The 122,880-nt window shown below is 44.3% G+C and overlaps 11 protein-coding genes and 1 long non-coding RNA gene across 26 annotated transcripts in view; 7 read left to right on the top strand and 5 right to left on the bottom strand.

Annotated features, from left to right (window-relative positions):
- Positions 1–18,935: 18,935 nt before the first annotated feature.
- On the bottom strand, positions 18,936–21,171 carry lyrm1 (LYR motif containing 1). Its single transcript, XM_076034541.1, has 5 exons — positions 20,911–21,171; positions 20,129–20,311; positions 19,988–20,048; positions 19,633–19,664; positions 18,936–19,527 (listed from the first exon to the last, which is right to left on the bottom strand). The coding sequence occupies exons 2-5, from the start codon at positions 20,285–20,287 to the stop codon at positions 19,414–19,416; spliced, it is 366 nt and encodes a 121-aa protein (XP_075890656.1). The 5' UTR covers positions 20,288–20,311; positions 20,911–21,171; the 3' UTR covers positions 18,936–19,413.
- Positions 21,172–21,394: 223 nt separating this feature from the next.
- Positions 21,395–27,913, top strand: dcun1d3 (defective in cullin neddylation 1 domain containing 3). Its single transcript, XM_076034540.1, has 5 exons — positions 21,395–21,808; positions 22,761–22,837; positions 23,063–23,150; positions 24,430–24,972; positions 26,053–27,913. Exons 4-5 carry the CDS (start codon positions 24,539–24,541, stop codon positions 26,609–26,611), a joined length of 993 nt encoding a protein of 330 aa, XP_075890655.1. The 5' UTR covers positions 21,395–21,808; positions 22,761–22,837; positions 23,063–23,150; positions 24,430–24,538; the 3' UTR covers positions 26,612–27,913.
- A 179-nt stretch (positions 27,914–28,092) lies between these two features.
- katnip (katanin interacting protein) lies at positions 28,093–46,709 on the top strand. 2 transcript variants are annotated; one of them, XM_076034537.1, is made up of 28 exons: positions 28,093–28,177; positions 29,876–29,941; positions 31,092–31,180; positions 31,452–31,630; positions 32,048–32,154; positions 32,268–32,369; positions 32,520–32,645; positions 32,987–33,227; positions 33,748–33,879; positions 34,035–34,186; positions 34,315–34,421; positions 34,586–34,682; positions 34,767–34,976; positions 35,733–35,870; positions 37,015–37,870; positions 38,984–39,754; positions 39,833–40,041; positions 40,735–40,813; positions 40,900–41,077; positions 41,260–41,425; positions 41,922–42,088; positions 42,179–42,243; positions 42,436–42,546; positions 43,163–43,302; positions 43,603–43,704; positions 44,131–44,291; positions 44,862–44,950; positions 45,032–46,709. In XM_076034537.1, exons 2-28 carry the CDS (start codon positions 29,930–29,932, stop codon positions 45,088–45,090), a joined length of 4,845 nt encoding a protein of 1,614 aa, XP_075890652.1. In that variant the 5' UTR covers positions 28,093–28,177; positions 29,876–29,929; the 3' UTR covers positions 45,091–46,709. The 2 variants fall into 2 exon arrangements, with proteins under 2 accessions (XP_075890652.1, XP_075890653.1); XM_076034538.1 differs by lacking the exon at positions 31,092–31,180 and having other exon boundaries at positions 28,099–28,177.
- Positions 46,710–47,395: 686 nt separating this feature from the next.
- cox6b1 (cytochrome c oxidase subunit 6B1) lies at positions 47,396–50,095 on the bottom strand. Its single transcript, XM_076034536.1, has 4 exons — positions 49,953–50,095; positions 49,088–49,201; positions 47,874–47,974; positions 47,396–47,644 (listed from the first exon to the last, which is right to left on the bottom strand). The coding sequence occupies exons 2-4, from the start codon at positions 49,191–49,193 to the stop codon at positions 47,591–47,593; spliced, it is 261 nt and encodes an 86-aa protein (XP_075890651.1). The 5' UTR covers positions 49,194–49,201; positions 49,953–50,095; the 3' UTR covers positions 47,396–47,590.
- A 1,464-nt stretch (positions 50,096–51,559) lies between these two features.
- On the bottom strand, positions 51,560–57,019 carry fam234a (family with sequence similarity 234 member A). Its single transcript, XM_076034527.1, has 12 exons — positions 56,669–57,019; positions 55,720–56,012; positions 55,529–55,639; positions 55,238–55,420; positions 54,895–55,019; positions 54,550–54,682; positions 53,506–53,638; positions 53,250–53,393; positions 53,090–53,171; positions 52,762–52,911; positions 52,579–52,678; positions 51,560–52,451 (listed from the first exon to the last, which is right to left on the bottom strand). Exons 2-12 carry the CDS (start codon positions 55,979–55,981, stop codon positions 52,240–52,242), a joined length of 1,635 nt encoding a protein of 544 aa, XP_075890642.1. The 5' UTR covers positions 55,982–56,012; positions 56,669–57,019; the 3' UTR covers positions 51,560–52,239.
- Positions 52,782–55,127, top strand: LOC142893705 (uncharacterized). Its single transcript, XR_012927734.1, has 2 exons — positions 52,782–52,922; positions 53,110–55,127. It is a non-coding gene; the product is annotated as an uncharacterized LOC142893705 (long non-coding RNA).
- A 109-nt stretch (positions 57,020–57,128) lies between the features above and the next one.
- Positions 57,129–63,350, top strand: luc7l (LUC7-like (S. cerevisiae)). 8 transcript variants are annotated; one of them, XM_076034534.1, is made up of 12 exons: positions 57,132–57,346; positions 58,430–58,500; positions 58,826–58,909; positions 59,551–59,645; positions 59,781–59,879; positions 60,593–60,703; positions 60,828–60,971; positions 61,097–61,273; positions 61,402–61,490; positions 61,599–61,628; positions 61,776–61,943; positions 62,456–63,350. In XM_076034534.1, exons 3-12 carry the CDS (start codon positions 58,900–58,902, stop codon positions 62,574–62,576), a joined length of 1,044 nt encoding a protein of 347 aa, XP_075890649.1. In that variant the 5' UTR covers positions 57,132–57,346; positions 58,430–58,500; positions 58,826–58,899; the 3' UTR covers positions 62,577–63,350. The 8 variants fall into 8 exon arrangements, with proteins under 8 accessions (XP_075890643.1, XP_075890649.1, XP_075890647.1 ...); XM_076034532.1 differs by having other exon boundaries at positions 58,826–58,921; XM_076034530.1 differs by having other exon boundaries at positions 58,826–59,645.
- Positions 63,351–63,386: 36 nt separating this feature from the next.
- Positions 63,387–75,592, bottom strand: LOC142893698 (epidermal growth factor receptor kinase substrate 8-like protein 1). 3 transcript variants are annotated; one of them, XM_076034520.1, is made up of 19 exons: positions 74,859–75,592; positions 73,564–73,617; positions 73,266–73,424; positions 72,991–73,140; positions 72,788–72,870; positions 70,917–71,029; positions 70,615–70,661; positions 70,398–70,530; positions 70,217–70,305; positions 70,031–70,105; positions 68,645–68,793; positions 68,032–68,176; positions 67,072–67,136; positions 66,859–66,967; positions 66,649–66,780; positions 66,425–66,560; positions 65,428–65,593; positions 64,464–64,596; positions 63,387–64,050 (listed from the first exon to the last, which is right to left on the bottom strand). In XM_076034520.1, the coding sequence occupies exons 2-19, from the start codon at positions 73,591–73,593 to the stop codon at positions 63,964–63,966; spliced, it is 2,001 nt and encodes a 666-aa protein (XP_075890635.1). In that variant the 5' UTR covers positions 73,594–73,617; positions 74,859–75,592; the 3' UTR covers positions 63,387–63,963. The 3 variants fall into 3 exon arrangements, with proteins under 3 accessions (XP_075890635.1, XP_075890637.1, XP_075890636.1); XM_076034522.1 differs by having other exon boundaries at positions 67,072–67,130; positions 74,859–75,591; XM_076034521.1 differs by having other exon boundaries at positions 67,072–67,133; positions 74,859–75,589.
- Positions 75,543–83,407, top strand: LOC142893700 (sodium-dependent neutral amino acid transporter B(0)AT2-like). 3 transcript variants are annotated; one of them, XM_076034524.1, is made up of 12 exons: positions 75,543–75,659; positions 78,439–78,661; positions 78,758–78,915; positions 79,035–79,155; positions 79,265–79,440; positions 79,950–80,060; positions 80,145–80,386; positions 80,523–80,706; positions 80,800–81,001; positions 81,444–81,603; positions 81,703–81,865; positions 81,986–83,407. In XM_076034524.1, exons 2-12 carry the CDS (start codon positions 78,439–78,441, stop codon positions 82,232–82,234), a joined length of 1,989 nt encoding a protein of 662 aa, XP_075890639.1. In that variant the 5' UTR covers positions 75,543–75,659; the 3' UTR covers positions 82,235–83,407. The 3 variants fall into 3 exon arrangements, with proteins under 3 accessions (XP_075890639.1, XP_075890640.1, XP_075890638.1); XM_076034525.1 differs by lacking the exon at positions 75,543–75,659 and adding an exon at positions 76,776–76,796; XM_076034523.1 differs by lacking the exon at positions 75,543–75,659 and adding an exon at positions 76,939–77,569.
- A 5,803-nt stretch (positions 83,408–89,210) lies between these two features.
- LOC142894248 (vesicular glutamate transporter 1-like) lies at positions 89,211–101,543 on the top strand. Its single transcript, XM_076035517.1, has 13 exons — positions 89,211–89,919; positions 95,031–95,283; positions 95,389–95,507; positions 95,596–95,710; positions 96,314–96,401; positions 96,494–96,580; positions 96,701–96,837; positions 97,972–98,121; positions 98,269–98,401; positions 98,853–98,963; positions 99,127–99,254; positions 99,430–99,499; positions 99,612–101,543. Exons 1-13 carry the CDS (start codon positions 89,858–89,860, stop codon positions 99,878–99,880), a joined length of 1,722 nt encoding a protein of 573 aa, XP_075891632.1. The 5' UTR covers positions 89,211–89,857; the 3' UTR covers positions 99,881–101,543.
- A 1,793-nt stretch (positions 101,544–103,336) lies between these two features.
- On the bottom strand, positions 103,337–108,933 carry LOC142893697 (uncharacterized). Of its 3 annotated transcripts, XM_076034517.1 has the most exons (7): positions 108,709–108,916; positions 107,266–107,914; positions 106,892–107,170; positions 105,529–105,801; positions 105,201–105,434; positions 104,598–104,717; positions 103,337–104,527 (listed from the first exon to the last, which is right to left on the bottom strand). In XM_076034517.1, the coding sequence occupies exons 3-7, from the start codon at positions 107,163–107,165 to the stop codon at positions 104,052–104,054; spliced, it is 1,377 nt and encodes a 458-aa protein (XP_075890632.1). In that variant the 5' UTR covers positions 107,166–107,170; positions 107,266–107,914; positions 108,709–108,916; the 3' UTR covers positions 103,337–104,051. The 3 variants fall into 3 exon arrangements, with proteins under 3 accessions (XP_075890632.1, XP_075890633.1, XP_075890634.1); XM_076034518.1 differs by lacking the exon at positions 104,598–104,717 and having other exon boundaries at positions 108,709–108,933; XM_076034519.1 differs by lacking the exon at positions 105,201–105,434 and having other exon boundaries at positions 108,709–108,925.
- A 5,199-nt stretch (positions 108,934–114,132) lies between these two features.
- The window catches only part of LOC142893696 (SH3 and multiple ankyrin repeat domains protein 1-like), a 42,202-nt gene continuing 33,454 nt past the window's right edge, over positions 114,133–122,880 (top strand). The window contains exon 1 of the mRNA XM_076034516.1: positions 114,133–114,418. The gene's annotated coding sequence lies outside the window, so the exon portion shown is untranslated. The remainder of the gene's footprint in view (positions 114,419–122,880) is intronic.

Below are 122,880 nucleotides of genomic sequence, written 5' to 3'. Positions count from 1 at the left end.
AATTTTTGGACTTTCTTAGTATCTGGGAGGGCAGAAGGTGCCCTTTGTGACATCACAAAGAGTTGGCTTTGAGAACTGTATGTCTTTGCGTTCTGAAATGGACAGATAATGGACGGATGGTTTTTTTTATGGGTTTTATATATTAGTGTGTCTTGCAAAACACTTGCGAAGTGAACTTTGCCTGATATGGGACTTTTGAAGATCACAGTTGATTTTCAATCCTTTGTCCTGAAAAATGAATATAACTATTTGAATTAAAAAAAAAAAATACAGAGCTTGACATTACCTCACAGTCACAGACTCTTAATACTTTTATATAATGACTCCTACAGCCGTATTCATCATCTCTCTCTCTCTCCCTGCTTCATTTTGGGTTGCAGCCGCCGCCGCCGCTGCTGCTGCTACGTTATTTCCAGGTGATGGACAATGTGATTCTGTGTTCCTGCCATTCTGACATCAGGTATTGATAGATGTGTTGTTTTCCTTTAGAATTCTTTGTTTTTCCCACCCGTGCTGTGTTCAACACGCTATAAAATATTCCTGCTTTTATTAAAAGTTGGTCTAAATGTGGAATTAAAAACAAAAATCCATATGCAAATAAACCCTTCACACTCCCCTCACACCAGTATCCACCCTTCACGAGGAGTTTCATTCCCTAATGCGCTGTGAGCTGCGAGGCGGGGGGGCATCAGAAGGGCTGTCTGTGGTTCACCGTGTCCTCACCTTGACAGCACGCTGAAAAAGGCTCCTGTCTGGCCCTCCATCCATACCCCGGGGGTGAGAAAACTAATCGGCTGAGTATCCAGTGTCCCGGCGGCCACCTCTCACTCAGCTGACCCTGACCTCTGCCGCAGATCATCCCCGTGGCGATCAAACGGATGCAAATTTGGCAACCATTTAGTAATAAGCAAGAAGTAGTTCAACAGCGAGTCGTCTCTGGGATTCTTTTTCTCAATATCTGTGACTCCAACTGGGTTTTTCCACTAGCACCTACTTGGCTCGACTCGTTTTTCAAGCTTTATCGTTAGGTGGTAGTACCGGGTACCAGGTACTATTTTAGTAGGTACTATGTTGCAGTTCCAAGCAAGTTGAGCCAAGAATATTGTCAGGCGCAGGTCACTGATTGGACAGGAAGCGACGACACGCAATGATTCATGAAAGCACCTCCTTCACAAAAATCAAACCCACTAGTTTTAAAAAACCTGGCAACAGCGACCTTGAGTTATCATCTTCAGTGAGGTAGACGAGGGCAATGGCTGGCTGACCAGTGTTGCGGCCAAACTGCGAGGTCACCGAGGTCACAAGTAGCACTAAAGCTGTGTACTGCAAACCAACCATCAATGGTACCTCTGATTTCAGCGGTTTTCTCTTTTTTTGTTTTAAAGGCTACATTTGGTGTCTATTATCATTGGCAAAGTCAATAGCTACTTGGTAATTGTCTTTATGGCAACTGCAGTTCAAACTCAGTTTTCCACAGCTAAACCAAATCCTAAAAATTTGTATATCGATAAATTGAGGATTTTATTGTCATAGGAAACAATACAATTCAATACAAACTGAAAAAAAGAAAGAAAAACTGACTTTTTTTTTTAGCTTTTTAAGACATCTCTTTGCATTACTAACATGCCAACAAACACTCCAAGTATACAAAAAATGACAACTTGGGCATTTCTAGATGGGCTTCTACATCACAAGTCAACCTCATCATAGTAACCCCAATGCAGACTGTTTTTTAAACTGTGGGTGAGGCGTCATCGAATGAGAGCTAATAACCATCTTCCCTGTCAGCTAGCGCTAGCAGTGAGCAGCTGGCCAATCACAAGGGGGGGAGCCACGGATAGAGCAGGTAGGGGAGGTGTGGGGGGGAGGGCAGGACAGCCTCTTCAGGCTGAGTGAGAGAAACGCTGCTTTTGTGAGGCCTGTACAGCTCAAACTAGGAGTTTTTGGACCAAACACCCCTGCTGGAAGTTGACCACCAGAATTAATTTGTTATATGTGGACATAGACATACTGCAATAGGGCCCCTTTAAAAAGAATACTTGTGATTGTTGCAAACTGTGTGTGATATGACACAATGATGACAGACTGCCAGAGTCGACCTGTCTGTTCCCTCGCTTCTCTCCTCCACTAACCTTCTTCTTCTTCTGCCGTGCGACGGCACCATTCTTGTCATTCCCCTCCGTGTTCCAGTTCAGGACTTTCCACAAAAGCCGCCCTGAAGTCACATCATCGCTTGTCATGTAGGGCGAGAAGACAAAGATCTCCCTCTTTCCCCTCTGACGTACGTGTTTTTTCTCTGTCTGTCTGTCTGTCTGTCTGCCAGTGTTTGTAACTTCCGAGCCTCGTGCACGTACGCATGTGCACACGGGAGAGCGTCTGCACACAAAGCTATTTGTAGCAGGTCTAGCTCCCTGGGAGCCCATCCTCCATCTGTCTCTTCTGCACAGCTGAGCCTCGGCTATACCCCAAATTTTTTACCAGTGGTGACCTTTTTTTTTTTTTTTTACCCCACTGCAGCATCACAGGACCCATTATCACCCCCCCCCCTTTGCCCCGCCTGCTTCACTCATTCCTTTCTCTCTCTCTCTCTCTCTCTCTCTCGCAAACTTGCACGCCCATCCGTGCACTGTATGCTCCTTCACACACTCGGCGACAGTCGCCGTGTGACTCCCACACGCACACACTCGCGTGTCTGTATTGATACTAAAATAGACGCGTCGCAGAAGCAGCAGACTAAACGGTGCAAGACATTGGGAGTCACATGACTTGAATGTGGGGCAGTGCTGGAGGTTGAAGCGAGGTTCAGACCAACGCTGTGGGACCGCAGAGACGGTGGTGGGAGGGTGTGTAGGGGTGGGCGGCAGCCCCCGTGGCCTCGGAAAAATGAATTAAGCATCGGGGCATATGGCGGGTGGTGCAGGCGGCATATGGTGGGATGCCACTTGCCCCTTTAGCTTGCGGCCCCAGTGAAGAGGGCCACAGCGTGTCATTCATAAGAGCGGCCGAGAAGTCGGAGCCCCAGTAAAGAGGCCGCGCCTGCGCCCCGCACTGCATTGAATTAAAGGACCAGGCCGCTGCTTTATCATTGCTTTCAGGAGAAACAGCCCACAACAGGTTCCTGCATGGCAGTGCCGTGCCGCTGGTGTGAATCTGTCATTTCTCATTTTTATTCATTTATTTTTCCTATTTTTTCACGGTGGTGCAGTGGTTAGCGCTGTCGCCTCAGAGCGAGAAGGTTACAGGTTCGATCTCAGGCGTGGGGCTTTTCTGTGTGGAGTTTTCATGTTCCCCTTGTGTCTGCGTGGGTTCTCTGGCTTCCTCATACAGTCCAAAAACATGCATGTGAGGTCAATTGGGAAGTCTAAATTGTCCATAGGTGTCTAAATGGGTGAATGTTTGTCTTTCTTTGTGGCCCTGCAATAAGCTGGCGACTGGTCCAGGGTGTCACCCTGCCTTCACCTTATGACAGCAGGGAGAGGCTCCAGAAAGACCCCAGTGACCCTGAGTGCAGGAGGAAGCAGATAGAGAAGATGGATGGAGGGAAACTTTTATGTGCAACGCACAATTTGAAGTTTTTTTTTTTGTAATCCTATTGTGCTCGTGCTCTCTCCATTGTTGATCATTCTGTGAACGCAGGAGATGTGAGCTCTGCTTTGAGTGTCGGATTGTAACCAAGCTCAGCCCGCCTCCCACAGTCAGTCTGTATTTTATGTCCAAAACAAAAACAGAGACCAGCACAGTTTTAAGCTTTAGCACCAACCTGCGTTTATTGTTGTTACTATGGTTACAGCCTGTTTACTGTCCTCGGTGCACCTTCTAAATGGCTGCGAAAAGGTATTACTTTGCATAGGCTACACAATTATACGTAAATGGCCTGACAAAGGAGTAACAGCAAACACAGTCTATATATATGTTTGTGTGTGTGTTTGTGAGTGTATGATCTGTGGACCGAACAGGAAACGAGCAGGATTTTATTTATTTTGTACGCTACATTTTGAACACATGCATGTGTCCACTCAGCGGCCACTTTATTAGGTACAACTTGCTCGTTCAGGATTCCTGATACCTAAGAAGAAGGTATTGTGTATGTAGATGGTGATTGCTCACAGATGCTATTCTGCAGACCTTGGGTGCAACCAGTGGTTTTTTGGGGTTCTTGTGGGTTTTTTCAATGATCTCTAGCCAGTCTGTCCATTCTGACCTCTGACCTCTGACATGAACAAAGCATTTTCCTCCTCACTGGATATTTTCTCTCTTTGGGACCTTTGTCTGTGATAGTCTGTGATGGCAATCCCAGCAGATCAGCAGCAGTTGGTGAAACACTCAGACCTGCAGCCCATCTACGAACAACAAACAACGTTCACCATGTTCAGCGTCACTTCAGTCTCTTTTCTGATGTTGACTTTGAGCTCCAGCGGGTCGTTTTCACCACATCTGTATGACTCAATGAGTTCATGAGTGCGTATCTACATGTTACAGCCTCCCCTCTCAGCGTCTGCATGACTTGTTCCCAAACCAACATGTTGCCAATGAGTTATTTTTTTTTTCAGGTTTTCAGGCAGCGGGGTTTGCGTGGCAGGAGCCTGATAGCAGTGTCGTTGCGTCAGCTTTATCCCGCACTGAGGCTTTACGCTAATTCACTGCATCCGATCAGGCAGCAGGGCAATCAATGGTCCCCGCTTGCCAGCTCCAAAAGAGCAACATTTCTGCCATTGTTCCCTGGAGAGAGGCCGGATCTGAGGGGAGGGCAGGGGAAGGGGATGATGCTCAGCATTTTTTTTATAGAGGAGGTGTCCTCCAACACTTTTAGCCGTTTGTCAGTGAAATTCCAGCGTGCGCACGCCGCGTGCGTACGTGCGTGCACGTTTGGGTGTCACTGACCCATAGTAACCCAGTGGGATTCGCCTGGGCTCTGTGTGAGATTAAGCTTTTTTGAGTTGCTGTCCCTCTTTAACAGCTCTTGCTGTGGGCGTGTGGGTGAGAAGTGAGAAATAGACTGAGGCTGTGCGAAAAGTCAGGCCTGGTTTTAGTTGTTGTGGGTATCACAAAGTGCTGCCACACAGAATAGAAAACCGTGCTGGCCGAGCACAATCTGCTCCCTGTTAAACACGCACTCTAATCATGTGAAAATCTGATTGTCAGTATTTATTCTGGGGAGATCTTTGAGGCAGTGTCTTTGTTACTAGTGATGCTGAGAGAACATGCATCAAAGACGGTTAAAAAAAACAAAAAAAAAAAACAGCTATGTCCAAGGTCAGAATAGCTTAAAATTTATGTCATAAATTGACCAATTGACCGAATTTGACTTGGACATAGTTCAGGACTATTTAAGCAATAAAGAATAGCCAGTGCAAAGCTAGTTTTACACTTGGCGTCACCTCCCTGTGATCCTGTGATGTTACTGGAGACGGTGGCAGGAAGTGAGCTGCACTGTTCAGGAAGCACTCCAACAGGCTCTAATAGGATCGGTGGTTTACAATTTACACTTTCTGATCAAACTCTCCAAGAGTTTTGAATGCAGGCCCAAGACTTGAATATTCACAAAAAGAATTCTTGTGAATACACATAATTTCCTCATGTGGATTTGTTTTTAGAACATTTACTCCGTTTACACAATCAATGTGAACAATGTGTGACACTTAAGTCCATTTGTTTCGTGTCTTCAACACTCACTTTTCACTTGGCAAAAAGCAAGTGATGATCAACAGCCAACAGGAAGCCCCCCCCATGACGACGTTGTCCACGCTGAGTACACACAACACAACACAACGCGTAGCTGAGTCTGAAGTGATGCCGTCCTTTAGCGCCGTTCTGTATTTCAAATTCTGATTCACTTGATTGACTTGCCCCGTTGACTTATTTGACGAATGTGTTCGTTTGCAGACGTTAACTGATACTTTTTCACTTTGACTTTTTTTTTTAGAATTATGTTCTGCCCCAACAAAATGGCTACCAAGTGAAGACACTGTAGCCATTTTGAATGGCGATTAAATGAAAGCTATTCGTTGATTGTGAGTTCCACTCCACGTGCTTGGAGACAAACAACCAAAACTTATGTAACATTTAGCTTGAGTGTATCTAATCCCCCCCGGAGCATTAAAGCCTAAAGCTGTGCGCTCATCACACTATACAGCTTAGGAGACACTGGGTTCGGCAGCTCTCATTACGGCAGGGAGCCTTCTGAGTGAGTCCTCACGTCAACAGTGGCCCCAGACCCGCCGTAGCATGAAAGGAGAGGTGCAAACTGCCAGTCACCACTCGTCTCTGTTACACCGACAGCCGGGGGCTCTTATTGAACCCACAATATTGGTCGGTAAGACGAGGAACAGAGAGCACTCACCCTTTGAGGCTCGGGCTCGCTGGTAAACTCCCCCTCAACCTCTGTGAACCCTGACAAATTAGTTTAGTTTTGTTTTTTTGTTTTTTTGTTTTCGGCTTGAGTGAAGCTCAGCAACAGCTCTGCCTTATGTATTCCTGCAACTGTTACTCTGTAGCTTCTAGTTCAAGGTTGGTTGCATGTTCAAAGATGCTACTCAGCAGAAAACCAGTCATTTTTGAATTCCTGTTACCTTCCTATTGTCTACAACCTGTTGGCCCTTTCTGACCTCTGACTGTGAAAATCTCAGTAGATCAGCAGCAGTTTATGAAGCAATCAGACCTGCAGCCCATCTGGCACCAACAACCATGCTCACCACCTTCAGAGTCAATCACTGAAACCGTTGATTAGCTAATTGAGTTTCCAAGCAATTATCTAATGCTATTGCATTTCTTAGTAGATTAGTTCATTCACTTGATCAAAATTTTCAGGATTGTGGTTTAGTACCACAATAAATAACCTTAGTAAATGTTTTGCTTTTGAAAAACTTAAACATTAAAACAAAAAAAAAAAAAGGCCTGAAATCACAGAGCTGGCTTTAGAAACAGAGACCTTCACAAGATAAGACTCTCTCCTCCACTGGTTTAGAATATTGTGCTGTTTGCTTTAAAAAGCTAGAGTTGACGCTCCGCGCACAAGAGCTACAGTATTTAAACGGGATTGAGGGGCCCTTCAGTCCGGTTATGTCACTATTTTATAACGTGTCCAGTCTGAATCGCCATAGCAGCTAGAAAATTGAGTGTTAAATCCTCCAGCCTGTGGAAACCGTCTTCTAATTACTTTAATTGTCTGCTAAAGAAGCGGGTGTAGTGGCACGGAAAAAAGCGTCCCCGCCCGCCCGAACTGTCCTCAGAGTGTCGTCGCCTCAGCCTCGGCCGCTTGGCCGCCTCCGATCTCTCCGCCCTGGCTTGTGTTTCACCTGCCTGCTTCTTCCCCACCCTCAACCCTCTGCACCTGGCCGAGTCCGTCGCGCTGCCATTTTTGTTGAAAAACCAAAATTCCTGCGAGCGCCGGTGTAACACTAACATGGAGTGATTGCACATTGAGGGGGGTATTTTTAGGAGAAAGCTCATTTGCTCGCGCGCCGCAGCCATTAAGGAGTGGCTGGGAGTGACCTTTGAGCTGAGAGCCTCAATTACACCAAAGCCATAGAGTCAGAGTCGGATTGATTTTTTTTCTTTTTTTCCGCATCTCAGCAGGGAAACGAACCAATCCGAACCCGATAATCAATCACTGAATCTATGGATGATAGCATCCCCGCCGTGTTGTCAGCAGCAGTCAAAAAACATTCTGAGGGCAACTTAACTGCCGTCGAGCTGCCGTTTTGTTTTTTGTTTGCCTCTCCTCTGATGCACCGCTAATGGCTGCAACAAGTAAATGGAGCACGAAAGCACCAAGTTGAAGACGATTTTTCGTCCTTGCCAAACACACAGCAGTTTTGGAAAAATGACAGAGTTGCCAGGTGGGGGTTGCAAAGGAGAAGCCTCCGCTGTATGCCGCTGTCAGGCCGCGTCAGCGTCAGGGCCAGTGTCACAGTGGGTCTCTGAGGCAGGGCACCAGCCGAGCGCCCACAGTCCCAGGACATGTGACCTTTCCTCAGGAGGAGGACCCGGACCGCCTCTCCGCACCGGCCGTCGGAGGAGCTTGTCATCTGCATTATCAGTGGGGCACATTAGTCGCATCGTGCAGGGCGCTCCACGTGACGTGTTCGGCTCGCTTTCCAGCAAACGTGCCCCAAAAATCCCATTGGTGGAAATCGGCGCAGACACATCTTCCAGGTAAGTGCCAGCCCAGCCAGCCAGCTAAATGATGGCTAAATGTGCTGTTTTCTGGAGTGAAAACTGTTTTTAATTAATCACAAAAATCTGGAATGAAAAATAAAGACATGACATCACATAAGGCCTACAATGTTGTGTAATATTATGATATGCTCAGGATGACAGTATGCCCTCACAGTGTTTTTTCCCCATTAATGTATTATTGACATGACTCACTGTTTTGCTGCACTAATCTGTTCAGAAAATATTTGGCATCAGCAAGTGGATTGTATGTTTAAATTTTGCAAAGTTGCCTTGTAAATTGTTATTTCAATTAACAAAATTTTGGTACATTGTATCTGAATCAGTAAAATATTGCAAAACATTCCGACATTGTTCATATTATTCTTTTCCACCCACCCTAATTTTTCATAATACAACTCTAACAGCAAGTTTTATTACACATTCATCCTTTTACATGGAGCCTTTGGCTTCGTTTTTATTTTAGTCTTTTTTCACGTCCTTGTATCCTAGCATCTTTCAAGTGCCCACTGACAAAGTGTGAATACACAATAATTCACAGAAGCTTTACATTGGCACAGCAGGCACAGAGAGCAACTGACTGAGGTGTCGTTTTTTAAGAGAAAAGCTTGGAATAGCACACACAGAAGGTATTCCGGTTTCACTGCATCATTGCCTCACTGGGGTCTGTTAGTGGTTATTTTGCAGCGGTTTTGTCAGCTTTTCACATCTGCACAAGTTAATTTAGCACTTTGACCAGCAAATTATCAACAATTTACCGTTCATCCTGTAGCCCTAAATTTTAGACACCATGTCACAGAATGTGTTCTTTCTCTCTGTCTGCCCGGGGCCTGCATGTCTCTTTCCAGCCTTTTCTGAAGGAAGCTTTGGACAGCCAATCAGTCCATTTGTAATTGGAGCCATGTAAAGATGCAGCAGTGGGACGTTGGCATTAATCATACACGCTCAATGAAAAGCCCAGTGGTCCTGTAAGGTCTGGTTCCTTTGGTAAACCGGAACGTTGGAAGCTTTAATAAAATGCTGAAGATTTTTTCACTGTTTAAAACCTTTGAGACAATGTGCAATAATTATCCAGACATTGTGATGTACTCATCTCCTTGATTAAAAAAATGTACATTGGCTTACCTTCCCCATTCAGTTGTAGACCCAATGATCGGCATTCCCACTGATCTAATAATATAGAATAGAAAATGCATGTGGTTGTTTTTGTTGCACAGAAAAGGATTTTTGCTTGGCAACACTGAAATTACCTGTTTCCTGGAGGGATGGCCGTTCAGCCCACCAGTCTGATTACAATTATATTGATAGGTGAAGCGAAGTTGCCTTGTTCATAAGCATTCACATCATAAAAGTGCGGATGTTCATTTTGCATGTTTGATCATTTTCTCTAAGAATGGACCAAAAGCAAACTTTCATCGAGAGATGAAGGGAATCTTTCACATTCACATCTAAAAAATAACAAGCGGTTCACCCAAGGTACCGTTTTCAGTGTCTTTTCCTCTGAACCTTGTCTACTGGAGGTGGTGTCACTTTGTGTTCTCTGCTGTTTCCTCCCAGAGGAATGACTGAGTGCCTCTGTGCTCGGATTGCCCACAGTGTTGCTGAGCTTGCGGCTTCCCCACAAAGTGACCACAACGCTGTCAAAGACGCGAGAGCCCCAGAGCACATCAGAACCGTAGCGATCTACAGGGTCACTGTGGACTTCTTACCTCCGTAGCCACAAACCGTCAAACGCCAAAGACTTTGTTGCGTAACCAGTCTGAAAGGAAAGGAAGGAAGAAAAATCCCTGCTGGATGAAACAGTTTGCTTAGCTGGAATTTCTAGCTTAGACTACAAAAGTAATGTAAAGACCACAGATGTGTGTCATGGTCTCTTTGAAAGATGCCAATTTAAACAAACAAACCATCTGCTTGAGGTAGACTTCTCATAGTCATGTAAATTTGAAAATTGTCACTTTATCGTACAGAAATGAATTAATAATCTTTTAAAGTGGGACTTTAAATAAGGAAGAAAATCTTCTATTTCTCTTAATGGAGTTGTTGCTTTCTTGTCTTCACGTCTTCATATTAAACGTTCATATTTTGACATTGGGGTGGATCTGGAGCCGTCACTCCTTGATGAAGTGTATGGACGAGTGATTGCCTTCTTAGCTGCTGAACAGGATTAATCTTTGCCTCCTTCCACTCCTGCCCTGCTGTCCTGCCCATTCAAGCTTTCCAGTCTTATTACTTCACTAATTAACTGCAGACAGTGATATTTTTAGCATCTAGGTCAGCTTGGCATCCGTGACCTGCGTGGACCGACTGTGCGGCTATGATTTAACTCCTAACACTTATATCGACGAAAATGCTTGCGGTCCCGTCCGTTAATGACTGATGCTTCTCATTAGTGATTTCAGCCAATAGTGGTTTAGAGAAGGAAATAAGAACAAACCCTTCTGTGCACACGGAAGGTAGTGTTGCACCACATTGATTTTGTGAGAGATCCCTGTGTGCTGTGAAAAAAACAACAACAACAAGAGCCACTGAGTGCAACTGTTTCTGATACAGCATCAGAAAGCAAACTGTCTGAAAGCTAACAACTAACTGCTCTGGTTTGTGCCGGGGTGGGTGGGGCGGGGGTACTTCCTTTGTCAGTGTAGCAGTTTTAACCGAGCGGTGACCTTCAGCGAGAGTATAAGGGAGTGCAGACAGCTAAAAAGAGGTCTTTGGATTGATGTGAAGAGACAGCAAGGATCAACACTGTCCTGCCCACACAGTCCAAAACCTTTCCCCTGAGAAAATCCAGCAGTCTGTAAATTTAACACAAGAAATTACTGCAGACGCCTCAAGATGTTGGAAAGTGTAGTTCAACCAAATTTGAAATGTTGCCTATCTTTACCACACATCCTAGTGGATGAGTGGTAAACATTTTGTCATCAACATAACCATTCCGGGATTTCACTGATGATAAGAATTTGACCTCATTTAGTCATTTCATGTTCTTAGCAGAATTACCATCATGACGTCTTTATACAGGGGTCACTTTCATGTTGGCTCTTTCAACCAGGTTAATTGACAATACATTTTACCCAGTTGCAGCAAACCTGTTAAACTAATTTGCCATAGTCACACAAGGCATATCAACATATTCCATTTTGTTTCTTTGCTTTTTTAAGTATGTCCACCAGTGGAACTATTTTCCTCTGGATTACAAAATATCCACATCCAATGGTTTTTGTGCTATGGGTTAATAACTATTTTGAAGAGATATCTTATATTTCAATCGTTGGGCCTTTTGCAGGATAATGTGTGGAATTAGGGTTAGGATATTGAATTAGGGCTATCGGGTTAGAGTTTGGGTTTGATGGTAGGAAGGGGTTTGATGGCTAGTGAAAAATGTAGGGTGGTGGAATAGTGTTCAGGGTTAGAGTTAGGGTACAAGGTTAGAGTTATTGTTTAGAGTTAGGCAGTAGGGTAGGGGCACAGGAAATGAATGGGGTTATGGTATATCATTAAGGGAATAGGGCTAGAGGAAAGGGTTCGCCCTGAGGAATGGGGTTAGGGTTTGGGTTAGAGTGAAGGCATGAACAAGGGTTAGACCCTCATGAAATGGGATTTATTGTTATATAGTATATGTATAGTTAGTGATTAGATAGTTAAGAGCACTGTACTAACGCCTGCAACCATTTGGTGTTTTCATACTGTTAATAAAATGAAAGTTTTTCTTTTAAATTTGAGATCACACTTCGTGTTTCAAACATAATCATGTCATCACTCTGCTATGAAGGCATTGCAAATAGGCATTTTTTCATCTATTCAGGCCTTAGTCTCTGCAATGCAAGAGAAATGAATCTGGTCCTGGTTGAACGAGCAGGCTGTGAATTGTCAGTCTTCCTACTCATGGTGAGTGTTTTCTCAACAGCCCTCTCTCTTTGTCTACTCTCCCCATGCTGTGCAGTCATACTCAAAATGAATCATCTGCCACTTGGAGCGCATTGTTTCTGACCAAATGATCGGGTGCACCAGCGCTGGTCCTACACCAGCCGTAAACCTCTGCTGGACCCCCCCATCATCTCTGCCACTGCCGTCATTCTCTGAGTTTGCACCTCATGGCCCCTCTCTCGTTGGAAAATTGATCACTCCCCCGATGAGGCGCAGCAAAGCTAACATCCATTTTTGAACTGGCACAAACACACACACACACACGCATGCATTGGAGCCAGAGTGAGAGCCCTTTGTAAAGGTAACACTGAAACACACACAGTGGTTGGAAGAAAAGATGAAATAATGGATGGAAGTAAATGCATCTGTTCTGGAGAACGAGTCATAAATACCTCACGCTTCCTTCACACATGCAGTTGCAAGTGTCACAGTTGAGCTAATAAAAAATGTAATTCCCTTTTGTGACACCAGTGAAACCATAAGTTCAGGTACAGTACATCTCAGATAGTTTTGTTGTGACACAGTTTAGTTCACATTTTCCTTTGTCATCACAATCTTCACTTTGGAAAGCCAATAGGGGAATTTAGAGCTATTTCCGGCGTGCTGTATAATAAGATTAAGAAATTGTTTTCTTACCCCTCGTATTAGAGCACAAGTCAAGGATGTGCAGGAGATCACACCTCAAGACCTGCGATAATTAATTTTCGCTCTCCGGCACCTGCTGACACCTAAGAGGAGGATGCATAGGAGGAATCATGATGGTGAGCACCACTAACACACACGCTGTGGTCTAAATATCACCCCTTCCTTTTTTGATACACCTTGTACGCATATCTGAACATCATCATGATCAAGCAGGTAAACATCCAAAAAACGAGACAAGAGGGATGTCATGTGACAAGAAGCATGATGGTGGCTGCTCTAAACGTTGGCAGCTTCTTCTTCTTCTTTTTCTCAGTGTGACTGTAACACACACTGCAGAGTTTTCTTCTCTCCAGAACATAAATTCAGTTGTGCGTTTCCATTATTCGGAGCATGACGTTTGCCACAGCCTCTCAAAGCATGTCCTTCTCATTGCTGCTTGGAGTTTGTGATGCAGAGCTGCGTGTCTCACTTAATGAAGCTTGCAATGCCATAACAATGCCAATGATGTCCGAATTAGGTAGCAAGCAGCTAGCAAATCTGATTAGTGGGACTACAATAGTTGATTGGCTGTTGTCTGTTTATGACTAATCACCGAACACCATCTTCAAAGAGCATGGAGAGCATCAGTAATGATGACATACACACTCTTGACAGGTGTTTGGTCACAACTGGTGACAGCGGGCGGGAACTGCTGTGTCTCCAGCCAATCAGATGTACACGTGTCCAGGTTCAGCAGATTTGTAGATGTCTTTTTCAATTAACATCTAGGAAAATACAGAATGGTACACAATGCCAATTTTAGTCCTAGTATATAGTTTGCCTGACTTGCAATTTTTCTATTGGGAGCATTTTTAATGTTTCCCAGTTATACGGTTTATGCACAGGTACAAAAATACTCGTACACATCTACACTGACCATGTAACATTGGCCACATGAAACCCAGCACCTACTGTATATCGGCCCCAAGGCCACTTTGTTTGTCACTTTCACCACAAGTTCTCCTCCTAAAGTCTTTTTGGCTTCGAGCCACTTGATGTCACATCAGAATCTAATCCGGCTCTGTCTTCAGCGTCTACCGTCTTCTATCATTCCATGAGAGACCCTGGATATCAGTTTTAGATATCAGTGGAAAAAGGAAGGACGCTCATCCAACAGGTGTCTGAAGGAATCGGCATAGCGTCCAGAAAATCAACAAGTGCATTAAACATGCAGGCAGCCTATCGCTTTGCACAGAGCGGCGAACACCCACACGTCTTTTTCCACAGACCACAATGAGAGAGGTTGTGTTTCCCGTAATGGCTGCCACATACTAGACTTTTTTTTTTTTTTTTTCCATTTTTGCCTGATGAGGCTGGCACTGCCTGTTGCCTTTCAGCGGAGCCGTCTTCTCACTTTCACTGGGAGGTGCTGAGACGCTCTGGCTCTCGCCAGTGCCAGCCCTCTCCCTCTTCTTCCCCGTACCCCTCCCCCATCCCCTCCTCCTCCTCCTCCGGTTGCTGCTGCCCCGCTTTGTTTCAGACCATCTCACCTGCTCCAAACTCTCCCTACCCAAGGATCCATCCACAGCGCCGCTCCAGCCCTCAAAGATGTAAACTAAGCTAGCCCAGCGCCGGCCCGCCCTTTTCCATTATTCATCGGCCCACTTTAATGAGTTTTCCATTCAGCCTCATGCATCCGACACGATTAAAAGAAGCCGTTGGTATGTTTGATCATTTCAATTTGATTTTCAGCACATGACGCTATTCGATGACTGTCTCTGAAATGAAGAAGCAGTACCGAGAAACTGAATAACAGGTGAGAAGGTACATGAGGGTAGTCAGGGTACCCTAAAAAATACAAGGAACTGATTTATCTGCCTGTTTATTTAGAATCACATTGCATTTCACATCAGCCTTTGCCTCAGACTGCATGCAGTGGTAGTAGCGCGGCGCACCTAGCACGAGCATTAAAACTTTGCTGTGAAAATTAATCCCACCGTGTGTGACCCTCTTTTTTCCTTTTATACTAAAGAGCAGTCTAGGCTTTCACTGCCGTGCCAGGCCTGGAGATCGCGTGTCAATCACGCAGATAATATGTTTGTTTACACGCCCTCATCATGAAAAGGAGCCCGGCTAAATATTTGATGGCTTCTTCGAGTTACCCAGGAACAGTCACCCTGTGACCCAGTACCGGAGGAGTGCCTCTGCACTTCCAGTCATCGTTAAACACCTCAACAGGGCACTGGCTTACATCTGTGGGCACAGGACTGGAGACCGAGCAACATATCCAGGAAGGAGAATTTGGAAGCTTTGTTTGCCTTTATTTGTGAATCTGCTTGCCCTCAAATGTCCTAAATGCAATCGTTTTTGTTTTTCATTCCAGCCTCAGATGGAGAAGCCTTGCAAGATTATTCATTCACTTCCTGCCAAATATGTGGCGCCATGCCTTTCACATGTTTGGAAGGAGACAAAAACACAGCTGCCATAACACTAAGATGTCAGGCAGTAACTGGGTGGCTGCTGTCACGAACCTAAAAGAGGGTGTCACAGGGTTTTAGTGCCCTTTGTGACATCACACAGGGCTGTGTTCCAGAACAGTCAAACGCTTTTGGGTGTCACTGGCAGGCTTGGGACACAAGTTACTGGCGATAATTCGTGTCAACCAATTGGAGTTAATTTAATTAATTACTAATTATTATATTAATTACTTAATTTGGGATTTTCATTGTGTTTTATGAACTTGTTTACTTCATGTGACATTGTACGATGGTCTGGTGGTAAGAAAGCTTGTGTTTGTCCAAAGACAAGCTCGCACACAGTGTCCCCGTAGACACGGGTTAACCGAGCGTGCATCGCCACTCACACATCCTTTCTGTTGTGCAGGCGGTTCAGCTCCAGTCAACCCTCTTGTGCATCAGGCCACGTCCTCCCTCTCCAGTCACAGTATGGCTTAAACAGTGTCCAACATATTGTCCAAACCACTAGGATGGTAGCAATTCAGAATTTGGATGAAACAGCAAAGAGGCCCCACAGTCAATGACATCATGTTTGTTTGTTTTTGTCTTGTTCATATTATTATGCATCATCACCCTCTCAAAAAGATGTACTACTTCTTAAATTTTGCACTTTGCAAAGTGAAGATTAAACTTAACTCCAAAGACATTCAAATGAAACTGTATGCCTCTCTGTACAGAGTTGGTGTGTTCCCCCTGCGCCTGAGCTGGTTCTCTCCAGGTTCTCTGGCTTCCTCCCACAGCCCAGACACTGGCAACTCTGCATTTTCCATCGGTGTGCATGTGAGTGTGGGTGGTTGTTTGTCTCTCTATGTGGCCCCGCAACAAACTGGCAATTTGTCCAAGGTGTGACCCCGCCTCCACCCCAAGACAGCTGGTATCGACTTCGGCACCAGGCAACCCTGAAAGCAGGACAGAACAGAATCCGGATGGATGTCACGTTTTTGATGCGTGTTTCACCCCTTTAAGAACAACTTGCAAATAGTTTTAATAGATTTTAATCACACAACAAAACAACCCATAATGCCACCGAGGTGCATTCGGAAGTTGCAGGCTTCAGAAAATTGCCTTTGATTGCCTTTGGAATTAACGCACAGCAAAACTAATGATGTTGATTGCCTGTAATTGAAACGATGGAGCACCAGTCTAATCAGGAGGAGCCATTTAAATCAAATGTGCCACAAAGGGCTGTTTGCAGCAGTTGCAGAATCAGGCTGCAGGCACTGTTATTATGCGCCATAAAGTGAAAAAACTGCTTCATATTTAACGGTTGTGCAACTGTTGTCAGAGCAGACAGTAGTTTTACCTGCACGGAGGCCTGAGACAAGCTGGCCAGGTGAGATGAGGAGGTGGATTTCCCCGGCAACAAGTGTCCAGTTACCTTCTTGTGGCTTCTTAACTACATTCAATGTCTAACTGCTGCTTTTTTCTCCAACCTATCTTTTTTCCCTTTGTCCTGCTCCCTCCTGTTTCTCCCACCATATTTCCCCCAGGGTCTCTCTGAAAACCCTAAATAATGCACAGCGAGTGAAGGGCTTAAAGGGGCTGCGTGATGGATCACTCTCCTCTCAGTGGAGCTGCTGCTAGACTTCGTGCACTGAAGCCTATTTATCATTTTCATAATGACACTGCTCTCAGGTGAATCTCTAAATATCTATATTTACACCAGGCAGCATTTTGAAACAGGCACCTTCTTTGCTCGTGTTCCACTTTTAACTAACATCTCAGCAGAAATGGGTCATTTATACTATATGAAGCTTTTATTTTGAAAATGTGGAAAAAGGAACCCAATAAATCCTTGCATAGACTGTTGATGCAAATGTCTGAAGCCTCAATAATAGCAATAAATATCTCTAAAGGCTTAAAACTTGGCATATAAGCTAAGAAAGCACATTGTAAACAATCTTGAAGTGTATCCTTTTTTCAGACGTGTAACTTAAAAACAACATCTAACTTGTCACCACCTACAAGTTCTCTTAGTGACGTCACAAAGTGCTGACTGAACTGTGTGTTTTCAATCAATAAATCAAAGGCACACACTTTTCTGAAAAGTGAAAAGTAAATGATGGAATTCTCTCTTTTGTTAGAAGTTGATTGGCAGGTTAAAGGAAGTAGCTAAGACCTGGGTTGTGCGACGACTGGACTTTAATGTTTTCTTTTTCCAGGTAAGCCAGAACGAAGCCTAATCGACCGGCCTATAATCCAGCACTTAAAGACAATGAAGACCAGGACGAATGAGAACCAGTACACACTTTAGTAAAGTCATTGGAAGGTCAACAATGACCGGGGTGAAGAAAAAAGAAAAAGTCAGAGCAGCTCTTGTCTTGTCTGGATGTGGTGAATGAGTCACATGACATTCAACAGTCTGCTGCTGCTATTTCAACCGCTCTCACCTCGTCTAACCCTTGTCATCAGTTCATTCTGATCACCTTCACTTTTCGATGAGCCCCTACTGTCGTGTAAGTCTGGCTGTTTTTTTGTTTTTTGTTTTTTAACTCTTATACAGAGTGAAACAAAATGCCAAACCCTCCTAAGCAACACAGGTGTTTCCAATGCTGCTAATCAAGGTTCTGTGTAATTCAGGGACGTCCTTACCCTGAGAAATGTAAATTGATTGATTTTATTGATTGCACCTGTCACATAAAGGTCTGTGCCACAGCTAAGTCAGTGTTTTATTCGTATGTTAAGGCTCGTTATGGTAGGCCTTCATAGAATAATCGGAGCGTCATTGCTTTGTGCAGTGCGACCTCTGGTGGATGAAACTATTTTCATGTCGTCTTACAGTCTATGTTTTGAAACCTTGATTTTCTACGTCACTTTAACTTTGTTTTAAAACTGAAGAACGTAAAAAGTAACTGTAAGTTGTAAACAATTGTAAGAAAAAAAGGTTTTACTCTATTCCACAAAAATTATACTGTGTGTCCTTTGGGCTCCATCGTGTGGCTGCATGCAGGTCAGCATGGACCTGCAGGACAAAGAAAGTGACCTCATAAGCTCCTGAAAAAAGAGACGAGGTAGTGACCGAAATATTTTAATGAGGTTCCAGATATTCAGCTGTGTCCCAACCGCACTGAACTCTCGCCGTGCAGCCTCTGACAGTGTTAGTAGACAGACCCACTGGTCCACATTTAATTTATTTTTTTTTTAGTTTTCACACTCTCTGCTGGAAAGTGGGGCAGAATGTAAAATACATTTTAAAACCAGCAAAATGGAGCTGTGCTTTTAAGTACTTTAGAGGATATGGTCAACTGGCATTTACTGCAGGCTTCCTATTGATTTTAGCTGCTTAAAACTGTCAATACATGCAAACATTAGCTTGTATTTTCCCGTACATCGAGGATGTACTTTCCTGGTAAATTTGTTACGCACTTTTTCAATTCTATCTGTGTCCACTGAAAGCCTACCTCTCCTTTTTTAACTGTCACCCCCTTCTGTAAGTTCCATGACACCTGGAAATTAAAATTTTCCTCATTATAATCAGACTTGCTTGTCTTTCCATAAAAGGGAATCACCGAGGAAAAAACGTGGAATAAAGAGCTAAATTGTTTTTCATTGCATCGATTTGTATATTACAATCATCTCAGGCACAGTGCTTATACAGGTAAAAGTACACGGAGATAAAAATAGATTTATGTTGAAAGATTACACTGGCATTTTACATAAATGTTTAAGGCTTGCAAAGAAAGACATGCACATATATGCACTCCAATTTTTATTTTTAACTTTAAAAACCTATAAAAGAAAAACACCAAGGCAAGCCTCATACTGCAGACTCGTTGAGTAAAATAATGTTAGTTTCTTTGATGGCAAAATCAGAGAACCAGTTTATTTATTTGATTCACTATCATTTATTTGACAATTGTATGTGTATCTTAGTGGTTCAATTACTTGCAATGAGGAAAGAATTTACACATGTTGCAACAATTCTTACATAGAAAAATAAATAGAGACAACACAGACGACAACTTTACAGATCAAAGCATAGCGACGCGTTTCCTGAGCATTAACTCATATTTATATTATTTTGTTTTCAAAGGAAAGGTAGTGAATAATGGCTTTTTTCTGTACAACAGTTGTTTGAGCATTGTTGCATGGCTCACAACGACGGCTATTGCTACGCTCTAGTTTCCCGTCCTCGGTAACTCAACTCTTGGTAAGAAGTGAGGGGTATCGGGCATCACGTCTCATCATGCGACTGCAAGTAAACTGGCTTGGCCTGCTTCCTCAGGCGCTGCTGCGCTCGCAGCTTCCTGCCTTTCTGAGTGGCCAGTCCCATCGGTGGCAGGTAGGTCTACCAGAAAAATCAGACAAGTACATATTAATATGTAACAGCTGCAAATCATGAAAACACACCGAATCAGACAATGGTACAGTCTTAAACATGTTAATTACTTACAGCTCTTGGGTACGGATTCTTGTAATGCAGACCTAGAACAAATGACTATTGGTGATCAAATTGTAATTAAAAGAGCAAAACAAAGCAAAAACAGTGACTTTGAATTGCACTGGGGAAGCAGTACATCATATATCATATAATATAATAACTACTAATGTTTAATTTCAAGGAACGAACGTCCTTCAAATTGGCAAAAACAACACTGTGTTGCTGTACAACATTTATTCTGCTGTACGCTCATGTCAAAAAGTGTCAGTTTAACCTTTACTTTCTATTGCATATACAACATTCATCCCACTGGATGGCAAAGTGTTCTTCATAGGACTTACATAAGGAAATCTCTCTCCATACTTACCTATTTCTATTCTGGCTTCACATTCTTCTATGCACTTCTTTATTGATTCTTGCTCAGTGAGCTGGGAAGAAAAAGAGGAGTCATCCGCTGCTCTTAACCCTACACCTTTCTATTCTGTCGTCACGGTGTTCCTGCCCATACCTGCTGGTTCTGTCTGAAGAGAGTGCGGGCCTCCTCAAGCATATATTTCCTCTCAATCTCCGTGTCACTGGGAATTCCACTCTGTGCCTGCCAGGATCGGGCTATTCGAAACACACGCGTGTAGAGGGACAGAACAGTCCTGTGAGTGGATGCCGTCATTGGATCCTTACAGGTTGTAGTTGACTTAAAGAAAGGGGAGCAGAGGTGAAGAAAAACATTTTGAGTTATAAAGAAAGAGCAATAACTCTGAACCGCCTACATTTTGTGGTAAGGGGTAAAAAAAAAAAAAAAGAAAGAAAGAAAAAGAAAGAGATTGAAGCTGCATAGTGGTGGTGCAAACTGACAGGGATGCAACCAGTAGTGAAAAGCAGGAGTTTAGAGTTTTCTCCTTCAGACCGAGGAGAGGAACTGTAATTGTGAAAGCATTTATTGAATTATGAGATTACATCAGTACAGGAAATTCACTGTGGAAAAACTTATTAAACTTATTAAAAATAAATTGAATAAGACTACTTGGATTGTATTATTATAAACACATATATCTTATTACATTTATTATATGTCACTTGCGCAACTTACTCAACTGCCGGCTCGTTCCCCAAAACGTGATAAGATATTACATCATTTGATAAACTGAAGTAACCTAGCCAAAAACCAAATATAAATCATATAACACCACTTCACATTGCCATTAACAATGTCAATGGACAATTTCACATCGACATTTATGTCACAGTTTGCTCACTGTGTCTGTATTTAAAATAATAAATCACACGAATTACCTGCTGCGTTTGGAGAGGCTTGTTCCACTGTAGGACAACAGCAACACATTTGTCGCATAATGATGACGTTTCGTCCCAACGCCACTTCCAAGCCGCGGCTGCAAAAATGAAGAGGGAAAAAAACAGAAAACAAAACACAATTCTAAATAAAACTATTTACGTCTCATTGCAATAACGGTCACAGATGTATTAATTATTTGCGGAGAAGACATCACTCATGCAAGTCTGGATTTGGGGAAACTAGGATTAATTCATTTTAAATGCGTTCCAAGTCAATTTGACGCCCGCTATTTTTTTTCTGTCCCCGTGTAAATTGTCGCCGTATAAACGTAAAAAAAAAAAAAAAAAGAAAAGAAAAGAAAAGAAAGAAAGAAAAAATGCGATGAGCCAATAGTTTACTATATTGTCCGTTATTATTTCCGCATTAATTTCTCACAAACACAGATTTATTTATGACTGCCGTCCCCGAGATGAGGATCAGCTGTTGGTTGCATGTAGGCAGAGAGGAAGTGATGTAAGGTAAATGCCCACAATATAGCTTGACTCAATGACTAAAAGGGGGAAGCACAAAGAAATTCGTTAGTTTAGTCCGTGATGTTCTAGTAAGTCACGCCAAATGGCGTACACAACTAAAACTGGATTAAAAGGCACACTCTGGCAGTGAGGTTTTTGCTAATTTCCTTTCGACAGGGACAAAATGCCTCGATGTTGGTGCGAAAGTTTTGTCGGCTGCTAGCTGCTAACTAGTTAGCTTGCAATCTGAGTTAACGCGACGAGTTTTCTTCACTTCGCCCCTAGTCCATTACACTGCTTGGACCAACTTCCTGACCACTTATTTTAACTTGGCATTCCCAAAGTTATGTACGTGGCACCCCACAGAATAACATCTTCCGAAACGGTAAGTTTATTCCGAATGTTAACGGTCGTGTTTATTGGTATAATAATCGAAAGACCTAGCTTAGCTAAGAGCTAACTTTTAGTTCACCGAACTGATGCTAGCTAGCGATGGCGACGTCGTCAGGGCCAGCCAGTTTTCATACAGATTATTGGCCCAGTAAAGCAACAGTGACTCGATGTCAGCTTTAGAGTATAGAATATATGAATGTTTGACTCTTAAACTGTTAGGCGGAAACGGTCATCAAAGTCCGGACGTTTCCGCGTGTTTCGTTGGTTAGTGCAGTATATTTTGTTTGCGCTCGCCACTTCCAGGAGAATAAAGATAATTTGGTTAAACAAAAGAATAAGTCAGAACGATGTCAGCCATCGCAAAACAACCTTATTGAAAATAAATGTAATAACTGCCGGGTGTTCGACGACCTACCCTCAGCTCAACTCTATCAAATATGTCGTTGAAGTCGTAAACTAACGTGATACAAAACACTGTTCTGGTAGTTCGCTAAGCTGGGGTAGTTGTTTTAAAATATTTACGGTGGGAGAGCCATCAGATGTCTGTTAAATGTACTCGAGTTGAGTTAGCTGCAGTTGCTAGAGTGTCTTAATGAGACATCTGCCTGGACATGCCCTTTGTCATGATGGCCAGCGTATCTAATTTGCTGGCTAGCTATACGTGTAAGTACTTGCGCTATGTTAGATCAAGTGTTTGGCTTGGTTTAATATAAAATACATATTGAACCAATTCCAGGATGCTCGTCATGCACCATGTATGATGACAATAATTGCCACCTGCAGATGTAATCCTTTATTTTGAAAGGTTCTGTGTGACTCTCTTTGGAGAGTCTTGTAACAAGAACGTATTGCCATGGTGTATTTAAAGGCCAAATGTCCTTTTGAGTCGGTGCAAAATCAAGTCAGACAAAATAAATTGTTGTGTTGTTGTTAAATGTTTACAGCAGTGCATTTCTAAAGCACACAGTGATGGAGCTGAATAGAAAGACACTTTGATCCAGCGCCATCTCAGGAGCCATTGGTAAGTGATTTCCTGCCCACCTTCTTCAATAAGTCCTTGAACGTTTGATAGAGCATCAGTTTGGCTGCATTAATAACTGGAGTCAGTAATGATCTTGGATTAATGAGGAAGGCACAAAAATAGATTAATGCTATTTGGAGCAAGTGATGTTATCTTTATACATTTAACATTATTATCTTCATCTTTAAATTGTTTGACCACTTTTTCTTTCCTTTCTTACATTAGTTTCAGTTTTTGATTGGACTGCCTGGCATACTTCCTCTTCTAGGCGATAGGAACGAAAGGGTTTCTACATGAAACTACTCATAGCAAGGTTGGTGAATTGTCTTTTTACTTGTGTCATATCTGAAGAGATGTTAATTTTGTGTTTTTTTTGTTTGTTTTTTTTGTACTCTCCATTAGAGCAGTCTAATGTCAAGTTATTAACTGCATAAAAACTATTTATAATAATAAAAAATAATCAAATGGCTAGCCCTGTTTCTGGCATGTGGCAAAACCTTTGGTTGGAGTGGAGGTCTTCTTAGTTGTATGTTCCAAATATTTGGAACAGCACAAAACAACATGGCCACAAGATGTTCTCAGAGCGCAGAGCTGGCTCTCCCTGACCTGGCAGAGGTAATTTTGAGCTATCAGTGCTTTTTGTGACGGCTCGGAATTTTCACTCGGCACCAAGGAGGGCGTTTTCCCCTTTCCGTAGAGTTCACTGACAGTCTGGAGGCAAACACGGTTGTAAGAAAACATTGCTGAAGTAAATTATCTCTTGATTCTGCAGGGGAAAGTACATTTTGATTGTCCCTCTCTGTTCTGGCCATCTAAACAAAACAGTTTCTAATTTTAAAAAAGGAAGCGTTCCCCAATTTGCTGTGGAAAAGATAATTACATTTTTCGTTGGGCTTGTTGCTCCAGCTAAAAAGAGCCACGTTGTGTTAATAACATTTGTGTGACCAGATCAACCCGTTTTACAGATGAATGACACCGTTAGTCACAGTACTGACACAAAAGCCAGTCAGGACAAAATCATTTTGTATTGTCATTGAGAAATTGTGGCACAATATAATCTAGTTAGCTTTAGCCTGTATCCAGCCTATATCAAACATGGCAACAACGTACTCCCATTCCAATAATAAAATCTGTGAACACGAGTTGAACAACTTCCATCCTGTGTCTTCTTGGACTTTACCAACTGTTTGTTATCAAGGGGAATCTTATCTAATTTTATTCAGATTTTTAGATTTGGGCTCTGCTAGGATTAGAAATCATTTGATGGAGTAACACAGTGTTGCATACATTAAAACATGAAACACAACATCATAACTACAAAAGGAAAACTTCTTCCAATGTGGAGGCAGGTTATGAATTTACTCTGCTTATTTATGTTTGGGCACATGACCACCTTACTTGTCTATGTGCTTTCTCTCCTCTAAGTGTATTGGAAAATGTTACGAGAGCCTGAAATCACAGAGTGGTGAGAAGTGAACTAGTGAGAAGTGAACCCTTTAACGTGGAATTTCCTCTGCAAGCTGTCGGACAGAGATCTTGATGTTTTTTGATGTGCAACTTGCCTCATTTTTTAAACCTGTCTCTCTCTTCAGGCCTGAGGGTATGTTGAGACGTCTCGGAAGGGCAGAGAAGAGGCGTGTGGGCGGTTCGGACGGCGACTGAAGGCGAGGAGGACAGAGACCAGGGACCAGGGAGAAAGACATGGGCCAGTGTGTCACCAAGTGCAAGAACCCAACGTCCTCGCTGGGCAGCAAGAGCGGAGACAAAGATGGCAGCTCCAAGTCCCACCACAAGAAAGGAGGTGGCGGGGGCCACAAGGAAGAAACCAGTGGCCCGTGTAGCAAAGCCACCAGCGAGCTGTCCAACGGCACCAAGGCACTGGAGGTCACGGTGGAGACCCCGGTCATCCCCGCAGTGATGGGCGAGCTGCGCAAAGACGAGCGTCTGGACGAGGACGGCCTGTCGATGCGTCGCATCAACGAGCTGTTCTGCTGCTACAAGGACGAGCACGAGGACGCCATCTTGGAGGAGGGCATGGAGAGCTTCTGCAACGACCTGTGCGTGGACCCGGCAGAGTTCCGTGTGCTGGTTCTCGCCTGGAAGTTCCAGGCGGCGACCATGTGCAAGTTTACAAGGTAAGGCCGAGAGCTGCGAGAGGGCCTGTTGTGCGCTTGTTCTCTTGTTTCTATTGCAAAAAAATCAGTTTAAGTCACACAGCAGGTTTTATGGGCCTACAGACTTCAGGTGTAGCCTATTTATTCAGGTGCTTGTAACATTTCCCTGATCTGCGGCACCAGTGGTGGATGCACCACTAGATTCTTTTGCTCTCCACAGTGTCTGTCGGAGTCACCTGCAGTCTGACTCGAGATACTTGCGTTACAATTTATAACGCATCCATTACTTTCAGTTTTACTCTTGACAAATTAACTCAAAATAACTCTTGACAAACTTCACACTTTTCTCATGTTTTGTTTTTTATTTGTTCCCTGAAGAGAAGCAGCTGACCCAACTCTGTCCCTCTGTTCCTCTGCAAAGAATTGAATATAGTCTATATAGTCTCTTGGTATTCTTTGATAATGTAAGGATTTTATTAGATCTAGATTTGTTAGATATTTATCGGACTGGAAGTATTGCTAGAACAGTTTGACCCATCCAACCTAGCTGTGGTTTCTGTCAGTTTAACACTCAATCACATGTCTTCAACTGTCAGGTAGGAGGTCACAGGAAATAAATCCCCTGAGACTTCAACCTCAGCAATTTCTCAACCAGAGGCTTCGTACAGAACCACATTCTCACTGCCAACATGTTTTCAGTGTCAACAAACGTTTACACCAGCTGTCAACATTATGTTGAATCTAAGATGCTGTTATTTTTATGTCCATTTACTTTGCATGAAATAATGTTCACAGTTACTTTTCTAAAATAAAGGCCTAGGTCATTTTTTGGGACAAAAATGTTTTTGTTTTTTTTGTTTGTTCAGTTTTAAGTTCAGTTTTTTTTTTTTTTTCAACGGGCCATTATTTTAAGATGGTGTAGACAGGACAGTGATTTGGTTGATTAATTCAGGGTAGTTTTTGGATGTTTGACTGTTGAAGAAAAAAGGCGCTTCTCTTGAAGATCTTATCGTGAGCTCGTCTGTTTAGGCTGCTCCTACGTCAAGACAACCAGTCCAGTGGATGTTTAAATTCCCCGCCGGGTTTGCTTTGTGTCCCCAGGAAGGAGTTTGTCGAAGGCTGCAAGGCCATACGGGCGGACAGCCTGGAGGGCATCTGCGCTAGCTTCCCCTGCATGCTGCTGGACGCTCGGGGCGAGGAGAACTTCAAGGACTTGTACCGCTTCACCTTCCAGTTTGGCCTGGACGCCGAGGAGGGCCAGCGCTCGCTGCAGCGCGACATCGCCATCGCCCTGTGGCGCCTGGTTTTCACCCAGGACGCACCCGCCATCCTGGAGCACTGGCTGGACTTCTTGGCAGAGAACCCCTCAGGTATCCGGGGCATCTCAAGGGACACGTGGAACATGTTCCTCAACTTCACCCAGACTATAGGGCCTGACCTGACCAACTACAGCGAGGACGAGGCCTGGCCCAGCCTCTTTGACACCTTTGTGGAGTGGGAGCTGGAGCGCCGGAAAAAGGAGGAGGCGAAGGCACTGATGGCGAAGGAGGAGGAAGAGGCGGAGGAAGAGGGGAGGTGTACTGAAACAGAGTGTCCTCCCACCACGGAGAGACTTGAAACAGAAGGAAGCCGTGGTTCACAGACGTGGGGGGGTCACTGACCAGAAAACAAATGAGTTGTCAGGAAGGGAAGGATGTGACATTTTGTGAACCGTACATCTGTGGGTCATTGGATGGCTATTAGTATTACCACAACAGCTGTTCAGTTCACTTATTTTCTGTTGAGGTGGGATTCACGCATTACAACCTTCTTTTTTTTGTTTTGTTTTCGAAAGGGCTCTATTAATTGTATAAGAACTTCTATTTAAGTTATTGTTTTCCTCCCTTGAGTTTCTTTTCTAGTGCTTGGACACGTGATTCGTTTTAACCCTGAGGTTTCTATCACAACCCAGCACCTATAGCTCAGTAAAGGCTTGGTTTTAAAAATGAGCAACAGAAAGCCATAGCATTTCCTTCAGTGGTCAAAGTTAATTTTGGATCTATAATACAGCTGATTATTTAAGAAAAGGAAAAAAGAAGCAAATGGGTAACAAATAAGAAGGGAAAATTGATGAAGTATGGAAGAAAATCTAAGAGCAGAACATTAGATTTTCCCCATGGTAAGATAGTCATCTTACTTTTCTTACAAATCTGGTTCCGCGATAAGCTTTTACCTTGCAGTGCTTTCAGGATGAATTGGTTGCACTTGCATTGCCTTTAAAACTGTTTGCCTGTAATTACATAGGCAGCAGTATCGTTTCAAAGGTGTTTTATTTTTATTTTTTTTAAAGAAAGGCACAAAGATGTACTGTCTATTTTAAATCCAATTTGCTTTTCACTTAACAGGCCCACCCTCTCTCCTGCATTGAGTGTTTTTGAGTGCTTCTATTGCAGTGAACTTTTCTCGTTTCAGCCACCCCATTTCACCTCCAGCAGCATGTATCCTTTTTTTCAATGTCTGTTCAGTATGAAGAAGCGGTTAAGTGTACACAACACAATGATGCTAGCTTTTCTCAGATTGCTCAGAACCCATTTCAGGCGTTCTGCAAAATGACAAAATGGGTAATGCTATATCTTCTGTCAAAGATGCAAAATGTGCGTCCACTCGTCAAATAATCTCTGGTGTTGGTAATGATCACAATGGAATGCACACGAATGAACTTGCTTGCTTCATTGCTATACTTACAAAAAGTTTTGAGAAAAGATTGATCTCAAGTACGGCCTCAATTGGCAACGAGTAAATAAGTATTAATTGAACATTCTGGCCTGATTTTAAAACGGTAATAAGAATCCAGCATAGTATAAGAGGGTGGGCATAACATGAGGTGTTTGGTTTACATCTGCAATGGTTTAATTTCAAACCTCTTGTCCCTTTTTATATAAAATGTATTGATTTATAATAAATAAAACAGTGTTGAACCTTTGACTGTTAAGCATCATAGTCTTTGAGATGTGTCTGTCTTTTGAACTGCACACTTGCATAACGCTGCCTCATTCTGTGAAACTACGCTGGAGCTGGAGCAGCTGGCAGAGAACAGATGCGGGTGGGCGTGGCTGACGGTGATGCGGCCTTTCCCATTGGTTGACGGCCATCCTGGTTACCAACCAACAACGGGCACATGAGAAAACGGGGAAAAGATCGCTAGTTTCAACGCAAATGGCCTAAATAGTGCAATTTGAACATGCCAGTGAGTACATTTTGTTTTTGTTGTTTTCAACAGGTTCTACGACAGAGGGAGCAGATAATTTGGAATGGGAGTACGTTGTTGCCATGTTTGATATAGGCTGGATACAGGCTAAAGCTAACTAGTTAGCCGTCCAGCTTGTTTTTAACATTGCTAACGTTGCGACACCATGAGTTATATACAAGAGATTATCAATCTGATGATAATGCGAACTGGCTGGCTGGCAGTGTTCACTAGCAGCGAAACATACATGCCGTCTGAAAGGGCTTATTTGTGTGTTGTCGAAGATGCTATTATCCAACACCGCTCTTATTCGTCGATAGTCATGGTTTGGGTGAAGTTATGGTGTGAAAAGGCACTTTTTTTTTCAAGACAAGGTAAGGCAGCTAGTGTTGAGTTTGGTTTTGATCAGTGGTTATTTGTATTTTTGCAATTAAAAAAAAAATAAATAAAAAAAATGTAACCAAAAAAAAAAACAACGTCAATTTCGTTGGTTTCATGTCACAGGTAACCTTGGGGCTTTCAACTGTGTCCCCTTTATAGCCGCGTTAAACATAACGCCAATTTTATTGTTTCTTGATGGATGGTCGTCTTCATCGGCTTACATCAGTAAAAAGGCTCAATTGTACTCAAGAAAGTCTCTTGGTGGCTTGTTAGGGTGCATGCGTACTGCTGCTATTGTGGAAAGAAGAAGGCTGTGACCAGCTGTCAAAGAGGTTAGGGGAATGCTAGTCTGGTTTTCTTTTTCGTTGTTTTTCCTTTGACTAAGACCAGTGAGGTAGCCTTATTGAAACAGGACTGCAGATACATGACTAATTACAGCTGATATTATTGAATGGCAATCGGCTTTGCACAAGTAAGCGACATTTATGGAAACTTCCGGTTTTGATCCAAGGGAACCTGGATCGCTTGGCGAGCAAATCGCTACAAACCTAGCCGCTATTCTTCCTCCTTGTTCCCTAAACACGTTTACGGAACGCCCCGGTTTCATGACTTAATGACATTTGCCGATTCAGTCGGAATTCCCTTTGAGATCAAAGTTTCACGTATAGGTTAAGAATAGAGACTTTGATTCAGAGTCAAAGTTAATTCAGAGTCAAAGCAGAAGCGTTTTCTTTTAGTATTTTCACCGGATTCTAAGATATGAATATTTTAAATATTCATAACTAAAAAGCGTTCTAGAACGTTTCTGAATGACAGTAACCTTATTTTGAAAACAGGAAGTCGACACAAGTCGTATTCCTAATTTTGGCATATCTGGCGCGATTAACCAAAATATCCTCCTGCTCAAACTGATGTAAAGTTCCCATCTGACAGTCTCTTCGGGTAGGATATAACTTGGTGTCTCGTTTTGAATGTTAACGTGGGGCAAATCACATCGCGTGTCAACAGGCTTTGGCCATGGAAATGGATTGAATTGAATTGAATTTACCATAACAATAGAAATGCGTCCGCATTCTATTTTTGCGCAAACATAAGTCTCCTAACAGCGCCAATATCCTCTCTAATTTAGTTTCGTCGGTGAGCAACCAAAGACTGTTAGCTTGGCAAGTTTGACTTTAGCATCTCCCTTGTGTGCACATTCAGTCACATGACGGTTGTCTCTTTAAACTACATTAAATCAAGGTGAAGTCGGGGACGTTTGCCGACTGTGAGTAAATTTACCGTAAATCGGAGAATACATGTGCCTTGTAACTCCAGGTGCTGCTGGCTTGACCAGGGAGGTTGAGGCGAAGGCTGTAGCCTGACCGCAGTATGGATGACGAGGTGAGCAAACTTCGTTTTTCCTCAACATACCAGTAGTCCTATGTTCTATCTGTCTTTCTGGTTTTCAGCTCCTCATTTACGCAGGAGTGTGTGCTATCTTTCCAGTCTTTCAGCCTCGTGCCTTTGCCTCCCCTCTGATATTGACAGATGCCGTAAGCCTATAGCAGACTGTTAGAACCTCAGTAAGAGCTCTGTGACTTCTTTGCTTGTTTTGCATGAACAGTCGTAGGAAATGGAATGGCTTGAGCTGTGGATGTCTGTGCATTGTGGACAACAGCGGAAGCTCACTTCAAGTCTCGAAACCCAGACGTTGCTTTTTAAACATTAGATTTTAAACGGAAGCCCGGGGGAGGGAAGGGGAGGGAGGGAATCATTCACGTTCATACTGAGAAATTTTGATTCATTTGGTTCTTAAATATATTTGTAGATTTTCTCTTGGAAGTATTTCAATAGCGGCAATATTGACACATAATGATGCTGGATGTTTTATGTGTCTGATGTGGAGCGCTCTATTATTCCCAAGTGAGGAAGGTTTGTGTCAATCACACAACATCCAAAATAACATCCTCGTTTGAATAGTGGATTGTCTGAGCTGTTCGATAGAACACTGAGGCATTTTTACCCAACAGCTACAAGAACCTGTAAGTTAATTCAAGTCACCGTTGAGTATAAGGTCTTTGAGATCTTATACTGTTTATTGATGGGGTGTTTATTTTTTCAATCAGTAATTTTTAATACCCAATGCATATTTTTGAGTAGTGTCTTCTCCCCAAATCACTTTTCTGCCGCTTCAGTCTTCAGGTCTTGGCACCCTAACAACACTATGAAACACTATTGGTCATCTTTTTGGGTGCCGAATTTAGGCAATTATTGTTGATTTTATGAGATATTAGTTCATGTTAAGCACAAACAGTTCCCAAAATGGTCTTGGACGTTCCGGGCCTATCCGTGACTTAGTGTCTCTCCATGTTGCATGCAGTGTACAGTTAACAGCGGAGCAACTTTTTGTGATGCACCGAAACAACTGCCAGTAGTTGAATGTGAAAACCTGTGCAACAGTGTGTCGTGACAGTCTGTCCGTCCTCTCCGAGCTGCTGACGTGCGCCTCTCTGACTGTGCATTGTGTGCGTCTGTGCTCGTGTTCCTCAAGGAGGGCAAGACGTGTCAAGGAGAGAGGTCTGCCTCTACTGTGGATGACACGCTGGATAAATATTTAATCGCCCTTCAGCAAAAAAACAGGTAACGTGTGAGCACACTTCAGCCGAGGAGGGACCGATTAGGTGTCACTGTGGACATAAACAACTCGTCCACGACGATCAGTGCCGTTCTAATTGGGTCCTTACTGGCAATTAGGGTGTCGGTCAGATCTGGAGATCCAGGATACGATTGCTTGTCCATGTCCTGGATTTTCATTTCAGGCATGTTAAAGCAGTTTGTGCACTAGTTGTTATCTATACATTTCTTTGTTGTGGTAGTGACCACTTCTCAATTGTCGTGCAAACTCCTCCAGGATCTTAAAGCGCCTTAAAGTCAAAGCCCCAAGGGAGATTGAGTTGGAGAAGCTTGAGCAGGGTTTTTCCATTTATCTCAATGGAGCCAACGCTGAAGTTCACAGGAAGCAGGCAAAGTTCTCCAACAACTACAAGCCCGTCACTTCCCCACCCCTTTGGAAACCTGCACGCACGGCTGGTGAGTCGCCGCCGGGCTAAAAATAAACCTACAGATCTGAAATGTAAGAGACTTATACATTTTTTAGCATCTGTGTAGTGCAGACGGGGAGTGTTTGTCCCCAAGCGTTCCGTCGTTTATTACCGATAATCACACACATAACCTCATGTTATTCGTCCTGCCTGCGTCTTTCCCAATTCCATATGGAGCGCCAGCTAATAGCTGCCAAGGCTCAGCTTGTCGTTTTGCGTGGCACCATCCCATGTCTAGCCACGATGAATAAATGATAGTGACAGTCATCGCTGTTGGCCAGATTTCACATCTTCCTCTATGCGTAGCGCGCCATCTGCATACGCAACCGCGTGTCGCTTCCCCCTCCGAGGCGAGCCGCTGCCACAAGCTGCTCATGTCTCCGTCCGCACCGTTGCTCATCTGCAGAAGCCTGTGGAGGAGCCCACCAGCTAGCTGAAGATAGATGTAATCTGGAGCAGAGCCACAGGAAGAGAAGCCAAACTGCCCCGGAGAAGGTCCAGAGGAAAGAATGGGTATGTGGTTGAGTTCCTTTTTATTTAATGCTCTGATTCGGAATTATGCCCTAATAAAAATAAATGTGATCTCAAAAGAGGAGACATGCAACAATGTTCATCTCTGCACACAGAGCCCGGTCAGACATCTGAAGGAGGAAGGCTCGAGTTTATGGATGTCGCCAGAGAAGCAGTACCCGGACGATTTTGAGCCTTATGAAACCGAAGACATGGAGGTAGAGTCAAGACGCGTGTGTGTGTGTGTGCGTATGTGTGTGTGTGGACGAGGGGAGGAGCTATGTGTCAGAAGCAGCTGTCTGTACTATTTAGCATCGCTCCATCTATGCCACTTTCCCCCCTTATGCAAAGACTTTGTTTCCACGCAGAGCTCCAGTCCACGTTCTCCTCACAGTCCCTGCTCCCCGAGGGACTCCTCCAAGCTGTCCCGGCAGGCCGCTTCAGCAAACCAGGAGCACAACGAGAAGGTGCTTCTGAACCTGGAAGAAGTTAAGGTGAGTGGCAGAAGAATGATATTTACTGCTTTCAAAAATTAGACCTAAAAGGGTTTGTCGTCTAGAAATCTGAAGCACTCTGAGAGTGTTTAGAGATCCTTTGTTAAATACGAGGAATGTCAACTCATTTCAGCTCCAACAAGTCTTCCTCAGGGCATGCTTAGTGTTTAATTTAATGTTAACAAAAATGGGCACAAGATTTTTTTTTTTCCCCCTCGTCAGTATTAAATTATGACTGTGGCAGCGGCCGCACAAATCAAAGGACCTCAAAAACTGGCAGCATGCTTTTCTCAGACAGTTGTGCACAGACGCATGCATAACGGCAACCTTCGTCAACCCAGGTCCTGCGTCAGAGCCTGGAGGTTAGCATGATGCGGAGCGGGCGCGGCTCAGCGGGGGAGGAGTCGGACGAGGAGTGGGTGGAGGAACAGCTGGAGAGGGCGGAGAGCACGGAGAGTCTGGACGAACTGGGCCTGCCGCTGTCCTCCTCTAAAACCTCGTCCAGCCCTCGACCCAGCGCCTCCTACGGCAACCTCAACTCGGCAAACCTTATCGTCCTGGACTTTGGACCCTCGTTTAAAGGTTGGCATCTGCTTTCGAGTTTCTGTACAAATTTATGTCGTAAAAACTTATCAGTAGCTCATTCTCCTTCGCAGCTTCCTTTGTCAACAACAGAGTTTTTATGATAACAACGTTATGAGCAGTTTGAGTGTTGCGATTTGACTGCTGTGAACAGTGAAAAACACGTTGCAATTATTCTTTTTAATCATTTGGGGCGACTAGAGCGGGTTGTCCAATGACCGAAAGATTGGCGGTTCAAATCCCAATCCATCCCAGTCTGTTGTGTCCTTGGGCAAGACAGTTAAACCACATTACCTTGTACGAATGTAAGTGAGTGTTTGGTGGTGGTTGTAGGGGTGTAAGTTTGGTGCTGATTGGCTGCCACGCTTCTGTCAGTCTGCCCCAGGACAGCTGTGGTTACACATGTAGCTTACCACCACCGGTGTGAATGAATAATGGGTTCAATGTAAAGTGCTTTGAGTGCCTAGAAAAGTGTTTTTCCAATCCATTATGATTCTCCTGATTCTATTTATCGCTGCAGGTCGGAAGATTGAACGATCTCTGTCTGCAAAAAGAAAAGAAAGCAGTGATGCCTTCATTCCCACCAAGCCCATGTTGGTGAAGAGCAAAACATTAGACAGACCACCTTCAAAAGATAGCTGGGATACTCAGAGTAAGTCTGGCATCTTTAATTTTAGTTAGTGCATGTCAGATTTATTTATTTTTTTATTGAGATTATAAAGTCTACAAATGGAAGACTTCAAAAACCTTTCTATGAATAGCTCCATCTGAAGTTGTGGAGTCAAAGACGTGCAATATTCACTCTAGGGCTGCAGAGTCCCGTGGAGAGGCCGCTGTCTGTATCTAGAAAGGTCTCTAATGAGGAGCGGGACCCGGACGAGATGGCGTGCAGGGTGCATCAAGCCATCCAGAGAGAAAATGAGCCAGTGCGAAGTCCGGAGCCGTTCGGCCGCAGCACGGTCTGCCTCCCCGACTCTTTAAATATCTCGATGACTCATAGCGTTCACTGTTACAAAGAGGGGTTTTTTTTTGCGCTGTCTTTTATAAAGTTGCCACTGACGAATAATTCTGCTACCTTTGAATCCAGGGCAGAGGAAACCAGACTGCGAACGGCTCAGTGCACCACAACAGCCAGGACAAGGGTCACAACAGTGTGTCTTTGGCGATGCAGAGAATCACGCTGATGGTCCCCAGGTACGCATCCATCCAGAACACATTGCTCAAACACGTGACGGCGTATATTGATTCTAACCTCAGAGGGCTCAGACGACAGTCATGTCGAGCCTGCAGAGTCGGAATCAGCGCAGCTCAGTCCAAATATGAAGTTCCAGATGAAAGTTTTTCACCCTTCTGTTCAGGCAACAACAGAAACTGCTGAAAGCCTTGGAGAAAATTGACGCAGGACTCAAACACGCAAGAACACCCAGTTTTAAAGCGGACGGCGGGAAGCAGCATGTGAGTCGGCAACATTGTGTGATCGTCCAAAGTGCTGCCCAATACGACGGCTGCTTATTCTTCCCCCCCCCACTGATGTTGCAGAGACGTCGTTCCTCAGCAGAAGTCACCCCTGCGTTATACGTTACCATGGAAATCCTGTCGAACTGGGGGAACGCCCTCCAGGTCGGCCTGACCGAGCTGCAGTTCCTCTGCCACAGAAACAGGAAACTGTACGTTTCGCCTCACGACATTGACATCAGGAACGCCGACCACCCTGGGAATCTGGGGGCTCTTGTAAGCGGGAAGGTGAAGGTTAGTTGCTGCTGCTCATTAAACCTTCTATTTTATTTAGTTGTGATAATGGGCAACTGTACATTGAAAACTCTCTCCATAAACTCTCCATAAATTTTTCCTCCCCAGACTTGAGTAGAGCAGCCTCACATTATGAGTTATTTCAAAACAATGGTGAGGAAAACTGCATATGTAGCTCTGTGTTGTGCTTCTGCAGTGCTCTGTTGGACTTTTCACATAAGAAAACCAGACCAGGCTATCGGGAGGTGGCCACAAAAGGCTGAACAAATTACATCTCAAACCCACCTCTTTAGAACTGCTTTCAACGTTTGATTAATTGTCCTGCGTTGCCTGTCTTGTTATGTCATACACTTCACCGTCTTCAATTTCTTTTCATCTGTTTGATTTCCTGTAATTTCTTTATGTAGCCCACATTTTGATTAACTTATAGTTTTGTACGTACTGTTTTTATTATTTTTAACTGTCTTGTAAAGTGTCTTGATTTTTGGGAAAAGCACTATACAAATAAAATGTATTATTATTTATTATTCAACAATCACCTCACTTTGGGTGTTATCATTGAAGAGACATTGAAATGTTGTACTTTAAAGTGCTTTTTTACACAGCTGGCTCTTTATTTGTCTGTACAGTAAAGAATAACAATAATATCATAAGAATAAAAAGAGACTGGATCGTGCAGCCATGTTTATGTCATCTGTTCTACGTTGTTCACACAACACAAAATGCTGGGCTCATTATCTCCTCTTGCCTTGACAGACCACCAAAGAGCGCCACATGTGGACGTGTCCTTTCCACCCTCCTGTCCAGCTCTACTTCATCATCAGGAACACCGAGCACTCGCCGGACTTTGGAATATCTCACATCAAAATCTGGAACTACAACAGAAGCCTTAATGTAACTAACTGCCTTTTCTGTTTACTGAAATGTTTGTGGACAGTTTGCAGTTTCCCCCACACATGCATCATATAACACACCCACCCCCAATCCACGGCAAACAGACTCACAAGCACACACACACACACACACAGATTATGAAGCTGCTCACAAAGCAAGGGCTCATAAATCCAGCACACTTGCGTGTTGTCATCGTTACGCAGGCTGATTGCACTTGAGTGGTTACGTCACAGCCATGGCTCTCCTACTTCCGCTCCGTCACTGGCTGGCTGAGCTGCCAGTCAGACTGTCCAAATGTAGAACAGTTAGAGATTAGCCCCAGAGGATTAGTGCTGGGCGGGGGGTGTGTGGGTTTGTGCCTCCCAGCCGGCTGCACTGCTCTCGGAGGGGGCGCAGAGACCCCAGCGTGCGTCTTCTTCCTCCACCGCCGCTTTTACCCAAAACCGCTTGATGTGAGTCTTGGCAGGTAAGGAGCCGTTTGGCTGGAGATCGGCAGCAGAAGGGACCGGTGTCAGCGGAGGTTTTAATGTCTGGCCGGATTGAGCAGATTTGAGCTTTCATCCCTGGCAGCCACGACTGGGTGTCCCAGAGCATGCTAATCAGCGCTAAAGTCGGGAGGTCTTACTTTGATGCCGCTTAGAAATCGAGAGATGAACAAACAGAATGTGTAAAGTTGTGGCTGTAAATTTTAAATGACTACGCAAACTGCCATGTGATAGTTAACTCCCTAATAATAATAATAATAATAATAATAATAATAATAATAATAATAATAATAATAATGAAGAAGAAACCTTTATTAGTCTAAATAGAGATAAAACTGAAATAAAGAAATAATGAATTTAGAAAAAAATATAAACATACCTACATAAGTGCTTCTGCTTGTTCCTGCATCTTTTTTTTTAATTTAGTCTGGTTGATGCAGGCATTCACAGAAAGTAGTGTTTGTTGTGAAGTCTAACAGCTGCAAGAAGGAAGGACCTGCAAATGTGCACTACAGTGTGCACTACCAGTAAATAATGTGTCCTCTGTAGATGTGAATTACTTTCTTACCATTTCACAATTGCATTTCGTTTCATGTTAATTCCAAAGAAACATGGCGACTTTCCAGGTGCCTCAGCTGCCTTTGTCTTCCGTCCCTCAGGACCTTGACATCGGCGCCCGCCATATCAAGCTGTACCTGAACAGCACGCTGGTGTACGAGGGCGAGCTGGACAAGGGCTGCGGCAACCAGGACTCGGACTACGGCACCACTGTCGACCTCAAGAACCTCCACGTCTCCGAGTCGGTGTTTTCCAGCCCCGTGTCATCGGGATACAACCTCGGGAACGTTGGCTGGAATGCCCGGGAGTGCGGTGGCGGTGGCGGCCACAGTTTGAACCCGCACCTGTCTGACGTGACAAACCAAGCCATGATGGACATGCAGGAGAGGTCCCACCCCCTGCTCCCGCCCATCACCCCCACAGCCGTGGGCGTGGCAGCACTCAACCGCCGCTCCTCCACTCAGAGGAGCTCGTCTGAAAATGCCGAGGACGGCCTCTCCGTCAGGCAGCAGGCGGAGCCCATGGAGCACACGGTCACCACCCAGCCGTCCTCCTCCCGGGTGGCCCCCCAGTGGCTGCAGCCCTTGAGCAGAGGGCCGCCGGAGGGCTGCGAGGCCAGCAGGGAGAAGCCGCTGTGGCTGGTGCCTCAGCATTCCGCAGAGCCAAACATTCCCTCGGTCTCCTCCACCACCGCCTCCTCTTCCTCATCCTCCTCCATGCTCCCCGACCTGCCCTGCAACCCCGGCCGGGTGTGCCGGGGAGGGGACAGGCCCGTGAACGGGGCCACGTGGAAGGCCAACTCTCTGGACATGAGCTGCGACCTGATGGAGGAGCTGGGGGAGCCGAAGCCGGACAGGCCCGTCAGCGGACGCAGGAGCTCGTTCAGGAGCGCCGCGGTGAGCGGCAGGCAGGCGGGCGAGCAGCACCACAGAGCCGCGGTGGAGCTGTCCAACACAGGTAGGAGGAGTTCTAACCCTCTGGTTGGAGGGTTGTGATATTTAAAAATGAAAGATCGCCATGAAGAATCGCATACAAGTGGCAGCAGATAGGGCTTGTGTGGGGCGAGGGGGGGGCGGGATCTCTATGTTTGAGTGGCTGGATGAAAACAGGGCCGCTGTGAGGTGACCTCATTTCAAATGGTGAATGGTGAATGGACTGCACTTATAGAGCGCTTTCCAGCACCTTCGCGGTCCCCCAGAGTGCCTTACAACAGCCTCTCATTCATCCATTCACACACACACTCACTCATACACCAATGCCATGCAAGCCACTGCCAGCCTCATTGGAAGCAATTTAGGGTTCAGTGTCTTGCCCAAGGACACTTCAAACATGTGAACAGTTGAACCGCCAACCCTTCAGTCATTAATTTGCGGCCCCGCTCTATCAACTGAGCCTCAGCTGCTGCAGCTGTATTGTTGTTATTTGAATTTGCAACAGAGTGGGTGAGACACCAGCAGTCATGAGAGGAAACACCAACTGTGTGGTCCGCCAGCAAAAATGGCCAAACTTTGTGTTTTAACAAATGTTTTTCAAAAGTGAAGCGAAAGATAAACTTTTCTCATTTCTGTGGACTCACCGACAGCCTGCTGATGCTGGTTATTGCTGTAAAACATCAGTGAAGTGAGGGTTGACTGTCACAGAACTCTATTGTGCGTTGCTTATTTTACTCTGCAGGACTTTCATTCGCATTTGCGTTATAATACGAAGCAGAAAATAATGGAATTGTCACAGTTCTGTTTAGCGTCTCAGTGAGCTCTGACAGTAACCAGACCTGCACTGGAACAGACTGCATGGTGTTTATTGTCAGTTACGCTACAGAGTCCAGAGACATATTTTCGGGAACACTGGTCAACTGAACTCACACAATATGGTGCATAATAACAAGCATCTCACACATCTACACTGCATGTGATCTCATAAGAAACGTGTAACTTGACCCGACCTTTGTGCTGTCGAATTATTTCCTCTTTTCCTTTTATTCTGCATCACATTCTTGAGATTATCTGTGGTTGAGACTGCTGACACGGACGCATTTCTTACTGTCGTCCCACCTTTTTCTTCGTCCTCCAGAGGAGCCGTTGCCGTTGCTGACGGCCAGCAGGAGGCAGTGCGCCCCTCTGTCCCAGCTGCACAGCCGCCAGGACGAGACCCTCATGGAGTCCTGGGACTCACTCACCAAATTCAACCAGTGCCAGCGCGGCCGCATCTCCAACATGGGCTTCGAGGGGGACATCTTCGACGAGTTCCTGCAGCGGCAGGCCCGCGGACCCCCGGTGGCTTCACTCGGCTCGGCGTCGGCGTCCCTGAGCCCCCCACTCCCCGTCAGCACCACGGGGGCTGTGAGCGACGGTGCCGACGACGACGACCCGTCCGGCGAGCCGGACGATGACTTCGAGATCCCCGTGCTGCCGCAGGGCCAGCGGCTGGTCCTCAACATCCTGTCCACCTGGGGCGACCGCCACTACGTCGGCCTCAACGGCCTGGAGGTCTTCAGCTCCAGCGGCGAGCCCGTGAAGCCCGCCCACATCCGCGCCGACCCGCCGGACATCAACGTCCTGCCGGCGTACGGCAAGGACCCGCGCGTGGTGGCCAACCTGATCGACGGCGTCAACCGCACCCAGGACGACATGCACCTGTGGCTGGCTCCCTTCACCCCCGGCTGCAGCCACACCGTCTTCCTGGACTTCGGCGCCTCCCACCAGGTGGCCATGATCCGCGTGTGGAACTACAACAAGTCGCGCATCCACTCCTTCCGGGGGGTGAAGGAGGTGGAGATGGTGCTCGACGGCAGATGCATCTTCAGGGGCGAGATCGCCAAGGCTGCCGGAACCCTGTCCGGAGGTAGGCAGGCCGACCAACGTCAACGTTTTGTTGCTGTGTCGTCTCATCGGTTTAACCGTCTCTGCGTCGCGGCGTCAGGTATGGACCAGTTCGGGGACACCATCCTGTTCACCACCGACGACGAGATCCTGGAGGCCATGTCTCGCAATGACGACACCTTCCTGTGCGAGAGCGACGACCCCGAGGTCCTGGTCCACGAGGAGGAGCTTCTCAGGCCGCAGACGGCCGACGGAGAGGGAGAGGAGAGACCCTTCACCCAGGCCGGCTTCAGGGAGGAAGACCTCACAGTAAGTGGGAGCCTTGTTTTTGGTTTTCAAGTGTAAAATGCATTTAGGCCGCGTTCAGACTGCCTGACAAAATACGATTTTGAGCCCATCGAGATTGAAACTGGACAGCTCTTTTGTAGTCTGAAACGTCACAAACCACATGAAATCCGATTTTCGCAAAACAGATTGAAATCACCTTCGGGAGGTCGTTTCAAATGGCATTTGGACAGATGTGTCTCAGTCTGAACAGCTCCAAACACACCGATGGGTTTTGACTGTCCGTCACGTCACTCTGCGCGACGCAAGACCCAATGCGCCAGACCAGAGAGCGCCATTCCAAGTGCGGAGCTGTAACGTAATGGAGCAGACAGAAGAAGTAGAGAACAGCAGTCCCTGGACAGAGGAGGAAACTCATTGGCTCATCAGTGTGTGGGGAGATACTGTAGCTCCATTCAAGCCAAGCTCCAGGGCATGGATCACAGCAAGCGCCGCTGTCACAATGATATGACGTCACACACCACATGCCCTGGGCGACGCCTCCGCTCCAATGTCGTTGCTACAGCAACCTGTCAGATTGTTCAATGATGTGGCCCAGTCTGAACAGAGCCTGATTTTAATTGGATTTGCCTCCAGTCTGAACGCAGCCTTAAATGCAAACAACCTCTGAACAGACAACATTCAACAAACCTGTTTTAGCAAATTGTTTTCTCTCAGTTGAAACTCCACCTGAACCCTACTGGTTGCCTGCCCGAAGAGTCCATGAAGCATATTCCTGGATTGTACACTGGAAAGTGTAAGTAGCCAATCGGCATCCGAGTCTCCCAGACGGCCAGGTGGCTGTTGTTGACCTCTCACCGCTACTGTCTCCACTCACCGAAGGCCTCAGGGTGCAGCTGGTGATGACCTGGGGCGACCCTCACTACGCGGGCCTGACGGGTTTGGAGATTGTGGGGAAGGACGGGGACAGTCTGCCGCTGGACCTCAGCATGATGGACGCCTCTCCCAGAGACATCAACGACCTGCCTGAGAACTGCCGCGACCTGCGCACGCTGGACAAGTACGACTGGCACCACACACCCTGGAATCTTCCTGGAAGTACAACACTGTCATGTGGCTACGCTTGCCAATCACATCTTCCAATGTCCTCAAGTCAAATCTGTCAAATCAAGTACACTTCAGTACAAGTACTCTATACCCAAACTTTTTCCCCCTTCGTTTGGCGCCCGTGTCTCTTCTCAGGCTCATAGATGGCATCAACATCACCACCAGCGACGAGCACATGTGGCTCATTCCTTTCTCCTATGGAGAGGCCCACACCCTGAGCGTGACCTTCAGTGAAGCCCAGAGCATCGCTGGACTGCGCATCTGGAACTACAACAAGTCCCCCGAGGACTCTTACAGAGGGGTAAAGCACTTCACTTCCAAACTGCCATCTTCACAGCCCTCATTTTCCCTCAGGTTTGTTTGCACCACCAGAGGGGGCGAGAACCGTTTCAGTTCTTACAACTGTATTATGAGGGTTCTTTTTTTCCGGTCCTTCTTGATAGAAGGGAACCGATTGGCAGAAACGATTAGAACATTTGTGGAGCCTACAACACTAGGTGGGTCGGTCCTCGTCCTCACTGCTTTTTCACTTCTGCTCTGTCCGTGACTCACAGCAAACAAACAAACAAACAGCTGCAGTCACTTTTTCCCCATCCAACTTCATGGCAGATCACAATGCTCCTAAGCTGTTGTTCTAAGAAGTCAGCTGAGGTAACTTGATTATGTGACGTCAATAATTCCCACCGGCCTCCTGGTGGTGCAAATGCCATCAGCAAAAGCCTCCTCTTTCTCTTGGTGGAAATGTTGCATTGATACAGATTTTCTGAATATTGCGTGATGTTGTGTCTTTGTTCCAGGTGAAGTTGATTCACGTGTTCCTGGATGACGCTGCCATCTCCCCGTCGGAGGGCTTCCTGATCAGGAAAGGACCGGGCAACTGTCACTTTGACTTTGCGCAGGAAATCCTATTTATAGACTACCTCCAGACGCCCACCGACAGCAAGAGCGCCGAGGATTATCACAAGTATGATCCCCCCACCTGCTCCGAAATATTACCAGCAAGTCCTCCCACTTTATGCAAATTTAAAACGTTGTTGTTGTTGTCCAAATTGAGGCGCAGCTACAGGAGGCAGGAGCAGGCCAGCATGGACTATGAGGCTCCCATCATGCCTTGCGGCTGTATCCTTTTTTGTCTCACTGCGCATTATTAATCCGCCTTCTCACATTGTTCTTAAGTCAATAACCGCTCAGCTTTGAGAGAATTCTCTTGAAGACGCAGTTTCATGTTCACCAAAGTCAAGTTTTCAACATGTTCTGTGTCAGATGTTCTCCACTGAACATGACGTTTGGTCCTTGACCCGCCGCCTGCAGTCATCTTTCAGCTGCACCTGTTAACAACGTGGGGAGACCCGTACTATATCGGCCTCAACGGCCTCGAGTTTTATGACCACAACCACGAGAAGATCCCCCTCAGCAAGAACAGTATCCTTTTGTCAAGATACAGCAGAGCTGGAGGGACCGTCAGCAGCTCAAACCTGTTGAGTTGTCATTTGAAAAATCCTTTATTTTTATCATTGTTTTATAATGTTTTGACTGGTATTGGTCTGGAAAATCAAATGTATTGTTTTTACTATGGGTTTGGGTTTTATTGCAACTGCATAGGGTTAAAGGTTGCCAATCCTGCCCATTATCACATTGTAGATTTTTCTTCACTGTTTTCAGTGGAGCAGCCTTGAAAGATTTCTCTCCTGTTCAGTTAAAACTGATGCTGGATCTTCTGCATATTCAGGGGACAAAAATGCAAAGAAGTTGTGAAAGCTTCCGTAAGGAGTGGAATGGCTGCGCCCTTTGTGATGTCACAAAGAATTGATTTGCATGTCTGAGCTGTTTAATGTTGGGAGACACAGAATATTGTTGGAAGCTCTTGGGAAAGACGTTTTTAAATCATTTTATTCAACCAATTCATGTTGGTGCTAAAAACAACAAATGTGCAGCTAATTGGCTTCTGCACAAGTTTCCTAGTTGACCTCTGACCCCGCCGCCATTACTGCGCATTGTTTGTTCAGTCTGTGTTCCTCAACCTCCCTGCGCTCACCAGACATCGCAGCCTTTCCAGACAGCGTCAACGTCCTGGATAACGTGAGCGGCGACGTGAGAACTCCGGACAAACTGATAGACGGAGTCAACAGCACCAACGACGGGAGACACATGTGGTTGGCGCCAGTGCTCCCTGGACAGGTGCAGTGCAGTAGTGCAGTGTTTTTCAACCTCTTTCGAGCCACAACACATTTTTTTTTACATTGAAAAAATCTCATATCACCCCACCAACCAACAGTATTATAAAATGACACTTTTTAGCCTAATAATCACAATATAGTGATAGTAATCTATTAATTTACACTCAGTGTGAAACCTGCGCCTGTTCAGATGCAGATGCAGAGGCTTACATTTATTTTAAAGCACAGTCACTCCACGATGGAATTTTACTTGATGTGCCGGCTCGCGCGTCGACTTCAACAGTAAAATGTTTGTTTGCAGGTGAACCGTGTGTACGTCATCTTTGATCAGCCGGTGGCCGTGTCCATGATCAAACTGTGGAACTACTCCAAGACGCCACAGAGGGGAGTGAAGGAGTTCGGGGTAGGCCTTTGTCTTGTTTGTCTCCACCATTTATGTGCTATAGACATAGACTTAGACGTAGACTTTATTTATTGTCATTGTAAAAACAAAACAAAACAATGATTTCCTCTACAACAAAATGTCGTTGCTCGGTTTCTGGAGTACAGCAATCACTTCTATTCTGAAAAATATTCTAAAAATATAAAATATCTGGACATAGAATAAAATAGAATAAAAATATAGTTGTCTTATTTACAGGGCGCTGAAATATATTTATCTTATGTTCAAAATAAACAGTACAAACAGACATAGTGGCAGCAAGGTACTATATTTGGGAGCCCAGCAGTGATGTGTGTGTGTGTGTGTGTGTGTGTGTGTGTGTGTGTGTGTGTGTGTGTGTGTGTGTGTGTGTGTGTGTGTGTGTGTGTGTGTGTGTGTGTGTTGCAGCTGCTGGTCGATAACCTCCTGGTGTACAATGGTATCTTGGACGTGGTGAGCCACATGACACGTGGTATCCTGCCCACCTGCGACCCCGTCGTGCCCTACCACACCATTCTGTTCACGGACAACGCCCACATCACACACCGCGAGAGGAACACCGTCATCAGGTCAGAGGGAAATACTGTTCTGGTTCCAAACTGCACACATCTGATCCGTCCGCCACCACCCCAGTGCCGTGGGTGCCGCTCCGGGACGGAAGTGTGTGCAGTTTGGAGCCCAGTTGTTTGAGCCAGTGCGGCTCTGTTTGATGCAAAAGAAAGGTAGCAGTCTAGAAGAGAGTGTAAAGAACAGAAGGCTCCAGGAAGTGGTGGCTTGTTGTGAACGGAGCTGTGCTCTTCTCCACCTCAGCCCTCGTGTCCGACGGCACCACCGCCAGTGAGTAAATCAAGAGTCCCTGAGAAAGCCCTGCTATAGCACCCCCCTGTGGTGGCCCCTTGTACTGCAAAGTGCTCCAGTGCTCCTCACCCCAGCCGTCCCACCCCTCTCCTTGCTTGACTCTGTGATCCCTCCACCCATCCATCCATCCACCCATCCGTCGCTCCCAGACCAGGGTCTGGTCGCTGCTCCTTCTCTCTTTCTCTCTCATGCCGTTCCCTTCTTTTCTTTGCAGTCTGACGACCTATTTTTTTAAACACCCCCCACTCCCTCTCTGCCTTCCCTCTCTTTCCACGTCACAGTAATTACATGGAGGAGGATCAGGACGTGAAGATGACCAACGAGAACCAGATCGTCCATCACAGCAAGAAGAAGCAGACGGCTGATCCGGGTGAGTCAGCGAGTCACTGGAGTTGGAAGTCATTTTTGTCTGAACGCGCTGATTTGTCCTGCCTTGTCTTTCCGCACGCAGCCCTTCGGCCCAAAACCTGCATGACCGAAGGCGGAAAACACCGAAAACAGAGGTACTGATTGACTGAGAGGATTCGTTAAACAGAGAGACGGAAGAACTGCAGCTCACTTGTTTTTGGATGCGTGACCCCACATCGCGGGTCGTGTCTGAACCAAAACTCCTCCAGGATTTAAAGACTGTGGGCGGCAGTCATGCAACTCGTTAGCTGCTGTCAGACCTCAGAAGTGAAGCAGACTTTTGGAGAAACTTTGAAAGGAAAAAAAAAAACCCAAAGAAACCACCAAGCCATGGTCCACTTTGAAGAGGGCGGGGCCTATTTACCTAGTCAACTACTGACACGGCTGAATCCCTCCACCCTCCCTCGCTGTGACTGCGTGCCCCACCCCCACCCCCCACCTCCACCTACCCACCCACCCGACATCCATGTGATCTTGTCCTGTTTATGTTGAACTTCCCTTCCCGCCGCAACACCATGATAAAACTTGCAGGGCTGCATATTTCTCAGCCTTTATTATTGTGCCTAGTACTAAACACTATATCTGTGGCTGCTACTTGTGACTTTTGTGCTGCAAATTTAAATGCTGCTTGTTGATTGTTAATATGAAACAAAAAAAAACACTTTAAAAGCCACACACACACACACACACAGAGTCCAATGTTACCGTCGTTGATGACCTTTCTAATGAGCTCCCAGCTCTTTGCCTAACAGTTGTTACTACTACTGACCTGACAACCATTGCAATGCTATGCAGGCACTAATTTATATGGATTATTTATATGTGTTGGCTAATGGATTCCAGGGCCTACCTGAAGAGGTTTTCATCTTTGGAAAAATTTATATTCATCAAGTCAAACACTTAAGTGGTGAAACCAGGACAGTTGTCAGATTTTGTACATTTGAGCTTGAATTAGAATCCAGAGGCACACTCCACACGTTCAAATCAATGCATCACATTTGGCTTTATGGAATTAGGACAGTATATTTTTTTAATAGTTTGGTTTAAAAAAATAATAATAATAAAACGGTAACTTTGCAATCTAAGTGACCTTCTATCGAAGTTGCTCTATGAGTTTGATTGGACAGCAAAGATTTCTCAAACTAGAAAAAAAATGGGCCGGGTTGTTTTTTGTTTTTAAAATCATGGAAGAAGAATTTGCTCATTGTGTAGGTGTTGAGTAGATTCACAAACAGGCAACTTCTAATATGCAAATACCTGTAACCTTACCTCAAATTGAGAGGACCGATCCTTGAAGGGGGAACTACACGGTTAAACCTTCACGACGACAATTAGGAGTTGTTGGACTTTTCATTCAGTCAATATTTAGCGTACTAAGTTGTTGCATGAGAAAATATCTACATTCTAATTATTAAATGTCAGGCACTTGTTGTGTGGAGGAGGTTTTACTGCGTCATTGAGCCAAGATGTAAACTGTTCGACACTCCTCAGTTGACAGGAGAACATGAATATAAAATGCAGTTTTATGTATTTAATTTCAGTGTGTGTACCAGCGATAGTCGCCACTGCGTACCTGCCCTGCACTGCTGGGTGGAGGTGGTGGCTATTACTGTACACGTGACACCAAGTGTTTTAATATATTCAATTATTTTTTTACCCTTGAATAGAACCGTATCTATGATGTAGGTTTATTTGGAAAAAATAAAAGTTTTGAAAAACCATTGCGTTTCTCCTTTGACTTTCAGCATTGTGCAAAATTGACTTTACTGATGTGTTCCAACAACTGAGATTCTCAGTGAACTACCCAGAATCCAGTTGGAAAATCAACACTTTGTTAACAGTAGGTACCATCAGCCTGAGCCCCACCCACACCTCCTGGTGGTGAAATACCTGGGTCTCTCCAACACCTTCAGAAATGAAGAAGCCTTTCGGATGAGGCGAAACATCTTCAAGATCACAAGAACGTCCAGGTGCCCCCACTCAACCCTTCTACCTTAAGATGACTTGGATGACTGAGAACCTTCACAGACAAACCCAGAATCTGGAAAACCCATTGTATTCTCAGTCAGTTCTAAAACGTGCTTCTGCGAATTTCTATGATGTCATAAAGGGCACATACACTTCAGTGAAGTTAGTGACATCACCTCCAGGCAGGTCCTGGTTCCTCCTACACCATAGACACCTTGTTTTTGTCTCCAAATGCAGGACAAGTTTTCAACAGACTTTAGACCAAGGGTTAAATAAGATGGTTTCTGGATGTACACAGATTTTTTTTGGCAGCGATCTGATTGGTCGACTCAAGAGATGATAGAAGCTTGCCTCGCCTCCCCACCTCTATCAGATGTGTACTGCAGTGCCTTTCTGTAAATCCAATCATTAAATAAAGAGAACGACAATAAGACTCAGCCCAGATAGTAAAATATATCCTGAGATACTTTATTGCAGAATCTGTTCTACATTTCATGACATTTATAAGGAATGCCCATACAGTTACAGGGTCCTCGTGGGACAGAAAATTAATAATGAGGCCAGCAGGGCTCCCATCACCTGAACACCTGGCTGTGGAGATGAGCTCTTTGCAGGTCAACAGCTTGGGGCAGTTTCAGATTTTTCCAGGGAAGTTCCCCTCTTCTCGCTGTTCATCCCATTTCTGAACCTAGAGGGACACAATTTAGGAAAGAAGGAAAGAAAGTTATTTTGAGTGTTATAAGTGTGACTGAGCATGACTTAAAAGGAGTCTCTTGTGACTAAATTTGGCCTGAAACTATTTGTGCCACCTTCAATTGTGGGAGACTCAAAGGATTTTTGGAACGATAAAGATCCCTGATAAACACACTCATCCACATGCAGTGGTTGTCAAATTCTAAGAAATGTGATGGATTTACCCAGGACATGGGGCAGAGTGACTTGTATACCCTCTTGTACCAGTCACATGGGGTGGTGTCCACTCCTTTGGCATCCAGAGCTTTCTGGCAGCGGTGGTAATCTACAAGTAGGGGAAGGAGAGGAAATGTTTGTAGAAGCACCATCTGCATATTGAAGGTCCCATATTATGCCTATTTTCAGATTTCTATTTTTGTACCCAGACTTCAGTGGAGCAGCGTGACGGATGTGGTTATGAAAACATGTCTGGGAAAAGTCTTGATACACAATTCAAAGAAAAGGCATATTTTGCCCTCTGTTTACAGCCTTGTGCGAAATGCTGTTTTATCCTCCTGCTAAAACTGACGTTTTGTTGAACCTCTGACAAGATTTAAAGGGGGCGGAGCCAACGCCTGGCAGGCTGGTGTTGTTAACCTGGGACATGGACTGTATCAGTGAGCCATCGGCTGGGACCCTGAAAATATTGGCGCTAAATAGTCTGCAGCACCCCCTGCCGGTGAGGGGCTGTAACTACAAAGCAGTGGCAATTGAAAAAATGAGCCAAACTTTTTCTCAAAAATATTTATTTATATTCTCATGTTTCTGTGCTTGCTGAGATATATGCGATATGCAAAATCATGTTACAGCAAACAAACATGCATCATCTCAGACGGACAAAACAGCTTTAGGTATCAACAAATTAAAGACTTCTCAATTAGTAGCCAGTAGAGTCATACTGCTAGCAATTCAATAGAACAACATGCAATATTTTTTCATAAGCTTGTGTAACAGCCTACAAAAACATCTCCTTGTGAGATATGGACATGATAATTTAAGTTGTGTGGAGGATATTAGGTCCAGAAAACTGTATTTTTGTGCTCTTTCTGTGCATGTGAAAGGACGCTTCTCTCAGCAGCACCAACAACTGAATGGCTCCCAGTGCCCCTGTGTAAATGTACCCTTTGTGACATCACGAAGGGTTGATCTGAGTTGCATGTTTCCTTGTACCCTTTTCTCAAAAAGTGCAACAAGTGAAACAAGTGCAGCATCGTGGGCATTCCTCCGAGTTCAGAGACAAGCCAGAGACATTTTGCTGTTGTTAGAAAACGTTTGTGAAATGAGATTTGTGTAAAATGAGATGGATCAGAAATCACATGATAAAATCAGATCAGATCAGAGAAGTTGGACATGTGTGCAGAACGCAGCTGACTGCTTTGACCTTGACATGCAGCCTTACCTAGATAGTTGGACCAGCAGTTCCTGGTCTGGTTCTGGTTGGGGAACCTGGCATCGAAGGGGGCAGTGCGATAACCCTCGAGTTTCGTCTTGATGTCCTCAGCCATTTTCAGATCTGTTCGAAGAATTGAACACACCGAGCCGTTTTAAGGAGGCTCTTGTTTTCATAGCTCCAGGAGGGGTGGGGGGGAAGATAACTCATCATGACGCATCAAGTCAAGATTATTTATTTAAAAAAAGAAAAGAAAGAAAGAAACAGGGTTGAGACCGACGACACAACCTGCGATATTCACGGGACAGTCTGGAAATAAGTGGGGGTGTGCACCGGGGAAAAAACAATTCGTGGAGACTTCGGGGTGCTGCTTGCGGCACCTGAACTGGTGGATTTTTCTAGAAAACAGGGGGGGGGGCGCATAATCGAACGCACCCCGCACACACCGACTCACAGTCCGGGGTTGAAGCAGCGCACGCAGTCACGGCGAACGACGTCCGACGAGCTGGTGGCCGACCGGTATTGACAGGCTACCTTATCAATAGCATTCATTTCCCCTTATAGCAGGCCGCCACAAGCACTTCCACCTCGCAACACCAGCCACTTTCTCTTTCTTTTTCACACATTGCGCGGGCAAAGTGCCCTTGAATGAAGGAGAGTGGTTCTTATTAATACAGTATGAAAGCACCGCTAATGGGGCGTCTGAGAAGGAAACAGGTCGGAAACAGGTCGCGAAAAGAACGTGATCCCATCCACAGCAGCCCAAATTTGTGCCAGCCACCCACACACTCCAACACACACACTTTTTTAAATGAATCAATACGATTGTGATTAGAATCTGTGCGATAAAATAATAAAGGCTCGAGGTCGTTACCTTGTTTGTTTGTCAGTCGGCCGGACTCGGGCTCAAAGTGACTTTTCTACCGGTGCGAGTGCGAGTGCGAGTGCGTGACGTCTCCTTTGATAAGCGACGTGTGCGTGCGCTACGCACACACAGCAGCCACACCGCTCCGCTCCGCTGTGGAAGCCGTGCGCTTCGATCACGGCGGTATGGCGGCTGCGGGTCACATTGAGGTGACAGGATCAAGCACAGGCACACTGATGATGAGGATGATGAGGATGATGATGAGGACAACTGGTGGTGATCATAATGATCATGGTGATGTGGTGGTGCACGACCTCGGTGTTGATTTCAGTGCTCATTGTCTGGATTAATACAGCTGCGAACCTCTGCTCTCATGCGGAAGTGTTGACACATGCTGATCTCTGTCAATCATTAACAGGCGTCTGCTTGCACTGGGCCTCTGTCTGGGCTACTACGGTTGTGTTTGGTGCTTTATGGGGAGGAGAGTGGGATGGGGAATGGAAATGAAGCTGCTGCTCCAGCCAGGTGTTACCCACATGTCTCCAGTGGGGAACTTTCCTGGCGCGAGGAGTTCTAGGTTCTTCTACGTCACATGTATCGCACTCTCGAATAACGGGACGTGCAAACGTTTAGAATGACAACGACCAGGATCACGTAGACAGTGTAAGCACCCCTCCACCCCCATCTCCCAGCCCCTGGCGACTTGATGAAGATATTGGCGAAGTGTAAAAGTTAATTCCCATCTGGTCTCTGACGGTCGTTATTGGCAAATATCCTCCTCCACCCTCACAGAGCGGAATTGCGCCTTTCCGCCTTCCATCGGCTTCCTTCCAGCCTCGCCTCGCCTCGCCTCGCCTCGGCTCAGCACTTTGCTCCGCCGCAAGAGACAAACCCCAAAAACAAACAAACAAACAAACAAACAAAAAATCCAGGTGGGCTTCATGTTTCACGGTCCGGTTGGTTCCAGTAGCAGCAGGAGTGGATTGGGTGGGGGGGCTGAGTGTCCTCCAGAGTGAGAGAAGAGGGTCGCCAGTCGTGCGTCACGCTGGCTAAAAGACGCGCCGTTGATATTCTGGCTATCGAGAGTACAGTACGGCTTCGTGTGATACGTGACTGCATATAACACATCCATGGACAGACGGACAGGCAGGCGCACATGTGTCCGCCTGCGCTGCATTGCGCATGGCTGCGCTTATCACGTCGCTATGCACTACATTTGGACCAGTGTCGGCGTTCCGACACTAGGGGGCAACAAATAGCGTCTCCGGTCAACTTAAGCAGCATTCAGCAAAATATGACTTTTAAATGAACCGATGGGCATGAAATGAAATAGGAAATAAATACATACTGTGGACTGTGGTCAGGCTCTGGAACAAGCTTCCCGCTGAGCAGGGACTTTTTGAATTCAGGCTCCAACCTTCTATGGTCACAATTGTTCATTGGACCTCTGCAGTTCTGTGACACATTCTGTCCTTTTAAGTGATCTTAATGTGATTCCGAGGTCTGTACATATTATTCCTACTGTAAAAACAATTTAGTCACCTTTGGTATTCTGTATTTGGCTATTTAAATGAACACCAATATAGATACAGTAGATAGATAGCGAGATAGACCAGTTATTTTCCAAAATACTTTAATATCGCTCAAATTTAGAACATTAAGCTTGAACACAGGCACGTCCCACAGGTTCAATATATTAAAGAACAACTATATCAGTTTTAAAAAAAAAAACCGAGATGATTTGTAAACCCACAGCATTGCAGAAGCTTTTCTCCTTAGCAGGGAGGACTTCATAAATCCTGGATTCTTGGATTCAGCATCTTGGATTTAGTGACAGTCAGACAATTGGATTATCAGCCTACAGTACCTTGATTACATGATTGATAGTCTTTCTATGTAGAGTGAAGATTGGGGGGGCTCTCTGGCCCCTTTTTGAGTTGAACAAATTTAAAATAAAGACTTGAGAAATGAAGCCCACCAGCTGCAATACTACTGTACTGTGCTGGCAGTGGACACTCAGTAGAAAAAAAGCTGCATAGTACTAAATAATAATCCAGCATCTGGCATTACAAACTGGAAACACACTGAATTGATACAGAAAAGTGCAAGAAACAATACAGCAAGGCAGGTCACTGTTATGGGTTCATCAGCAGGAAAGTAGTCATCCGTGAGAAGAGATTGTCAGGTAACAGTAGCTCTTTGGGGACAGTTTGTCCAATTAAGGTTTACAGAAGAACCAAGACTGTCGGGCCGTGATTAGAGTGCACACTTTGGTTTTTCAGCTTCACAGCTCTTTTTACAAATCACTGAAGCGCAGACGGTTGAAGGCCTCTTTAATGTCCTCGCTGGTCTCCGAACTTCCGCCCGTTCCGATACGGAGCACGTTACTTTGAGGGACATCCTGCTTCAGCTTCCACTTGTTGAGGAAAACAGTGCCGTCGGCTCCCTGCGCCCCAGGACCCATCAGCAGGATGTAGGCAGCGTGGCGTCCACGCTCCAGCAGCGTTGCTGAGGTGAAGGCAAAAACAAAACAAAAGCACAGGACTTCAGTACATGAGGATCATGAAGATAGTTGTGAGAACGTTGGGGAAAAGCCAAAGATCACAAAAAAAAAAAAAAAAAAAAAAAAAATCACCTTTAAATTTGACAATGTGACCTGCAGAACTGGTCGCCTCGAGGAGAACTTTGGAATAGACAGGATGCAGCATGTAGATCCGTCTGTCACTGATGAGCGACTGAAAACAAGCATTTTTACTGGGATTAGCGTCTTGGGACAATTTGCATAAGATGTTTCTTTCGGTAACAGCGAAGCACTTACGGATGCGTTTCCATCATTTTTCAAGCCCCAAAACACAAAGATCGAGTAACCGTTGGCGGTGTGTATGGAAGCGGGTCTTGGCGAGTTGGGAATAGCCCGGAGAGTGACTTCCCACAGCACACCACCGGACATCCCATCAAGAATCACTATCTGTGCATGAGGTACACAATGATGCAAAGAATAAACAGCAAATGAACACAATCAATTATTCAGTCATGTGTTTAAAAACCTGACGTCATGTGTAAAATAATGCGATGGGAGTTTAATGTGCACATTCAACAGTACTTGCAATAATGTTCAATCAATCACTCTGTGACTCTCATCTTACTCTTTTGCTGTTGTTGCCAGCATCCTCTTCAATGACAACATCAAGGATGCTGTCTTTGTTGTAATGACCGAAGGAGGGTTCGCTGCAAAAGAAACAAGAAGCTTGTGAGATTTGAGGATTTGAAACTAGCACGCACGCACGCACGCACACAGCAGGTTACCTGAGAACTGAGCTCGTGTTGACCCTCCATAACATCTGCAGGTTGTTTCCATCCATTAGCACCACCTCCTTCTGCGTCACAAGCAGCAGGTTGGAAACATCTTCTGTTGGTCCTGTTTCTAGCACTTGTCTTAATGAGTCAGACCTGGAACGTGATTAGTCACTGTCAGAAAAGTCTCTCAGCTGCTGGAGCAGAAACGTGTGAGGTGAGATATCCTGAGCTGCGGGAACAAGTGAGCGTGTTTTCCGTTTCTCACTTGTAGATGGTGACGAGGCCAGTGGTTGCATCGGCCTTGTCCTCCCAGTATTTGTCTCTGCTGAGGCCGGCCTCCATCCCTGGTCTGGCTTTGACAGCAATCCTCCACAGCGCCAGGCCATACAAGCCTGAGTCTGAGAGAGAAGTGCGAGGTCACTCACTCACTCACTGCCGACGTCAACCGGAGAGATTAGTGTGCACCATTGTTTAACATTTAATAAGGATCTACTGGAATGAAATGGGAAGTTCATATGTTTGACTTTGGTGAGACTATGTCACTTAAAATAAAAGAATGCTCATAATAAGTATTTATATTTGAGTAAAGAGCAGGTGCACAGCAGGTGAAGAGGCAGCCACGTTACACTACCACTCATTCGCAAGCAGTCGAGAATGTCGAACTATTGGCGTTTTTTTAGTTATTCACTCAATATGCTTTCTTACCACCAGAGGCTGCGACATCTTACAGACTGGACCTTTAATGAAATAAAACTACAGTGTGGAGTTGGTGTTATATTATGACATAATGAAATGCTACATAAAAAAATACAATTGGAGATATGCCACAGTAAACACAGGAATAAGACAAGTTTGCTGGGGCAAAACTTCAAACTTTGCAACCAGGCTCCAAATCACTGGCTCCTGCCAGTAAATGCTGTGTTAAGTAAAATACTGTAAGAAGCTTTGGCGCTTTTGTTGCAACAGAATTGTAAGAAGTGGCTGCCAGTAAGGTGTCAGTGGAAATGTACTGTTTCAACCCATTTCAAGTTCCAGGAAAGATTCATGCTGCCAGTTTTCACCAGTTAATGAATTGTGTCTGTCCCACTAACTGACAGTCTGTTTAGTACAGAGGACTTTTCAGTGTTTGATGCAAGGTGAATATTATTCTGCACTTCAGTTCCTACTATAAGTTGCTGACATAAAAATAAGGAAAAGTGCAGTCCGGCAGCTCTTTAATCATAAAACAGCTCACTGGTCTGAAATTATAAACTGGTCAGACCGCATTCTTGCTGTAACCTGTTGCAACCGTCGCGGCACAGGCACGAACCTCTTCGCAGCAGCACATACTGGGAGCCTTTGGCCGTGTGATGGGGGAGATGACTGGCCGTCTCCATGGTGTCCAGAACCACGGTGGAGCCCATCTGCTCTCCGGTCTTCCCCGAGAGGAACAGCACCTGCGTCTGCACAGCACCCAATTTCACTGACGCTGCTCATTTTATGCTTATTATGATCCTGCTACATCAGTCAGTCACTCGCAAGATTCTCTCAAGATACGGTACCTGTAACAACTGGGTAAAGCAAAAACACTTGAGAGCGATTTGTCTGCTGTTGAGGCTTGTTTCTTTCACTGTAGGACGTAAATGAAGCAAGAAATAAAAGCACAAATGTTTACCTGTGTGCTGTCTGACGCAACCAGAGCCACATCGCCAACTGAGTCCCCGTCTAAATCTGGGAGGCTGACAACAGGCTGCGTGCTCTGCAGACCGGACGGCCGAGGCTGCTGCCACCTGACTTCACCTGTGCAAAAACATTACACAGGAATATCTGCTTATGCGCATGTGTTACATGTTTATGTCACTCTGAAAAGCACCCGGTTCATTAATAAAACTACAGGAACGAGCACAACGAAGCTCGGTGGTGTTCTAATTGTGCGTCAATGTGGGGAAACAAGTTTAAATGTCTGGGCCAGGAGAGTTGTGTGACACGGAGTGCATCAAACATAACTCGGCACTGACCTGAGTATTTGTCAAGAGCTGAAAGTTGGTTAGAATGGGACAGCAGGCAGTCCCAGTTTCTGCCCGAGTCTTTCTCCAGTCCACATTCGGCCCAGTGGAATTCAGGCTGCAGCGGGCGCTCCCACAGGGTCTCTCCGTCGGTCCCGTCTAAGGCCAACATAAACACACAAGGCGACGGCAACCCTGGAAGACACGCACGCATTCCCGGTCAGACACGCAAAACATGGAGCAGCAGGCGAGCTCACTTTAAAACAAGGCATCAAACCACAGTTCGATGTTCCAAGTTCACACCTGCATCGGCGCACGTGTTGTTCAGAGTGCCCTCCGTGTCCTTGAGGACAAAGAGGACGTCCATCACTTTGTCTTTACTCGCATCTTGAACAGATAAGAAGCCATAGCTAGCTGTAGAACGAAAACAGAAGACACGGTCAGGTCAGCGTTCGGACGGAACTAATTCACCAGGCGCACAACGCTGTCCTCACCTGAATTATTGTAGGTCCTGTTCCATGACGCGAGGTACTGCGGTCGGACGGGACAGGGGATGATGAAGGAGAAGGCAAACACGATGGTGAGGCACAGGAACAAGGAGAAGAAGAAGACAGCAGTTCTCCAGTGGGTCAGCTTGGCAAAGCCGATGACTTCCTTGCAGCCCTTCTTCCTCAGCTCAGTCGCTGGTCCTGGATCCCCACCTTCCTCTCCCCTCTTCAGCGGGTCAGCCTCCGCAGCATTGCCAGTGCTCTCCATTGGCACCTCAATGCATTACTAGCCTGCAAATCTGCGTTAAAAAAAAATGAATAAGGAGATTTGAGTACAAACAATCCTCGGAATAGACGTCTTTAACCCTCTTATTCAATGAGCAGTGAGTGGCCACCCGGTCCTAAAACAGCAGGGTTAACTGAAACAACAAGAGCAAGCCTCGCTGGCATTCACAGATATAGCCCGTGAGAAAATACTGAAGGCAGCACAGTCTCAGTCCAGCTAGTTCTGCTGCAGCAGCCTTTGTGGACAGCCCATTCAGACGTGCCAGCGACCGAGTCGAGAGATTTCTCAGCACGAAACAACAAGTCAAAACAATCAACAGCGACGTCCCTCGATCGCTGCTGACATGTGTACCTTAAAACTACAACTGTTAAACGCCAGAGCTTGACCAGTATAGACAGTTCGGGTTAAATTTTAATAAAAAATAAAAAATAAAAAAAGCGAAAAAGTGAGTTTCCCCTATTAAGTTAACCAAGTAGCCGCGAAGACTTTGTTAGCGAGCTGTGCTCTGCTGTGCTCTGGGGGAAAGTTTGCGGTTGACAGCTCATTCACTCGCTAACTTGTTGAGCCCATATTCAACTTGTGGCGAAGGCAATCGGGGGACGTTAACAAAAGAGTGGTGCCACGCAAAGTTCATGAACGGATTCCAACTTGTGTGGAAAAGTAACTCACCGTGCTATCAACGACAGAGGTGCGAAGGAGGCGCTGCTAACTCGGAGGAGCAGGCCTGACAGACAGCACTTCCTGTCACCTTCAGCTACATAAACAAATCTCGGGCAAGCCCATCGTTTTACTCGGTCTCCTATCAGTAGCAGCTCAACTTCCGGGTATCGCTGTCTCGCTGCTACTGACCTCAGAATATATACACCCTATTAAACTATGCGAATGTTGCCGATTTTTCGACTCACGTAAACATGCGTGGTCTAGAAGGTTACGGTACGGACCATTTGTAGGTCGTGTCGTCGAGAAAAGGTGGAACCTGACAGACAACACCTCGGGAGAAGTGACTTTATGGCTTGTTTTGCGACTACTCCTTTGTCATTGGTCATGCTTCTTAATCTCGAAGGGTACGATTGGTCAAGTGACGCGAGTAACCCGCCCACGACTTTCAAACAACAGGGTTATGTCGTCACTTCCTTAATGAGAACCAGAGGCTGGCCCGTCTACGAGAAAGTCTTCAAGAGGGGATGCTTTGACGAATTTACATGCGATTTCTTTTCCCCATTGTTACTAAATAACGATACTAAAGACCTAAACGTTTTACCTGTGTCGACGGAATATCCTCCACCATGTCCGCCCAAGCTCAAATGAGAGCTTTGCTCGACCAGCTAATGGGAACAGCGAGGGATGGTGAGTTGCCGTAGAAAGCTAGCTAGCTTGTTAGCCAAGATGGAGCCACTGAGGCTGAGGGTGGCTTGTGCTGTGTGATGGACAGACCTGCATGAATGAATGTAACCACACTGCCGAGGGCTGTTTTAAACACAGAGACGTCAGAGTTCAGCAGCGTTAACAGATTATAGTTTGGAATTAATGTCTGTATCCATTTTGTGACATTTAGAGGGCTTGTACGATTTTATTTTCAACCTTTGTCACTTTTTACGTGCCCTGATTAGCTGGCTAGCATGCGCAGCTAACGTTATTGAATATTGTGAAGTTTCACTGAAACTGCGGCGCCATGCTAGCGTGGATCGGACGTTTCCGTCTCCGCCATGAATCCAGTTGCAATTTTGATGAAAATAATGATGATTGAAGTAACCGTGTCCTTGGTTATTTTTTCCGACACGGTCAATCATTTGAATTGGACGTGCTAAGTTCACTTTAATATTTAAAATACGTGTGTGAATTTAGTTAAGTTATTGTTAATTAGTAGTATTCTAATAGTAGCAATATGATGTGTTTGTTTTTTTTGTTTTTTTTTTTATCACGAATTTGTTGTTTATTAAATCTTTCTCTGTATCGACTTTTACAAGTCGATCAGCTCACTTGGAAAATACATTTTTAGAATTTTTCCGTGAAATTTTCTGATTTGAAGAAAAAAGTGAACACAGTAATAATTACAAACCAAATGTACACACGTGTAATGGATTGGTTGGTTAGTTAGTTAGTTAATTAATAAGTAAATAAATTAATCTCTTCCTTTAACTTCCTTTCATTTGGATACAGATGTTAATTTATAAATCAGCTGAAACGAAGAACTGATAGCTTCTTACTGCCCGGCCTCTTATAAATCAGGTCCTTCGCGGCAGATGATTGACTAGAGCTCCAGCCCTGTGGTTTATCATTTAGCAATCTGATAATTCAACTTATCCATTTACTGCTGACTTTGTGTTGTGAGTTTGTGGGTGTATGTGTGGTGAGATTGATATCAAATTCTTCCCATACATTTGTGCATACAAACTGAACAATTGTGGCCCCTTTATTTTATTCATTAAGGTTCAGTGTATCTTTGCCAGCCTACATCAATCTGCAAAGGAGTTGCAGAAAAGCCTCATGTTCATCGAGCCGTGAGTCACACATAATTTCTAAAGCTGTTATGATGAATATCCCAACAGTTTGTTTGCCTTCCGCAATTTATTGTAGCCAATTTTTGTAATCACGAGAAAAATAAATGGGTTTTTCTTCAGAGACAGTAGCGTTACAATTTGGGGTAGTTATAAACACAGCTTGAGCTAAGGCGTCTGGTTGCGGAGAATCCAAACGACCAGTTTTCCTCGGCGCCATTTTTCTGAAGGCAATTGTAGAAGTCATCGGTGGAAAAAAAAAAAAAAAAGACATTGCACACATAATTTACAATCTGACTTGTGTATGACTCCCAACTTCTTACCACAGGTATGGGCAAGAAAACTGTTCCCATTTAAACTTTTCTACAGCGGGTTTATAATTCTGCTGCTGAGGTCTTGAAGATGCAGAAGGGTACAGTATGTGGTGCGGATCGCAGTGTGTATAAACTACATTTTCTTAGATCTTTTTTTGATTTTTTTTTCCTTCCATTTTACAATGTGCTATTTTTCTTTATAAAGGCTTGGCTGGGTTAACTGAGACATTTAGGTTTCTCACAGAAACCAGCAGTCTGTCCGACATAGACAAACGTGTTGGTACAGGCTATTCACTGTAGTTAATTATATCAAGAAGATGCCTTCATTGTCTCACGCTCAACTTATTAGAGCTTAAGAATACTTGTAAACGACGTGATGTAAAGACACAACACAATTCAAATCCAGTTGAAATTCAGTTGAAGCTCGCCATTGTTTTTTGTTGAGGCTTGGGTGAGGTAAGCACCAAGAACCATGAAGTAGCCTCAACTTGCAAACTTTCTCCTCAATATTTGGCTCCTAAACGTTTGAATTGAAGATAATCCTACTGAGCTACAATTTCTCGATACACACATTACTTATATGCAAGGTCATGTAAATCATGACTAATAAATATCTGTGGAATTTTTGTCCCAAGAATTGAATGCATTTACTGTAATGTTTTTCAAAGCAGCTGACACCTCGACCCCGCTTGAACTATGTTGGGTTTCTCTAACTGGACCTTGATTTGGATTGTTGCAGGAGATGAGACGCGACAGAGGGTGAAGTTCACAGATGAGCGTGTCTGCAAAAGTCACCTTCTAAACTGCTGTCCCCATGACATCCTCTCTGGAACTGTAAGTACATAAGAACCAGGATAAACACATCCCAAATTGATGAAAGATAAGAAAAATTGAATTGAATCGTCAAACGTTCTGGTCCTTAAGGCCGAATGACAGTTTAACTAACATCTGCAAATGATTTTGCTTTAGAGGATGGATCTTGGAGAGTGCACGAAAATCCATGACCTGGCCCTTCGTGCAGATTATGAGATTGCCTCCAAGGAGCGGGATCTGTTCTTCGAGCTTGATGTAAGTGATTTTGACTGTGAATAGTTCAAATGCATTTAAGTCCGCATTTGAGAATGTGTTTCCCCTTTTGCTGCAACCCACATCTTATGAAAAGCCTTAAAATGCCACATCTAAAATTGTTTGATTCCATAATGTAATAAATCCCCTCGTGTGACGATGGAATGTTAAATCAGTTCACTTGGTTCTTGGGTCAAGTTTTGACATGTTTGTGTGTAATTAGATAAAACATGCTATGTATTTATTTCTTCCAAAATATTCTTTATTTTTCACAGTAGCTACGATATTGTACATTAGGAAACATTCTGTTGCAACAAATTGATATATGGTATATGGTTAAATGTAAAAAACTGTTCAAAATCAGAGACTTTTAAAATACAAACGGGCTCCTTAGTTTTTGTGCTATTTAGCCTGTGTTGCTGTTCATTGTTAAAACAAATCATCCCGATACAAACGTCTTCTATCTTACGAGAACCTTTTTCTGCAGAACTTTGCCAGTTTTAATGTCCTCATCTGTCGTCCACCACTTGTCTGTGTTACAGCTCTTTATCTCATTATTAATGGGGATGACAGTTCTTCCACTGTTAGACACATAAGTGCCGCTTTATAGCCTGTTCTCCACTTCTCCTATCTGTCACAAACGTAATGTTTCTTTAACAAAACACAAATGTTCTCAATGATGGTGTGCTCGGTAACAAATCTCCTCGCTGCTTCAGGCGGTGGATCACCTGGAGTCCTTCATCGCTGACTGTGACCGCAGGACAGAACTGGCCAAGAAACGTCTGGCCGAGACCCAGGAAGAGATCAGCGCTGAGGTCGCAGCAAAGGTGAGCACAAAAAGATGTTATTATGCCGAGCTTTGAGTTAATCATCACCCAGGTTCTTTATTGGATTAGGTTGCTCACTTTTCACGTTTGTCATTTGTTCAATTTCGTCCGTTCCGCCTTTCAGGCAGAAAAGGTTCACGAGCTGAACGAGGAAATTGGAAAGCTTCTGGCCAAGGCTGAACAGCTGGGGGCAGAGGGCAACGTTGATGAAGCCCAGAAGGTGCTGCAGGAAGTGGAGAAGGTCCGCACGAGGAAGAAGGATGCTGAGGTGAGCCAGGGCCAGACTGAGAAAATGCACAGTGGAAATGGCCGCTGCTCCTCTCTGGAGTTAGAAATTGCACCGTCTAATGTCTCTGTGTGTTGTTTGCTTGTTTGTTCTTCTCCCATCCTCAGGAAGAATACAGAAACTCCATGCCCGCTTCCAGTTTCCAGCAGCAGAAGCTGCGGGTGTGCGAGGTGTGCTCCGCCTACCTGGGCCTGCATGACAATGACCGTCGGTTGGCCGATCACTTTGGCGGGAAGCTGCACCTGGGCTTCATCCAGATCCGAGAGAAGCTGGACCAACTAAAGGTACGTTTCGCCATGTTTCGCAAAATGTTGACAATATTTCCAGGTATATTTCAGAGTGATGGGGATCTACTGTGTGGACGTGGTTGGCTCCTCATTCAAATGGTTTGCTTGGCTTTTGTTTTGAACAGAAAACAGTGGTGGACAAGCAGGAGAAGAGGAACCAGGATCGCATAAAAAGACGAGAAGAAAGGGAGAAAGAGGAAAAAATGAAGAAGAGGTGAGTTTTTGTATTGATGTTTAAACTACTTTTACTGCTGCTATGCTAATGCTAACTTTAATGGTATTGACTTTTGTTTTCATGATGTTTGTGTTTTGCTTCTTTCAGGACCAGATCGCGTAGCAGAGAGCATAGACGGTATGTGCCCTTCTTTATCTCGCTGCTTATTATCTGCGCCCGTGCTTGTGTGTAATTGACCATTTGTTTCGGTTCTCGTGAAGTTCAAGTCAATAATAAAGAGGCGGCTCTCTGAGAGATTCTCACTGCTCTTGCTTTCGTCCGCAGGTCGCGCTCTCGTGACCGCAGGAGGAGACGCTCGCGCTCCGCCTCCAAAGAAAGGCGCCGCACCCGCTCGCGCTCCAGGGAGAGGAGGAGGAGGCACCGCAGCCGATCCAACTCCAACTCCCGCAACCGAGGACACCGTCACAGCCACGAGCAGAGCTCCAGACACAAGTGTGTGCTCACACTGTCCCACATAAAAAGGATAGAGTAGTGCTTTTAGGATTCTGTCATGGGTTTCTTCTTCTAGCTGCACCACTTTAAAAGTGCATTAAGACAGGAGTGTCAAAATAAATAATTCATTATTTTATAAAGTAAATAAAATTCTTAATTTGCAGCCTTCTGATTTAAATTTCAGCAATAACTTTTTTGCACGGGCTAATAATAAATTTTAAAATAAAATAACAACAATACACCAAACAAGTCATAATAATATCCTTCAATGAAGAGCCTGTCTTGATCCAAGTGCCAAAATCCCAGCAGAGCAGAATTAGTAGTATTTGAAGTACATGTGCTTTATAATACGTTGCGGGCAAAATATAATTACAATTATGATTGTACTATAATTATGCCAGAGTTTGACACCTATGCCCTAAGATAAAACACATTCAGCACCTTGTCGAACAGCACTTGTAAAGTGATTTGCTTTTATATTTTTATATTTTGGTCATTGTTCTCTGTGTCAGGTCATCCAGGGACAGGGAGCGCTCCTCCAGAGACCAGTCACGGGATCGAGACAGGCGCGACCACATGAACGGCAGGTCGGACTCCCGCAGGATGGACGACAGGGACATGGGTGACCTCTGAAGACCTCCCCAAACCCCCAGCACCTCCACCAGTCACACCGCCACCATGTTTTCCCGTCTGTCCAGTCATTGGCCCCGTCTTTGACCCGTCTGTTCCTTTGCCTGCCTGTTTTTTTTTTCTCTCTTTTTTTTTTTTCTTTAATAGTTAATGCAGCCAACTCAGAGTGTATCTTAAATATTGTATTGATTCAGATTTTTAGTGTTCAATTATGGCAAGATTGTATTTGGTGGGAGGATCAGTGGTTGAGCAGTAGTGAAGTGTGTCATAATTTATCTGTAATTTGGTGGCGTCCGTATCCAATATTTCTTATGTTTTCTTTTTAAAATGACCCCGCTGTGGTTCCAATCATAGAAACTGACAGCCGATGTTCTGCTTATTCACTTTCAACGATGTGCATTCTGTAAATATGTTTTGGGCCTACTACTGTTTTTCAGTCCGAAAAACCCCCGTCCCAACTTTTCTTTCCTACTGACAAAAGCTTTTCATACAATTTGAGTGCATTTCTCGAATGTCTTTCCGTATCTTCCTGTTTTTCTTAAAATAACAACAAGCAAATTTTGGAACATAAAGGGTTTGATTTTGGTTTCCTTTGTCAATAGTAATAATTTCATTGAATAAGTTCAAATTTTATACTGTTATTTGTGAGAATATTTGCTTAGGTTTGGCAGTAGGAGTATGTGTTTTGTTTATTTTATTTGTTTTTATTACCCTGTTTGAGGTCAATGCATTAAAAAATAAAAGGCAGACTCGGAGGTCATGTTGCCATGTCAGAAAGTAGAACCAAGAAATAATTGGAAACTCGATGCTGTGTAGAGCTGTACATACATTTTAATGGTCAAATGCAGAACTCCAGCCCAATTAGGACAAATTCCCCTGTGAATACACTCACATTTGAAAATATTTAAATGAATGCATTTGTTTAACCCTAATGTGTGAGGTCATATCTGTTTATGTTCTGCTAAAAACCCTTCTTAAAACTCAATAAAAAACAAACAAAAAAATTGAATCACATCTCTGCTGGTCCTTCTTTCCAAAGCAGCCGTGCTTGTGTCGCTACAAGTCGATCAGTTATCACACATCGTTAAATACAACCTATCTACCAGACAGGAATGAAACATTATACAGTATTATTCACATATAAACTATACAAGAAAAAATGTCCTTGAAGAGCAGCCACTTGAGTTTAAAGCTGCAATTTCTGACGGCAGGCGCACAAAGCCATGCCAGGACAAATTTTTTTTTTTGCAGCACTTAACACTTGACAGACAAAATAATCAAATCATTGGTGTTTTTCTTCCTCTATTCTTGGTAAATAAAGCATCCCAATGTGAATGATGTCGCCACCTTGGAATGTGATCCTACTGAAACTCTTGAAAACTCCTTTTGCCTACAACGTGCTGCTCTCAAGTTTCAAATCAACCTTCATTTTCTGTTTCTCCATGACTGCCTCCAGCTCTGTGGCTCTTCGGGCATCCTGATAAAAGAAATTAAACACATTATTATCGCCATTCAGTTCTCTTCTGTGAAACTCATTAGGAAAGACTACACCGAATCTTATTTTTTACTGATGGAGCTAAAACCCTGAAATGAGTGATTCTGCAGAGCAATGTTTTTAGTGAATCTGCTGTTGACAACCAGTCACCTGGTTCAATACATAGGACATCTACTCTACATTAGGGAAAGTTATAGGCAAAACAAATATGTATGCATTGTGTAAAAAGACCAAATTAATATTTTTTAAAAAATGAATTACTTTAATTTCTTTAAATAAGAAAGTTTAATTTTAGTACACAGATACTTTAAGTAATGTATGCCACTGTCCATATTTTATTTTATTTCCCAAATAACTCAGTAAGTTATTTTTAAAAGAATGAAAAAATAAAGTACCTCGAGTAGAGCTTTCTGCACAGTGAGCTGGCTGTACACTCTGGCGCCCTCGTCTGGAACCACAGCTCGGAGTTCTTCCTTGTTGAGGGAGAAGAGCTGTGCGCCTGTGAGCACTCCGAGACATGACACGGTGCTGAGGGACAATAAACATAACACACTTCAGCCTTCACAGGTCAGCCAGTGGTTCCAAGTCTTCTTCTCCTTCTTTGTCTTCTTCTTTTTTTGTTTTTACACCAAAGTCCTTGTACAGTAGCCTAAAAAAGTCCTTAGGCTACTGTAGGCTCCTGTACAAGACCATTAGCAGGACAGTCACACCTCTACTAGTAACTGCAAAACTCAATTTGTGTAAGAAAACAACAAGCTAATCTACCACTGAGCAGGAAGGTCACAAGTCTGTGTTTACACTTTCTGTCTGTGCCTGTGTGGGCATGTGCATGATGTGGCTGGTGTGTTTGTCCCCATTGGCCATGTGATAAAGTGGCAACACAGTGTAGGCCACCTTGATCGCCCTCAGGTGGCCGGGACAGGCTGCTGCAACTCCCAGTGCAGGAGAATCAGTGGCAGAAAAATAAACAGAGGGATGGAAATGAGTCCCTAGTTCTACTGTGTTAATTTCTCTGTCAGATGTCACACCTAATGAACTGTTTCCACCTGTCAAGTACACTTTCAAAAACAACCAAGTTGTAAAACCAAGCCACTGACACACAGCATACACAAAAATATTGAATGTTGAACCTGGAAAGGGTTATGCAGTCCTACTCCAGGCCAGATGGGAGCGCTGTGTCAACGGCAGACTTGTTGTTTTAAAATTCAAAATTCTCATTAAAAAAAGCTATAATTTTCTAATGTAATACATAACTCAAGACACACTTGATTGAATTCATTGCAGGCGTGTCCTTTGTTGACCTTATGAAACAGAGTGAGTGTGTGAACGGCTCTGCGTCGGGTGTCTGACGCCACTCACGGTTCACTGAAGCCCTTCCCTCGCAGCCAGTCGGCCACCTCCTCGGGAGGGGAGTGGTAGTCGAGTGGGACGGTCGTCTCCGAGGAGCGGTGGATGACCAGAGGCTTGTTCAGGTTAGTCTTCCCATTGGTCAGCCGCTGGAGGAGTTCGTCATTCACCATCATGGCTGCAAAGATCCGGGCAAAGAAAAATAATGATGTAACGGCAGCGACAACCATGTGACTCAGCAGGGAAGGAAAAAAAAGCAAGAGATCAGGGTAGATAGGACATCGATCACAATGCATTATTATTCATTATTATCACTTAAAGGTTCACCTATTATATAATAGTTTGTAGCAAATAAAGGAAATGTAAGATGGATTTTCCATATTCTTGGAGAGTTTGTTATTCTAACTCTGATGAAAGGAGATGATCACATAACATAGAGTGTTTAAGTTTAGGTGGTCGATTCCGATACTAGTATCGATACCATCACACCGATACCAGTGGTATGTGTATGTATACAACAATTTTGTTTAATTTGTGTTTGTCCTACAGTGAAACGTTGTTCAAAACAAATCACAGAATATCTTTGGAAAACTAAAAAAGAAATTGATGATTAAGTGCTCAGTATTGGTATCGGTGAGTACTGAGAAGCAAGTACTGGTACACTACTCCTTCTGTAAAACAGTGGTATCAGTGCCCTATTTGAGTTGTATTCTGTGTTGATCGGACTCATGATGCCAACATAGAGAGCAGCTGAGTGGTGGTGACACAGCTTCAATGTCAAGTTTTAATAAATATGATTGACAAATCACATCCCAACAGGTTTCCCCATTGACATTAAAACCATTATTCTTGAATAAAACAATGAATAATAGAAAATGACGTTTAAAAAGCTTGACTTGAACGTCTCATTGGAGTCCTTGTCCTGCCATGATTCAACACAAGTGCTTTGTCCTACAACAGTTGAATCCTGACGCGGCCACACCTCCTGCACAAACATACGGGGCCGTACCTTTATTTTCTGTCTCCTCCGCTGCCGGTGCGTGTTGGCTGTACGGCGGTAAGCTGCGCGGGCGCAGTGGTGACCGGGAGGGCGGACTGGGTGTCGCCATGGAAAACGTCTTGGGGAGCGGCGGAGGAGCAGGAGCCTGCGGGTGTGACGGGCGGAGAGGGTGAGTGACGTGGGAATTCAGGTTCAGGTGAGCTTGTGCGTGTGTGTGTGTGTGCGTGCCTTACACTGGGGGGCCTGCTGGTGACGGGACTGGAACTCTCGACGTGCTCCACTGGTCCCAAGATGTTGGAGGGAACAAACCCAATCTGCTCGAAGCGATTGCGACACTTCCACCAGCGCTTGGAGGATTCCAGCACCTGCGACGAGAAACGTGAGACTTGAGCTTTTCCACTGGAAAACACCCATGTGACTGCTTTTTGCCCGTGTGACCTCACCTCCACTGTTTCGCCCTGCTGCACCGAGAGCTCGCTGCTGTTCCTGGCTATGAAATCGTAGGTGCAGCTGTAGAGCCTCTCGGACGGTGGAGGGAGTGCGGTGCCATCTCTGGAAGACAAGGGAGGCCGATCGCCGTTAGTTTTATTTTGTTCTATTTTTTTTGCCGTCTTTGGCTACTTTGTCACGACTCGAACGATACGCTCATCACTTACATTTCATCAGGGTAGCCGCTGTTTAGATGCCTGATTGGCTGTGGTGGCTGCTGCTGCTGCTGCTGCTAAACAAAAGCAGAAAAGACGTTCTCTTACTTTACAGCAAACATGAGCGAGAAAAGAAAAGTCGGCATCGTCACAGGTGGCTCCAGGGGCGCTGCTAGCGATTTAGGGCCAAATGGCTAGAAACTAGTTTGGGTTCCCTTATATACGTATTAAGCATACATGTTTACTAGTGTGACAGTGGCGGTCCTGTCACTATGCCTCCAATTGGTCATGCGCCCTGGCTGCTTTGGCCGAATGGTTAAGCGTGCATGGCTATTACTCGGGAGTCTGGGGTTCGAAGCCCGCCCGGGCCCTCTGCGCCTTGCCACACTGGTATCCCATACCCACCAAAAGAAGGCCCTGTGTGTAAGATTTAGTAACCCCTAGTGGTCAGGAAGTGCACTGTGGAAAATGAAAATGCTCTGTCCCGTCAGTTATGACATCCTTCTTGTAAAGAAGTCGAAATCCAGAAGAGATCCATGTTCTTGGCTACTGTTAATCTGAATGCTTATTATCAACAATTTTATCAAACTAAAACCATTTTTTTTTTGCCATTTTCTACTGCATTTCATACCGACAGACGCTTTTAAATGTTAAGCACCGGGCCTTCAAGAATAAATTAGGTGACCGATTTAAAGAGCTGGGGCAGTCCTGCCTTGATTGCCATACATCAACAAAACACCAGGAAATGGAGGTGAGAACATGATGAAGTTGATGGTATGGAATGTTTAAAAAATGTGGTTGGATGAGGATTAATTCATCAGAGGAAGAAAGGAGGGAAAAAAAAACATGTCCTGGTTTGTTGTCATTTAACACCAGTGTTCTACTTTGTGAGTCACATATTGGCGCCGCCCTTTTTCCTCCTCCCACAGTGGAGTAAATGCCTCAGTTATGACATATGCGTGTATTCCGTACCTCTTGTTTAACTTGGAGGTCTTCATTTTTGTGCTGTGACTCAACCGGATCTTCCCAAACCTGCCCGTCTGGCCTCAAGACTTCGGGCTTCCAGCCATCCAAGAAGACGGGACTGTATAGCGCGACGGGCTCTCTGAGCTGAGACCTGAGAGAGGAAGAGGAAGAGGAAGAGGAAGAGGAAGAGGAAGAGGAAGAGGAGGAGGGGTTCACTCAAGCGTAAAAGAGCCGGATTTGTAAATAACAGTGTTTGTAAGTTCTGTTGGTCACTTGTAAGTTTGTAATTGTCACTGTAAGATGGGCGCTGTTGGCGAGTGTAACTCCAATTATGTAACAACGCAGACAGCTCTGCGAAGGTGAACTGCTGTGTGAGGTTTATGATTCTCCCTCACAATCAGGGCAAATCTTGTCGTTATTTTATCAGCTGTGTGCAAAAACATTTAGAACTAATGTTCTCGGTCAAAATGATTCAATACGTCACACTAAACAAACCAAAGCCGGCCTTACAAATTAAAAGGGGGAGCTTTTACCCCCCTAGATGAATTAAGGGAGACAAATGAAATCAAAATGAAAACTATTCCAGCGAAATAATGTGCTTCATGGCAATTTTACAGACCGTGGGAGACTCCAGTTGAGGTCCAGTGAGGCCCACAGCTGCCTCTCCTCCTCACTCAGGGTGTCTTGTAGCAGTGAGATGGCAGAGGTGGTCATGGCGGGGCTGGACACCGAGGCTCCCAGTGCTGGGCCGCCTGTGGTCTTCACCATCTGGGTCACACACACACATTAGGAAGAAAGAAAGGAGCATGATTGCGTGGTGTGTGCCGTTTAGGTGTGCCAGCGTGAATAAATCAAGCACACCCGTATGCACTGCCGGGATGGGATGGGAGAAAGCCTGTTTCAGTCTAAGAGTCTCATATTGACTTATTCAGTCACATGATGCTGTGCGGAATGGATCATAAACACTGTCAGTATCCATGTAGCTTAAATCCAAGTTATTGCCACTGTGAAATAATATCATTGTCTGTGAGTGTACATGGAAAAAAACATGGAGAGGAAGTGGTAGTGGATCCGTGTTTGTCTTCAGACAGTCAATGAGCATCGCCGACCGCTCAAACAAACGCTGCCTTTCTCGTGTGTTTGAAATCCCTGAGAGAGCGGCATCGCGGGGAGCTGCCCTGTGCAAACAGACAGACCAGCTAGCAGCTTTCGGCCAGCATTACTCAACTTCACTTCTGACTTTCCACTATTTTGACATGACACAACGCAGCCGCTGAGTAAACAATCGTAGGGACAAACACAGCAGTCTGGGTTTTATCCGCGCTGGTCCACAAATACTGTGACACGACGGCCAAGACGGACTCTAGATTTATTTATGTCGCTGATCAGTATGTCCGGTTGGTATAAAAGACAAGGCCCTATAGTGTGTGTGTATGTGTCGTGTGCGTGTGACGGAAGCCTCGACAGGTGCTGCCTCCATAAGCTTCGCTATAGGCTCCTGTCAACCTGTTTTTCCCACTTGGGTTAATTAGAAAGTGACAGAGAGACAGCAGCACTGTTTAGATGAAGTGTCTCAGTGCGGTTGGCACAGCTGGCAATCTCAACCTACACTGCAGTTTGTTTATTCATTGTTATTTATTCAGTTCCGGCCCAGTACTTGAGTGCAATATTCAAGACAGATTTGTTTTGACAGGAAACATTGAGATTGTTTTGCATTTTTTAAATTCAATTAAATTCAATTTTTAATTGTATGTTTATAAATTTGTGAATTTGATCAATATTCATGTTATTAGTATTTTTCTTTTCTGTTTATATTTATTCTGCTGTGTGTGCTCTTCTGTGTTTTTTAAATTATATTGCACAGGGACCTTTTATACTTAAAGTTTAACTTTCTGATTCTGCTGCTGTAAAAGTTTTATGTCACATCATCTCATTTACATCTCATCTCATTTCATTTTATCTCATCTCATCTACAGTTTATTGATATACACAGCGACTCTCTCACCATATCCAGAGGTTTGAAGATGTGATGGACCAGCTCCTCTGATGAAGGGCTGACGATTGCGGATTTCAGACGTGCCTGTGATGCAAAAAGTGAGTGGCATCATCCTATTGCCATCGTCATCATCATCATCATCATCATCATCATCATATAAAACAAGATATGATTCTAACCAGACTGGACACCCACCAGCAAGGTGAAACAGTATTTGAACTTCTGGAAGATGTCAATAAACTCCTCCTCTGGCGGCGGCCGGGCCTTGGTGGCGAGCAAGTCGTCTGTGACCAGGAGAAATAAAACAAGTTACTTAACACCGAAGCTCGGAAAAGATTTTGCAGATATTCCCTTTGAAGGAATGGCTTCACTTTACCTTCAGCGCTCTGCTTTTTACTTTTCTTCTTGTTTTTCTTCTTGCGCTGGCTGAGCACCGTGGCAGCCTCCGCCGTCTGCTGCAGCTTGGCCATGAACGTCTCGATGTCATCGAAGCAGTGGTTGAGAATCCCCTGGGGGAGGAGGGACTGTTTAAAGTGAACCTGAACTACAGACACGCGGAACAATAATAGAAAAATGAAATGGGGAAGCCGTACCACTTCTCTTTCGGCTCTCAGGAACGAGACTTCAGGACCGCCGTTGACTGTCAGTGGAGAGAGCAGATGATCCATTTTCAGCCATGACTCGGCTCTTCGCTGCATTTCCTGGCCCGGCTGAATCCCACCCACCCCCCTAGCCAACCACTGCTTACCAGGAACACACACAAAGCAAGCTCTGTGCTCCCCAAATACCTTTCACCTCTCTGTTTCCCGGCTTACCCTCTCGTAATGTCAAAAATTTAGCAGCGTTTGTCTTTGTTTTGTTTTTTTTCTTCCCCCCCCCCCCCCGTCTTTCTTACCTCTCGGTCCAGGATAAGGTGGAGGGTTGACTGGCGGGGGATTGGGAGCGTGTGGAATGGGGGGGTTCGGGATGTCGTAGGAGTCGATCATGTCTCCCCCACTGTGAGGTAGCCTGAAAGGAAGTTCAGAGCTGTTTTGCTGTTTCACATTGTAGACATTTTAAAATCTTTATCATTCCAGTGGATGATAAAGATCCACTGGATCTTTATCATCTACAGGTTGTAGATGATGAAGATCTACAACCTGTAGATCTTCAGAATATATCATATTTAGCCCTCTGTTTACAGCCTCCTGCAGAAATGCTTGTTTTTTTTTTTTTTTTAGCTTTTTGCTAAAACTGACACTTTCTCGCAACTTCCACATATTTGGTTCCTCAGCTTATTTCCAGAACTTTGCGCTTCAACATAAACTGCGTGTAAATTAGACAGCGTGAAGACAAATAAATGACAGTGATTCCTGGGAGGCTTCTTGCCTTCTTTCCGAGAGACACATACGGACTTCATTTTATTCTATACTTCTATTTTATAACACTGGAGAAGAGCAGTTCACTGACGGCAGTGTGTCATCACTTGTACGACACAACGCTGCAGTGCAAATGTTCCCGTTGTGACGGCGGCAGCCGGTCTGGCCAGACGACCCTGTCCTCCAGCAGTGAATATAATTTGATGCCTCTGAAATTCAATCCTTCAGCCCTCATGCCTCAATTGAAAGTACTGTAAACAATCCAACTGCGCCTTGTCGTGGTCACGGCTGACTTTTGACGCCTCAAAAAGGCGCCTCGGCCGGCGGTAAGAACCTTTTAACGTACAAAACACGTGAGAGTTGGACCTCAAGTACAGAAATACTTGACCTGTTTGCCTTCTGCTCATCACCGAGGCTGTAAATCGATGCCAGAGCTCTGCTTGCCCTAACTCAGAGTTTTGTTCGAGTTGCTTGTCTCTTACCCGGCGTGTCCGTCCTTTGAAATGTCCTTTAAAAAGAGACGCTGTATTGGAAAGCAGGTAATCCGTGGCGGCTCGCTGTCACGGCTGCTCTCTCTCTCTCTCTCAGTCTCTGTCCCCTCTGTGAGACCTCTCTTCCCCTTCCCTGCTGCTTTTGTCACATCGCCTATCTCTGTCACACCTTCTTAAGTTATGTGCAAACCGGTGGAACGAGTCGTCCCCTCAGCTGTTTACACTACTGTCTCTGTCCCTCTCGGTGCCTTCGACAGGTGGCTCCGGTGGGGGGAAACTAAAACGTCATCATGTTTTAACAGAACCAGCCGTTAGTATCGGTTGGTTCCGATGTGAGAAGATCAGTGTTTGCCTCTTCAGTTAAGCTCCTGTTAATTATCTTCCCCCTGCTCTTATTTGACAATCCATCGACCTCTTCTGATATGGAACATACCTAAATATACACAGCAACAATGCAGCATGGTGACAGATTGAGTGCAGAGCCAAAGCATGATCCACTTTTAATAAGACACGTATTGGAGGTGATGTTCAGTGGATGATGAAAAGTGGTGCTGCTGAACTACAGCAATCTGTGGCAGTGTGTTGATATGTTGAATTACAGCTGTTGTAATTCATGTGAAATCTAAATATGGTTGAAATCTGGTTTATGAAATGTTATATCTACAGTTCAGAAAGGGGATAAATAAATAAATGACAGTGAACGTATGACTATTTAATGGAGGCAGTATAGATAAGATGTAATAACGAGTGAATTAAGGTGAAGGATGTAATATTTTAGACTTTTTCCTACTATTTTTGTACATGTGAACTGCCATAGAATAGTATAATGGAATCTGAGATGGAATGTCATGTTTGAGGCTGTTTTTTATTGATTTGATTCAGAATTTTGGAGCTTGTGGCAGTGAAAGTCGTCCTACCTGAGGGCCTCAGGGAGCTTCTTGGTCCTGCTCCTGGAGGAATCCGAAACCGCCTGTGCGATGTCATCACAGATCTGCTCTGCCTGCGAGAATAAGCGTCACCACTTGTAAAACATGAACCAAGCTCAAAACTGACTCAGTGAGTCGGCCGCCCGGGACCGGCGGGGAGGCCCTCGTGACGCAGCAGGCGGATTGTCGCTCACCTTCACGGTCTCGCAGTTGAAGAAATGGATGTCGGGCTTCGTCTGATCTGCGCTTTGGCAGACGAGCAGAAGGAGGGACGGGAAGAGTTTCTCAGTGTTGACGGCATCGCAGCGAAGGATGGATTTGAAAACGTAGCTCTCCAGCTCGTCCTGGGAGGAAAACGACAACAAAACATGGTCATGGGTGAGAACGTCAAGCAGCAGTGCACCTCAGGGCCAGTGACATATTTACAGTGTGTGTGTGTGTGTGTGGGTCAGGGGGGTCGTGTCCTCACCTGGCTCTGGACGTCTCGCAGGTAAATGGCCTCCGCTGCGACGTCCAGGAACATCTGTTGGCTCCACAGCTTCTTGTTCTGAGCCAGGAATGAGAGGCGAGCCTGTGCCTCCTCCACGCCCTGCACGTCGCCGTCCTGCAGCGAGAACGTCAGCAGGTGCTGCGCGCGCACAAAAAAAAAGGAGGCAGACAGACAGACAGACAGGAAAAGGGAGGGTGAGAACGTCGCCACTGTCGCTGTGCTAGGCTGTGATGTCTCTAGGGTGGTGGTAGTGGAGGAGGGTGGACGAGAGACTCACCTCAACGAGGTATCGTGAGACGTCGGCCATCCTCTTCCCACTCTGGCGCCTCCTCTGGAGATAGAACATGTCGGGGATTAGCTCAGAAAGGAAACCCAGAAAGAGGCTAAGTCAGAGGTGGAGACACTGGCAGCGTCCCAGTGTTCCAGCAGGTGGGCAACACTGTGACCTTAGCTTGTCTTCCTGAGATCTGACGGGCCTCAGCAGACAGCGTCACCGCCCACATTTCGATTTTCCTTTCGCACTTGTTTGAGTTTACGTCAGTTACCTGGGTTCCTGCATTGAGTGTGCTGAGTGTGTGATAGAGAGAGAGAGAGAGAGAGAGAGAGAGAGCAAGAGAGATAGAGAGAGCGAGAGTGAGAGCAAGAGTGAGTGAGCGAGAGAGAGAGAGAGAGAGAGAGAGAGCAAGAGAGATAGAGAGAGCGAGAGTGAGCGAGCGAGAGAGAGAGAGAGAGAGAGAGAGAGAGAGAGAGAGCAAGCTGCCCAACCAGTCTGACGACGGTACAGTGTCAGCAACTTTGCGCGGTTGAGTCACCATTAGTGGGATCACTGGTATCAGGGCAGCCAGAGCCCAGTTCGACACTTTGTCAAAGATCAGTTTCACTGAAAGTCGTTTCATTTTAAAGCGCTCGTCCACGCCTTTGTGTCGCTCGGCGTGATGTTGACGTCCTCTTTGTTTTCATTCAGCGTTTCTTTTGTCAGCGCGGCGACAGTAACGATCTTGAAACTTACTTTTGAATTCAAGAATAACTACAACATGAAGACTAAACAAAAGACAAAGTAATCAATAACCGCTGCCATGTGAAAACCTCAGCCCACAATTGGTTATAAGCTGCTCTGAGAATTATGTAATATAATACTTTTTATATTACATGGTTCTGTTGATGTTTGAGGATGTTTGCTGTAACCTTCCAGGCATATGAAGAAAAAGTTACTATAGCTACATGACTTTAGGTTAGACTGACAATAATACAACAATCACTAGTTTTAGATTGAAAGAATCAAGAATTTTTATTGTCAGTCTGACCTTCTGTTAGACGAGGAGAATGAAATGTTGTACTCAGGAGCACAACAATGCGGTGTTTGAACATGGCATTGACATTAAAACAGACCTAAAAACGTGAGTGCATCTTACTTCATCAACTGATGAAATAAATCTCAGTTTCCCACTGGTATCATTTCAGATGCATTGTTGATGTTGACATAGCAGGGTGACCAGCAAAAGTATTTCAACCATCTCAAATCCTGACAGACAGCAGAAGCAGGTTACCGAAATTGAAGTTTGAAAAACTGACCGTGCTTGAATGGGCCTCCGGTTCCTATTCTCCAGTCCTGCTGTCAACAGCCGTGTGTGAGTTGAGAGCCACGAGCAGACTGGTCGTGCGTCGCTGCGTCTCTGTGTGCCTGTCTCTGTTTGCTGCTGCTTGTCTTTGTGCAGCAGAGGTGTGTCACCTTGTTCAGCTCCTCCCAGCCGTCCACTTCACCTTTACTGATAAAAAATATTTGCCCAATCTCTCAGTAAATGTAATCCAGGGAAGAACAACATGGACGCTTGTGATCAAGAATTATATTTATTGCAGATCTGCAGCTTTGTATCCTCCGTTATAACGCTTTTCATTCAACTTACTGCATTTTATATCATGCTTGCATCAATCAGATGAACCTTGGTGTAGTTTCAGTATTTCCAGCGTTTTGTTTTTTGCATGCATTCAAAGTTTTGCAGCTTTGATTCACAGACAGAAAACTTTTCAACTACACCTGCAGCTTGGAAATAAAATATTCTTAAACAGAGCCTCCACATAAGCTTTGGATGTGTTGATAAGCTTGCATAAACACTATGGTTTACCTTGGGTTACCTATTTTGGGGGGTTGGGGTAGAGGGGTTGGTCACCACAGAGAATGGGTTTCAGGTTTCACAACAGTTCTGCAGTGGAGGTGGCCTCCAACAAGTCTCCATTTTATCCTCCAATGGAGCAGATAGGAGGAGTCAAGTGGAGTATCCGTGTGCGTGGTTGCCACCTCTCACTTGACTTTGGTTCCCTAGGACGGTTCAAAGACTCCTTACCAGGGGAAACTCACCGGGCCGGAACTGCAAGGTAACTACAATATCACCGCTCATATTTCCGGCCGCGCTGACGGCTTTTGCTGCTCCGTGAGGTGACACTGTCGCGGGTTCCCTTGAGATTTGTCTCCACGCGCGCAGCGAGTTCAGCTACGTGGCATGCGTCATGCATCCGCGCGCGCATGTGTTTGTTCTCGGCGCACGCAACTTGTCAGTCTGTCGGGTCAGCGCGACTGGTGACAATCCCACTCAGGGGAGAAGAAGTCTGGCAGTGTCTTAACTTACAAAAATAAATCTAAAATAAAAAAAGAATTCTTCAGAAGAAGAAGAAGAAGAAGAAGAAGAAGAAGAGCTTCCCCACACCCCGCCTGCTAGAAAACCAGTCTGCTTGTCAGGAGGCTGTTGCATCAGCCCCTATTTGTTTGTTTTTGGCACTAACAGATACTCCAAAAACAAGGACGGATTATTTAAAGAGGGATACATTTTTAATTTAAAATGAGATAAATACGTGCCACCAGATGACAAAATTAGGACCCTCCAAATGGCTTATTCAGGATTTTATGTCAGATGTTAATCTTTAATTTATATATTTAAAATGCATTCACTTTTCTGGGGGGGAGATGCCAAAACCCTTATTGTCTTTGCTAACAACGAGAGCGACTCTAAAGATAAGGGGCGTCCAGCACGAGTTCGCACGCCCAATATACACAGACGATAAAGCTGGTTATTATGTGGCGTTCACGCGTCATAGTTTTTTCGAGGGCGTTTTGGGGTCCGTCTTGAAACGTCACCAGAATGCAAAAAATGCTGCCAGCAACAGACCAGGAGCGCCAAACAGCTGACAGACAGAACACTAGAGTAGGCCAGACTATATCCTTCACTCATAGCCTGCAAGGTAGAGTGAGCCCACTGCTGCCAAGGTCACACATATGAAAAGGTTGGTATTATTTATTATTAGATTTCCTAACAGAATTAAGAAGGGCATCACTGACTTGGAGCTTTGTAGCTCCGCAGCAAACATGGTGGCGCAGTGGTTAGCACTCCAGCCTCATCATCAACTAAGTTGTGGGTTTGATTCCAGGACTGGACCTGGAACCTTTCTGTGTGGGGTTTGCATGTTTTCCCTGTGTCTGTGTGGGTTCTTTCCAGGTTCTCCCACAGTCCATGTGAGGTAAATTGGCAACTCTTAATTGGTTTGTGTGAGTGGTTGTTTGTCTTTCGATGTGGCCGCATTCTCTTTTCAGGATTAATAATATTTGATGAGACACATATTATTTGCGATGAACGGGCGACTTGTCCAGGGTGTCACTCTACCTTCGCCCTATGACAGCTGACATCGGCTCCAACAGACACCTCCGCAACCCTGAGTGCAGGAAGAAGCAGACATTGAAAATGAATGGATGGACCTATTGATGAACTTAGTTGCTGCACTCACTGATGGATGTCCACATCAGATCTTGGGGCTCAAACTACGTTGTGAGAGTTTTCGATATCTTACAGCCCTGAAGGCATCACTGTGGTGGGCGGGACCTCGCCTCGCCTCTGGGGCGGCGTCCTCTTGTTGCATCACTCGGAAGTAAGCGCTGTTCTCCTCGAGCTGCTGCTGCGCGGTGTTTGACTGATAAAAAAGCGCGGTCGCGGACTGTAGCGCCACAAAGCCAAGACACACGTTGCTTCATCATCTCTCCAGCGACACCACTTTAGTTCACAATGGCGTTTAGAATATGACGGGTGACAAAAGACGGGTAACGTCTTGGCTCGCGCTGCATCTCAGTTTCAAAGCAGTTCTGCTCACCACTGGCGCACGTGTCCCTTCCTCGTAAACCGGCTAAGGAAGCAAAATACTACACTCCAAATTCCGATCCTCTATTCGATCCTTTTATTTGGCAACGTAACGAGTGCGATTCGGGACATCTCCGTGAAACGACGGAAGCTGGTGGAAAGGTCAGTTTGGTCTACTACGATAAACAGCCGCCGTTTACACGGACGACTGGAAGTCACGTTGTAATCGGCTGCTAATTTACTAGCGTGCTAACTCGATAACTGCTTATTTCTCTGGCAACGCGCGTCACAGTTTGTTTTGTCGCGTGGAGATGAATTTAGCTTTGATTTATACGTGACTGTTTTAACGTGTTGAGGACATATGGGGTTTGGACCCATCTCACCTAATCTGGGATTATTTTACACCTGTCTCTCACAGGAAATACAATTAGTGTAGGTACCTGCGAGCTAGAGAACCACATGGTGGGATTGAACGAATGTTGTGATCCACACTGTACAGTGCTGCTTCTTTATCTTTACTGCTTTCTACACTGTGTAGATGCATGCTGAAAACATCAAATATATGACCAACATATGTGGATTAATGTGGCAAAAAATTTGCAAATGTCTAAATATGTTATATCTACTTTATATTAATGGTGACTATTCTAAATCAACTAAAACTAACACTTATTTGAGTTGTTTCACATTAAAAAAAACAAACACAAAACATATTCCATATGTGCTCATTCATAGTTTTGATGCCTTGCGTGACAATCGGCAACGTAAATAGTCATGAAAGAAAAACCATTAAATCAGAAACTTCTCATATAGTGGTCATTGTTTACAATAAATGGTCTGTCAAGTAATAGCTATTCTGCATTTTTTTTTAAAGGATCAATTAAACATCCATGAAAGCTCTTAATCTGACAAACCTTTTTTATTACAGTGCATGAGTTTTCCTTCCATGAAATTAGCTGCATGATTGTGTGCATGTTATTCTGTCAACATTTTGACCTTTTTTTTTGTTTGTTTGACTGTCCCTGTCTTAGATGGAAAAGCAGCCACTGCCCAGCGATGACGATGACAAGACGGTGAGCACGCAGTCGGAGCTCCTTGGCTTGGCTGGCGAGAACGGCGAGCAGGGCTCCTCGGAGCCTGCTGCGCGGGCCGGGTGGAACAGCAAGGTCGAGTATTTTCTGGCCCAGGTGGGATTCAGCGTCGGGCTTGGCAACGTGTGGCGCTTTCCTTATTTGTGCCATCAAAACGGAGGAGGTAAGACCTTGCGCAAATTGCTCCTCCAAGTAAAAATCATGCATTGTTGTGCACAGTTAATAGATATTTAATGAATGCAACCACGACTCTCCTCAGGATCCTTTCTCTTTCTGTACGTCCTGCTGATGCTGGTTATTGGCATTCCCCTCTTCTTCCTGGAGCTGGCTGCTGGACAGGCCATCCGACAGGGCAGTATTGGAGTGTGGAAGTTCATCTCTCCCAAGCTTGCAGGGATTGGCTACTCCAGCTGCGTGGTAAGAAAAACACCGTCTGATCGAGGGAGGCCTTGAGCAGTGTTCATTGTGGTGCTTGGGGTTTGCATTTTTTTGCCGTTTACATAAAACAGACTGCGTTGTGATTGGATCGTCTTCAGGTGTGTTTCTTCGTGGCGCTCTACTACAACGTCATCCTGTCGTGGAGTCTCTTTTATCTTGGGAACTCATTCCAGTACCCCCTGCCGTGGGAACAGTGCCCAAAACATGGAAATGTTACAGGTATACACACAGGACAAGGCTCTGAATACACAAGCTAGTATTTGGTGGAATTAAGATAAAAACAAATAACTCATAATATCCTTTCTTTGTTTTTTGTTTTTTACCCTACTGAAAGAATGTGAAAAGAGCTCCCCCACGTCATATTTCTGGTATCGCAACGCTTTGGATATCACAGACTCCATCGATGAAGTGGGCTCTTTCAACCCCTACATTGTCTGCTGCCTGCTTGCAGCCTGGACCATTGTGTGCCTGGGGATGTTTAAGGGTATCAAGACTTCAGTCAAGGTAGCTGTTGTGACTTTTGCATATAATATATATAATATAATATAATATATATAATATGCATATAAATATGTCGTGGGAAAATTTTGGGATGTGTAGGATTTAAAACAAAACAAAAGGAAATGCTGTTATTATAGCGCATTCTGCGTTTGATTTAATCCCTGTCATGCGGAAGGATTAGAGTTTTCTGTGCATGATGGAGTTTGTGGAATGTCCAGTCTGAGGTGCTGACCCACTTCATTGGCTAAATTTCTTCTTCTTTTTTTATAACACATTTGCAATGTGCAATCTTGGCTACACTTAAACAGAAGTTTTTTTTTTAGTTTTTAATGGATCTCTGAGCTGTATAGGATTGTGTCTTGAATAACTAATTTTAATTTCTATATTATTTGATTTATTTTGTTAAAGGTGAATTGTAATTGCGTGATAATAGTTTTGATTTTGATTTAAGTAATTGCATCTCATTGAATTTCCACTTTGAAAATTATTTTTTCTTCTTTCCTGGTTGTCAGGTGATGTATTTCTCCTCCATCTTTCCCTACGTGGTGCTAATCTGCTTCCTGGTCCGAGGACTCCTGCTGGACGGATCCCTGGAGGGAATCACCTACATGTTCTACCCCAAGGTAGGTGCGCACAATGTTTGGAGTAACGTGAAGACTAAACGGATGAAACTGAATGTTGAGTCTTGTTTCTTTTCTGAACTCTAGCTGGAAATCTGGGCCGACGTGCAGGTGTGGCGGCAGGCGGCGACGCAGGTCTTCTTTGCCCTTGGCCTTGGCTTTGGCTCGGTCATTGCTTACTCCTCTTACAATCCCAAGAACAACAACTGCCACCGCGACGCCTTCACCGTCTCTGGTATCAACTTCCTCACGTCCGTGCTGGCCACCCTGGTCGTCTTCGCCGTCCTCGGCTTCCGTGCCAAACGAAAGGTCATGGAATGTATAGTCGGGTACGTTGAGTAATTGGGTGTTTCTTTCCCACGCAAGACTGAGCACAGTGTGGCATTTTGATGTTCATCTCTTGGACTCTTCCTGCAGCCAGTGAGTTGAGCTGACCATCACTTGTTCTTCTTCCTCTGTTCTTAGCAATGTAAACAAGTTGGCCGAACAGATTCTTAGTGGTGATGTGGAACCTCATCACATCCCACCCTTCAACTATTCCGACCCCAAGACTGTGGCTGTTGAAGACTACACTGCCTGGTTTAAGCAGCATGGCAATTCCACCTCAGGGACTTTTACAGACTGTGACCTGGAAAAAGAAATGCAGACGGTAATAAAATGTGTCTGTTTGCTTTGGGAGGTTTTTTTTTGTTGTATATGCTGATGATGATTAATTGAAGTTCTAACTCTTGTTTGTTTGCAGGGTGTGGAGGGCACTGGCCTGGCTTTCATTGCCTTCACTGAAGCCATGTCCATGCTGCCTGGCAGCCCCTTCTGGTCGGCGCTCTTCTTCCTGATGCTGCTCAATTTAGGCCTCAGCACCATGTTTGGAACCATGGAGGGCATCCTGGCCCCCCTCACCGACCGCTTCAAAACCCTGGCCAACAACAAGACCAAACTCACCGGTGAGTTGTGGTTACAGTCCGTTTGGAGATGAGCAGTGACGCCATAACTCGATTCATCAGCAATTCAATCCTGATGAAGAATCAGAGGAACTCATTTCGATGAACTAAGTTAGATTTGTTTGATGCTTCGGTTTGATTTCTGGTGGGTTTGATCTGCTAAAATTAAATATCTGCTGCTGCTGCTGCTGCAGCTCCTGCTGCTGCTGCTGCTGCCAGTCAGACTGAGAACCAGGAAGAGAGAGAGCTGAGCTGCAGTCTCGCCCCTCTTTATAGGTCTTGATTACTGTTCAGCCACACCTGTTGGAAAGGGAACAGACAGAGTGAGCGCAGGATCAGACTGATCAGCGAGAGGGAGGGGGTGGGGCGTGCACCAATAAACCACTGGTGTTTCCTTTTCCTGATCTTCCTTTTCTACGCCATTTTTTTTCCTTCCACGTTGCAGTGTTCAGCTGCGTCATTGGCTTTGTCATCGGCCTCATCTTCACCCAGCGCTGCGGGAACTACTTTGTGACCATGTTCGACGACTACTCTGCCACTCTGCCCCTTATCATCGTGGTGGTGTTTGAGACCTTCAGTGTGGCGTGGCTCTACGGAGCCGACAGGTGAGGCCTTTTTCCTCTTTTCAGACTGCAGACTTGCAGCTTTTTGTGCAACTTTGAGCTCCAACGTGAACACCGGCCTCTTGCCACTCGTCTCTTTAGGTTCCTCGATGACATCGAAGTGATGCTAGGCTGGCGTCCCAGCGTCATCTACAAGTACTTGTGGAAGTACGTCTGCCTGCTGGCCATGCTGGGGCTGCTGGGCGCCACCATCATCAAAATGTTCATTAAATATCCCACTTACATCGCCTGGAACCAAGAGACGGTACAAAGGATTTGCCTCTGTAAACTGAACTGTGGGGGCTGTGTGGGTTTTTTTTCTGCATGGAATATGTAATAGTGTCATAGTGCTCTCACTGACCGCCTTCCCTCCCGTGTGGTCCAGGCTTCCGAAGGACACCTGGAGTACCCGGGCTGGGCCCTGGCCGTTCTGGCTCTGCTCATCATATTTGCAATGATGCCCGTCCCAGTGGGCCTGATCCACGCCCACCTGCGGGACCGAACCAAGAGGGCATCCAGAGGTTCGGAGAACGGTCAGTACAGCATCGTCAACGCCGACGACAAGTGTGACACCCCGATGACGGATATGTCCGAGCTGGAGAGGGGCGACGGGTCGGCCCACCGCTTCCCTTGAACTGTGGGTATGGCGGTGTGTGGCCAAGGGTTGACTTTGCACCTCGCGGCGGCGGCAGCAACAACAACTTGAAATGAAACTGTGGATGCAATTCTACTACAAAATGCGTTCCACTTGCGTTCAAGACTTTGGAGTTTGAAAGTATGAAACAGTTTGAGCGAGAATAGTTCCGTTTCTAGAGAGAAGCACATCAAATGATTGTTTCACTTTACGGCCGACTTTGATGAAATATTTATAGAAATGGTGTCCTTTTTTTTCACTTTTCTAAAACTGTAAAAGTTAAGTCTCTGTGATCAATTTTGTATATAAAATCAACCATGCAGAGGTTCTTCCTCTCACTTTACATTTTACGGTATCATTTTAAACCTCGGCTGTGATGGTGTAGGTGCCAGTTACGTATTTTTTTTTTTTTTTTTTTTTTTACAATGAATGAAAGTTCTGAATAGTTTGAACTGGTGGAGAAGGTGGCGCTGTGGTACAGCAGCATATTGCTGCCACACCAGAGAGGGAAAAAAAGAATCTTAAAGAGTGATACTGGGCAGATTTCTTTTCTTTTCCCCCTCTTGCATGGCAGCCTTACAGTACTGTACAGTCCAGCAGTACTGTATGACTGTTACAACAAAAGTAGTTATTACGTCTTCCTAAACAGAACAAAGTGTCCGACAACGTTTACATCTCAACCGACAAACTGGGCACTGCGTACTGTGAAGTGCCAGAGAGACACTCAGGATTTCTTCTGGTCTTATCAACCAAGTGGTAACAATGCTGATTCACAGTAGTGGTAAAAAGTTTCTGGACATACCTAAAATTTTTAATAACAATTATGGTTATTCGAGATTTGCCCGAGAATTTATTCGTTCCGCATCAGTGGCAAACATTGTTAATAAGACAAAAGAGGAAAATAGAATTCCTGTTGTTGTTGAACTGTGGAAGTGTTGCTTGGAACATTGTGGGAACGTTGTGGGAAAATTGTCCAAAAGCTTTTTTCCACCACTGTACAACACGACAACCTCAGCTTGTCACTGAGCCACGTGTGAGTTCGACATCATGAAGAAACTTGTTTTAAACGACAATCATGCTGACATCAAAGTGACATATTTGTACGTTTACAACTACTTCCCACTGTTGTGCTAATTTGAACAATGCAATCCCTTTTTATTTTTGTATTTTTTTTTTAAACAAAGCAGGTTAAGCACATTCTCTAGGCTGCCTTAAATAAGGGCAAGACATCAACATTATTTACATTGTAGTTTAGCTGGTTGAGTGACGATACTCCGTAACCCTGCAATCCTGGGGATAATCCTCAAGTTGCCTTGCTGACACCAAATCCTCCCTGGAGGTTCAGGCTGCTGCTCTACTGCACTTCCCCACTGCGGACATGATACTGTGTGTGCACAACATCCCTCACAATAAAGTTATGGTACCTTTCCCTGGTCCCTGCAGACTAAATCAGATTGAAAGTATTTGATTTCAAGACTATGTCTTTAAGGTTAATATTTAATCGTCACTAGTTTTGGTAAAATTCCTTTTTGAGAAAAAAAAAAAGTTTTTTGTTGTGTATAGAATGGTAAACTATCGTTTTGTCTTGTGAAAATGTTCTGTGCAAGTGAACCCTCCCCCCACCCCCCACCCCCCAAAAAAAAATATTATGGTGACTTTAAAACCAAGTCTCCTCTTTTTTACTTTAGTTTTAATTTTATTTTTTCAAAAATTGTGTTAAAGAGCACATTGTTATGTTGTTGTTTTTTAAGCCAGCCTTACACAAGTCCTCCTTTTACTTTTCCTTCTTATATAAATGAAGCTTTCAATATTGCGAAACCTTTTGCTTGTAAAATTGCTTGTCTGTTTTTAAACAACTGTATATATTTTAACTACGTATTTGAAAGCTATCGCTATTGTTTTGACATTGCTTGAAATTTGCTGGTTTAATTTGAAAAGGAAGCAAAAGTTTGTCCATGTTCCTCTTCATTTGCTGAGGCTAAAAATATATATTTATAAGACATTTATTTGGTAGATTTCACTTTTTTTTTAAAAAGGTATTGTACGTTTTTGTATATATTGAAATGTGAAGAATATTGTAATATAATTTGTCATATTTTGACTGGTTTTCTTCCCTAAAATGGACCTCAGCCTGCATTTTAATTGTTGGTGTTTTTACCTTTTCCGTTAATTTTTAGATGTTTGTCTCTTCTGGATTCTTTTGTTTCCTCCTTGTTCCTTTTTTATGGGCTCTTTCTCTGAATAAATTAAATGACTTTTTTTTGTCTTGAGTACATTCATCTCTTTAACGTTCAATAGAATGCCATTCATCCTCCTTTCCAAAATAAGGGCGCAAACTGCCTTGCAGCAACAATGTAAATCTCAGACTGCAAGAATTCTCAGTTGAACCTTTTGTAGGGCACTAGGTCCAACTTCTCATGTATAGCTGGTTACTTGGACAAAGCTTTACATGTGTGGAGATTAATACTCTCATTCTTTTTCCATCAACAACATATTGGCTAATTGCACATTTAGCAGCTTATATGTTGTGTTTATTGATAGAAAATTAGACAAAGTAACACTTTAATTTGTGAAGGGGTAACAGTCAAGTGTAGAGCACAGGCTGCTCCCGACCCCCATTTCTTCCACACCTGCGGACCATCTACACAGTTTAGACACATGAACAGCTGCTTTCAAGGGCAGCATGCAGATACAGAACAAAGACTTCCAAAGAGTCTCCCACACCTGATGGAATTAAAAAAATAATGTTTATCTCTCACAATTTTGGCAGTCGTTTCTGTATGAGTGTGTGGGCCTGTTTTTGCAGACTGTGCGGGTTGCATTGACATGCAGTCTTGCTTTTGCAGGTTTACTTAACAGTGATTTGTTACATATTCATTGTCTTTGCCTGCGCTGTCCTCGTGGGAGTCTTGGAGGGCAACGTGTACTGGAGGCTTTTTAAGTAACTAAACGCACCACGCAGATCCTTAGAGTGGCCGTTTTTACACTCCAAACAAAAAAGATTAAAGCTGGTGTTTTTTTTTAATCGTTTTAAAGACTGAATGAATGCAGTTTAGTACTGGACACGTTTGAGTTTGAGGCAGTACATTTATTCGCCAGTAGAGGTCTCTGTCGCTCGGGTCAAGCAGTTCACTGTTTCTCTCTGCTGAGGTTTCAATTAGTATCACAACCCAACCCAACACAGTTTTCTCTCCAACAATAAACATAAAGGTCAAAGGAATTGGATCAAATGTAAATGAACATTTTTCAGATTGGTTAACCAAACATTTACTGTTTGTTTACCGTCAATTCTGTTTTGCTAGAAAGATGCAAGAGCAACGTTGCCTGACTTTGGTTATAATTTTGAACATTGTCCTCATGGGTGTGTCCCTGTGCCCTTTATGGCAACATATTAAGCCAGACTGAAATTCTGCTTAAGTAGATGAGTTGAGATTTGAAGGCCCAATGCATGAGATTTAGAGGCATTTACAGGAAAATAAAACTAATTTCTGGAGAAATTGATGTCTCCCTGTTTGCCTTGTCATGGTAAGAAAACATGATATCAGCAACTTGAAACTTGCAATATTAGGGGACTCCTTTTAAGTGGACCTTGTTTGCACGAAAATATTGTTATTAACCATAGAAAATATGTTTTTGTGACTTTATCTCAGTTAGAAGAAATATGTTTATTTTCTTTCCCATTCATTCTCAGTTGATCCCTTGACAGTGTTAGACGATGGGCTTTTAACTTTTATTTGTAACTTCAAAATATACTCTTTTTTTTTTGTACCACTTCTATAAGCCGTTTCCTTTAAGGCCACACCTGTGACAGGGAGAAGTCACAGGTGTGCCAGTGGAATCGCTGGCTGTCTGGGGACTCCAGTTGTCTTGGATGCAGTTTCCTCTCAGCTGTAGAGGCAGTGAGGCCAGGACCAATACTCGGCACGCAGGATCACACTGTCGTCGCTTCCATCCCAGGTAAACACAGGTTATCGAACAGAAGTTTATTTTTGAGAATCATGTGTGGATGTCTTTGTATGTTTGTTTGCTTAACATCTATGCGTTAGATTAAGCGTAAATTACTTGATTTCTAGCAATCTTCCCATAACTTGGCACTCAATCTTAAATCGCACAGATTTTTCCCCAGTGGATGAGCCACATGGCGAGCAGCTCAGCTCTCTTCTTGCTGCTGCTGCTCCCACTGAGCAGCTTCCAGAGCAGCCTGCCGTCTGAGCAGGAGCTCAGCGGCCATCAGGCCCTGGTAGCACCTCCTCCTCCTCCTCCGCCTCCTCCTGCTCCACCACATTCACGGGGCCTTCTCCAAAAAGGGCAAACAGTTAATCTGAATGCAAAGGGAATCTGTAAGTGTGTTTCGAGTGCACATTCTTCTGTCTAGCAGGTTCACAATGTGTGTGCGAAATGGTCTGACTGTGTCTCCAAAAGATGCTCTTTCAGATAAAGACAGCGCAAAAGTGGGCCTGTTCATCGCCGCCTCCGTCGGAACCTTCGCCCTGATGGCTGCCGTGTACTGCATCTACAACAAGTTCTACACCAAACAGCAGTACCTGCACGCACAGCTCCTCGACGACTCAGGTGAGCTCGCTGGTCCACGGGAGGGAAAAACCAGCGTTGAGGAGCCAGAGCCATTGTCTGCGGCGACTGACAGAGGGGCGTGACTGAGCGCGTCAAGATACTCGTGTCTTATTGTTCCCGCACTGCAGAGTGGCACTGCAACAAAAAAAACTGTCAGCTATAGAAGGAGGGAAAAAAAAAACTGATAAGCACAAAAAAATGACAAAATGAGGCTAAAGATTAAAATAGAAACTCTGCTCATGAGCAGACAAAGGAAGAGTTAGACAGCTGAGGCTCATCAAGAGCGTTTTTTTCCCCCCTCGCCAGTCCCTTGGGTGTTATCGGTTGGAGGCATCAGCTGCAGTATCAAACATGAGCGGGCTGTTTAGTGTTTATTGATGTTCCACGACGTTTTTTTCCCTTTTTTTTATTACAATACCTCAAGCTTTTTGGCATTTTGTAGTAGCGCGTTCAGCTGAAGACGTTCAAGAGCAGGCGTAGCATTAAAAAAGTATAAAGTGTGTGTATGTGTGCAGTTACGCATAGATTTGGGACGACAAGTAAAGAGTCCTGTCTTCGCTGAAGTCTTGGTACCACCTCTGGGTGAAGGCAGGTGACACCTTGGACAAGACTCCAGCTCATCACAGGGCCACACAGAGACAAACAGACATCCGCACTCACACACACACACACAACATGCAAACTCAGGGCCTGGGAATCAAACCCTCAACTTTCTTGCTGTGAGGAAGTTGAACATTAGTTTTAGGGTGTGATAGAAACTCAGAAGCTGTGCCATGGCTCATCTTCTCACACCCTCATATGCGAAGGAAGAAATGTCTTGAAAACGTGTTGTGGTCCTCCTGGTGTCTCTTGTCCTCAGATCTGACCGCTGACCCCGCAGACCCCCCTCCCGTCTTCTTCCACGTCTCTGCCGGCTCTGGTGCGGCGGGCGTCCGGGGAGAAGGTTACGGCTCACTCTCCGACACTCCCTCCATCATCTCAGTGCCCCCCAGCCTGTCTCCCCCTCTCGCTGCCATCCCTTTCCCTCCCCTCTTCCTCTCATCCCGCTGCCTGAGAACCATATCGGCCAAAGATCTGCAGAAGAGCTGCACCTGATGTTGAGTGTGGCTCCTTTTGGCAAAGCAGAACCATCACGCTGTTCTCTGCACGTTTAACAATCACAACATGGCTTCATACAGGCAGAACGAACCTGCCCCATTTGTTAGCATTTTCACTGCCCGAGTAAATTATTCCTTTATGTAGAATATGTTTGTGTCCTTACGGTCCATCATAAATCACTCATAATGATTCAATACTGTACCGTGAGAAAAAAAATAAACTCTCACTGTTGATACGTTGTAGATATATACATTTTTTTTTCATTTGATAAATGTTATTCATTCTGGCTTTCCTGACTCAGTTGTTGGTTTGGTGAGGCAATTTCTGTGCAGTTACAAAATGAAAAAGCCAACACCAATGTTTTCATCTGGTCAACTTATTCAATGGCCCGACGTTTCGCAAAATTAGCGTCATCATTGTTCTATACATAGCCATACATTTTTGTCTGAAGTCTGTCATAGTTGGATGAGAAAAAACAACTCTTTGGGATGTCACAAAGGGCACAATACCTCACTCTTATCCCCCCCCAAGGTTAGTGACAACACCCCTGCCTAGTGTTTTTTTTCACTTCTTGAGGCCATTTTTGCAGGAGTTTGTAAACAGATTTTTTTTCATGTGCTTATAACAAACAAACAAAAAAGAAGTATACTATACAGTAATAAGTTAATAATTATAGTTATTGCACATAATTAAATATTAGTGCCAGGATGATCAACTGGAGTCCAATGCTAAAATAAAGATGTGAAAATGGAGATCAGGGATCTTCAGCTACGTCTCTTTATCAGGACACTGACTGGAAGATGCGAGAAGAATCAGTCCAACACACACAATACTGGGTCGATGCAACTAAATGGAAATCAAATTTAATAAGGTAAAAAAAAAAAAAAAAAAAGAAAATCCAAAAATAAGCACACATTAGTAGCTGTCTGAGGTAGAAGCTTTTTTCTTCTTCTCTTTATTCCCTTGCTCTGTAGCTACACCGTGGACCTAAATTTACACACTTTGAAGCGCCAATCAATAGTTTTCCTTCAGTAGCGCATCATCTCGCTCTTTAGGTGGGATCGATGACAAACAGTAAATGTGAGCCATCGCCAGTGCCAGTCATCGATGAGGGCGGAGAACCGGAGAACCGGCTGGACGGGCTCACATTATTGACGCCTAATGGACGCAGGACTCAGACGACAAAATGATGGAAATTGTCTTTGTATTAGTTTTGGCTCCCCCTCCCTAAATACACCCTTTTGATGCGCGCGCACCTCTCCTCTTTAATTAACGCCACATTTCAAACAGTCTAATGGGTGCTCGTGCCCCTCCCGCCTATACCCAGTAGCGGGGAACTCTGGCATCGAGCCTCGATCGCAGATCGGTGTTTACTCCAACTTGCCCCATTCAAGGCTTGCGCTGTCCAAGAATAGCCCGACTTGAATAGTCTCTACTTAAAACGCCGGGCTGCGGGGGGGAAAGGAAGTGACATGCTACCTTCCACTCACTACACACACTCCGGGAGAGATTAGCGCGCAGGCAGCGGTAATCTGGTTTCAGGACCACGGCCAGAGACGCCGCTTGGTCACGGATCGTGTCTAAAGTTTGACTCCAGTTCGCGGCGTGAAAACCTCCGGGACACCAAAAAGGAACCAAAAAACCCTCAGAACCCAGGAGCTGATCCGGACACTGAGGACCGGCAGATTTGGATTGAGAATGTTTGCTTGCGGGACTTTAAACAAGGGCAGGTGAAGCGGAAAGGAAATCAATCTGGACAAGCCGCTGTGGCGGATACAGCTCATAGGTGCATCTATTTTTTTGGGGGGGGGAAGTGGAGCCCGAAAGTGGGTAAAAACGAGTTTTTTCCCCGTCCGAGTCTAAACACGGGGCGGAGGGAGTAGAGGAGACGGCTGTGCGCTCGGTCGGGAGCGCGCAAAGACTGCTCGTTGGTCGGATCCTGGAGCTGCAAGGATGGAGGTCCGACCAGATAGATTTAAGGTCGTGGCAGCCAAGACCCTCGGGAAAATATACGGGTATGTAAAAAAAAATCTCTGGGAAGAAATACAATCAGCTGATGTTAAAGTGCCTAAAGTAGATCGTGCTTTCAAGTAAAAGACGAGGGTGTAAGATACAGAATGATGGGCAAAATGTTTGAGTGACACGTTGTCTTAAAGTCGGTTGGCTGCATGAGAGGACGAGCAAAGTGACCCAGGATCCAAGATTTCAAGATCAAGATGCTTGCAGGCCCTGGATTATGGGGGTTGGATGAGCTGGCACAACATCTGGTCTACTCACTTTATTGTGTCGCACTGGGGAAAACATTTTTATTAGTTTGCAGAGGAACTAGTCATGGGCCTGATGCTGGTGTCAAGCAAAACTGTTTTCGAAAGCACCTGTTTTCTGGCATATAGTTCCCAACAGCAGCAGGGAAATTGTATGGACCCCTCAGGTTTTTGTGCAACTCAAAGTAACACTGTTATCATTTATTATATATTTTACAGTTCAAGCTTGACAAGCAGGGTTAGGCCCATTAAACAGCTTATTCATCATGTGGTTTACACACAGGAAAGAACAAGGTTGTACACCTTTTCTTAAGCTAATGTTTCAATGCTTATAGGACACTGTGTAATTTGTTATAAAGCAACCACCGCTTTAAACTCATCATAATTCTTTAATTCGCCCCTTGAACTTTCTTAAACTGCCACTTGCTTTGACATTGAACCTTAGTATAATTTAAAATCAGGTTCCCCCACGGGCCCAACCAGTTTTATCTGCAGATCATCTGCGCAAGATGGCGCTGGATCCAGTCTGGGTTCACCTACTTAAACTAGGCCTCCTCAATTAAAAGTATGCGACACCTGAATGTTAGGGTTTAACCTGAGCGGGAAATGACTGCCTTTAAAATGTTGGATCAAAATCACGCAGTGCTGTACTGAAGAACCCGGGACTTCTAGTTCCGTGAGGCGCCAGTGCGCGCTTTGCGCATCCGGTTCCATCAGTCCAATGCGTTTACAGCGTGGTGGTGGTGGTGTGTGTGTGTGTGTGTGTGTGTGTGTGTGTGTGTGTGTGTGTGTGTGTGTGTGTGTGGGAGGGGGCGGGGGGTAAAGAAAACGTCCGATAATTAGGTGGTAATTAAGCTCTGATGACGCGTTTGAAGGTTAAAACGCGCTGCCTGCGCAGTAAATTCCAGCCTGCAGCGGAATGCCCACGGCCTTTCCATTTTGCAACAAGTCTCCGTGGTGGAACGTGTCGGCGCCGCGCGCGGATCGGCCGTGGGTGGCACTTAGACAGTGATTGATCGCTGAAGCAGTGTCGGTGGATTCCACTTCCTTTCTCTCGGGATTTGATGGAGCGTCTAAACACACAAATCCTCTCCAGAAATAGCCCGTGCGCAGTCCAAGCTGTCGGCCCACGTAAATCCCCGCAGGCCGCGCACACCTATAGGCCGCCCTCACCTCCCGCTAAGTAGCCTTGTCCCAGCGGCCCCCGCACGCCCGCTCGCCCGCCCGCTCTGCGCGGCGCCTCACAGCCAGCCGGGATTAGGGCACCTGACCTACGACACTGACCTATCGGCGTCCATTTCCGCGGAGCGCGCGCGTGCCCAGGTGCTCCCGGGTGGCTCGCTGTCGTGCGTAACGAGGGCCATCCAGCTCGTCAGCGCTGCTCTTCTTGCACGCAACTCGCTCTGCGGGCACAGAGGGGCCGCGCAGACACAGCTGGCGCGTCCTTGTTTATTTAAATACTGTCTAGGAAAAGCTGTTTTATTTTTTTAAAAAAATGAATTAAGTTTTGGATCTCGTAGGAGCTCTCTGGCCCCATTAGTGGTTTTTTTTTTTTTTTTTTTTTTGATGAGCTAAAGAACGTATTTAAGTGCACATTAGAGCCAAACCCCAGTTCACTTGATTCAAATCCTAATCATGCTCTTGTCGTCTGACTGTGTCTAATATCTTAGAGAACAATCCAATGTGCTTTGATTATTCTTTTCAGATTTATGTCCAAAAGTCTTTATAAAATGCTGTTAAAATACAATAACATTGGCCCAAAAATAATTTTGCATTTGCATTAAGTTTTTCACTCTTGCGGAACTGAATTCTTTCAGTGGATGTTTTTCAAGAGAACGTTTGTTCAGACATAAACAACACAATAAACAACACTTTTGTTCTTTCATTAGGTTCAGTGTGTTCATATTACATCATAACAAACTATAGGCTGTGATCATTTTGACTCCTTCTCATCCAGTCAATGACTCCTGGCTGTAGATGCGCCCTGTCACTTGTCCTTGTGTATGAATTAAGGGATTAACTCAGAGTCAGACCCAGGAAGCCTCACTTGGCTGGGGAACATGGCCTGATCTCAGCGTCAAGTTTTATATTGTAGCAGTTTTCTTGAGTGGAGACAAATATTTTCATCGCACAGTAGAGAAAATATCCTCTTGCTTTCAGGCGGTCACAGCAGGGAGTTATTCTGCAGAAGAAGACAAAAGAAAATGTTACTTGACGTACTTGAAAGACGTGAGCTGGATACCTGCAAAGAGATTGGTGTTGAAGAGGTTCGGAATGCTGTGAATTGTGCGAGGGAGCGTGTGTGAGTCAGGGGACTTGATGGAAGAAGGAAGTGTTAAATATAAGAGGGAGACCTGCTCTGACAAAAATAGTCCAAGGGAGCCAGAGATATTAATAATTCAAACATGGGAACCATTAATACTTGATCAGTGCTGGAGATTGTTAGAACCCTTGCTTACAGTCACATATCGGGTGTGTAGGGTTCATGACTTTGTGGCTTTTATGTAGTCATCTGCTTAATTATCATTGTGTAATTCTATTCTTTTAAAATGTATAGTAGGTTCTCAGCTGCAACATAAACCACAATCTACATTTATTATTCACTTCCCTCTTTTGTCTTTTGCTGCTTTGCCATCCACAATGAACAGTACTGTGTAAGATTGGCTAGTGGTGCCTCTCATTATCATGACATTATTACATTAACATATTAACATACGTTGCAGTATACATTATCATTATCATTATCACTGCATTCATTATCAATTTGTGTAAAAATAAAAACCTTAATATCATTCTTATTATGCTGTTATAAATCAGACTATCTTGACTTTTGGTATTTATAGTTATCATCCACTTTTCTTTTAGAATTGGGCTGTTTTAATGCCAACTGTTATTCTGATATCATTATTTTATGGCATTAAAAAATTCCATAGATAAATGATTGTATATGCACCAAATTTTTGCCTAATACCTTAATGAACTAATATGAATATCCTGGAGGCCACCCAACTCACAGATGAAGTGCACGCTTCCCTAACGCGGTCATAGAAGTTCCTGAAGATTTTTGCTTCTAACCACGTTTATTTTACACATGACAGCCCAAGTATGCAGTAATGAAAAAAGCTATCATGTAAAAGTAATTCTGCTGTGGACCTGCAGCTTGGCTCTCGTGAGAACTCAGCTCTGCGCATATCATGGTTAATAGATGATCCGCTGAGTTCAGATACATATTTGATGTCAGTAAGACCGGCTGCTGGCAGAGGTCACAGGTTCCAAGGGCGTCTCTGCAAGCCATATGCACACAGATTAAAGACTCAAGACGGAGAACACTTTTATTCACACTTTTTATTCCCTCACAATCTGTGCCTTGCACTGCTGAGTGGACCGGCTCAGTCGTGATGTGACAGCAGAGCTCAGATACCTGCTAAATTAGCCTTGGGAAAACTGGAAAGTCAGCTAAAGATATGTCAGCACGCTTCACGCACGCTGGACTGTCTTGTTGAGACGCTGGAGTAACCACTCACACTGACAGCAACAAAGATCTGGCCCAGACAACCAGATTCATGCATTTTTTATAAAGTTGTCAGTCAACAAGCCCCCTTACAGCAAGATCTGTCTACGCTGCAGCCAAAAGCTTGATTTGCACACTTTGTGATGGATTACTGCAGGGAGAAACTGAGCACATGTGAACTACACAAAACCATGCATATGGACCTTAAGTGAACTGGGTTACTACATCCTGCCTCATTCATTCAAGATGGAATTCAGAGAGTAAGCTGCTAAGGGCTGATTTTCCCCTTGATTAGTTCCTTCAAAAGGGTTGTTGTGCTGAAAGGAACCTGAACCTGAACCTCTGATATATTACAGAAAAATGCAGGTCTCAGACCAGCTCTTTGCCACTGCAAGTTTCGGAGCTTCATGGGCTGGGAGCAGATCCACAGAGTTATAATTTTGACAAGTCTAGATCATTGAACTGATACATTTTCTGGATCAAATCCAAGACTCCTTCAAATTGTAAAGAGTCTACCTACCAAGTTGACTCCTTGAAGGTTAAGGTTAGTGTCAGTAACCCTAGCGATGAGAGGTGTAGACCAATTCAACCAATGCAACTTGATTAAATTAGCAAGTATAGGTTTGCTTCTCTGCTTTTCAGCTCTAAAGGAAGTTTGCAAACTTTAGGACTCAGCTGACACAAACCACAACCACAACTGAGTTCCTCATCCAGGCTCCAGATTAGTTATGTATCTGGCCGTGTAGGAAGTTTAAGTCCAGTTTAGATGTGTCCATTCCTTGAGGAAATGGTGTCAGGTAACAACTACTGCATATTGCTGTAAGAGGTAGGTAGATTTGGCAAGTATTGCTATGCAGATTAACTGGGACATGCTAATGCAAGCCATGCAGCTTTGACTGGTACCTCTGCAGAGTGTAGGATTCAGATACATGTGGATCTCAGATTTGCCAGTCATGAGCAGATGTGCAGTGCCGCATTGATGAGGCAGGCGTATCAGCATGCCACCATCGCAACACCTATGTTTCTAAAAACCCTCAGTGGAACCTAGTGGGCATATGGGGAGTTGATGGGGAGTTGATGGCAGAATTACCGGCTGAAGCTTGGATTACTCTGCACTCATTCAGCAACCCAACCAAAGACCAGTATGATTAATGCGTGGCCAAAGCAGAAACTTTTCTCTTTAAATCCCAATGTCGTATCACGTGGCTTTAAAGTGTGAAGTCAAATTAACTCACATGAACATACTTATTTACAACACTTTAGTGCGTCACCTTCTCAAACAAAACCGACAAAACTATCAAACTCTTGCAGTTATGGTACGTTCATCTTGCGCCCTTTGCCCTTTTCACAGAGCTCTCGAGAAGAAGCAGGAAAATGGCGAGACCATCGAGCTCTCGGCAGAGGGACGGCCCGAGCTGGTGGAGGAGAAGGACTTGCCCGTTGTAGACTGCACGTGTTTCGGCCTGCCGAGACGCTACATCATCGCCATCCTGTCCGGCATCGGCTTCTGCATCTCCTTCGGTATCCGGTGTAACCTGGGCGTGGCCATCGTCAGCATGGTCAACAGCCACACCATCTACAGAGACAACAAGCAGGTCGTAGTGGTAAGTAGCCACGGAGGAACTCTGGTTTTTCATGCGAATGCTTGTACTGGGACCCAGCTCTGTCTACAATGCATTTCCATTTTGTGACTCTTGTTTTTCTCACAGAAAGCTCAGTTTGACTGGGATCCAGAAACAGTAGGAATGATCCATGGCTCCTTCTTCTGGGGGTACATAGTAACCCAAATTCCAGGAGGGTTCATCTGCCAAAAGTTTGCAGCAAACAGGTCTGTCTGGAAAGTGTACTGACTGTAAGCAATGGACGGCTGCACACTCGTGTGACACGTGGTTTATTCTGTTTCTCTTCTCTTCCAGAGTATTCGGCTTTGCCATAGTGGCCACGTCTTTCTTAAACATGCTCATCCCCTCGGCAGCACGGATGCATTTCGGATGTGTCATCATTGTCAGGGTGTTTCAAGGACTTGTGGAGGTGCTGCAATACTTGTCCATACGTTCTTTCTTTAAAGGTCCCATATTATGCACTACAGATCACACAATAATTGTGTTATGTTTTTCAACAATGATCTGCGTCTGTATCCAGTGAGTGACCTCCCCATTTTTTTAGGGCGGCAGTTCTCAAAATCAACCTTCTGTGATGTCACAGTGGGCACTGATATCTCTCACAGGATAGCCACCCCACCACCAGCCAGGTGTTGGGTTCAGCCTCTCAGACTGACTTGTTGGTGCTTTGTCTTGCCTCGTGCAAGCACATCAAATATTCAACAAAGCATTGGTTTATAGGAAGTGAAATCTGAGCTGATTGTTTTATTTTTTATTTTACTGGAGCTTGCTAATAGGCATTCATTCATTCATTCATTCATTTATCTATTGATTCATTCATTTATTCATTAGATATATAGAGTTGTGGGGGTAATTAATTGAGTGAGGCTGTGTCTCTAGAATCCTGGTTGAAAAATAAAGATCTGAAAAAGGGGATAATATAGGACCTTTTCAAAAAGACAAGGACAGTGATTGATGATGGAAAAATATTACATTTGCAACTTTTATTTGAACTTTGTTCCTTGTCCTGCAGGGTGTTTCATACCCAGCTTGCCATGGTATCTGGGCAAAATGGGCACCGCCCCTTGAGAGAAGTCGCTTGGCCACGACAGCCTTTTGCGGTGCGTCAGCCAGCTCTGTGTCTCGTGTCTCACTGCAAAAGACTGCCCAAACAATCCCATCATTTCATAGACATGCTTTGCTTTCTCTCCAGGCTCATACGCCGGCGCTGTAATTGCCATGCCCTTGGCTGGAATTCTGGTCCAGTACTCAGGGTGGTCGTCGGTCTTCTACGTCTACGGTAAGGCAGTCTTGTCGACCATGACAACAGCTGCATTGAGGGTCTCTTACAGCTGTTACCCTCTTTCTCTATTTGAGAAACTCACTTTTCCTCTCCTGTCTACCTTCCATTGACCGCCAGGATCTTTTGGAATCATCTGGTATTGCTTCTGGTTCCTTGTTTCTTATGAGAGCCCAGCAGCCCATCCTACCATCACAGAGGAAGAAAGAACATATATAGAGGAAAGCATCGGCCATTCGTCCCAGCAGTCGATAACGGTAAGTACAACATAACAAGTGACAAAGTGTGAGCATGTCTGTGCAGGAACAGCCAGAACATGTGTTGAATGAATGTGAAAAGTTTACACGGGTGTTTTGTTTTGAAAAATTTGCTCACTTAGAACACAGGAGAAAATAAGTGTTAATTGACTTCCAAAATATTTTGCATTTTTTTAAAAGGTGCAGTGTGTGAAATTTGGCATGATTCATTGGCAAAACCTAAATACTACCCAAAATATGTGTATAAGTGTAAAGTAAAACTTTACACTTTGTTTACATTGTCCTCAAATACCCAAATGCTGAGAACAAATGGTTATTCACTGCTACTGAAAAGCAGTAGACTCTGTTGTGTATAAATACTGTTCTGTCTGAAATTCTACAACCTGTGTCTATAAGTCACCTGTTGCTGAGTACGGTTCCCGATACCGACTAAGCTTTCACTTCTGCTTCATTCGCAAGGAGACCTGCATTTTTAGGGTTACCCCGCTAACCACCAGTGCTAGCTGGCTATGATGCCGTCAGTTCTAATAGCTGACGATCACCAATTATTTTATTGCCTTCAATTCTTCAATTTTGCAAGTGGACATGCAAATATGTAGCCTATGCTGCAAACTCTACCTGGTGAAGTGCTTCGAATAAACTTCTTCTTTTAAATTTTTTACAGCTTTTTTTTGACAGCTTCCCAAATTTGATCATAGCTTTTACAAAGGAGTGGACTTGTTGTGGATGACATTCTTCTAAAACTGTGAAGGCCGCCGACTGTAGTTCACTGACAAATTTGAGACAGGGATGGTGAGCAAATGAGTATGGCAGTCTAAAATCTGACCACTTGATGTCACTCTTTGTCCTCCCCCATCCCCACCATTCTTCCCTATTTTTACAGAAACGCGTTGCATATTTCCGTATATTTTTCACAGTAGACCTTGAAAATGTTTTGTCTTTCACACCACTAATGTGCCAGTCAGATTTAGTTTCTCAAATTACAAGGAGTTAAAATAGTGTGATATTTTCTGTCTAGCCATTTGCAAGATTTAAAATTGTGGTAAGATCAGCTAAAAAGAAAAGCAAAGACATCAAAGTCAAGTACAAGCATAGAACAGTGTCATTAACCATCATTCCGTCTCACTGTCACAGAAATTCAACACACCCTGGAGGGCCTTCTTTACATCCATGCCAGTTTACGCCATCATCGTGGCCAACTTCTGCAGGAGCTGGACTTTCTACTTGCTTCTCATCAGCCAGCCTGCATACTTCGAGGAAGTGTTTGGCTTTGAGATTAGCAAGGTGATACATACATACGTGCTCTGGGCCACACATCAATCAGTTACTAACCAGGAGCTTATGCATTGTCAAAACACAAAAAGTGTTTTCTGTGCTTTTTCTGTTGTATGACCTCAATGACACATTTTCTTCTATGCTCTTCTGTCATAGGTTGGGATAGTTTCTGCACTTCCCCACCTTGTCATGACCATCATCGTGCCCATTGGAGGCCAGCTTGCTGACTATTTGCGCTCCAATCATATCATGACCACTACTAATGTCCGGAAACTTATGAACTGTGGAGGTAAGATAGGGTCTGAAAATATAAGCATTAAAAAAATTGTGCAAACAAACAGTAGTGTTTTTGGTTTGTGGCTTAAAACTGAAAAAAAGCAGCTTGGTGGTTTCCATTTGGGCTGCTGAAACTGTCAAGTAAAGTGGTGTGAAAACATTTGCTAGTTAGAATTAGAATGATGAGTAATTGCAACGCCCTGGCTATTTTGAAAGGTCTATACAGAACAACAGTGAAGTGAAACCAACAAGTGGACGGTGTGCATATCATTTGTGGTTAGCTGTGTGTCAGCAGTGAGACAACGCTGCTCAGGCACTGCCAAGCCTCGACCTATTAGAAAACTGCTCAGAAAACATTAAGAGGCCATCAGTTAGATTATTTTAAGTTGTTTTTTTGCCCTACTATTTTGAACAGCGAACTGAGTTCTTCTTTGTTTCTTTGTCGATTCCTGTGTCTGACTCAGGCTTTGGAATGGAGGCAACCCTGCTGCTGGTGGTGGGCTTCTCTCACACTAAAGGAGTGGCCATCACGTTCTTAGTCCTGGCTGTGGGCTTCTCTGGCTTTGCCATTTCAGGTGAATCTAAAGCCTTTGTCCTGCACTGAACTGCTTGCAGTTCCTTCATTTTGCACTTATGCATCCATGCAGGACACAGTTTTGTTATTTTTTGGAAACAAATGTTTGCAAGACACAACTTCACACTTGCAATTAAGATTTTGATTTTTTTTACCTTTTCAAGGCTTTAATGTCAACCATCTGGACATTGCTCCACGCTATGCCAGTATCCTCATGGGTATCTCCAACGGTGTGGGTACCTTGTCTGGCATGGTTTGCCCACTTATTGTTGGTGCCATGACAAAGCATAAGGTGAGAATCTAAACAAGCTTCTGTTCATATTTTGTTGGTTAAATTTAGTTTATTTTGCTGTGGGCAGCACAAGAGGTTTGCTTGTGTGCTATTCCATTTAGTAAATTGTACATTTCAGAATTTTCTTTTTTGAATGTTTTTTAATCGGCCTATTTTTTCCATCATGCTCTGATAGACACGGGAGGAGTGGCAGGGTGTGTTTCTCATCGCCTCAATTGTTCATTATGGCGGTGTCATATTCTACGGTGTGTATATTTCCACCTTGCCGTTCTATATCAGACTTTGGTCATTTTATTTTTTCACGAGGTATAGCTGCAATACGCTGTAGAAACGTTTCTTTATGTCTCCCTGATGCAGGCCTCTTTGCCTCCGGAGAAAAACAGGCCTGGGCAGAGCCGGAACAGCTTAGTGATGAAAAATGTGGCATCCTGGATGAGGATGAGCTGGCCAACGAGACGGAGGAGCTGTATCGGACAAGTGGCGGAGCGGGTTACGGAGCCACGAACCAGGGGTCGGACCCCAATGGAGGAGGGGGCGGTTGGGTCTCAGATTGGGACAAAACTGAGGAGTACGTCCAACCGGCTGGGACCAATAGTTACCTTTACGAAGGAGGAGGTGGAGACTGAGAGCTGACTTGATTTGGCGGATTTCGCAGATCTGGGAGAGAAGAGGGAGGGGACAATTTCCTGAGTGTATCATAACTGGACTTATTTTGAAGAGAGACTCCTGAGTCAAAAGTCGAAAACACGTTAGTCAATGTTAAATGTGTGTTTGTGTGTGATTGCTGTTATGTTACCTTGTGCATGTTAAGAGTGTCGTAGGAGCCGTCGGGCTGTTTGCAGGGAGGAGGAGAGAGGCTGTGTTTGTAGGGCTGCCGTGACTTTGTCTGGTGTTAATTCACTGAGGGAAACGTAGGAATTTATCTCACAGTGTTTCTATTTCATGTGTGCGCCTCTGAGACTCCTTTGTTTTCCCACTTTGTACCTCCAGGGGTGACGGTTCAATTTTTGCCCACATCTTGGGGAGATGCAACATATACAAACTTTGTTCACACGCTGTTATGGCATTTAAGCCTCTGAAGTAATTGGGAAAAAAACACACAAATTGAAGTTTTATTGTGTAATCTTACTATACATAAAAATAAAGCTGGACACCTTGTAAATTCAAGCTTCTTTTTTTCAAACTAAAGGTGGCTTAATTGCCCTGGCAGCAATTTATGGTTTATAATTTCATAAGACCGTTTATCCACTGACCCGCTCTTCAGTGTTCCTATACACTTGATAGTTCTTCTGTCCAGATTTTCTGTGTCTTTTTAAACTGGCCTACCTTGTCTGAGGACTTTATCGAAGTTGAACTGCCAGTGAAAACTCACTGTGTGAGTTTATACAACTAAGCAGAAGTCAGCTATTGGTGCAACTGTTAACTCTGGAACCTACACCAACTGTCAATGATTTCAAAAATACAGACTTTCCCCCCATTGGGTTTAGTATTTGCCTAGTTGGAAGGCCGCTTTATAGTTCTTATTTCCCTGGAAAATTGTTCTCCCCAAAATGCCCTTCTTTTACAACAAAAGCATGCTATTGTGCCAATACAACAAAATATGCTTTTATTTAGCTGCAATTTGCCGTCTAGTATTGGTTTTCTCATTGGTTTTACAAGAGAGTAACTCAGCACTTGCAAATATAACTGGACTGAACACTGGAGTCGCAGCCCAGCCCGACATTTATAACTGTAGTGTTTTTATTGGCTGATAAAGATATGATAATAATACTGATAATAAGATGATAACAGAGGCAGTCTGTTAAAATGCCTTGTAATGGATAAAAAGCACTGGCCAGGTTTATGTCACTCATGTCTTTGTTTTGTTTGCTGATCAGAGCAACAGTTTTTGCTTTTTCGTGTTGCAATGCAGCAAGCCATAAAGATACAGGAAATGCAGAGTTAACCGAAGACCACAAAGGCAAAGTCACAAGCTAATAACCAATGAAAAAAACGTCACTTCACTGTACATAAAAACTGTGTTATGTTTGTTTGTAGATGCTGAAGTGTGTCTAGTTAGCCCTAGAACGAAGGGTCAAGGTTGAGCTCTTGATGTGGCTTCTTTTAGTGGATGTTGACTGATTGCTCAAACATGAAAAGTTAGGGTTTTTACTGTTTTTTTGTTATTTTATTTTGTTTATTCTTTGTTAAATGTTTTCTTCTACATTTCAAACAACAGCTGTATATTTACCAGACATGTACATGTGAAAAAAACAATAAATCCTAGAGATCATGATTCTCACTATCACACTTAAATATAGGTTTTCCTTGCAGACATAAACATTCATAAGGCAACATAAAACATAATGTTTGGTCTGTAAACTACACTCTAAAAATATTTATATATCTTTCCTTTTTGCCAAGTGATACATCAGGTTTCTATTGTGTCAGAGCCAGCTCTCCTAGCTTCCATTCCTTACTTGTGGACTATTAATACTGGTCTTTGGATGTGACGGCTTCATGTTACCCATAATGCTGTCCCTCCCTCTCTGCAGACAGCGTATTGATCAAAATGCTGAAGAATAAAAGCTTGGAACAGAAGAGGGAAGTATAGATTTTGCTGGCACCAGATAGGGGGACGCGCCGGACAGTAAAAAGCATGGGGAGCATCACCCAGGCCGTCCCGCTCGGGTTTCTGAAATCAATGCATTTATTTATTTATTACAATGAAATTACGCTGCATCCTTCTGCAAGTGTTGTGCTTGTGTGTGTGTGTGTGTGTGTGTGTGTGTGTGTGTGTGTGTGTGTGTGTGTGTGCGTGCGTGTGTGCGTGCGTGTGTGTGTGTGGGTGGGATGTGGGGAGGGTAAGGGGAATATGGGGTCCATTAGTTACCTAACAATATGACTTTTTAAACTGGGTGCTTTCAGGTACCACCGGTTTGTACAGCTCATAAACGTTAGTTGAATCATATCATCACAGGACATTTGTCACGCTGAGAAGTGGTCAAACTCGCAGCACATCGCAAACTAAGGACTATGAATGGCCGTGGAAATGGCGTATTTATCAGCTCATTCCATCCATACAACTGGGCCGTCTGGAATCAGCGACCTATCAGCCAAAAAAAAAAAAAAAAAAAAATACTATTCCTTGTTGCCGGACGAAACAGCGGCGTTGTAATCAAGCGTCTCACGAATGCGCACCAAGGCAAGGCGGCGGGCGAATGCACGTACTTGTCAAAGACGAACTGGAAGTAGAAGACCGCCGTCAGGTAAGCTCTTCATCTGCTTATTGAAGTGCGTGTTTCGTTTAATTAGATTCAAGCAAACAAACAAAGGAAACAAAGTAAAACAAAAACTTCCAAGCTAAGTTAAAAACTTGAGAGTGCCATCCATCAAAGTGTCATGTTAGCATTCGCGGGTACAAAAAAAGCCCATGGGCCTCCTGTCTGTCTGTCAGAGTGGAATGAAGGAGTCGGAGCTTAAAGCTAGCTAGCCTGCCGTCGGACTCGGACACACAACAATAACGTTGCTTCTTTTGGTAACTGAGCTTTATATCGGCATATTATTCATATGATACGATATGGCCAACAACTAGCAACACCACTTAACGAAAGCAAAATAAGTTGTTTGACTGCTTTACTGTACACTAGAAACAGTAAAGTTCAGAGCTGTGGAACAGTACATCTAGGTTAATAGCTCTCTTTTTCACTGTTATTTCCTTTTTCAGGTGTATTTCTTCTCACTTCTTGTAGAACTGAGTAACTGTTTGTCGTTCAAAACATTCATTCATTCATCTCCTATACCTGCTTATTCCTATTCAGGGTCACGGGGGTCTGCTGGAGCCTATCCCAGCTGTCTTAGGGCGAAGGCAGGGTGACACCCTGGACAAGTCGCCAGTTCATCGCAGGGCCACATAGAAACAAACAACCATTCACACTCACATGCACACCTACGGACAATTTAGAGTGTTCAATTGACCTCGCATGCATGTTTTTGGAGTGTGGGAGGAAGCCGGTCGCCTGTCATTGAAAACATTGCAGTAAAACTCTGAACAGTTGAGGAAGTTGCAGTTGTGTTACTGAAGACACTCGAAGATGACAAAGTTGCTTTAGAAATTACACGTTTATTGAAAACATCATGGATTAATAGAGCATTCAGCCTTGTAACAAAAAATCTTAAGTCTTGATTTCTATAATGTCAACATACAGTAAATGAAGCCTTGCAACATGCTTATTAGTGCTGGCGTGATTTTCTAAGTCCCTACAACCTTTATCTGCGAGAGAGATGTACCATATACATATATCAGCTTTGCAGACGCTAGCTACACAATGCTTCTCATTGGTCATGACCATGAAGAAAAAAACGGTACTTAGCTGTTTTAAAGAACAATGCAACAAAAAAAAAGAATAAAAATAATAGTAATAATCAGAGTTTAGAAACAGGCTGACCCAAAGCTCAGCAAGTAGCCACTAAGAAGCGTTTTGTCAAACTATAAACTTAAAACGGTACATTGAACTCTAAGCAGAACTTGTATTCTATATGTACTTGTTAAAATGAATATGGTATAATGATGAATAGTATCCAGTAATTTAGTCTTGCTTTGCTTTTAAGACCTCATTCCTCATTAAGATAACTGTGACCTGACCTCTGACAGTCTTGGAACCTAAAGTAAAGAAAAACCCAATCTTTTGCAGTCTGATGTATTCCTAACACTGCTTGTTTGTGTGAAATGCAGATTTAACTGACTCTGATGTTCTTCCTGGTGGCTGAGCCTTTTGCCTCCTCCTACTTCCCACCTTCTCACTTTAGCTCATTGTATTATTTGGCTCCACTCTCCGCCCCCTGCATGTGCAGGGTGTGGTATACTTCCTGCTTCCTGCCTTCTCCCCTCAGCTGCTCGTATTCCTTGGTTCCACTTTCCGCCCCCTGCATGTGCAGGGTGTGGTATACTTCCTGCTTCCTGCCTTCTCCCCTCAGCTGCTCGTATTCCTTGGTTCCACTTTCCGCCCCCTCCTTCTGCAGGGTGTGGTATACTTCTTGCTTCCTGCCTTCTCCCCTCAGCTGCTCGTATTCCTTGGTTCCACTTCCTGCCCCCTCCATCTGCAGGGTTTGGTATATTTCATGCTGCCCCTCCGCCTTCTTCAGCGCTTCGTATCCACCTTCGTCTTTCTTTAGGCCAGCTGCCCCTGTCGGTAGGGTCTCGTATTCGGCCTCTGGTCGGCTACCGTGCGGCCTGTGCAGGGGCTCGTACTGTTTGCCTTGTGACTGAAGAGGCATGTCCTCATATATCGCACCTGGAGAGCAAAAAGAACCTCAGCCCCTTTGATACCTTCCACTCAGAGGGGAAACAATTTGCAGCTTTACCTCTCTCTTGTCTTTGCTGATGGCATCTCACTGCACCTGCCAGCACCAACAGCGCCACCAGCAAGATGATTACAATTATAACAATCAAAATAGTGGGGTTGCTGGAATGTTTGTGCATGTCTGAGAAAGAAAAGAAAATACAAAAACAAAAACAAAACATTGTTAATCTTTTTTTATGTTGTTGTTGTGACTGTTAACAATTTCTTGTTAACTTATTGCGTTGAACATCCTAATGTTTGACTGTCCAGTGTGGACGGTTTATTAGTTTATGGAAAGAAAGTTTGTTAAAAGTATATAATTGTGAATGCTGGTTTTCTGATGTTACATTTGAGCTCACATCTTTTCACACGTACATACACACAGACTGATCATTGATCACTTGTGTGCCAGTTCTATTAAGTGTGGAGGATTCAAATGATTTCAGCCTGTTGTTTCTTTTTTTTTTGTGAAGTGAAATATAAACCCCACCTTTACTTCAACATCACAAATATGCCTCTGAAATCTGTGAGAAGCTGTCACTGAAAATTGAATTTGGCAAATTTCAAGGTGAGCTGTACTCATCAGCTGATCAACCAGTGCAAACAGCCGGGAAGCAAAACTCACAGCTTTTGCTGAGGAGAGACCTTCCATTTTCCCACACAGCTCTGCATGAGTATGTACCAATCTTCTCTGGCACCATGGACTCGCTGGAATCACTCAACATCAAGGACCACAGACCACTGCTTGTGTTATGGTTGTACCAGCGATATTGGACCGATGTGGGTCTATCATGACACAGTGGGCAAAAACAGGAGAGGCGGCCGCTGACTGCAGAAAGCTCTGCTCTCATTTGAATTTCTGAAAAGGAAGCAAGATTGGTCTAACTTTAACAGATGTGTAAAAAAATCACAGTAGTCGTCGAAGACATTAAGTCCAAAGTTCACATTCGTACCGTAGACCTCCAGGACTTGGTCATCAGAGGTATCTAGTAGTGGCCCTTCGCTGCTGGCACTGTATGTATAGTTGGCGTCACATTTGTAGCTTCCTTTTGCAGATTTGGTCACATGTGGAATTTCGTAAGTTGGTCTCCCGTCCTGAATGTGTGAGGTGTTTACATAGAAACGAGCGCGGCTAATCTGATCGGTTCCCCAGACGAGGCACTGCAGAGTCACACTCTCTCCAGCCAGGGCAGGGAAGGGATAGATCTCCAGTGATACTTGTTTATCTAGGAGAGCAGGATGTTTGTGTTCAGTTTAAGCAAAAAAAAAAAAAAAAAAGGTCCCATCTTAGGCCTGTTGTATCAGCGGCCACTGTGACATCGCAAAGTTTTAGCACATGCTTCATGAAAAGTAAAGTTCTAACAGTGGTTAAAACCAGACTCTTCCCGTTTCATTGTGAGGATCAAGACATATTATTAGTATTATTATTATTATGATTATTATTGTTGTTGTTATTTTAAAGTGAATTTTGCATCCATTAATTCTGCAGGAAAATGCAAATGAGGTTAAATACTGTAAGATTCATAGTTGTTTAAATAATGACTGTGTGCTATCGTCGCTGGCACACAGATGAAGATATACAAGATGATGATGAAGTTATCAACTCTTTTACTATTTTTTTATTTGCACAACGCACATTTGGCAGTATGGTTCTGTTCGGGTATTCATATCTTACATTTTTCTTTTTTTGGCAGATCACAGGCTGCATGTCTTCATGAAAAGTGATTGACTCAGACTGTGCTTTTGCACAACATTCACTGGGTTGACTTACAGCCCTGGTCATATCAGTGTTCATCTGTGTGGCTCTGTGTGGCAAGCTGCTCTCTCTGTCGCTTCCTTTTTACCGAAACAGAGGTCAAAGCAGGTCAGCTGGACTTTTTTAACCACTAAACCTCTTACCTCTCTTCCTCTTGCGCCACTTGTGATGTCTAAGTTCTTGCGTTCCTCTTTGTCTGTCTCGTTCACAAGTCGTTCTAAGGTCTCTTAGTTCCTTTTATCGTTGGGTTAGGAAATGTATGCTTTGCACAGGGTCAGGTGGTGCTTTTCCTTCCTCCTAATTGTAACGTTTTGGTTTTCTTTGAATTTGAATCTATGGCTCAACAGTAGCAATGTTGTCTATATTAACAAGCCAAGACTGGTTTTCCAAAGCTGAATAGAGCTACATCTGTTACCTGTTAAAATAAGTAAATAATCATTGTACCGTCATTTTTCGCTTCGCCATCGGGGGGAGACAGAGGTTCCTCGTGGCAGATTTAATGTATGAAAGGAAATGAGTCAAATCCATTAACCCAAAAATGTCTTGTTGCATATCAGTACCTGAGGTGAGGACGATTATTTGGTTGCTTCTTTGCTGCCTGTCTTTGTCTGTGCACCAGAAGATGGTCTCGTGGTCCATCAATCTGTTGGCCAAAAAAGGTAGACGCACAGTGTCGCTGCTCAGCCGTAATTTGATTCTCTTTGTCCTTCCTCTCTTGTAAACCCAGCACAGCCAACCCTGCAGACCGTCCTCATTCTCAATCTGCAGGGTTACTGAACTTCCGGGACGCATCACTGGCTGGCCTGTGTTGATTTCGAGTGAAGCCCTTGGCATAAAACCTAAACGACAAATCAAACCCACCTTTATTATTTTCCTTTTTTTTCATCTTATATGAGGTTTGACACAGAAAGTTATGTTAATGTGCTACACTTACCCAGGACTTTGACGTCAACCTTGTCACTCGGAAAATGATCCACTGCACAGTGATAGGAGCCCGAGTGTTCGGGGCGAGCGGCTGCGATCCTCCAGATTTTGTCAGTCTGATGTGGTTGTTCCTGGTTCTCGAAGAACCATTTCACTGCCCCGATTAAGCTGGCGTCGCAGCTCAAATAGAAAAAGTCCCCAGCGTAAACCTGTGTTAAATTGGGCTGTATCGAAACTGATGCTGGAAAAAGGAAATATAGTTATTAGTTTGGGTATTTAGATGCACAGCAGCTTTTAAACCATTGAAAAAACTCTTCCTGGATATTCTAGGAATAGATAAACTTGTTTTGATGCAGTAATGTATTCTCAACAATATATTACACATAAACACTAATTTTTAATTTCAAGGAAATGATGTGATGTTATGACAATGTGCACAGCTAAAAGTTATATTTTACTCAGAAAACATAGATGTTGGTAAATAGTTTTGATTATGTTTAAGGTCACTTTAAGTGTATTGTTGCTCTTCATTTATTTTACTGCTGCCGGTATAGCCTAGAATAATCAGAAATAATAATGATGACGGATGGCTTGATGTTAACACGGAATACCTTGGATGTATGGGACGTATTCTTGACAGCTTGCAAGAACCACCAATGCTGTAAAAAATAAATAAATAAGATCATCAAAAAATATTAACAAAAATAAAATTGTTTAATAGATTATATTATATATATTATATATATTATATTGTTGTTGTTTTTTCAAACTTAGAAATCCAAAATTTAAAAATCAATTTAAAAATTATTTTTCAAGTGAAATTAAATTGAATTCAACTTAATGCTAACAATCATGTTTTTATTATTAGATCAAAATGTATCAGTTTTGAATTATCAAAGTGAATTCCATTACATTTTTAATTTCCAAATGATTTTAAAAATTAGATTTGTTTTAGTTTTAAAATAAAAGCATAAATTACATTAAGAGTTGGATTTTCAAAAATCTTATACATGTATGATTCTGGCACTAACACATAGTGACATAAAATACTCTGTAATGTATTGTAAGATTTAGCTATGAACAAAAAAAGAACTATGCAAATTTATGCAGTCACTAAAAATTCCCAAATTGTGACATTTAAATGAATAAAACAAATTGTTAACTTCATTATTACTTTGGAAAAGCAGAATGTCATTGATTGTCACACTGATGTGCTAAAGCTGAGAATGTAAATCCTCAAAACTCTCACTTAAGTGTTTGTGTTAAAAATGATGTGTAGAAAATAATAGCTTCACATTTTTATGCGTTTGATAAAAGCAAGCTGTAATAGATCCCTCCAAGTTCTGTGAATAATACATGGTTCTGTAAGTCTCTTACTATTGAAAGTGAGTCAGAGAGAAAAGGTTAACCCGAACTCATCTCCAATTTTAGGCACCACGATTCATTTTCTTACCTGCAAGCAGCAGCAACTGCCCCCCCCCCATTGTCTCCCTGCACTGGAGCTCAGATCAAACAGTGCCGTGTCCTAAGCCAAACTGTGCCTGGGCTCTCAGCTACAGAGTCTATTGAGGAAGTGTGTGTGCGTGTGTGCGTGCGTGTGTGCATGTGTGTGTTGGGGGCAAAAAGGACAGAAACTAGCTTAACAAGGCAATTTTTTGCTAGAAGTGGAAATGAAGGAAGGAATCACTTGCTGTAGAAAAAAAGCTTAGTGGAACTTGTACATGCCTTAAAAAGTATTTTATTCTCATAATACTGTGTCTAAATATAAAATTTACAGTGGAGAGCCTCTGAACGCGATGGTTCATAGTCCATAGTCTAATAAGTCTTCAGAGGACGTGTGCAAAACCACTTGTTGCACGGAAATGTGAGTGTGTGGGTGTGTGACTCCTGCCATCACTGCAGGTCTTTTCAAATGAGCAGTTTTGACCTGAGTGCCATATTTGAATGGCACTGACTTTTCACTATGTTCAATGGTGTCAGTCGTGTGCTGGAAGGAGGCTCTTGAATCGTATGTGTTCCTATTGATTTTTTTTGACAGGGCCATCAATGTATGAATGGTGGGCGTTCATGGGACAAAGAAGTAGGTTTCATGACTGTCTTCAACCACATCCCCTCTTTCCTCACTCAAGGACTTTCCCATTAGCAACGTGGGGCGTTTATGCGTCTGTGGGTGGGTGCGTTTTAAGGCTCCTGAAGTGAAAGGGGTTAAAGGTAATCAAAGAGCTTTGATCATCAGTGTGTTGTCTGTGATATATTTCGCACATACATACTCGTACTTTGTGGGCTTTAAAAAAATTGGGTTATAAACACATCTAAGAATGATTATAAAGAAACATTACAGATGATATGACGGTAAAAAAAAAAGACTTTTCTAATTTCATTGTCAGGATAAAGACGCATAAAGATGCATATTATTGAGTGAATTTTCCATCCATTAATTCAATCCATTCATTTGGCAGAAAAATGAGCTTAAATACTGTAAAATGTATGTTTGCTCAAAATAATGACAGTTAGTGCTATTGTCTCAACATGTGACATCACACAGATTAAGAAATAAGATGACGACGAAAAGTCATTTACTATTTATCTATTCTGCTATAAGAGAGTCTCCCTGAGTCAGACTGTCTCTTGTTCCTTTGGCTCGGTCCCAAGCTAGCTAAATAAAAATAAAAAAAGGAACTAACTCCTTGTAGACTTTTTGCGATGTGAAAACATACATTCAACATTGCATACTGCAGGTCTCGATTCGATGACAGACGTCACAAACTTGTGCTCATGCTAAGATGAGGGGTTCGATGTGGTGGTCACCATGTCACAAGGCTGTGGTTTTGAGGTGCTGTTTTAGACTGCTGAAAGAGCGGAAGAAAAGAAAACTGAACACAAAGTAAAACTCCAGTCAGCAGCTTCTGCCTCGGCTGACTACAATGTAAGAATGAAAGGAGTAATGTTTTATTTTTATTTTTAAATCATTCAACTATGATGTGCATTCTTCCTCTCTTTCTTTGCTGGTATAGAGATGTAAAGGATGCAACTTCCACACCTACAATTCTAATGTGTGCCAATTTTATAGGTGTTACTCTACGAAGCATTTTTTTGTGCTGTCTCTAAAAGTTTGGTGTTTAGCAGACTTGTGGTTTGCACCATGACAGAACCACGCGCTGTCAGAAAACATGAGCCTGGTGAGAAATCAGTTTTTCTTTTATTGCACTAAACTCTGTGAAAGTAAAAGAAAACTTGATTAACTTTTGATATAAGAGCTAAACCACCCAAAACCTGCTTTTGCTATTTAATGTACATGCTCCTCCTTTGACTATGCACCATTTCAGTTACTCGCAGCAGCCACCAGAGTCCAGCACTGCATCAGTTTCTGCTGCATCAAGAAGGCCTCATTTGTGCTACCTCTACAGATTCAACAACTAAACTGCAACAATCACAGGTGGGATAGTATTTCAACAAATATTACTATATTACTATAGTATTCAAATTTTCTAAATTTGAGATTCAGTTATGAAAAAAAGCCTTGAAAAACAATCAAATATTCACTTTTCAGCTGATTATATAGCACTTGTTTGACAGCAGCGGCCCAGATGTTTGATTTCAGATATCAGTGAGCACTTTTTGTCATCGAGATCTTTCCGCTTCTCTCTCCTCCCCACTCAGCTGCTTCTGAGACAGACTTTCCCTTCACCCTAAGCAAAGACACTAAACCCACAGCCAGGAAACAAACAAACAAAACGCCCGCCCAACTCCCGAAAACCAACTTCTCCTCTGGTGCGCTCCATCTGCCCCTGACCCACTTTCCTCCCCTTGCCTCTGGCATGAGAGGTGCTAACAGGGAGCAGGAGAGGAACGCAGGCTTCCTCCCAGCAAAGTGGTGGAAAAGTGCGCTGGATGTGCACTGTCGAGTGTTCCGCCATTGAAGGAGGGCGCCCACTGTGGCTCTCGTCAAGAGCAGCCATGCAGGCGTTATGTCACCCTTGAAAGGCTGCCACCTCCCCTCTCTCCTCCCCGCATTCATCCACATCCCCTCTTATCAGAGCTCAACTGTGTGCATTAATGTATTTCAACCGGGCTCACCTTCTGCTGCCCTCCATCCTTCGGCGCCGACGGGCTCTGAGAGTCACTCGCGCTGACGCTCCCAAATCCTAAAGCAGCCTCGCCTAAACTCAGTGCCGTCGCTCTCATCCAATTTTAAAGGTCCCATATCATACCCAATTTCTCGTGTTTAGTTTTCATCAGTATTCATCAGCATATCAGCGTATTAATTAAACATTTACATGTAAGGAAGGAGGTTACAATGCATCTCTGAGGGCTTGGTATGGGGGTCTGTTGTTGAATCTCTTCACAGTGTGTTTTGTTGACATCTTAAAGTATCCCAGTCAATAACAGCTGCTTATCTCAGGTAAGTCAAAGGTGCCTGTACAAAGTTGCTGGACTCCCTGGCCCTTTGTTATGTCACAAAGAGCACCGCCACGCAAAACTGTATTGTTTAATGTTATCTTTCTAACTAGCGAAAGAAGTAAAAGATGGACCTTTCCATTTCACAGGAGTTCACTGGTTGACTCATTATATGTAACATCTGACATTGAAGACAGCGTTACTCGTCTTTTGCCTTCATCGATTGCTCTCATATTGCTTTTGTGTTCACCCTGAACTTCTAGATTTTATTAGCCATATCCAAATAAACCTCTCGCCTGTCTTCCACTTTGAACTTGACAAAGATGTATTCCCATGCATTTCTCAGCGGAGTTTGGTGTGTTTGTCAAAACATACATCAACGTGTTGAGGGGGAGACACCTTTGAGCACTTTCTGGTGTCATCAGGAGAGGGAAATGTTTGAAAATGTGTTGGACTGGGATTCACTAGAACCGAACTGGGTCCCTTCAGCGAGTGGAGAGTTCAGATAGCTGGCCGACTGTGGCAAACCGCATGACGGCAGTCACGGCACAGTCCCCACGCTCCATTCCCAGAGAAGACATTTACGTCACGCTTTTCTTGCTCTTTCTGCTCGTCGTAAAAACTTGTATCTAAATTCAGTGGTTAAAAAAAGAAATCTCCCAAATGTAAACTAAGAGAAAAACAACTATGCTGCAACCACCAGCTGCTACTGATTCCAAGTATCTGTAAAGGTTTGAAAACTTAGCAGGCATTTCCAATCTTTGTGGGACAGTTCTTTTTTTTTTAGAGTAGAACAGGATAGGATATGCTTCCATTGCCAATGTACAATGCACACAAAATAATAAGCAAAGAATATAAGCAAAAGACAAAAAATACACAATTAAAATTTATTTTTGTGAGTGATTGAGTTTCCCCGTGAATGATTTGTGAGTTTGTCAGTCTGCTTGTGTGGGACTGGATCGATCTGGAACGCCTTCCACAGGGTCAAGCAGGGAATGGGCAGAGTGCGAGGCCTCTCCTGTGATGGCCCTGGTATTTCTGAGGCAGCAGGATGTGGATAGGTGGCGGCAGCGTTGATGATCCTGTCCTCTGTCTTCCAATCGTCCGCTGTGGACCATGAATACCAATAAGACAATAGGTTGGGATACTCTGAAGAGTGGCAGAAGTTGAGTAGCAGCTTCTTGTACAGGTTGTTAATCCTGAGGTTGAAGTGCCGCCACTGTTGAGCTTTTTACCAGTGCTTTATATTAGAGGTCCAGTATTGGTTGATCGGGAGAAGTGAGTGCCCAGACACCTAGATGGAGCTCGTTTCCAAACATTCTCCATTTATGAAGAGTCCGACCTGTCTTCCTAAAGCCCACGAGTTTTCGGGTTTTTCGGACATTTAGTGTCAGGTTGTTCTCTGAGCACCAGGTGGACAGACTCTGAACTTCAGTCTTAGGGTTATTTTGAATAATAATAATTATTATAATAATCAGACTAGTACTACAATATAATAATGATAATGATTACGGAGTCCCACGGTAATAAGATCCAATAGGTTCAATAGAACATGGCACTGTAGTCCGAGGGGGATAGTGGGGAAAAATGATTATTCAGCAGGTTACACTGCAGCCAAAAGCTAGCACACAAAGAGATTTAGTGAAAATATTAAATTGACAGTTTAGACATCACTATGATAATAATAGGCTTGGCTTGGCATTAGAAACATTAACTTTCCCAGGTTGAATGGGTGAGATGTGCAGATCATCCAGAGGTGTTTTCTTTTGTTGAGCCCTTGGAAATCAATTTTTCAGCGCAGTAAACCTGACAAAGCAAACACTCCTTTGCTCAACTGCACTGACACTCAGGACCCAGAAGCAAGATTTTCTGCCAAAACTGTGTCAGTAGCTTCCGAAAACAACAGAAAACATTTCTTCCAAGTCTGTATTAAGTTTGTTCAGGAACTAAGATTGCAGGTTGTACCAGGGTATTGTACTTGGACTGACAAATCTTCTTTTTTCTATACCTCCTGTCACAAGCAAGCTGAAGTGCAAGACACGTTGAAATAACCATTGTGGGCACAAGACACGGGGCGGATAATGCATGATTAGACGGACGTAAGTGTGTCTGACTGATGGAGTGAAGATTATAATGAGCAGGAGGGAGGAGGGCAAGGAGGTGGAAAGCCCGTGATGGAAATATGGTGGCGGAGTGAAAGAAGAGGAGGCAAAAAGGGAGGTAGAGATGAAAAGAATGGAGAAGAAAATTGGCAATAATTGGCGAGAAGAGCTCTTGGGGTGAGGCAGTGGGGGAAAGAAAGAGGGGGGGATGCACAGCTGCCGATGGATGGCGGGTGAAAAGTCAGAGCGCGGCAGAGGTGCAAAGAGAGGGAGGAGAGCGAAGGGGGGAGAGGCATCTCGCCGCTGAGGGAAGAGAGAGAAGGGAAAAGAGAGAGAGGACGCGAAAGCAGGACACAGTAGGTGAAAGTGAGTGTGAATGGAAAAGAGAAGGAGAGGCTGCAGGCTCAGGCTGCCTCACACCAGGCAAGTCCGAAGACGCAGGAAGATGTGATTTCTTTTTTTTTTTTTTCAATATTATTTTTTCAAAGGGGGAAAAAGGCAAATCCTTGTTTTTTTTTTAATCTAAATTTCATCAACTGGAGCTTCTTCTCATTTTCTAACTCCGGTTCCCCCCCTGTTTTTTCCCCTGTCTTTCTGTGGTTTACTGAGAAGGTTGCTGTGGATAAAAGAAGGAGCGACCCGGACTGAACTGCACAGCAGAAGGTATTTACTCATTTCCCTTATTTATTTACAAAGGTTTTTGATTGGATGTGCTCCCAACTGTCGGTGATGTGCCCGAAAAAAGGCAAAGAGAGAACCAAAGAGACTGACAGAGTGACGTTAAAGGAGCCCTGCGAGGCGGAACTGTGTGCAACAAAGTGCACAACAGTGAGAAAAAAACAGCATTAGAAAGTACTGAGTGTGTGGTAAAGCAAAAAATTATTTTCAGTATCAGTTGATAGTGGAAGTACTGGCACTTTGCAAGAAGTGGGCGCTGCAGAGTCTGCGTGTGTGTTTGTGGGAGGGCACGTCCTTGGAGGGGCTGATTCCCATGTTTTATGGAGGTGGGAGACTGACAAGAAAGTGGGGCAGAGGAAAAGAAAACTTGAAAGATCACAGCAGCCCTGCAAGAAAACTCCAGACTAATTTGCACGTATCACTCGACAAGTTGCGATGCAGCGAGAGATAACGGCTCTGCTGACACTTTGATGAGTTTGCCGAGGCAGACTGTGCGGTGGCAGCAGGCGTAAATCATCAAAGCCTGATTACAAAGATGAGCGTAGAAGGAAGAAGAGTTGACCCGAAATTGATGTCACACCCATTTACTGCTCGCCGCTTTGTGGTTTAAATCCCAGGTTTTCTGTTCCACGTAACCCTTCTGGGGTTTCACAGACTCTCTCCGCACATACAGTAGCTGCGCACACGACAGAAGAAAACCAAAACAGGTTTCAAAACTGCTCGTAGGGTGGAAAAGGGCGAGCTAAAACGTCCAGCGTGTCCTTCGAACCAGGTGATACATGCAAATTGAGCACACAAGAGCTGCCAGGAAGTGACATGGCTCCCGAGTTTATATCCTCCAAGGAATCGCTGTGCACAATGACCCTCAAGTAAAAAGAGCAGTTATTCTGGGCAAAACAGACCATAGTGATGGAAGATGAACCAGATTAATTTAACATAGGCAATGGTTGCAGTGTTTCTTTTGCCCGAAAATGAGGAGGACGTCCTTGTTTCGACTGCTGTGTGCTCCTCGAGCCTGGTAGGAAACGACAGGAGCAGCGTGAAGACAACTTTTCTTCACACTGGAGTGTGTGGCTACTGTAGGCACCCATCATGTTCATTCCTGTCCATCTGTGAAACTCCAGAACTGTGACCTGGATTAGAAAATGTCACCAGAGCCTGAATCCAAACAAAGTGGTGTGCAAAACCTGCCGATTGGTAATTATAAGATACATCTTTGGGTGAAATATCCCTTTAAGATGGAAACTGAAAAGCTGTTCATTGAGAGGTTTTCCTGCAGAAAAACTGACGGTGGACGAATACATTTCTTCGAAATGAGTCTTTCCAAATGCAACTTAATGGCAATAATTACATCCCTTGTGACTTGTTAAAACGCTCTATGATGTGGATTATACCACGTTCGCTATGAGTCATAATTTTACATTGCAGCGCTTTATAACCTACTCTCTCCCGACAGTATAAAAGTAGATAATGACCTGCAGTATAGCAGCACTATGTGCAAATAACCAGCGTTTGAAAACAGTGCAGACTCAAAAACAAAAACAAAAAACGAGCAACTTATTCTCATACAAAAAATTACATTCACATCTTACCCCGTGCACCTTGAACCCGACACATGGAGCGTTTCATTTCTTTATGCCGAAGGAAATAGGAGCTCATCAACACCCACCTTTCACACACACCCCTGGTGCTGCGGCTGTCAAAATCATTACCTGTTTGCAGAATTTGTGGTGTCAGCAGGTGGAAAGGTAGGAAATCTCTACAGACCACTGGAGAACAGGAACACACACACACACACACACACGCACACACTTTTACACACTGCGTTGTGTTCCAGCCCAGTGCACTTTCACCGTATAGATACAGCATAATTGGCTCCGCGCAGCCTCCCAAGACCTGGCCCTCCGTGATGTGATGCACATCAAGCAATACTGCATCTAAAAGCATAGTTCTCCCTGAAATAAGTGCTCCTCTGGGAATTAATTTGGAAAGAGAGAAAAATAAACAAGGCAATTTGGAGCGGAGCGGCTCCTCTAAGATTAATGGCTTCGCAACAACAAACCTGGGACAATTGATCACAATGGAGCGGAGAGGGGCGGGTGACGACAACAATGGGAGTGTGTGTGTGTGTGTGTGTGTGTGTGTGCCAAATGAGATTATCAAAGGCAGGAGTGATGGATAAACGAAATGAAATTTAAAACTGAGGGCTGAGGCGGGCTTCCTTGATTCAGAAAATTTTCTGAATCAACGCTGATTTCCTGTTCCAGGCCTGCCCTGCCCGCTCCACTTCCGCTCACCGTCGTCTCTCGTGGAGGAACAGCAGTCGATAAGCGAGGCGGCTCAGTGCAGCAGATGTGACAGTGCTATATAGTCCAGTAATTCTCCAGGGGTTCCGCCACGGAGACGGGGTAGGACAAAAGACGCGCGCGCAGAGAGAATATTTCCAGTGACGGCTCGATGCTGCGTAGGACCACTGCGATGCTTATTAACTGCTCGGCCACCACTGTGTCTATGAAGCAGAAATGTAAAACCCAATACAAAAATCAGTCCCCCGGGGGGTGTGAAACTAGGCTACAGCTGTACGGAGCTGTAAACAAGAACAATGCACACGTGTAGCCGTTTAAAGCGCACGCACATACATCCTCATCGCCAATGTGTGACTCAGAAATGTCCGGTAAATATGGCCAAATGTCACACGTCCTCTTCCCCCTCCTCCTCCTGCTTCTCCACAGTCTCTTCCACCTCTTCTCCCCCTGACATTTAATGTGTCATCATCAAACAAGCTTTAGGATCAGTTGCGACTGCATATAGGACTTACCAACCTGTGTTAATTTTAATGAACTCCTCAGTGTTGCTCCCCGCATTGGCACGACTTCATTGTTGAGCTCATTAAGATGGAACGTAAGTTGAGTTGAGGTTTTCCCCCGGCGCTGCAGGCTTTTCATTATTACATAGAGGGGGTGTGGCTTGCCGCCCCCAGGGGGAAGATCTGGAGTATGGCCGTAAGCTATGAAAGCAGAAGCAGGCAAACAGCCACACGTCCACCATTTCAAAGAGCTCTGGCTGTACGACTTTTAGGCTAATGAGCGACACACATTGTGACGCACTCATTAAATATTAGCCTGTAACAGAATGTTCTGACCAGTTGCTAGAGCCAGAATCCAGCTTAACAACCAAAGAACAGAACGGCATGTAAGGCTGGTTTCTTGATTGCAGAACCAAAGCATAATTGATGAAGAATCAGTACACTCACAGTCTGTGTTATTTTTCTAAATATACCATTTTGTCCAGAACTTGCTGTTAGGTTTAAATTCAACTGTGCCAATATTAAATGATGTTAGTGTTGTAAAAGTCTGTTAAACACTAAACTCTTGGCTCTGCTCTGCATCAAGCATCTCAAGTTAAAAACAACAAAATAGGAGAACCCACCCTTGAACTTCGTGAGGAAACCAAACAACCGTTGTTTGCTAGCTAGCAAGACCCCACACAATGGGGCTTCATACCTTGTGTTTAAACTGTTGCTTAGGCAGGATTCTGCTATTTAACACCCATAACCTTAGAATTAAAGTCTACAAAGAACAAAGGCCTTCCTATTTGTAGAATCAGTTACATCCCATTTCATGGTAGGTGTACAGGCTCTAATTGGACCTGACAGCTGCTGAAGTGGTCTTCACGTTGTCAGACATGTCTAATAGCATTTATTAGTGTCCTGTTGACTTTTGTCTCTCAGTGTTACCTTAATGTAAATGGATGCACAAGGTAAGTGAGAGTGTCACTGGAGGCCAGTGGCCTTGTGGGCGGTTTGTCTGACACAAAGTCCGCCCCAGAACCTTTAGCCTGCGTTCATCTCTGTGTGTCTGGCTTGTGTCTAGTTTGCCTGTGGTCTGCTTCCAGTGTAACTGAAAGGGAGTAAGTGAAGTTATCTGCGGGGTTATACAACTAAAGGTTGGGTGCGTTTGAAAGCAAGCAGGAGTTTAACTCATGTTCTGCTGAGCTTTAGGTGTTCTCCATTTGGCTTCTGTTGTTGCAACCTGCTGCTGTTGTCTTAAAAGACCTTGTTTCAATATGTGTTCTCTGTCTACGTATTTACTTTGTTATATGGGAAATTATGTTTTCTTTTTAATCTTTCAGAAATTCAATCAATGTGCACTCAGTGCTCAAGATACAATCAAAACAACATCATTTATCTTGCATTTGCCCATGAAGAATCTTAATGATACTGTGTTGGTCAGTGTTTATAGTTTACAGAAAGTCTCCATAAATAGTGCCAGGGATGGTCACTTCTAAATCTGTTCTGCATTGAGGTCTCCAAGCTAACACACTCCCAGCTAAGTTTAGCCCCAGCAAGGCCCATGGCGCACGCTCCACCTGACCCAATTATTATCCAGTCTGAGGGGAAAGACAGCCTGTTTTGCTGCGACACGACATTTTAGCTAGGCTAGAGTGACGCCTCTCATTCTTTTTCAGATCACGTGTTTCTAGGACAACTCGAAAGTTTCAATCTGTATTATATCAAAGTGTTTACGTGTCTGCATGCATTTGTATGGCGTAAGCTAAATAGTAAGCTGTGGCATCCCCTACCCACCAAACAAGATGGCATCCCTGCCAGGATGTTGATGGAGCTGGAACAGCTCCATTATCAAACGGAAGACGTGTTTTCTATCATCCAATTAATTACTGATTAGCGGCTTATTGTTTATCGCTTTGATTGGCACCAGAAACGCAATCGGCTCTAATCCCTGAAGAAAATGTCAGGATATCTGAGTGCTTAGGGAATGAATGTGATGAAATGACTTTAATTAGGCGGCTCCTTTTTATCCAATTCCAGCGCCCGTTTAATTGGCGTGGATTGTACTTGACGATAATGGCTTGAAAATGCAAATCTTGGCATCATAATAGGGATTTTTTTAATGCCTATTTATGTCATTTAGAGTTTATTGTCTGCATAAATTAAGTGATTTGTTCTCTGATGAGTACTTGTGCTACTGCACTGACAGTAGAAAACACCATTCATTAAAACCCATTTTGGCATGAAACCACTACGTCAGAGATCTGATGGGAGTGACGCACCATTCATATAACGTCTCCACCGCCGCTGCCGCCAAATTGGTGACTCATCCCATCCATCCCAGGCTGGACAAGATGTATAGTGGTCATGATGGTTCCCCCACTTACTGGCAGTGTGAAAGAGGCTGCAGCGTGGAGACCCAGTGATGGAGAGCGATATAGAGGACAGAACTTGGCCGCTCCACTTTCGCAGGACATAAAAGTGGGACAATCTGTTCCTTGGACGAACTCCAATTCTACTTTCTGGGGACCAATAGACTGAAAATATATCTATACACACGTTCTGTCCTACATAGGGAGAGAGTGAGTGACTGCGAGAAATTGACATAAAAGAGTCGGTGTGAAACCAGCCAGGGCATTAGTCGTCGTTCGTGCAGCCGATTGGGATGCACCTGTGGATGTGTGTTTTTAAAATTGGCCCCGGGGAAGAAACTGTCACAGCGAGTGCAGGGGACGAGAAGTCAATATGTCTCTATGTTTTTTGGGGATTTTTTTTTTAATGCAGACAATTAAACTTAAATAGGAGTAATTTCTCAGGAAGCAGTTTGGTTGCCTTCTTGGTCCGCAGTGTTTGTCAAGAGACCCCTTAAAATTGCACTTTGAAAAGAGACAATGTGCTGAGAGTGATATAAAAATGCATTTTCCAGGCTTATTGGAGGTTAAAATGAGGCCCCGGTTGTTGAAGACGGAACAGGAAAATTTGGCTCTAGTGTGAAATCACCACTTTGCGTCTGGAGTCTCCCCCCCAAAGATAAAAATTCTGTCCACTGTTTTCTTCCCCTTTTCTCCATTCATATTTTTTCTTTCGCATTGGTTCTACACTTTCCCAGCTACCTGCATTGACAATTGATAAATAAGTCTCTTAAACACTGAAGGACTTTGGACACCTGAGACACAGGTAGTGGTGTCACCAAGTGCACATGCAGTTTGATTCCATAGGCCCGAGATCTCCCCGATTCTCATGTGATCACGTGGGACTAAAGAAATATGGAGGTCAGCTGTCCGGGCTCGAGTAACATTACAGTTTGCTCCTCAACAAAAAAAAACAAAACAATGGGTAAAATCTTGGCTGAGATGATATTATCGTTTTGACGGACGAGTACTGTAAAAGTACACAATGTAGGATTGTTGTCCCTTCCCTGTCCCACAGACCGAACAACACATCCCTGATATATGTGGGGGGGCCATCAACCCCAGAAGCTGGTTTTATTGTTGCCTGGTGTGCGCAGATAGCTTTAACCAGTACACTACAACACAATTACACAATATTCAGGTCTGGTAGCGTGACAAACTTTGCCTCATAGGATGATGAAATTTGTTCAGTTCCCAGCAAAATATGTGACAGTGACGCATGAATAATGGCTACGAAATATGTGAGCGAAACATTTTAGTCATGACTTTCAGAAAACGGTCGACACACAAAGCCGACAATGACGTTAATTGGAAAAAAGAAGAAGTGATAAATCATGTTGGAGTCCAGTGTAACGCTTCCAGAGCGGGCAGATTCCCCACGCGACAGTAAAAAATGACTTTTCTGCCTGTCCGTGTGGAAGACGGCTCTGTCAGAGGAGTGATATTAATTCCCTTCAACCCGCCACCAGTTTCCCAAGACGGGGAGGATGTGGGGACTTATTTGGAGACGTGATGGCTGGCGCAGGGACAGTGAGTGGAGTCAAACTACTGGCGGCGAGAGAACGAGCTGTGGGCTCTTGTTTCGACAGCGTGTGGGAGGGCGGACTGACAGGACGGCGGTGAGAGACGTTGGAGGAGGCGAGGTTTCCCTACGTGCTCTTGTTGCCCCCCCCCCCCCCCCCCCCAACGCTGCTAATTTTAGCTCTGTGTTTTTCCTTCTTTCACTTGTAACCTGATTAGTAAATGCTAAAAACTGCGGCTCTCACGCTGTGCGTCGCCCCCTCCCCCGTTTCCTCCTTCTTGCTTTTTACACCCCAATTACTGGGCTCCGCTCCAGTGTTGGAGTGTCCCTCCAGCTTCTCGTCTGCTCTGACGCCCAGCGTTGCTTAATATTTGATGAGGCTTTATTCATAAATCAACCTCCTCCGCTTCCTCCTGTTGCAACTTGACAGATATTCATCGGCAAAACGTCGAGAAAAACCCGGCGCTCTTGAGAAGCTGTTCATCAAAACGCACACGCTTTGTTTTTTGGTTTGTCATTTACGAAAAGAACACTAACGTTTACCGTGTTGCTTATCGTAGTACGATGCAGTCCTGAATTAGAATCAGTAAAGCTTATGTTCTTTATCTCAGGTGTTCATTCATGCTTTTCTCCATTTTTGTATTTTTTCCCTCTCCTTTTGTTTTTCTCCTGGTTCGTTTCTGTTTGTCCTCCTCTTGTGATCGGCTGTGTTGTTTTCTGCGGCTCCTTGCTGGCTTTCCTCCAGAGCATGTAAATCAGTTTTATTGTCTGGACCCCGTGTGACGTCTTCTTGGCCATTACCTCAGTTGAAATCTGTTTGACCGTTTGCTTTCACATTTCGTTTCAAGAGTCTCAAGCCTGTGCTCAGCCATTTTTTGACCTTTTCGTTCAGATATTTTGTTTCATTTTTAATGTTTCCCCAAACCTGCATCATCTTCTAAAGGGGCCACAGCCAATAGTCTGCCTCCGTCTAACCCTCTAAATCCTCTGCATCCTCTTCTTCTCAGACTTCATGTCCAGTTTCACGACATCCATAAATCTCCTCTCTGCTCTTGCTCCAGGCCTCCTGCCTGCCAGCTACACCCTCAGCATCCTTCTACAAATACATTCACTCTCTCTCCTCTGTGCGTGGCCAAACCATCTCAGACTGGCTTTATCACCACACTATCAAACATGCGCTGTCCATCTGCAGGACTCTTTACTGATCCTGTCCGCCTTGGTCTCTACCAGAGGGAAGCGCAACATTTGAACCTCTGCAACGTAAACTTCCAAGATGTTTTCTCACTTTACAGAACCGAGCGCCTCCTTCTGCCTGGCGTGACATATTCCTTAGTTTATCATTGTTCTTTTTTTTTTCTCCTGCTCTGACAGACATTGCGTTTGCGGTCGAGTGGCCCACCTTGTCACTCTCGGAGCATCTTGGGGAATCAATAGCAGGCACCTGTCACCGCCCCCTGTTGTATCACTTCTCTTGCGCAGAAATGCTCAACTAGCACACTTCCTTTCAGCCCGTGAGACTCTAAATGGACCAGGCTCCAGCTGTCTTTGCTCTTGTCTGGCCAGTCAGTCATACACGGCTGTGAAGCTGCAGTAACTGTCCCAGAAGTGAGTTCAGCGGCAGACATGTTTGCGTTAATTTTGATAAAGATTCTCCTTCGTGTTGCCGATTTATCAGACAGATGTTTTCACTCTCAGCCAAGGTGAGAGTGAAAACTCTAATGGCAAC

This window comes from Nelusetta ayraudi, unplaced genomic scaffold (genome assembly GCF_046127955.1).
Source record: "Nelusetta ayraudi isolate G7.1 ecotype Tasmania unplaced genomic scaffold, CSIRO-AGI_Nayr_v1 ptg000042l, whole genome shotgun sequence".
In the NCBI taxonomy this organism is placed as follows: domain Eukaryota; kingdom Metazoa; phylum Chordata; class Actinopteri; order Tetraodontiformes; family Monacanthidae; genus Nelusetta; species Nelusetta ayraudi.
The sequence above is the reverse complement of the archived record's forward strand: the minus strand, read 5'-3'. Positions and strand labels throughout refer to the sequence as shown.

Bases quoted from the DNA above. Each gene is read 5' to 3' on its own strand.
- katnip (XM_076034537.1), top strand. The intron at 32,370-32,519 runs GTAGAGTCAAGA...GTTTCCACGCAG, and splicing joins ATGAAACCGAAGACATGGAG to AGCTCCAGTCCACGTTCTCC. The intron at 34,683-34,766 runs GTGAGTCGGCAA...CTGATGTTGCAG, and splicing joins CGGACGGCGGGAAGCAGCAT to AGACGTCGTTCCTCAGCAGA.
- cox6b1 (XM_076034536.1), bottom strand. From the start codon at position 49,193: ATGGCTGAGGACATCAAGACGAAACTCGAGGGTTATCGCACTGCCCCC. The intron at 47,975-49,087 runs GTAAGGCTGCAT...CCCTACTTGTAG, and splicing joins CTGCTGGTCCAACTATCTAG to ATTACCACCGCTGCCAGAAA. The intron at 47,645-47,873 runs GTAAATCCATCA...GTGTCCCTCTAG, and splicing joins CACTCTGCCCCATGTCCTGG to GTTCAGAAATGGGATGAACA.
- LOC142893698 (XM_076034520.1), bottom strand. From the start codon at position 73,593: ATGGCCGACGTCTCACGATACCTCGTTGAG. The intron at 70,662-70,916 runs GTAAGAAAGACG...CTCCACTGACAG, and splicing joins ACCTTATCCTGGACCGAGAG to TCAACGGCGGTCCTGAAGTC. The intron at 70,306-70,397 runs GTAAAGTGAAGC...TCCTGGTCACAG, and splicing joins TAAAAAGCAGAGCGCTGAAG to ACGACTTGCTCGCCACCAAG.
- dcun1d3 (XM_076034540.1), top strand. From the start codon at position 24,539: ATGGGCCAGTGTGTCACCAAGTGCAAGAACCCAACGTCCTCGCTGGGC. The intron at 24,973-26,052 runs GTAAGGCCGAGA...TTGTGTCCCCAG, and splicing joins ACCATGTGCAAGTTTACAAG to GAAGGAGTTTGTCGAAGGCT.
- luc7l (XM_076034528.1), top strand. From the start codon at position 57,286: ATGTCCGCCCAAGCTCAAATGAGAGCTTTGCTCGACCAGCTAATGGGA. The intron at 59,646-59,780 runs GTAAGTACATAA...ATTTTGCTTTAG, and splicing joins ATGACATCCTCTCTGGAACT to AGGATGGATCTTGGAGAGTG. The intron at 61,629-61,775 runs GTATGTGCCCTT...TTTCGTCCGCAG, and splicing joins CGTAGCAGAGAGCATAGACG to GTCGCGCTCTCGTGACCGCA.
- lyrm1 (XM_076034541.1), bottom strand. From the start codon at position 20,287: ATGACGGCATCCACTCACAGGACTGTTCTGTCCCTCTACACGCGTGTG. The intron at 20,049-20,128 runs GTATGGGCAGGA...TTTTCTTCCCAG, and splicing joins TCTTCAGACAGAACCAGCAG to CTCACTGAGCAAGAATCAAT. The intron at 19,665-19,987 runs GTAAGTATGGAG...CATTTGTTCTAG, and splicing joins TGAAGCCAGAATAGAAATAG to GTCTGCATTACAAGAATCCG.
- LOC142893700 (XM_076034524.1), top strand. From the start codon at position 78,439: ATGGAAAAGCAGCCACTGCCCAGCGATGACGATGACAAGACGGTGAGC. The intron at 78,662-78,757 runs GTAAGACCTTGC...GACTCTCCTCAG, and splicing joins GTGCCATCAAAACGGAGGAG to GATCCTTTCTCTTTCTGTAC. The intron at 80,061-80,144 runs GTAGGTGCGCAC...TCTGAACTCTAG, and splicing joins CCTACATGTTCTACCCCAAG to CTGGAAATCTGGGCCGACGT.
- LOC142894248 (XM_076035517.1), top strand. From the start codon at position 89,858: ATGGAGGTCCGACCAGATAGATTTAAGGTCGTGGCAGCCAAGACCCTC. The intron at 95,284-95,388 runs GTAAGTAGCCAC...TTTTTCTCACAG, and splicing joins ACAACAAGCAGGTCGTAGTG to AAAGCTCAGTTTGACTGGGA. The intron at 95,508-95,595 runs GTCTGTCTGGAA...CTTCTCTTCCAG, and splicing joins CAAAAGTTTGCAGCAAACAG to AGTATTCGGCTTTGCCATAG.
- LOC142893697 (XM_076034517.1), bottom strand. From the start codon at position 107,165: ATGCCAAGGGCTTCACTCGAAATCAACACAGGCCAGCCAGTGATGCGT. The intron at 105,435-105,528 runs GTACGAATGTGA...CTTCCTTTTCAG, and splicing joins CCAAGTCCTGGAGGTCTACG to AAATTCAAATGAGAGCAGAG. The intron at 104,718-105,200 runs GTGAGTTTTGCT...TTTCTTTCTCAG, and splicing joins GTCTCTCCTCAGCAAAAGCT to ACATGCACAAACATTCCAGC.
- fam234a (XM_076034527.1), bottom strand. From the start codon at position 55,981: ATGGAGAGCACTGGCAATGCTGCGGAGGCTGACCCGCTGAAGAGGGGA. The intron at 53,172-53,249 runs GTAACCTGCTGT...TTTCTTTTGCAG, and splicing joins AACACGAGCTCAGTTCTCAG to CGAACCCTCCTTCGGTCATT. The intron at 52,452-52,578 runs GTGATTTTTTTT...CCTTCACCTCAG, and splicing joins TCACATTGTCAAATTTAAAG to CAACGCTGCTGGAGCGTGGA.